The sequence below is a fragment of the Rhinatrema bivittatum genome, chromosome 8, assembly GCF_901001135.1.
Source record: "Rhinatrema bivittatum chromosome 8, aRhiBiv1.1, whole genome shotgun sequence".
Classification (NCBI taxonomy): Eukaryota; Metazoa; Chordata; class Amphibia; order Gymnophiona; family Rhinatrematidae; genus Rhinatrema; species Rhinatrema bivittatum.
The window spans coordinates 42,065,415-42,204,203 of NC_042622.1; the positions used below are offsets into that span (position 1 = coordinate 42,065,415).

At 45.9% G+C, this 138,789-nt stretch overlaps 2 protein-coding genes and 1 long non-coding RNA gene across 6 annotated transcripts; 2 read left to right on the top strand and 1 right to left on the bottom strand.

Moving 5' to 3' along the window:
- Positions 1-14,054: 14,054 nt before the first annotated feature.
- Positions 14,055-33,690, top strand: LOC115097342 (whey acidic protein-like). The gene is made up of 5 exons (XM_029613072.1): positions 14,055-14,214; positions 28,442-28,591; positions 29,457-29,597; positions 30,284-30,427; positions 32,533-33,690. Exons 1-5 carry the CDS (start codon positions 14,121-14,123, stop codon positions 32,535-32,537), a joined length of 534 nt encoding a protein of 177 aa, XP_029468932.1. The 5' UTR covers positions 14,055-14,120; the 3' UTR covers positions 32,538-33,690.
- A 17,164-nt stretch (positions 33,691-50,854) lies between these two features.
- Positions 50,855-61,650, top strand: LOC115097940. The gene is made up of 3 exons (XR_003858370.1): positions 50,855-51,379; positions 56,162-56,302; positions 59,707-61,650. It is a non-coding gene; the product is annotated as an uncharacterized LOC115097940 (long non-coding RNA).
- Positions 61,651-81,147: 19,497 nt separating this feature from the next.
- Positions 81,148-127,388, bottom strand: SLC35C2 (solute carrier family 35 member C2). 4 transcript variants are annotated; one of them, XM_029614900.1, is made up of 10 exons: positions 126,951-127,388; positions 116,171-116,321; positions 113,719-113,782; positions 105,393-105,465; positions 97,306-97,474; positions 96,964-97,047; positions 85,367-85,542; positions 83,364-83,493; positions 82,447-82,590; positions 81,148-82,076 (listed from the first exon to the last, which is right to left on the bottom strand). In XM_029614900.1, the coding sequence occupies exons 1-9, from the start codon at positions 127,068-127,070 to the stop codon at positions 82,451-82,453; spliced, it is 1,107 nt and encodes a 368-aa protein (XP_029470760.1). In that variant the 5' UTR covers positions 127,071-127,388; the 3' UTR covers positions 81,148-82,076; positions 82,447-82,450. The 4 variants fall into 4 exon arrangements, with proteins under 4 accessions (XP_029470760.1, XP_029470761.1, XP_029470759.1 ...); XM_029614901.1 differs by having other exon boundaries at positions 82,513-82,590; positions 126,819-126,954; XM_029614898.1 differs by having other exon boundaries at positions 81,149-82,076; positions 82,513-82,590.
- Positions 127,389-138,789: the final 11,401 nt, after the last annotated feature.

Below are 138,789 nucleotides of genomic sequence, written 5' to 3' on the forward strand. Positions count from 1 at the left end.
AATATTGCTCCCTTTGGAGATAGGAAGCAAAGAATTGATTTCTTTGGTAGGAACAAAGAAATTGATCATGAAGAGAAGGCAGGGTTGGTTGATTTAACAAGGGGATGACAAAAGGTGTTAAAATGGCTATGAGTTAAAGTAAGATTCAGAAAGGAACCTAGAATGCAAATTGTAACTTGCTGATGACCTGAAGTCCCAGTTTTTTTTATCATTTTGATGTAACATGCTTTGATATCTTATGGTGGAAAAGCATGACACAAATAAATGATGATGAGGCGGATTTAAATCCTTTACTGAACTGATAAGAGAATCTCAGTTGCCTGGTTCTACCAGGTGTCTGTATTTGCAATTGAGAAAAGGCCTCTCACAGTACACAATAAATTAGGAAGAGCTGGAAGAAGGTGAGGGTGTAGAAGGGGTGCATTGTTGTAAAACTAGAGCAAGACGTCTGATATCAGTCATATATATTCCTATACGATCTGAGCTCTATGAGGCTGAAACAACAGCTAAGCTAATCCGACAACGGGATACAGATCTGAATACTGAGCTAGATACACAAAACTGGAAATCCATATAGAAAGCTGCAAGAAATATCTCTACTTGTAATAAAGGTCAAGAATTGTTTTACAAATTATTGCATCATATGTATCGTATACCTGTAGTTTTTGCTAGATTTAGTCATGCAAGTCAACTATGTTGGAGAGGATGCGGGCTGATTGGAACATACTTCTATATGTGGTGGGATTGTACTGAAACGTAGAAGTTTTGGTTAGAAATTACTGATTGCATTTCAAGGATATGTAAACAGCCTCTTACAGTTAATGCTTCTTTGTATTTGCTGGGGAAATGGGGAAATGAGGAGTCATAGGAAACTGGTAGGACATTTGTTGCTTGCAGCTCAACTTACAATAGCATACCAATGGAAATGTGCCCCTTCCAGACATTGCTGGGATCTGAACTTGCTAAGATAGCTGTGCTAGAGTAATTGACTTATATGCTTCAGAATAAGTTGGAACTATATAATCAGATATGGAATCCCTACTGGATCTGGCGTGGAATAGAAATAAGTTCTTGATTCCTAAAGTTAGACAACATTGTTTGTATAGAAAGGAGGCTACGTGAGAGGCTTTGGATGTGAAATTCCTTTGTACAATCTGCAGTATTATTCAACCTATGTTAACAGAGTGCAGTATACTGTAATTGTTGATGTTTATTTAAACATTACAAATAAAAATATTTTTTAAAAAAGATGATGAATCTGAAGATTACTTATTGGCTAGCAGGACACCCACTTTGCAGGTTGATTATAAGCATGGTGCTTCACTGTATTTATTTATTTATTTATGTAGTATGTTCTCTGCCTTCTATCAGGAAGAGATTCTGGGTGTCAAGGTAAAGGGATAAATTGATTATGTGAACACTTGTCTCTTGATGCTATTCTACTTAACTTGATGCTTCTCAGAGCTGAACCCAGGACTAAACATTGAAACTCTGATTGATTTATTTATTTATTTATTTATTTATTTATTTATTTTTAATTTTTATATACCGAAGTTCTAGTAGGGACTACAAATCACTCCGGTTTACATAAAACGAAGAACTGCTCAACAGATAGCGGAGCTTTACATGGAACCGTATAACATATGGAACAGTATAACTGGTTGACAATTTAACATAGTGCTAAATAAAGTGATAATATTTTAACTGGTAATAAATAAAGAAATATAATATTTTATATAAGAAGTATAACTATTTAACGTAGCAATAAATATAAATATAGGCAATGCCTAATATATATATGAAATAAAGTGAATTTTTTTTTTTTTTTTAAAGTGAATTTTTGAGCTCACAGATAATTGTCCAGTTGCAGATTCTTAAAAGTAGTACTTTATACAGTGTCCATAGTCAAGGGATGGAAGTCTGTCAGTCATAGTAAGATTAAGCGTCTGGGAAAGCTTGTTGGAAGAGAAAAGATTTACAGACAAGCCTGAAAGAAGTTTGGAGACCTCCAAGGATTCAGATTCTAACACCAAGCACATTTTTGCTAATGTACTCCTACCATGATCTGTAGCACCTCAACTACTCCAGTACTGAGGACAACACAGTTCAGCTAATAAACCTTTGATCTACAATTTCACCCACCTGCATGTCAGTCTAGATCTGTAATACCCCTTTCTTGACTTCATTTAACTTTAATTATTAGTTTTTTGCTATTTCCAAAAAATGTGCAAAAACTTAAAAAATAAAAGATAAATAAAATATCTCATTTTCAAAAATGAACCCTGCTTTCCCAGGGGAAATTGAAGATTGGGGTCCTTATTATGTTAATAAACTTTGATATATCTCCATTCCAATCAGATCACAGAGTATTTCCAAGTATTCTATTCCTAAACTTTCAAATATATTTGAACTTCCGCGTCTGACATCAAGCAGAGGGTACAAATCTTCCTCTGATTCTCAAACATAAAAGAGTACGTATGGAGGAAGAAGAGCACAGATGAGTAAGATTTATGACAGCTCAGTAGACAGGCAAATGGGCAAACTAGATGGGCCAGTGGTCCTTCTATACATATTGGTGGGGAGGAGAAACCACATAAACACAGCATCAAAAGTCCTTAAAATTCAAAGGAAACACCCACAAAATTGATCACTCTAGTAAAAGTAAAATGTTTCATAATACTTGTACAAGAAATCTGCTAAATCTAAAAACAGACCTGTGACTCATCCTTGTTTCAGCCCACCTTGAATTTAATATTCTAAGCCAGGGGTAGGCAAATCCAGGTTCTGGAGCACCACAAACAGGATTGATTTTTAGCATATCCACAATGAATATGCATGAAGTATATTAATATTAAGCATCAGGCACTTAATATTAATGTATTCACTCCTTCACTTATTGCTGATTGGTCCATTCAATGTCACATGTCAGTGAAAGGACCATTCTCCTTTCAGAAAGCTGACCTGACACGTGTCAGTGAAAAGGACCAGTCAGGAACAGCCCTGCCAGGGGTGGGGAGAGAACTCTGGCCAGGCTACTGTGGGAGCACAGCCATGTTTCAGGGCGCCCATTGCAGAGCGCTAGGGATGCATAAATTACCGTTTTAGCTAGGCAGCTCATTTACCTATTGCATTGAGCGCCCCAGAGAGGTGGATGTGTGCACATTCAAAAACCATACTCCCAGTTTGGATGCAAGTTTTTTTATGCCATGATATTGTATTGGTTTGAAAGGGTGCAATTTCTGGTGGTGAAGTGGTACTGTGTCTTAAAAATCAGCAACAAAGGTTTCTGAAATAGGGCTCACAGGGACCCCTGTCCTCCAGACAACTTTTTCATATTCTATCTAAATAGATTATAAAAGACTGAAAAAACAAAAGGTGTGATGGCTCAGATCCTGTGATTTTCCAGGGGAGGAAAAGGAGAACAACACCTGTCCTTTCATAGAGATTAGTGGAGCTGCGTATTGAAAAGGGAAGCCCATAAAGTTATTCCTGGTCTAAGCTGGAGTTAAATATATTATGGGTGGGGAAAAGTTGGAGACATATAAAAACCACTTAGGGGTAGATTTTAAAACCCCAGCATGTGTAAATCCCGGGGTTTATGCACGTAGCCGGGCCTTACGCGCCCTGAGCCAATTTTCAAACGGGCGCCGGCCATGCACGTAAACCCCGGGACGCATGTAACTGCTGGGGCTTTAAAAGGGGGTGGTCCAGGGGAGCAGGGTGGACCGGGGGGCGGGACAGGGCTAGAGGTGCCCGGCACAGCGGAATCACGCACTGGCACCCTGCCGGCGCGCACAACTTTCTTCTGCTCCTTTGCAGGAGCAAAAGGTAAAACAAAAAAAGTTGGGGTAGTTAGGATAGGGATAGGGGAAGAGTAGGATAAGGGAAGGGGAAGGGAAGTTAGGGTAGGGGGTTGGGAAGTTCCCTTCCAGTCCGCTCCTTATTGCACCTCGATTTTCTTTTTCTAAAATGTGCTGAGTTGACATGCCTGACCCTTAATATTAACTTAGTCACTCCTTCACTTACTGCGGCAGGGTTTCCAATTGGGTCAGACCTTGGGGATCCTGCTTTCTATGGTTCCCTCTATGAGGAACAACAGAAAGCAGGACTTTTTTCATGAGCCCTTGAGTGCAGCATGATCCTGCTTTCTGTGGTTACTCCTACTTAGTATTGTGACAATACCAATAGGAAGAATCACAGAAAGCAGGATTTTTTGTTTTTTTGAGTGTGGCATGCTTTAACGCCAGCTCCCGGGCAGGCAACAAATTTGCTGCGTTAAAATGGGTGCCTTGGCCGCACGGCAAGTTTTGGTATCGCCAGGTAATAGCTAATAGCTATTATTGTGAACCGGTATGATGTGACCCACCGGTATGATGTGACCCACGAATATCGGTATATTAAAAGTTCATAAATAATAAATAAATAATCTACATAGAATTTACATGTGATGAACGTTATTGGCGACCAGCTAATTTGGATGCGTGTTTTGGATGCGCTGATCCCAGTATAGCATTGGACGTAAGTCTAGCGTTTTCAAAACGCATGTCCAACTGCGCATTTAGCAGTGCTCTGACCCAAGCCCCTGATATTGCATCGGCCTGTTTGTCTTTTAAAAGTGCTTTGGCATACCCTAGCAGCCAGACAAGTTATACTCTCACTAAACACAGCTTAATTCCCTATCATGGGTAACTGAAGCTCACACCTCTCGCAGTCATACACCTACACTGTACACATGCACACACTGCCTGCACTCGTACCCATTAATCATTCCTACACCAATGAATCTTTCAAGAAAAAGACACAGGACAACAAAGTTGAACAAATATGAAATATTTACTGGTTAATATTGTTTGAATTTAATTTAATTTTTCTTTGGAATTCTTTCTGAGGTGTATGCATATTTAATGAAGCTGATACATTCAGCTGCTTGAAGTGAGGTTGCCCCTAAATGCCTCACTATATGTTCATTCACTGCCTATTTGCTAATATTGAAGCTCTCGGGGTCAAAGGTTTCCAATGCAAGACAACACTGTAAACATTTGATCGATTCTCCCAAATTGTGTTGGGTTTTTTTGATATGGTCTCCTTTCTGGCCTCAGTTTAAGTGATAGATCCATAAAAGAATCAGATACACAGAGAAGGATGTTTCCAAAACAGTGGATTTATTTATTTATTTATTTATTTTGGTATTTTTATATACTGACATCCGTTTGCACATCGTATCGGTTTACATATAACAAAAAACAGTGTCGCCGTAAAGACAGGCAAAGCCTTTACAGGGAACAGTAAACTGTAACAAGAGGTTAAATAAAGAAATGGGATAACTCGGTACAAAATTTTCAAATTACATATTAACTGGGTAATGAGTAATTGAAGGATATCACAGGGAAGAGGATAGGCAGGAAGAGAAGAGTTAAGTTTGGTCGTTAAAGGAAACGCTAGAAAACAAGGCTAGGGAAATTGTAAATATAGGGCAGAATGTATATACATTTCAATATTTACAATATTTACAATATGTGGCTTCAAAGGTAGCTGATATTAATATAGTGTAATACAACATTCTGCATTCATTAATTTGCATTGTCGGGAGGTGAAGGATAAAGAGGGGTATTTGAAGGGAAGGCCTGTAGGAACAGCCAAGTTTTTAGTTGTTTTTTTTTAATTTTGGGGTGGAGGTTTCAGTGTGTAAGTCTGGAGGCATGGAGTTCCAAAGAGTGGGGCCAGCAAGTGAGAAAGCTCTTTTAGTTGTGGAGATGAGTTTGGTGGAATTGATCGAAGGGGGGTGGAGCGTTCCTTGATGGGTGGACCTAGTGGGCCGTGTGGAGGTTCGTGGAATGAATGGAGGGCTGATCCAGTGAGTGTTCTCATTTATGATGCTTTTATGAATGAGGGATAAGGCTTTGTAGAGGATTCTCGATTTAATTGGTAGCCAGTGTAGCTCTTTGAGTGTTGGTGTGATATGGTCTCTCTTTTTGGAGTTTGTGAGGATACGTGCTGCGGCGTTCTGTAAAAGTTGTAAAGGTTTAGTATGGGTAGTAGGGAAGCCAAGTAGAAGGGCATTATAGTAGTCTATTTTGGAAAAAACAATAGATTGTAAAACAGTGCGAAAGTTGGTGAAGTATAGTAATGGTCTGAGTTTTTTAATCTTTTGTAGCTTGAAGTAGCAGTCGCTGAGGTTAGATTTTATAAATGGTTTAACGGTGAGCTGGTCATCAATCATGACACCCAGGCTTCGCGTGTGAGTAGGGAAGGTGGTGGAAGAGTGGGATGGGGGAATGGGTGGTAAAGGGCGTTTTGAGGAGATGATGAGAAGTTCAGTTTTCTGGGGGTTGAGAGCCAGGTGCATACCAGTGAGTAGTCGGTTGATAGAGGTGAGGCAGGATGTAACACTACTCCACGTAGCTAGTGTAAGGAATGTATATAACAAATATAAAATAAACAGGTCAAAAAATTATACAGACCCAAATACTTATCATGTGCCACTTATCAACATCACTTCTCCTGAAATAGCAATAGACTTTATTTACTGCTGCAATTTGACTGGTAATATGTGTTTTTAAAGCACTGCTGTGAGGTAATGAAGGTCCTGCATGGTTTGCTGTTTATCCTATTTCTACTTATCATTTGCATACATCTACTAGATGTATGCAAAACTGGGCTGTGGGAAGAGCCAGAGGAGTACCAAGTTTATTGATGTTTTGATTATATAAATAAAGAGGGTGACAGAACAGGAAGATGAGAAGAACTGCAAGTTAAGAACAGAACATAAATGTCACAGTGACATTTCGAGAACAGTACAATGGAATTTCCAACAACAACAGGTCACTGAACAATGATCAGAAAACCAAGAGAGCGCAGAGTGCAAAAAAGGCCTGGCTGAGACAGAAATGTCAGGCAAGAGCTTAAAGGGCGAATTTTAAAAGACCTACAGGCGGCAAATCCGGGAGATATGCACGTGGCTGGAACCGGCAAGCGCTGCGCGGATTTTAAAAGGCCCGCAGCCACACGCGCGTCTCCCGGTACGTGCATTGGAAAGGTGTTAGAAAAAAGGGGCGGGCCAGGGTGGGGTCTGAGCATGGGCGGGGCATGGGAGGGCCGGGAGAGTGCTATTAGGCAGAGTGGCGAACAAGCGCGCGCCGGGATCCAACGGACTGCATGACTTGCTGCTGCTGCTATGGACTGCGGGTTAAAATAAAGAAATCTAGGGGAGTAAGCAGGGTTTTAGGGGTCGGGGCTGGTAGGGTAAAAGGGAGGCAGGTTAGGTAGGGAGTTTAGGAAGTCTGCTTCCTTTACCAGGGCGGTCTGGGAGGGAACTGGGAAATAGGGCCTAATGAGTCACCACGCGCATCTACTAAAATCCCCCCACTTACACGCACGAGACAGAATTTGTGTGCACCTGCACAGCGCGTGCGCGCGGGTAGCGGATTTTATAACATGCATGCTTCGACGTACGCATATTATAAAATCGATGCGTCCATGTGCTCGCACCAGCAAACGCACGCACATGGACGCCTGAGCACAACTCTTAAAATCTACCTTTTAGTGCAAAGGAAGATATCCTGTGCACCACCTTACAACTTATGGCCATGCAGAAAACAGCATTAGCCTCCGGGATGCACAGCGCCATTTTGAGAAAAGGAGTGACTGAGGAGCGCTCTTGCCCTATTTCAACTGCTTTTTGTACTCATGTGACTGCACGGATGGCTCAAGGTTGGGTCCTGGGAGGGTGAAGGAATATGGGAAGGCAGGCAGGGGGGGGATGGGGGGTGTAATTTTTTATTTCGGCTGCGCTTCAGGTTTTTGGTGGCAAGGAGAGCGGAGTCCAGCTCCTTCCTCTCTTTTTGTTTTATTTGTTACTGTTTTAGCTAAATGAAACCAACCCAAAATATCAAACAAAACAGAAAAGCAAATATAAGAAAACAAAAACATTTTTGATGCATACCCAAATATACTAGAATTTCCAGAAAATAGTCAGAAACAACGGTGGGCCAATATATTGCAGGTAATATTTTTGCATTGTGCTAATTTAGTCGATTTGTGACTAGCTTTTGACAGTTATGCTCCCTTCGTCAGCTCAGTGCAAAATATTGGCAGAAAGGTAAACACCCTGCATCCCCCCAGTTTCATCAATATCACTGAATACAAAAAAATCATCAATATATGGATTTGGATTTTGGATTTACTCAGTCGCCTTTCCCAACGTGTGCTTGAGGTGAGGTAGAACTCTGATAGAGCCACACAAAGGGCTTACGATCTAAGTTGATACCTGGTGCAATGGAGGGAAAAGTGGCGTGCGCCAAGGTGACAAGTTGTGTCAGTGGAAGACGCATGATTTGAACCTTGGCTTCTCCACCATCTATAAATATGGTCCTTGTATTGGGAGTTAAACAAGAGGTATTTCTATTCATACATATCCATGCACATATTAGCCTAGGACAGAGTCAGATTTGATCCCACAGCTGTCCCTTGTATTTTAAGAATAAAAATATCTTTCTCCAATCTAAAGTAATTCTGAAGCCTCAGTATGTCTAGATTAAGCATAAGGAATTCAGTAGGTTGACCATTTCTATCTTAGTTGATAATAAAGTCTCTGATGGCCCACATCATGCTCACTGTTGCTATATCGACTGCCTAAATCTACGGTCACAAGTACACATTGACGATACTCTGCCACACAACCAACATCATGAAGCTTGCTTTATTTTTTAATTCTTTGTATTTATTTTTGAAAGCATGTTACGCAAGACTATGTCATAACATAAAAGCAGCAAGGCCTCCTGGCTCATACTGCGCCAAAGAGTTCAGAGTTTTTCCAGCAAACATAGTTTCTTTACAAATGCACACTGTACAAAAATTATATTTACAGTAATTACAAATTGTAAAGAAAAAAAAAAAGCAAACCGTAACAGGTTGCAGCAAATGGAAGGTGTCAGTGTGTCTGTTCACAGGGCTGTCGGAAGAGATGAGCGAGATAGGCGGGTGCTCAGGATGCCAGGTTGAGCATGAATAACACCACATCCCCCCACTTAGCGCCCGAGTTTATGTCTGCTGTGCCAGAGCTTATTTCTGCCAATGACAGCGGTAAAAGTAAGCTCCAGCGTGGTTCCACATTATCGTCCCGTACCACACGGTTGCATCATGGGAGGGTTTTTCTTGGCCAGTCACATCATCGAAGGAGGTCCTCCACTCCTCAGTGACTGACAGCCTGGGAGGCAATTCAGCCCCATGATGGTCGTGCCTGACTTGGCTATGAAGTAACAACATAGGTGAGAAGGTTTCAGCAGTTTACCAAGCATTGTTCCAGAACAGTACCACTATAGAGAAGGATAGGCAGGTTTTATAAATCAGTGTTCTCAAACATGCCTATGACACACTCAGTGGAGAAGCTTAGAGACTGGAGGAGTTTGACAAAACATGGGCCGCTGTGGTGAATAAATTAGAGCAGGGCTTCCCAACCCAGTCTTCGGGACACAGCTGGCCAGTCAGGCTTTCAGGATATCCACAATCAATATGCATGTGCAGTGCTAATACTAGTTTAATGATGGCTTTCATGTCACTCTAGTGATTTTTAATGCCCAAAACTTGCTTTGATTGAGTTTTGTCTTCTCTGCATTTCCCACATGCATTTTTACTAATATTTATAAAAATGTGTAACCTGCACTATCAACGTCCATAAAAACATCAGGACTTTAAGCATGCTGCCTATATTGAATAAGGCATGATTAACAAGGTTCCTTGGTCTACATTTGGTGAGTATTGCTTCATTGTTGCCACCCATCCTTTTTTCTTGAAAAAAATAAAATGTGCACATCTTCATCTATCCTTCCGATCTGAATAAACCATTTTCCTAATTAAACCTATAAAAACGGTTAGTGGAAACAAAACTCGGAGCCATCTTAAGAGCTTTGATGGCGCTCTCAGACTCTATAGAGTCCTGGTTCATCTCTTCTCAAGTACCCTCTTTGTTCTTTTCCTAATAAGGAGGGTTGGAGATGTTAGCGAAATTGCCCTTAGCCAGTCCTCCAGCCCATTTGCTTCTCCAGTTTAAAGTTTAGAACCGAACTTATGTTGGGACCTAAGGAAGGGTGTGTTTGTTCCCAAAAGCTCGTGAAGGAATGCATTGTTAGTCCAATAAAAAGTTATCACCTTCAATTGTTTTTGTATGTTAACCTTTATTTTAATACTTCAGCAGACCAATTCCTTCTTGAAACTAATGCCTAAAACTTGTAATCATGGGTATCATCAGACCCTCCTTTTAAGCAGCAGGTCTATAGTTTTCCTTCTAAAAGTTTGAAGAATTCTCCTTATGTTTCTCAACATAACTATTCACCTTGGATTCAATTGTCAGTGGAAATCTTAGTTTTAATATGCATTAGCAATTAGCAGCCATAAAATTGTTGATAGGGTAGGATATTTTTTTAGTAAACATGTCCTTTATCATTTCTAGTGTGCACAGTGGCTTTTGACTTCACATTATTTACTTATGCGTTTGCCTTCAGCAGCAGTGCGTCTGGCCAGTTGCACCCCTTACTTTTTTGATTTATTTTCTGCTAGGCGTGCCATTGCTCTGAGGGTCTTTTTCACTTTGATAAAAGATGTTTTCTTCACATTTTTGACAGATACTGGTCTTGCATGCGAGCAGTGCATCCTGCACTGCAGCTTGCTCAACTAATTTAAAAAAAAAATTTTGCATACTGTAAAAAGCCATTTGGGCTGTATGTGTGAATGCTGGGGTTATCTCTATTGAGTCCTAAAGACCTGGGCAAATAAGTGCTGGAGAGAGCATGCAAATGAGGCAGACTTGTGAGGAGAGGAGGGGCAGGGGAGATATGAATAATATCTGAAAGGGTATTAATGATGCACAATAATCAAACCTTTTCCAATAGAAAAGAAGCTGTAGAACATAAAACATATGACTTGCCATACTGGGTCAGACTAAGGATCCATCAAGCTCAGCATCCTGTTTACAACAGTAGCCAAGCCAGGTCACAAGTGCCTGGCAGGTTCCCAAGAGGTAGATAGGTTCCAAGCTGCTTATCCCAAGAATAAGCAGTAGATCTCTGCAACTCTACCTTAATAATGGTTAATGGACTTTTCCTCCAGGAACTTGTCCAAACCTTTTTTAAATGCAGCTATACTAATAGCTTTCATTACATCCTCTGGCAACAAATTCCAGAGCTTAATTATGCGTTGAGTACAAATAATTTTTTCTCTTGTTAGTTTTAAATGTATTACCTAGTAAATTCATTGTGTGTCCCCTGGTCTTTGTACTTTTCAAAAGAGTAAACAACTGATTAACGTTTACTTGTTCCATTCCACTCATTATTTTATAAACCTTAGCCATCTCTTCTCCAAACTGGAGTCCTAACGTCTTTAGCTTAATTAGCTTTTGCTCATAGAGAAATCGTTCCAACCCCTTTATCAATTTGGTTGCCCTTCTCTGTACCTTTTCTAATTCTGCTGTATCTTTATGAGATGTGATAACCAGGACTGCACACAATACTAAAGATGAGGTTGCACCATGGAGTGATACAGAGGTGTTATGATATTCTCTGTTTTATTCTCCATTCCTTTCCTAATAATCCCTGGCATTCTATTTGCTTTCTTGGCTGCTGCTGCTGCACACTGAGCAGAACATTTCAATGTATTTTCAATGATGACACCTAGATCCTTTTCCTGAGTGGTGACTCCTAATGTGGAACTTTGTATTATGTAGCTATAATTTAGGTTACTCTTTCCTAAGTGCATCACTTTGCACTTGCCCACATTAAATTTCATTTTCCATTTGCATGCCCAGTCTCCCAGTTTTGCAAGGTCCTCTTGCAATTTCTCATAGTCCTCTTGTGATTTAGCATATCTGAATAATTTTGTGTCATTAGCATATTTGATCAGCTCACTTGTTGTTCCCATTTCCAAGTCATTTATAAGTTTATTAAAAAGCTGTGGTCCCAGAACAGATCCCTGGGGCTCTCCACTATTCACCTTTCTCCATTAGGAAACTTTACCATTTAGCCTTACTCTCTGTTTTCTATCTTTTAACCAGTTCCCGATCTACAATAGAACATTGCCTCCTATCTCATAACTTTTAAATTTTCTAAGAAGTCTCTCATGAGGGACTTTGTCAAATGTTTTCTGGAAATTCAGATACACTATATCAACTGGCTCAGCTTTAACCACATGTTTATTTATGCCCTCAAAAATGGTAGCAGATTGTAAGATAAGACTTCCCTTGGCTAAATCCATATGACAGTTTCTACATCTTGCCTGGCACAGACGTCAGACTCTCTGGTCTGTAGTTTCCTGGGTCACCCTTTAATCCCTTTTTAAACATTGGCATTATATTGGTAACCCTCCAGTCTTCAGGTACTATAGATGATGTTAATGATACCATAGTTTACAAATTTCCAATAGCAGGTCTGCAATTTCTTTTCTCAGTTTTTTCAGCATTCTGGGATGTATACCATCTGGTCCAGGTGATTTGCTATTCTTTAGTTTGTCAATTAGCCCTAGTACATCTTCGAGGTTCACTGAGATGTGTTTCATTTCCTCTGAATCATCACATCTGAATATCATTTCTGGCAAGGGTATCTCTCTTCCATCTTCCTCAATGAATACTGAACCAAAGAATTAATTTAGTCTCTCTGCTATGGCTTTGTCATCCCTAAGAGCCACTTTTATCCCTTGATCATGAAATGGTCCAATTGACTTCCTCACAGGCTTTTTACATTGAATGTACCTGAAATGTTTTTTATTATGAGTTTTTGCTTCTTTGGCAAGATTCTTTCTTTGCTTTCCTTATCAATGCTTTGCATCTAACTTGCTAATGCTTATGCTGTTTCCTGTTTTCTTCATTCGGATCCCTTTTCCATTTCTTGAAAGATGATCTTTCAGCTGTTATAGCCTCTTTTGCCTCACCTTTTAACCTTGCTGGTAGGGGACATAATATAAAGCTCCAAATATTTCTTCACAGAAATGGCAGTGAATGCATGGAATACCCTCCTGGAACCGGTAACGAAGACAAAAATGGTAATAGAATTCAAAAGGGCATGAGAGAAACACAGAGAATCCCTCATGGTTAAAGGATGGAAATGAAGAAAAGGTATAACCCATGCTAACTGGGGTAACCTGCATGGAGTGGCAGTTCTTACCGAACAGATTGGGGTAATCTGCATGGAGTGGCAGTTCTTACCCAACAGATTGGGGTAATCTGCATGGAGTGGCAGTTCTTACCCAACAGATTGGGGTAATCTGCATGGAATGGCAGTTTTTACCCAACAGATTTGGAATAATCTTCATGGAGTAGCAGTTCTTACCCAACAGATTGGGGATAATCTGCATGGAGTGGCAGTTCTTACCCAACAGATTGGGGATAATCTGCATGGAGTGGCAGTTCTTACCCAACAGATTGGGGATAATCTGCATGGAGTGGTAGTTACTAAACAACTTGTTAGGAAGATTGGATGGACCATTTAGGTTATTTTCTGCTGTCTCTTACTATGTTACTATGAAATCTGGGCAACGATTTTTGGTTTCTTGCCCTTAATTCACGTTGTCGCGTCTCATGCATACTCGCTGCCATTTCCCCACTGTTTTCTGTAGGGGATCAATACCATTGGAACAACTCTGCATATCCAAAAAAGGACATTGATGCTCATGAATATTTTCATGAGCATCAATGCACCTCAGAGCTTGCTGGGGCTCAACTGCCTCAATAAATGCTTTTTATTGCCATAATCACTGCAGTTTGACTTCACGAGTATCCTCTGCTTAAGCTCTGAATCCCATTTTTGTATTCACCAGGGTGTTCACTATGGCCTCCTTACCTCAAGTTGGGCGACTCAACCAATAATCTTTTTTTTTTTTTTTTTTATAAGCATGTAAATGATTTAATTTACTTTTGTCTTATGTATACAAAAAGTTCTAGATAGTGCATATTGTTACGGTGACCTCAATAAAGAATAAACCAGAAGAGAGTCATTATCTAAGCCAGGTTGTGAAGCAGGAAGTATATTGCTTGATAGCTAGTTCCCTCCCTCTCATGCTTTGGGTCCACCTCTCTTTGGCAGCTTAAATCCCAGCCTGATTCTGCCTCAGGGCATTTGGAAGCCACAAGAAACTGCATGATGAGGACCGAAGGTGGTATCTTCTTTTTGGTTCTCGCTCTTTGCTCAGAACTTCACCTTACATCTAGCCACCATGAGCCGCTGCCAGTAGGTGAGTACAGTAGAGATTTTAGAGCAGCCAAGAGCATCACAGGGTGTAGGCTATAAGCAGGGAGCTGAGCTTCTGACTCCAAAGCATAGGCTGTGATATCAACCTGGAGTTATAACCCTGAATATTTTCAAAAATTGAAACTCCAGCAAATTGGGAAAATCCATGCCTACTTTATAATAAATATATTGACATGCTGCCCATTTAAATTCACAAACCCGCTAAGCAGATGTATGCATGCAGAAGGGTGGTGGTCAGCTGTTGCAGACGAAATTGTCTACTGGCATTTAGTCTTGTCCACCAGGCAACTCTGGATTTTTTTTTTTTTACCTGAGCGTTCCCATTCAGTACTATAATAGTTTCCAGGGAAATTATCTCATAACTGTCTCAGTCAGCACACAGTAGAGATCTCACTTCTCTCTTCTTGCCTTCCTGTGACAGTGCTCCCAAAAAAACAACTGCAACTTGGGAAAAGTCTTCTAGGCTCCATCAGAAAGCCCTAGAGAGGCTGGCTTGATGGCCACTGGAAGTGGGGTTGCCAACTATTCAGGAGTGCCCTGGAATCTCCAGGAATGGAAGGGTGATTTCCAGGACACTGCGGCAAAAAAAACTGAAGAAATCCTAGAGGGAATTCTCAGAATAAAATGAAAAAAGATTATTAAACAGTGAATCTAGATCCATCGTATTGACTTCTTGTTAGTTTCTTATATTCCTGAAATGGTCCTGTCAGTGTTTGTGATGTCAGAGTTTAATGAAAAAGACAGAATGAACAAATACACTGAATTTCAGGATACCCAACCTGTGTAAATAATGTGCAATAGCATTTATTTATTTGGCAAACCAATGCCTTATCAATAATCTTGTAACACTGTCCAGTTAATTTTTTTAACTGAATGGAATTAGTTGAGACATAAACCATGTGTAAATATACATTTAAAAAGTGAAGTAACCTCAGCAACTCTTTCAAATTAAATTAATGATATTGCAACTCATTTTTCAATATTATTTATGTCCTGAAATCTGACAAGCAAAGGTGCTTGTTGTCCCTTGAGAGGAAGAGTTTCAACATATTCGGTCCTTAAAGCCGTTTCTATATCGGGTGATGAAATCCGAAGGAACAGGTCCAACCAGAGCTGGCAACCCTGTCTAGGGGCTATAATCACACATTGTTGTGAGGAAGGGAGCACACTCTTACACCACAGATCAGACAATGTTGGGCGTGGCTGCAGGGTAGGGTGGTTGTAGCTATTGCTTATTGCTTAATAGGGACATGCTGCCATTGTTTAAAACAATATGGAAAACACCAATGATATCTTTTTATTTTATTTTGTGTCCTTTCCCATTTGCAATGGCACATAACAAAAGAAAATATTGTTGGTGTTTTCCATGTTATTGTTGGTCCAGGGTCAGTGCCGCCATAGCCAGCCTTTGTAAAACTCGCAGGCTGGCACTTCCTGACTCCTGTTCTTCAGCACTGCATCAGAGGTGCCCCAGCCTGCACATTTCAAAAAATGCTCACGGTGCCAGCACGGGGCCGCTGACTAGTCCCCGAAGATAGGACCAATGGCGCCTCTGGAGTCAGCTGGCACCATTTAGAAAATCGTGCTGCCACTTCACCATCAGAGATGTCAAGTAAGTTTTGGGGAGGTCCAGGGAGGGTGGAGGATTATTTGTTCAGGGCAAGAAGGGCACAGCTTCAGGGGACATTATTTTATTTTTACATTTTCACCACTCAAAAGTGCAGGAAGGAGGCTGGGGGAGGGGATCCCACTAGACCCCCAGGGATTTCTTTGACTCCAGGCTGGGCGGGGCGGGGGGCACTCTGGAGCCTTTAACTGAAGACCTGAAGACCCCAGGAGCATTGGAACACACATTCATGTCCCAATGCTCCTGGGGGGAAATTAGCTGCATCTTTTGAGGTGTAGTTAACTTTCCAGTAGTAGCACAGCTAGCAAAGATCTTTCGCATGCTGTGCTACCCATTGCCATGGAAATAAGCTGCTTTGCATACTGATCATTTCCATACCCACACTGCACCTAATTTTTGGAGCCAGAAAAAATGCGCAGAACTTGAAAGCTCTGTGTGCTATTTCCATTTTCCTGTGATAACGTGAAACTGGAAGATGTAATAAAGCAGACTGACAAATTAAAGAGTAGTAAATCACCTGGACCGGATGGTATACACCCCAGAGTTCTGAAAGAACTAAAAAATGAAATTGCAGCTCTATTACTAATAATTTGTAACTTTAAACTGGACCATTAAAATTGTCCATTGTATCTGAAGACTGGAAGGTAGCCATTGTAACCTAGATATTTAAAAAGGGCTCCAGGGGTGATGCAGGAAACTACAGATCGGTGAGTCTGGCTTCAGTGCTGGGAAAAATCATGGAAACTATTCTAAAGAACAAAATCACAGAACATATAGAAAGTCTTGGCTTAATGGGACACAGCCAGCATGGATTTCCACAAGAGAAATCTTGCCTCATCAAGCTATTACATTTTTTGAAGGAGTTAATAAATATGTGGATAATGGTGAGCTGCTGACTATATTGTATTTGGATTTTCAGAAAGCATTTCACAAAATCCGCCATGAGAGACTATGGGGAAAATTAAAAAGCCACAGGTTAGAAGGCAATTGCTGTGTTGGAGGTGGACCCTTGTCCTGGTGCAGGATTGGTATGGCCCTCTGGTCGGACCCTGAAAGCGCCTGTCACCAGGAGGCGGAGCACACAAGCAGACAAAGGCTAGCTGGAGTTTCACCAATAGCAATCCGGGGTTTCCGCAGGTTGAGCCCTTGAGTATCCAGACCGCCTGGACTTAGGTGGGCCTCCGAGGGTCTCCCGGAGAGGTAGTGAAGAGGTGTGCCCACGACGAGCAAAGGTGCGCGGCTGGTGAAGAAAGAAGGGACTAGACCTGAACCAGGATCACCGAGACCTCAGGAAGGCAATAGGAAATGAAAGTCCTCCGGGCGAGATAGGCAGCACCTACTGGTCTAGTCTGAGGTAGGCCGCGGGCAGCGTCCGAGCAGGCTGGTCTGGTGGTCACAGGAGCGAACAGAGTATCCGCGTGAAGAGCAAGGGTCAAAGCCAGGGTATCCGTCCGAGGGTGGTCAGCTAAAGCAAGGGTCAGTTCCGAGATCAGTCTGAGTCAAGATGAGCAGAAGTCAGTTCCAGGCGGCGGTCAATGTGGTCAGGCAAGCAGAGGTCAGTACCGTGAATCAGTCCGAGAAGGTACGACAAGAGGAAGAACGTGGAGCAGGAATCAGGACAGGCGCTGGAACACAGAGAGTCCCATGGAAACACAGGAATGCAGGAGCACTGGAACAAGACAGGAACACAGGAACGCTGGAACAGACAGGAACGCAGGAACACTGGAACAGAGACAGGATCAAGGAAGCAGGAGAACACAGGAACGTAGGACAGCAACTAGCTACACCGAAGCCTCGCCTTAAGTAGGAAGCCTCACGTGACATCATTGGGTGGCGTCCAAGACGAGGTTCCCGTCCTGGGCCCTTTAAATGTGCAGACATCAGCCGCGCACGCGCCTAGGGGTGGCACTGAAGACACTGAACTCGCAGAGCCTCTATGGGAGCTCCGCTGAGAGGCCTGCGGCATGGAGGAAGCCGGAGAGGCCTGAGGAGATCGTCGGGGATGTCGGGAGCTGGCAGCCGCAGCAAGGGAAGAGGAGCCGGAGCTTGTGGAGGGAAGTGCGAGGTGAGCAGGCCTGGTTACGACACCAACACAGCCGGAACGTGCAACAATACCCCCCTTCTAGGCCTCCCCTTTACCAGCTTGGGCTTCTCTGGGTGCTGAAGATGGAAGCTGTGGAGGAGGTTTTGTCAATGATGTGGTGAGAGGGCTCCCAAGAATTTTCTTCTGGGCCAAAGCCATCCCACAAAAGGAGGTACTCCCAGTGCCCTCTACGGCGTCGGACATCCAGGACTTCTCTCACTTGAAGAGTGTTCTTGGACTCTGCTGAGACTTGTGTTGGAGATGGAGGTCTTCGAGGCGGCCAAGAAAATACTAGGGGTTTGAGCAGAGACACATGGAAAGTGTTATGGATTCCAAGGTGCGCAGGTAACTTTAACTGGTATGTGACAGCTCTCACCTGTCGTAGGACGGGGAATGGCCCCACATACTTGGAAGCCAGCCGTTGAGAGGGCAACCAGAGACAGATGTGTCTGGTGCTGAGCCAGATTCTTTGCCCAGGCAGGAACACTGGTACGGCACGACGATGGGCATCTGTCACATGCTTTGCTCGGTCGGCCGCTTGGTGGAGACACTCCTTTACTTGGTCCCACAGCCGACAAATGGTCTGGGCAGTGGACTGGGCTGTTGGTGAAGGCACGCTGAGTGGAATCAGCAGAGGTAGGCGGGGCTGATGGCCAAAGACCACTGTGAACAGAGAAACTTCTGTAGCGGAGGCAATGTGGGTGTTGTGAGACAGCTCTGCCTGTGGGAGGAGGTCGGCCCAGTTGTCTTGCTGATCGTTGACATATGACCGAAGGAAGGCTTTAAGGGACCGGTTGGTCCTCTTGGCCTGGCTGTTAGCTTGTGGGTGGTATGCTGAAGTTAAATTCAAGGTGATATTAAACTTTCTACAGAGGGACCTCCAGTATTTTGCGGCAAATTGAAGGCCACGAACCAAAACTATTTCTTGCGGAAGTCCGTGCAGACGAAAGAGTCAAGCCAGTTCCAGGGCCGATGGTATCCCAGATAAGGGGACAAAGTGGGCCATTTTAGAGAAACGGTCTATTATGACCCAGATTACAGTATGCCCCTTGGAAGGGGGCAGGTCCACGATAAAGTCTGTAGAGTAGTCCATGGAAGTGGTTGGAGAAGTCCCCAAGTCTGTAGAGTAGTCCAGGAAGTGGTTGGAGAAGCCCCCAAGGACGTCCAGTAGGGGGTTTTTGTTGAGCGCAGACAGGGCACGAGTCAACATAGTTTCGGGAGTCCTTGACCATACCAGCCCATCAATAATGTCTGCGAAGCATCTCAAGAGTTCGGGCTCGGCCGGGATGGCCAGCAAGTTTGGAGTCGTAGGCCCAACGGAGTATATGTTCCTGGAGGCGACGGGGCACCACCGTCTTACCGGCTGGTACAGTAGTAGTGACTGCGATGGAGATACAGGCAGGGTCAATGATATGCGCAGGAGTCTCGAGGATATCCTCCAGCTCTAATGAGCATGAGAGCGCATCTGCGCGGAGGTTCTTTGCCACCGGGCGGTAGTGAAGCTCAAAGTTAAAGCATGCAAAGAAGGGTGCGGTCTGCAGAACACCCACACACATTACCCTAATCTACACATGTGTGCATTGTAATTTTTTTTATACTTTCATTCACCACCAAAGGATAAGATATTATGATTAATCTATTTTAAAGTTGTCACAGATAAGAACAGGCATAAAGTATCACACCCACCAATTAGTATTTATGATGAAACTATGTTACCGTAACCTGATGGCACCTGTTTAGTGAATACAAACCAAGACATCTACCAACATTAATATTTGTGCCTTGTTGTAAACCGTTATGATGGTACCTAGCTTAACGACGGTATAGAAAATATTTTAAATAAATAAATAAATAAAGAGGGCCCAACGGGCCTGTCTCTGATTGAGTAGCTGGGCTTCTTTCAGGTGTTCTAGGTTCTTATGGTTGGTAAAAATAATAAACCTGTGTTGCACCCCTTCAACCCAGGGACGCCATTCTTGGAGGGCGAGTTTCACAGCCAGAAGTTTGCAGTCCCCAATGGTATAGTTCCGTTCTGTGGGGGAGAACTTATGGGAATAGAAGGAGCACGGGACAAGGGCTCCCTTGGTAGAGTACTGACTAAGGACCACCCCGGCCCCAATGGCGGATGCATCGACTCCACAATGAAGGGGCGGCTTGGGTCTGAATGGCAGAGGCACGGGCCAATACGGAAGGCTTCTTTCAATGCTTGGAACGCAGACTGGGCCTTGGGACTCCAGACCCGAAGGTCACTTCCTTTCTTTGTCATGACGGTGAGTGGAGCAGCCAGCATGGAGTAGTCTGCTATAAAGTGACGATAATAATTTATGAATCCAAGGAATCTTTGTAGGGCCTGCAGACCCACTGGCTGGGGCCAATCACGAATACCTTGGAGCTTTTCCGGGTCCATGGTAAACCCTTGACTAGAGATAATGTAACCCAGAAATGGAAGGCTGGACTGCTCAAAAAGACATTTCTCCAGTTTGGCATAGAGGTGATAGTCCCTGAGTCACTGGAGAACGGCTTGGACGTGGGAGCGATGGGAATCCAGATCCTTGAAGAAGATCAATATGTCGTCCAAGTACACTATGACGAAAGAGTACAGAAGGTCTCGAAAGATCTCATTCATCATCCACTGGAAGATGGCGGGAGCATTGCAAAACCCGAAGGGCATTACTACATACTTGTAGTGTCCATCCCGTGTATTAAACGCAGTCTTCCATATGTCTTCAGGCTGAATCCGGACTAAGTTATAGGCTCCACACAGGTCTAACTTTGTGAAGATTTGAGCCCCTTGCAGCTGATCAAAGAGCTCACTGATGAGCGGGAGTGGGTACCGGCCCTTCCAGGTAACGGCATTCAGACCCCTGTAGTCAATACAGGGCCTTAGGCTCCCATCTTTTTTCTTTACAAAAAAGAACTTGGCGCCCACCGGGGAGATAGAAGGTATTATAAACCGCTTGGCTAAGTTTTCTTTAATATATGCAGACATCGCCTGGGTCTCCGGGAGTGAGAGAGGGTAAGTTCTGCCTTTGGGTGGTGTAGAGCCAGGTAAGAGTTCTATAGGGCAATTAAAATTCCGGAGCGGGGGCAGAATATCAGTCTTCTGCTTGGAAAATACATTCTGATAGTCCATGTAAGGAACAGGTAACCCGGGAAGAGTTGTGGGAGTTAGTACTGGTAAAGATGGGGACACCCGCCATAAACAATGGGTTTGACATAGAGAGCCCCACTGGGTCAGTTGAAGCGATTGCTAGTCAAAGTGGGGTGAATGTACTTGAAGCCATGGGAGACCAAGGACTATGGGGTGTATTGACCGTTTTAGGATCAGGAGGGTAATTTCTTCTTTGTGGAGGGTCCCCACAGTCAGTCAGATAGCCACAAAAAGGTGAGTGATACGGTCAGGTAGAGGTTCTCCGTGGATGGAGGAAATGCACAATGGCACCTCCAGTGGATGAGTAGGTATCTGTAGGAGAGTGACTATCGCTTCAAGGATGAAGTTCCCACAGGCCCCAGTATCTACGAGGGCGGTGGTAGCAAAGGAATGTGCCTCCCTGAGGAGGGAGACAGGCAGCAGCAGTTGAAGGCCAGGAACTGTGGCACCCAAGCTCGGGACCCCCCACGGGCTTAGGCTTTGGAGTTTCCCGGACACACCGGACAGGTCTGGAGAAGATGGCCGGAACCCCCACAGTAGAGGCAGAGACCAGACTTTCTTCTACGGAGGCACTCCTCGGGAGTAAGGCGACCACGGTTTATCTGCATGGGTTCCTCCAGGCCGGAGGAACCCATGCAGGGGTTGAGGGCTCGCCAGTAGTGCCTTTAACCTGGGGCTCGTAGACCGGGGTGGTCGCAGGGCGGGAGGTCGGAGAGCCTTTACTTCCCGGTGCTGTTCCCAGAGACGGTGGCCTATCCGCCCAACCAGAGAGATAAGTTCTTCCAAGGATGTAGGGATCTCTCAGGTGGCCAATTCTTTCAGAACAGGAGACAGTCCCTCAAGATAGAGTGCCCACAGGCAGTCCTCCTGCCACCCCAACTTGGTTGCCAGAGTTCGGAACTCCACAGTATATTAGGAAAGTGAGTCTGATCCCGGGCGGAAGTGTAGGAGATGGTGGCCAGTGACCACCTGTCAGCAAAGGTCGCTGGCCACCTTTGCTGACAGGTGAGTCGCTGGTGAGTCAGAATGCTGAGATAAATAGGGGAAGCTGCTGTAGTATTGAGTCGGAGCACTCCCAAAGCGGGGAGGCCCATGCCAGGACCTCCCCCTCCAGATGAGATAGAATGAATGTGATCTTCATCACTTCATCCGTAAAGAGAGTGGGTTGCAGTGAAAACTGCAAGTAGCATTGATTGATAAAACTTCAACAGAAACGAGGATCCCCATTGAAACGGGGAGGAGCTGGGAGGGCAAGCAGTGCCCGTGAGGACGGTAAGACAGTGGACGAGCTGTGGACGAGAGCCCTGGATTGGCCGTAGAGGACTCCTCGAGTTGAGAATGCAGTCTTTCCACTGAGGTGGCCAATGCTTCAATGAATTGTTGCTGCTCCTGGACACGCGTAACCAGACCAGGGATGGCCCACAAGGCGGGGGACTCCTCTGAGTCCATGGCCTTGGCAACCAATTGCACTGGAGGTGGACCCTTGGCCTGGTGCAGGATTGGTACGGCCTCTGGTCGGACCCAGAGAGCACCTGCCACCAGGAGGTGGAGCACACAAGGAGACAGAGGTTAGCTGGAGTTTCACCAATAGCAATCCGGGGTTTCCGCAGGTTGAGCCCTTGGGTACCCGGACCTCCTGGACTTAGGTGGGCCTCCGAGGGTCTCCCGGAGAGGTAGCGGAGAGGTGTGCCCACCACAAGCAAAGGTGCGCAGCTGGTGAAGAAAGGAGGAACTAGACCTGAACCAGGATCACCGGAGACCTCAGGAAGGCAACTGGAAATGAAAGTCCTCCAGGCGAGATAGGCAGTGCCTACTGGTCTAGTCTGAAGTAGGAAAACACAAAGGATTAGATGCCCAAGTCTTTTTCAATCTTTATTGCAGTGGAGACGTATATTTTAAAAATGCCCGACTCATGCCGAGTTTCACCATCTGTGTGACAGCTGCCTCAGGGACTTAGACTCTCATTGAAAATTCGGACCAATGATAAAGGGTCAAGCTTAGAAATCAATCTCATTTAAACCAATCTGTAATGGGAGCAAGTCTTAAATGCTCTGAATAAGTCACAATCCTGTGGGCTCTATTCAAATGACAGTGCCTTCAGTCCTCAAAACGGATGTGTAGTCTCCACTTTACACAGCAAATTGATTTGCACTGAGGCAGCCATCACACGGACGGCGAAACTCGGCCTGAGTCGGGCATTTTTAAAATATACGTCTCCACTGCAATAAAGATTGAAAAAGACTTGGGCATCTAATTCTTTGTGTTTTCCTAATGGCTTTTTTAGATCGCCTACCTTCTTGTTTTCTGGGTCTAGTCTGAGGTAGGCCACAGGCAGCATACGAGCAGGCTGGTCTGGTGGTCACAGGAGCGAACAGAGTATCCGAGTGAAGCGCAAGGGTCAAAGCCAGGGTACCCGTCTGAGGGTGGTCAGCTAAAGCAAGGGTCAGTTCCGAGATCCATCCGAGAGTAGTCAAGGCAAGCAGAGGTCAGTTCCAGGCGGCGGTCAACATAGTCAAGAGCAGGCAGTGGTCAGTTCCAGGCAGCGGTCAAACGTGGTCAGGCAAGCCTCGGTACCGTGAATCAGTCCGAGAAGGTACGACAAGAGGAGGAACGAGGCACAGGAATCAGGACAGACGCTGGAACACAGAGAGTCCCATGAGAACACAGGAATACAGGAGCACTGGAACAGAGACTGGATCAAGGAAGCAGGAGAACACAGGAACGTAGGACAGCAACTAGCTACACCGAAGGTGTAGACCCGATTGTCAAGGCAAGGTTCTGGGGACAGAGCCTCGCCTTAAGTAGGAAGCCTCACGTGACGTCTTCAGGCAGCATCCGAGATGAGGTTCCCGCCCTGGGCCCTTTAAATTGCAGACGTCAGCCTCGCGTGCGCCTAGGGGCGGGGCTGAAGACATTGAAGATGCGGAGCCCCTACGAGAACTCCCCTGAGAGGCCTGCGGCGTGGAGGAAGCCGGAGAGGCCCGAGGAGCGCATTGGGGACATCGGGAGCTGGCGGCCGCGGCAAGGGAAGAGGAGCCGGAGCTTGTGGAGGGAAGTGCGAGGTGAGCAGGCCCGGTTGCGGCACCAACGCGTCCCAGGGCGCGCAACAGCAATGGCCTATTGTGGATTACAAACTGGTTTAAAGATAGAAAACAGAGAGTAGGATTAAATGGTCAGTTTTCTCCGTGGAGAAAGGTAAACAGTAGAGTGCCTCAGGAATCTGTACTAAGACCTGTGTTTTTTAATATATTTATAAATGATTTGAAAAGGGGGAAAACAAGTGATGTGATCAAATTTACAAACAATACAAAATTATTCTGAGTTGCGAAATCACAAGTGGATTGTGAAAAATTGCAGGAGGACCTTGCGAGATTGGAAGATTGGGCATCCAAATCTATATAAATAAAAATATTAGTTTGTACAAAATCGCTAATCTCAGAAACCACTTCACCGATTGCTTTCAAATTTGGACACAACCTTCCTTTCACTTACAGGAAGGTTCTTCTGAACTTACATTACATATATGTCACACCTGTGACAGGTAAAAAAGGTTTAAAAATTGGTTCCACAAAACAACGACATCTGGTGGACATCAGACGTCAGCGCATCCTCTTACACCTTTCACAAACACTCACACACCCCACACACATGACAAATGTATTTAATTCACACACCCTCCGAACACACAGAAATGCACACTCCTCACACACACACACCCCCCCACACACACACACATACACGCCAATTGGACTTACGTCACACACCCTGCCAAAACACACCAAAACGCACCAAATTCCAGGCTGCTACACCGGGGGGCCACACACATGTCACATGTTGGCAATTCCCACACCCTCCGAACTCACACTAAAACACCCTCCTCACACCCCCCACGCACATGCCTGTTCTACTTACTGCCCACACCCTCCGAACACACACAAAAGCGGAAACAGGTCCGCGCTGCTCCAGCGTGGGGTCCAAGAACGGTCCGGGACACATCGCGTACACTACGGCCGTCGGCTGCCAGCAATCAAAATGGCGCCGACGGCCCTTTCCCTTACTATGCCACTCGGAGACAACCCCATGTGACATAGTAAGGGCGAGGGCCCGTCGACGCCATTTTCAGGACTGGCAGCCAGCGGACCTTTGCCCTTACTATGTCAGAGGACCTAGCGCTCCCATTACTCCTCCACGGTGACATAGTCAGGTGAAAGGGCCGTCGGAGCCATTTTCATTGCTAGCAGCCGACGGCCCGAACCCAAGACTTCGATCTCGAACCGAACACCCGCTCCACCGACTGACTGTTTGCACAGGTATCCGGGGGGGCTGCACGGTGGGGGGGCCTTAGTTATTTTCTTGCGCGCGTGTTCAGGGGAGGGGGTGTTTCGGTCATTCTGCAACTCTCGCGGGGGGCGGGAGGGGGTGTGGGGTGTGTATTTAAACACTGCGTTTATGGTGGGGTTCTTTTGGGGTGGAAAGATGGAGGGCACACACAAACACAAACACAAAACGTCCCTGATCTCGGAAAGGCACCTAATTAGCCCTCTACAAAACAATTAACTAAATAGAGAGTGCTAACTTGGTTAGCCACTCCCCTATTTTGATACAGAACACGCACAACCTCCCACTGTCGGACCACGTTTACCACCACCAATTTCTATTTCGGTGTTTTTTTCTCAATCGGCATCCTAGCTGCTTCTTACAGTCTGGGTCCTCTTACCTAAGAAAGCATACATTTCAGGGGATGGAGAATGAGGGGAGAGCTGAGTGTGAGGGGAGAGAGTTGGAGTGGGGACAGGGGAGGGAAGGGGGGGTGAGTGACCAAGGGGGAGGAGGATTAGTGACTGAGGTAAATGAGCAAGGGGAAGGGGGAGGGAGGGTGGGTAAAGAACCTGACTCTGCCACTGCAACGCGTGGCTGGGTACCGCTAGTGGTAGATGAATTTTAATGTGGACAAGTGCAAAGTGATGCACATAGAGAAAAGTAACCTGCACTGCAGTTACATGATTTAGATTCCATATTAGCAGTTACCTCCCAGGAAAAGGATTTAGGTATCATAATGGACCATACTATGAAATCCTTGGCTCAGTGTGCAGTGGTGGTCAAAAAAGCAAACAAAATGTTAGGAATTATTAGGAAAGAAATGGAGAATAAAACAGATAATATCATACTACCTTTGTATCTCTCTATGGTGAGAATACATCTGGGATACTATGTGTAATTCTGGTCACCGCATCTCAAAAAAGATATAGTTGAAGTGGAAAAGGTATAGAGAAGGGTGACCAAAATGATAAAGGGGATGAAATGGCTCCCTTATGAGGAAAGTCTACAGAGATTAGGTTTGGAGAAGAGATGACTGAGGGGGGATATGATAAAGGCCTATAAAATCATGAGTGGAATAGAACAGATATATGTAAAATGGTTATTTACTCTTTCAAAAAATACAAAGACTAGGAAACACTCTCTGAAGTTATTAGGTAACACATTTAAAACAAATCATAGAAAATTCTTTTTCACTTAACACACAATTAAGCTCTGGAATTCATTGCCAGAGGATGTGTAAAAGCAGTTAGCATAGGTGGGTTTAATAAAGGTTTGGCTCGTTTCTGGAGGAGAAGGCCATAAATTGTTACTAACCAAGTATACTGGGGGAATAGTCATTATTTATCACTGCGTGTTAGCAGCATGGGATCTATTTACTGTTTGGGATCTTGCCAGGTGCTTGTGATTTGGATTGGTCACTGTTGGAAACAGGATGCTGGGCTTGATGGACTCTTGGTCTGACCCAGTATGGCAAGTCTTATGTTCTAAATGTATTAGCGCAGCTTACTAACTAACCTCCATGTAGAAGCCAGAAGGTGAATGTGTAGCTATAAGGGCTCTCTCCTTACTAGGATTAAGAGCTTTATTTACTAAGCTGTTTCCCCATAGGAACAAAATGGGGAAAAAAACAGAGGGTAATTTTCAAAAGCATTTGTGCACATAAACCCTGGGTTTATGTACATAAATGGCCTTTTGAAAATTGCTCGGGGAGAGGGGAGAGGTTGGCCACTTAAAAGTACACACAAAAGCCATTCCGCGTGTACTTTTAATGCACGCTGCAAAAGAGGTTTTCCAGGGGGAGGGGCAGCGGAGGGGGCGGAGTTGGATTTGGTGACACTTTTTGCACACAACTTTGTGTGTGAGTGTTAGTGCCAGTTCTGTGCACATCTGCAAATTTTCAAAGTGGATTTATAGGCATAAAACTGTTTGGAAAATTCTGGCTAAATTCTGTGAGCAAAAACTACCTGCGGGCTGTCTGAAAAGTTACTCTCTGGGACGGTAACTTTTAAACAGCCATGCGGGCACACATGTGTGCGCATATGCCGGCTTGTGCTAAAGGACATGGACAATTGATCCCATACGCACGTATATGTGCACAAGGTATAAAATAGGCCAATCGTGCGTACATGTACGTGCAATTTTAAGTGGGTTCATTTCCCTGTGTGTGTAAATTCTGCTTCCACCGCATAAGTGAGGGGATTTTAAAAAGAGCGCAAGTCCACACCAATTCCAGTTTCACCAGTTCGTTCCCAGTTTGCCAGGCAAGGGATAGGACTTTCCAAACCCCTCTCCCCTAGTTTTACCGTCTCCCTTTTCCCCTCTTAGCCACGACCCTTAAGACCCCGCTGACTAGCCTAGATTTTTTTTATTTTATTATTTACACGCCATCCATAGCAGTAGTAAAGTTATGCGGCGGGGGACCCTGGCGCGCGCATGTGCACGTGCTTGCACGCACATTTCATGTTAAAGTCCCGGAACGCCCATGTCCTGTCCTTGCCCTGCCCAGATCACGTCCACACCCCGCCCCTTTTTTTTTAGCAGGAGATATGCGCGTACTCGTGCGGACTGTACGCATAACTCCCACTTTTGGAGCGCACAGGGCTTGTAAAATTTGCCTGTCTGTACATAGCAGCCCACTTTTCAAAATGATTGGGGGTGCTGAACTAAATACAAAGCAACCCCTCCCTGGACAAAGCAAAGGGCCAACACCTACGAGTGAGTAAACCCTGAGGGCATTCTTTAGGCCTGTCCTGTGATATCTCTGGAATGGATGTGTAAGATAGAGCGGCTTTTTTACTCTCTCTGTGTCATTTCTGGGAGTAAGATCATCAGGATGTCCTTTTAGTGTCCTCTTATGTTACACAATGCCAGCAGATGGGAGTGCCCGAGGCAGGGGGTGGCAAACGGGGCCTTTAGGGAGGGGGAGGATCACGAGAGTAATTCAAAGCCATCTGCAGCCAGCATTGACGGTACAATCTCTAATTTAACACAAGCGACAGCTTTTGACATTGCATGCTTTTCTGTTGCAGTAAAGCCCTGCTCCTGCCCAGCACAGAGGAAGCCATGCGACTACATCCACCCACCTCCCAAGATATGCCACGCTGGTCACTCTGATTGCCCAAAGAACACACACTGCTGCCCCTACTGCGATCATATGGCATGCCTGCCACCGCCAGAAGGTATCTGGTCAATCTGAAGTCTATGCAATGTCTGCATTTGTTCATACCGTATTCTCAAGACAGCTCTATGCTGGGTGTGGAGTTTGTTTAAAGCGAGTTTTCTTCCCTCTGAATTTTACCCCAAGGTTCAAGATTCATGTGATCCTTCACGCACCCCGATGAAAAGGATCAGCCCAAAGTTTAAGCCTGAAAAGTGACAAAAAATATGACTGAAATAGTTTCGACCTTATCAGTACAAAAAAAAAATTGATTTCAGCAGAAACAAATGGACTCCATCTGCTTTTTTGCTGGGAATGAATGCGTAACACCGAGGGTTTTATTTAGCCTTGCCTGTCAGTGTTCGTTCCCGGGAATGGGTGAGTGAGTCCTAAGCTCTCTCTGCAGTAGCGTTTGTGATGAGTTTGTAAGACTGAAGGATTTCTTTAGGCTCACCCTCTTGAAGCAATTTTTGAAATTGCGTTTCGTTGCAAAGGCTGTAGACTTTTTTTTTTAATCCGGGGGTCTTGCACCAATTTTAAAAGGAAAAGTTCGAACATAACTTTTGCCTTTGAAAATTGTGCCGAGATTAAAAAAAAAATTCCCATAGACATTTGCACCTGCTTTATTCCACTGGCATTTCTATTTCCCCATGGAAAAACACGCGTATTTTTGAAAATGCTAAGCCACATGCACTGTTGCATTACCCGCCCTAGCCCTGTCCCTGATGGGAATCTTTTAAGCAGCCAGTTTACTCCAGGTAAATGGCTTTTGAGCCCCGCCCTCTCTGAGATCAAACCTATCAATGGCTCCTAATTCAGGTCTGGTAGGGAAAAACCTGCTAAATAGCAAACAAGGGGCAATCTGCTCGTCTGTGTCTCCGTTACAGAAAAATGTGGCAGCTGCCCAAAATGGAAGCTACCATGCCTGTACCCGGCCCCCAAAACATTCTGCCACTGCGACGCAGAGTGCCCTGGTGAGATGAAATGCTGCGACCGCTGTGGATGGCAATGCATTCGACCTATGGAATGTAAGTGTTGCATTCCTCAGGGCCGGGTTTATGACGAACGTGCGATGAGATTGTTTGGCCGGCCCCTTCTTCCGGTCAAGAAAAGGCCTTCCAAACTTTTAGGCCCTTTGCTGGGCTCCAAGTGACATGGCTGCTGCCAGGGGGAAATTGGATGGAAGCTGTTAAGTACCTTCAGTCGTAATAACCCGGTATAGCCTCTCCTGTACCAGTTAGAAATGGATTTTCAGGCTGGGTCAGCGGCTCTCACTGGTAGTGCTGTGCTCGGCTGTTCGGAAAGTCCCTGGTTCAGTTCCAAAGTCGGTTCTTTCGCCCCCACCTCCATCCCGCGTCAGCTGGCACTGGGGTTTCTGCGGAGGCAGCGTTCACAATCTCCCGGGGGGGGTGGGGGGAGAACCATGGTCATGGCTGAAGAGAGATACCAGATGGCCAGATTCAGGGCCCCATGATTGCAGGGTTCCAGAAAGAGCCTTGATGCGTGGGCCCCCGGCCCAGGACCCATCACTGCACTGCTGGGGGCAGGGTGGTATTAAATTAGGGGGGGGGGGGGATCGTCCTGGGGGGAGCTGTGACACTTGTTTTAAACGAATGCCTTCTTTGCTTTGACGCCGTCGACCTGACTCCCCCTCTGCTGGGAGTTTTTTCAGAATGCTCTCAGGAGCCTCTGCGACCTTCTCTCTCTCTTACAGTGCATTCTGGGATGTGCCCACCAGTGCACAAATCGTGCGTTGCACCTGAATATAAGTGCGAGTGTGACAAGGATTGCAGACGGAAGAAGAAGAAGTGCTGCTTGGATAAGCATTGTGTCTGGCGGTGCATGTGGGCCTACCAAGGTAATCACTGAGATCCGTACTGAGATCTTCTTTTATTCCAGCCAGAACTGAGGTGGGATCAGAGTATTTAGCCCTTCAGTGGATGCCAAGCTGTAAGGTCTGAGGCTTGGGAGATCTGGTATAAGCAGCTAAGTAAGGGCGCCATGCAATAGGCAAATTAGGGGGTCATGCTAGCAAGGAGGCGCTAGGGTCGCTTGTGACGACCTTAACGCCTCTTTGCTAACACGACCCAGCGGCAGTGGGTCGTGTTAGCAAGTCTACTGGCCGTCTGCCAGTAATGAAAGCAGATGCCGATAGGGTTAAATAGGCACTAATCCCCCTATTGCATTAGGGGGTGGATTAGCGCCTATTTAACCCGTCTCCGACAGCGGGTTAATCAGCGCACTGTATTGCATCGGCTCCTAAGGCAGCCAGGCCATGGTAAGCAGGGCCAGCTTTGGGGGGGGGGGGGGGTGAGCTGTGCACGAGCCACTAGCAGCTGCTGCCATTCTGGTGCACACTCCCCGCCCCCAACCTGTGCCCTTCCATACTATCATGTGGGCAAAGTGAGAGGGAATCTGGGGTGGGTAATGGTGTGTGGGCAGAGTAGAGAGAAGGGGATAGCTCACCATAAGGAGGAGAGTGAGAAAGGGGGATGCTGTGCTGGAGCCACTGCCACTACCGTAGGGGGGGAGCGCTGTGCCAGACTGATACTATCACAAGGATGGGAAGGCCACTTTTGGTTCGTGCATAGGGGGTTGGTTAAACCACAGACAGCCCTGGTGGCACGCGAGGTCTGCGAGCACTGCTGGATTTCTTTTTTGATCTTGAGGTGTGCGTCTGATGAAATGCAGTGTCCTAGCATTAGGGGTAGACTGCATGCTCTCACGGGGCAGTGAACTGGCCAAAGCCAGTCCCACTCCAGACAAAGCAGTGCTTTTACATCAGAGCCCAGACTCCTAATCCCGGATGTTTATCGTGGTGATGAATAAAACAGAAATAACAAAGAGCAGCTTGAGTTTTCTCACATAATTTATTTACATGGTATTTAAGTATAAGCAGTTAGCTACCCCTTCCCGGAAATCCTTGCCAGCCTATTCATTTGCAGAGGCTTTAGAGCAGTTGAAGTGCTTCTAGGACTTTTATCCAGCGTGAACCCCATTTTAACATTAAAAAATTCACAAGAGCCCAAACCAGGAACAAAATAAAATAGGAAATGTTGACTCTCCCCTCCCCCTCTTTCAGCTGACCTTCGCACTCTTAGCCCTGACTTCCATTCCCTAACTGTGCACCTCCCCCATCTAAGTCACCCAAAGTAAGGTGAGGCAGGGGCCAGAGCGGGAACAGCTTTAGCAGCATTCAGTGCATGCACACAGGCCCCCCCGCCGTCTGCTCCGCGAGCCCGGGGCGGAGCCAAGACAAGGAATGTACGTGAGCTATGGCATCTGGAAGAGTTAAGGCCTGGTTTAGAAAGCATCATGCAGCAGCAGGAAGGTTTTGGGGAGCAGAGGAATCCTTTAAAGAACTGGTACCAAGTGTGCTGCCCATGAATATTGGGGAAAACCAGCTCTGCTGCAGCTGGCGGCAGGGTCATGTCCCATCTGAGCCAGCCCCCATAAAGACGGAGGAGCTGGACAGGGTCCGGAGGCCTTGGAAGCACTGTCAATCCATGATCCCCTGTGCCTTTAAGGAGGTTTAACTTGAACAGGGAAATAGCACTGCCCGTGGGCTAGTCCTGTAGAAGTCTGAGGTCCTCAGTTTTTTCTGTTTACTTTCGGCAGTTAATTATCCCCCTTCTGAGCACCTTAAAAGTTCAGGACTGCCTGGCCTAGGTGGGTCGCTATTTACATAATTGCTCTTTGGCAGCTTGTATAAAGTAGCTGCTACTGCCAACGAGGGAGAGGGGGAAGCAAAGACAGCGCGGGCAAGGAGAGAGTGAAAACACCAAAGAATGTTGCCAGAAAGTAAAGGGTTTTGTAACCACTACCAGGAAGATCCACATGGGATGGGGGCCAGGGATTAGGACACATAACTAGAGCCGAAGCCTAACGCTGTGTGTGCCAGTGCTGTAGAGAGAGACGTGCATGCTATTGCTTCTCATGGCCTGTTCTCTTCTTTAACCGTAGGGTAGACCTGGCTGGATCTGCAGCGTATGAAAGAGAGCGATCGCCTCCGGAAAGACTGCACTGGATTTAATGTCCATTTATTTGAGTCCGAGAATTCCCCCCCCCCCCCCCCCGAAGCAATTCTGAGCTCTTTTCCCCCTCTCTCCCTCACATTTTGAATTGTTATTTCTGGCTCTTGAGCCCAGATGATTTTGTGATTGGGGTTAGAAGGTGCAGACTTGTACTTTATATATCTTCTTTTTTCTGTGTGCGTCTCTCTCTGGGATTTCCCATGGATTGACGGGATCAGCTCTTTATTTGGGTCCCGGGGCTGAGCTGGAGGGAGCTCCCTTCTGTGGCAGACTCTCTCTCTCTCTCTCTCAGTCCTCTTCACAGGGTTGGCGCCATGACGCCTCAGACTGAAGAGAGACGATTATCGAAAGAGAATTCTCCTTCCTCCTGCTCCCAGAAACAAGAAGTTAACAAATTAAACACTCCATTATGACTCAGTGTGGGATTTCCCACTGTCTGGATTTAAAAAAAAAAAAAAAATTTTTCTCAGCATAGCATGAGGTCCAACACGTAATGTGCTTCCCTGTAACTGTAACCCCTCTTTGGGGGAAGTCCAGAAGGAGGGGCCTTTAGTAGTCATGGTTGAACAGACGGGGGCAGTGAAGCAGCCAGGCGAAGCAAACTGCTGAATTGGCTGACCAGACCCCTGCAGGGATGGGGAACTCTTCTCTGGTGATTTTTTTTTAGGCTGTACAGCTTTAAGGTACCCCTTCATTACTTCATGGGGGAAGATGAGGCTTGAGGCAATGAACTCAAACCACTTATTAACAAGTCCCAACCAAAGGCATAGTCATAGACAGGTGAAATCACTGGAGCCACAGCAAGATCAGCAGCAAACACTCTTCTTTCTGGGCTGGCTGAACCAGTTTAACTTTGCAAACTCATAAGCTCTTCTTGGGCCACCTCAGCTGGCCGCTGGGTCCCTGCTTGCATGAGCTGACTGGTAGCACTAAATGAAGGCGAAAAATCCTAGAAATGGCCAGGAGATTCTCACCTTCAAGGCCGGACCTCTTCGGAGCCCTGGCTTGAAAAAAAAAAAAAAAGAATTACTCAAGTCACCAGATGCAGGAAGGCAGAAAGAGCACTGGAGGAGAGGGCATTCTTAAAGGAGCCGGAGAAAGGCCAGCCTGAGAGAGAGCTGGGCAACAAGAGTCTTCCATATAGGAGCTGGCAAGCAGAGAGAGAGATTATCTCCTGGGCTCCCACCTACAGCTTCCTGCAGGGCTCTGAGCACCACCTCTGGGATTTCCCAGGAAAATTCTTTTTACAGGGGCTTAAAGACAAGGCAGGGCTCCTGATTATTTATTCTGCACCAGTGCTACACATAGTAACTTTTAACTGTTTACAGCTCAAATTATCCTTCTGTCCGTTTCCCTCACTCTCCAGGGTAACTGAACTGAACTTTTTTTCATCTTACCACAGCAGCACGCTCTCTCCTGCAGAAGTAACCAGGCTTCCTCCACTGCAGCCCCTATTACTCTTTGCTCTCTGAACTTCTCTCCCTCCAAGTTTTATAGCCAGACCATTTGCTCAGGGGGGCCGACCCCATCCCCGGTCTCAGGGCATGGGCCAAGCTTCACTGTCCTCCCTCCCGTTTGTGAGCATTGGCCCGTGTGCACATAAACTGGGTCAGCTCTTCACTCAGACCCAGTTCCTCCCCAAATCTCCTCCTCTCGTTCTCTAATCTCTTCCATTTCTCTTTTCTCTCAAACTTTCTCTCTCTCTCTGTCCAGCTCCTTATCTCCCTCTGCCGGGATCCTTTTGTGCCCTTTCGTGAGGGCTTTCCTGGGCCATACACACCATTCTGCCCCTGCTGTCAAACAATAAAGAGCCAACACTGGTCTCTGTTTATCAACCCGCCACTTGTGTCAACACGTGTTATTTACCATGGGATGAGGGCTGTTAATAACGTGCATTAGCACGCAAAGTGGGTTGATAAATAGATTGCATTGTTGCAGAAGCAGTTTATGAAGTTGTCTTTACCTCTTCTTTTATACCTCTTAGCAACCTCTGGTTTAAACTGTATTAATACAAATAAAAAAAAAATCATCTGTTGTATGCAACCAGAGACCTTTTTTTTTCATTGAACTTTTAATATATGTATTTGTTTTGCAGTTTTATGTGCCCTTTCCATTTCACCCAGTCATTATTTCAGATTGTCATGATGGTGATGCAGGTCCAACCTCGAGGAGTGGCCTAGTGGTTAGAGCAGTGAGCTGGGAACCAGGGAAACCAGGTTCCAAATCCTGCTTCTCCCACAGATGCTCCTTGTGACTTTGGGCAAGTCACTTCACCCTCCCTTGCCTCAGGTGCAAACTTACAATGTAAGCCCTCTGGGGCAGGGAAGTATCTACTCTTAATGGAAAATGTAAATTGCCATAGGCTCAGCTTTCGAATTCTCATTCCCATGGGGTACATCTGTGACGCTTTGCAAACAGATCAGGCCTTGCCCCCTTCACTATATATATAGCCAAGTCTTCAATTGGGGGGGGGGGGGGGGGATGTTGGTGTCAGTGTGACAGCCCAAACTGTTCCATTCAGGGAGACACCACAAAACTGATTAAGTGGCTTTCAATCTTAACAACTTAAACAGCCCCACAATTTACAAATACAGGTATAATTCCTTGAAAGTGTTTAGGAATTTTTACAGGGGAAAGTGACTGTTTAAGGGAGTTGGGAGGGTATGGGGGCTCAGGGAATAGCACATCCTTTTTAAGGCGCTAGAAAGCTTACTAAGGGAGCGATGTCATAAAAAACACAAAAATAGAGCAAAACACCTACACTGCCACTCACCCTGCCGCAATCCCCATCCTCTTCCTACTCATGTTTCTGAACTTGGCTAATTCTGTTGGAGGATTTTAGATTGGCCATTCAATTAAAAGAACATTTCCAGACATTATTTCTGCTAAGTGATGGCCTGCAGCCTAACAGTGCACTCATTTGCTTGGACTTGTGGAATACATGCAAAATTGGCCTTAGCTGTAATTACACAGAAAAATATGTGTGCATATATTGTACAGATGGAGGCAGTCACAGATCGTAAAGGGTTTGGACTGGCATAAGCGAGAAGCTATTGGGCGGTAGCACCAGTCACCAAGGCCTCAGCCCCAGCTATTGTTTAATAACAAAAATTAAGTTGGCCCTTGTGAAGCTACACAGGACAGGAGAAAATTACCGAATATTGGCCAAGAGGCTATTTCGTTTGTCACTTCCTTCCTTTTGCATTTACCTGCTATTAATTAAGTTGACTTAGAAAATAGCCAGTGCTATTACTAGCAACGGTACCATGGAATAGACTTAGTTTTTGGGTACTTGCCAGGTTCTTATGGCCTGGATTGGCCACTGCTGGAAACAGGATGCTGGGCTTGATGGACCCTTGGTCTGACCCAGTATGGCATGTTCTTATGTAAACGTTTGCTTATCCAAGTGTCCAATACAACATATTGGGTTCTTTGAGCCTTCTCAGGTGAGATTTCCTGCAGCCTCTAAGAAGCTGGAATATATTGGAACACCAAACGCTTGAAGCAGGGAGGCAGGTTTAAGGTTACAATTCATGTATTTAGTGCACTCCAGATTTCTGATTTCCATTTGCTTTTTCATTTAAAAACCGACGTGTCCAGTTTTCCTTATGTTGTGGGCTTATGTAAGTTCTATGTATTTCTTTGTATTAGTTCTCGTTGTATCCAATATTTTCTATAAGTGGTTTTTTTTAATTGAAAATTTTGTATTTATTAACAGACAAGATCACTTCCACAACTGTATAAGCATACATATATGAGACAAAGGATGGTACAACTCTACCATGAATAATCATCTCAATAATGTCTCCACGGCTCTCCCTTTATACACCCCCCCCCCCCCTCACATTCAGTCCCCCTCCCTTCCCCCATCACCTGCTGCCACATCCTCTGGCATTTGGCTAATTTGTTTCCTCTTGATAGCCCTGAGTTTACACACATAATAACTCCTTATCTAATCTTGGAATCATTCCTGTATAGAAGGAGTTGCAGCCTGTCTCCAAATGTATGCTATTGCTATTTTCTCCCCTATTTGCCAGGGCCACTTGTTGAGAAACATACAAGACAATGTCATTCATCCCATGACTGTTATATTCAGGAGAAAAAAAACAACAGATCCCTAGGTATCTTTTTTCCCCACAATCTGAAAAATTAATCTTATAACGTCACCCCACAGAAGAACAATTTTTGAGCATTCCCACCACATATGGAAGACGTTTCCCACTTAAACCACAGTCTCTCCAGCACTTATTATTCAGAGGGGGTAGAAAGAATGCAGCCTAACAGGTGTCAGATACCATCGAAATAATACCTTATAGCTGTTTTCCATACCTCTTGGCGTGTAGAAAACAGAGGTCCCAAGGCTTTTCCTCCCAAGACACACTCAAATCCTTTTCCCAGGCAGAGAGAGATAGGGGTGGGCTTACATTTAAGATCCCTCTTCAATAAACCGTAGATTCTAGATACCCCTCTGGTCACCCATTGTGCCTTGTCGCAAAATCCTTCAACAAGGGTTTCCCTCTCCTCAACGGCTCCAACACCTCCCCTTGCTTCCTAAAGTGAAGCACCTGCCTGCGAGAGACCTAACGTGGTCTTTATCGTCGAGAAATCGAGCATCTGCTTGCCGTCCCACGTTTGTTCTAACCAATCCCAGCCTTTCTCCTTCCAGCCCTTTGAAGAAGCGTACATCCACCCCGGTGGAAAATTTTTCATTGAAACATAAAGATGTTCTATGGAAATAATACTCCTTCCCCACTAAATTATACCTTCCCGTGGTCCCAAATCTTTAGTGATAACTCTGTGATCGGGGACACCACATCAGGCAGCATCCTCGCCTTTCCAGGGAGCCAGGCCAGAACATCTGGCGGTACATCATGTAGCATAGATTGTTCAGCGCTATCCACCATTTATCCCCTGCTCCCCTATGCCGATCCAAAATGATTTTTATTTGAGCTGCAACATAGTACCGCAATAAATAAGAAATTCCCAGCCAGCCCCCCCCCCCATTTCACTTTTACTGCTCACCCTCGGTATTCTTTTTTTCCATATGAAACGAAATAATTTGCATTGCTAGAGTGCTAAGCAAGTTTCTGGTACGAATACTGGGGGAGTCTGAAAGAGATAGCTAAGCCTAGGTAAAAATTCATTTATATAGTGGCTATTCTATCCAACCAGGACAGATCTTCCCTATCCCACCTGTGAGGATCCCCTTCTATTTTTTTCCCAGAAAGAATTATAATTCCTCTAGTGTAGTACCTATTTTTACCCCTAAGTATTTCACTTCTGACTTTGCTATTTTAAAAGGAAACTACATCCAAAGCAACTCATTACCATGCTTGCAGTGCTGGGAGATAACACTCTTATGGTTAAGGTGTTTACCACGTGGTAAATGCCTAACGCTGGTAAGTAAACAGACCCCTTAGACTGTAAGTTTTTGAAGCAAGGACTTTGGAGAATGCAGTTCAATAATAAAATATTATACAGTCAGAAAAAGCAATATAAAATAAGGAACAATGCAAAGTATATCACAAAAGTACATTTAAATTAGCTATACACTTGTCAAGGATGAACCAAAACATTCAAATATGGGGAGAGTATCACATTTAGTTAAATTAGACCAGTGGTTCTCAACTTTTTTCCCATCGTGACACACCTGACAGGCCACGCTCCCATGTGTGACACACTGCTCATTACAATTCACGGCGGAAATAAAAAGTAAAGGTCCAGTAATTATTTTTATTGTTTAAAATGACACAAGGAAAAGATACATATTCTGTCTGAATAGAAATTGCATAAATAGTAAACATCCCACACCAAAACAGCACCAATTTCCAGCACTTAAACAGTAACCACCTTACCTAAAAAAAGGCAACAGTGAAATATTACACCAGGCCTTAAGACACCAATACATCTCCTATTAGGAAAACAGACCAAGTCAGGCTGCTATAGAGCCCTACACAGAAACTACACGCCAGCAGAAAACCTCACCTGAATCACGTGTTGACCCTCACCTAACAAAGAATAAAGAGACCAAAACGCATAACTAGAAGCATGCAGACAAAAACTGAATTGGAAACTGCAACAAGCCAGGGTCTCTGTATGCAGTGCAACAAAGGAAAAAAAGAAACATCACCCATCCTTATAAAACAAATCAAGAAATATAAAATCAGTAGCAGTAAAACCATACTAACAAAAAAACAGATTATTTCAAAACAGCTGATGAGTGGAATATCCAATAATTAAAAACTCATATAAAAAATTTCTAGATACCATTAAATATTTCAAAATAGCAGACACAAAGACCCAGTAATGAAAAATAAGGATATAAAAATTTTTTTGCTCTGCATACCTGGGAACATTTGATATCCAGGTGTCCTGAGATTGTTTTGAATTAGCAGGAGCGGTGGTTTGCTTGGAACTTTCTCCTCTCTCTCAGTCATATACCAGCGCTCTCTCTCACACTGGCTCTCAATTACACACCTATACACACATGCTCTCAGTCACCCACATATACACATGTTTTTCTCTCACTTATATAAGCTCTTAATTACACATTTACACACATGCTGTCTATCTTTACACACACACACAGGCTTTCAATCACACACATACATGCTGTCTTTTTCTCTCACACACAGACTCTCATTCACATGCTTACAAACATGCTCTCTCTCTTTCTCTCATTTACACACAGGCTCTCAATCACATACTCACATGCTCCCTCACCTAAACCAGCTCTCAGTCACACACAGACACACATGCTCTCTCTCTTACTTATTCACACAGGTTCATAATCATACATACACACGATCTCTCTCACACACAAAGGATCTCAATCATAGACACACACACTATCTCTCTCACACACAAAGGATCTCAATCATACACACACACACTATCTCTCTCACACACAAAGGATCTCAATCATACACACACACTTTTTCACAGAAACAGGTTTTCAATCACAAACTTACTCATACAGGTTCCCAATCGTAAACTTACATTCATGCTCTCTCTCACACAGGCAGGCTCTCAATCACAGACACACTCTTTCACATATACAGGCTCTCTCACTCACACACACACAGGATCTCAAACACACATGCTTGCTCATTCACTCTTCCCCCCCCCCCCCCGGAACTAGCGGCAGCAGCAGCCTCCTCCCAACCCTAACCTCCTTCATTTTCAGCCCTCACGGAGGAGGAGTCTCATCGGCCGCGGGGGTTGACGCTCTTCTTCATTTTCCTCCGAGACGTGCTGCACATTCTTCAGACCGCGCCTCTCTTCTGTTCTTCAGGCCGACGCTGACCACACTAGCATGGTCTCTTGGTCTCTTCTTTCCGCGCACCCACCCGAAGCTCACAACTTCCACTTCCGGGCCACGGGGGGGGGGGGAGGCGGGAAGAAGAGACAATGCTGATGCCGCTGACTCCAGCTATCCTGCTGCGTTCTGCCCGGGCTGACAGCATTTTAAGCCCAGGCAGAGGAGGACAGGGGAGCAGCTGGGTCAGCGGGGGACCGGGAAGTGTGGCGACACACCTGCGTGTTCTTGGCTACACACTGGTTGAGAACCACTGAATTAGACAATAATCAGTGTTCAACCAGCATTTTGTTTGTAAAAACATTGTAGCTTTATTTCGTAGGGAGACAAAATAGTAATATTTTGAGCCAGAAATGGGAAAGGTGGGCAACTTTATTATATTTTGTAAATATTGCCTAAAGATTTTGGCTGCTCTTATTTATTATATACTGACATTTGATCTGAGATATCACAGTGGTTTACATCCAGGTACTGTAGGCATTTCCCTATCCCCAGAGGGCTTACAATCTAAGTTTTTGTACTTGAGGTAATGGAGGGTAAAGCAACTTGCCCAAGGTCACAAGCAGTGACAGTGGGATTCAAACCCTGGTCTCCTGGTTCATAGCCCACTACCTTTGTAGCCCACTGCTCTAACCACTAGGTTATTCCTCCTCCCTACAAGAGCCAATATATTGAAATGAGATGGAAAGGGGGATATCCAGCAGCAGAGCCTCATTGTATAAATGACACAGGACTTATCACACTCACAGGAACGACACTCGGAGAATCCAGAAAGGAAAACACGGCAGAAAGCTGGAACCCGAGCTTATAAAAACCAGCTAAGCCATTCAAGACACCAGAGGAAGAAAGGGTGATATGAAAGAACCACAGTCCAGTACCTCAATATCCAGACTCACTCTGGATAAATGTTAAAAAAAAAAAAAAAAAATCCCCACAACCCCAGGCATTGCTTTTCAGAGCACATATGTACCTGCTTCAATTTTCCAGACGAGGCCAGATGTCTTCTCTCAGTGCATCTGTATTACTTCTTTAAAAACGAGGCTGGTGCAAGAGTATTTGGTGCCTCAGGCGAACCTTCGGCCATGCAAACCCCCCTCCCCCCACCACCTCCTCCAGCACAGCGCCCCCTTCTTTGGAAGTATTGACTTTCCCCCTCTGGGCCTCATGCTGGTGGGATTTTGTCACCCCCAAAATTTTGGCAATCAGGGTCCCTGCCTAGTTTGCCCAATGGAAGCTTCGGCCCTGTTTACAAAAAATATAAATTAGAACACATGGACATGAAAATTGTGGAGCATTTAAAAGAAAGTTTTGGCCACTTCCTCTGGCCAATTTTTTACAGAAGAAAATGATGAAAATTAACAAAAATACATTCTGATGAATTCCAGGAAGATTGGCTAAAATATTTTTGCAAATATGTTTCCTAAATATTTATGACTTAGGCAGACAGACAGAGATTCTTTCAGCAGGCCTGTTTCCCTAATGTTTATTTGCTTCTGGGCTCTTATCATATTACGAAAATATTCAAAAGTAGCCAGAAGAAATGTGACGTGAGTCCTGTAGCCACTAGAGGTCATCATACACTACTGCTTTTTCTCCCATGCAAACGCTAAAATCTGTACTGGAGCAAAAATATTCAACCCCGCACCAGTAACGATGAGTCACCCCAAAGATGTTCCTTTGAGCACCTCGAAGGCCACTTGGACAGCAAGCCATCATTAGAGAGAGACTCTAAGTATTTATATGCCCAAATACCATCCAGGGCATTTGTTGGTAAGCAGGCAATACATTTTTTTGTCAGTGCAGTAACCTGCTGGATGCAGGCCCTTTGAACGTTTAAAGAGAGACTCTGAAGGATTGACATAGAAGAGGATGCCCAAATGCCATCCAGAGCATTTTTGTTGATGAGCAGGCAGTGCTTCTTTCAGAGCGGTAACCCGCTGGATGTGGGCCCGCAGGGCGTTGAATAGAAACTGCCATACTGGCCATAGCAAACCACCTTTGGTGATTCTCTTCGGCGCCTGCCAATCAAACAGGAATATTCAACCCCGCCTCCTTTCCAGATGGTCGCATTCCTCTACAGAGCTCCCTTCCCTTACACTGGGCTGGGTAAATGTCCTACTGTAGCTCTTAGAATCCAGAGAGAGCACATTGCAGCCCCTAGTTCTACCAATCCAAGCATAAGAAGCGAGGGGAAAGCAGTAAATTTACTAAAGAAACAAAAATCAGAGCCAAATGAAAATAAAAAGTGTGTTAAGCCATCAGATCAGATGCAGGAAACTAAGGCATGCCTTTCATTTAAAAAAAAAAAAAAAAAGAATAATTTATCATCTCTCTCTTATTGCATTGGGAAGGAGAAATCCTCCAAATTGATATAAGGGTAAAATGTAACAGTTGTAAATCCCACATCTCCTTCATAGCTTCATCTAGGGATCTTCTGGTCAGAATGGAAGAGACCTTGGCTAAGTCCTTAACCCCCTTATTGTGTGGACCAGGTTCCTCCCGTGAAGATCTGGAAGAACGCCCTTTCACATCTCCTTCTCACTTCTAAAAGGTCGGTGAATGGGATTCACTTAACTCTCTCGAGTTATGCAAGGGCCTCTGAGACTCATTTTTTAAGACAGGATAGGACTACTTTTTTTTTTCTGCCAGAGTCAGTGAATTTCTTTCTGCTACTAATTTTTCCAAGTACTGTTTTTGGGTAAATTAAATCCATCGTAGTTTCCCTTAGTCTCTGCAGTGTATTGCTGCTGTCCTCAGCCTCTCCTGACTATTACAATACGTCTCTGTCTCTGTTGGACTGCTGCAGATCCCTACACAGAAAATCCAGGCTAGCAGAATACCTCACCCCGGTCACACGTGCAATACACAGAGAGAGAACCCCCACCAAATATAGGATAAGCGATCACAGACTAAAAACAGCAATCAAACACTGAACTGGAAATCTCAAGGAGCCAGATTCTGCAAGCAAGGAAGCACCGGAGAAACAGCAACAGAAATGCATTTTCTCCTGTGCAGTGCAAAATATAAGGAGATCAGAGATGCACATTTCTTCCTGTGCAGTGCAAAATATAAAGAGATCAGAGATGCACATTCCTCAAAGCTGGCAAAGACTTCCCACAAAAGAATGAGCAGGAAAATCTCTTTATAATCCTGGGGGAAAGAGCCGCTATAGCAGTAAAATATGTGGTATCCTGCCACCAGGCCAGAAATTAAACCTGATCAGGGATAATATGGACCAGCACCAAAACCAGAGACTTAAGAACTTAAGATTGCTATACTGGATCAGACCAAAGGTCCATCAAGCCCAGTATCCTGTTTCCATCAGTGGCCAATCCAGGTCACAAGTACCTGGCAGGATCCCAAGGGGTAGATAGATTCCAAGCTGCTTAATCCAAGAATAAGCAGTGCTATCTGCAACTCTCCCTTAATAATGGTTTATGGACTTTTCCTCCAGGAACTTGTCCAAACCTTTTTTAAATGCAGCTAGACTAACAGCTTTCACCATATCTTCTGGCAGTGAATTCCAGAGCTTTATGTGTTGAGTAAAAAAAATATTATCTCTTAGTTGTAAATGTATAACTTAGCAACTTCATTGTGTGTCCCCTGGTCTTTGTACTTTTTGAAAGAGTAAACAATCAATTCACATTTTCTCATTCCACTCCACTCATTATTTTATAGACCTCTGTCACATTTCCCCTCAGCCATCTCTTCTCCAAGCTGAAGAGTCCTAACCTTTTTAGCCTTTCCTCATAGAGGAATTGTTCCAACCCCTTTATCATTTTGACATGAGACAGGGATGGGTGAACAAAACCCTAAGGTAAGTAAAACATTAAATACTCATATAGAAATGGTAGATATGGGGAAAAAAAGTTAATATTTGGAAAGTTATGTACTATGGGGAATAAAGTCATAGTTTTGCTGACTTGTTTTTTTCAGTTTTGGAGGTGCTTTCAGTTAACAAATGCAGTAGAGATTATAAATCGAAACTTGCTCCAACATGAACAAAAGTGGATTTTCAAATTAGGTACTGTGTATCCACAGTACTCAGTTTAATGTTTAATGGTCCATGTTTCTAGAGGCTTAGGCAGTGATGTTAAGCTTGTTGGCAGGCTGACATTTGCTCTTTCTGCCTCTTTAAATTTAAGTGGTTGTTGGAAGTTGGTCGCCATTTTCTAGGAAGCTAAGCAGAGCCCATTGAGGCTGCTGTGGAGCTCTGTCTCTCAGGGGGGATGGTTGGTTTTATTTTATATTTAAATGTAAGGTGATACATTGATTAAGGTTTTGCTTCGTGCTCTCTTTGCAGTTTGTGTGATCTGGTCCCCTGAAGCAGGCATGTGGGGGCGCCAAAACATTGGTAATGTCGGGGTTTTTTTTAACTGAAGGCACTCGATCTTTGAATTTTTGAGCTGCCTCAGATGTTCTTTCAAATACCTCAGCAAAGGTCTTTGTGTCTTCAGCTTCAGCCGCAGCCTTGCTCCAGTCTTCAGCCGAAGCCTGCTTTGTCTTCAGACTGTCAGCGTCTCCAGCCTCAGCCTTCAATCTGTCTTTGTCTTCAGCTTCAGCCACAGTCTTCGGCCTGCCTTCATCCAAGCCAGTCTTCAGCCGAAGTCTCTGCCACAGCCTTCGCCTTCAGGCTTGCTTTGTCTTTAGTCTAGCTTGCCCTTCGGCTCTGTGCGGTGTTACGGACTTCTGGACTTTTCCATAGTCATATCTGGGAACTTCTGGGTTCCACTTACCTTGAGATTTCTCAAGATTAGCGGAGAGGGAGACAGGGGCGGGGAGAAGAGCGTGAGGGAGCAGGGGGGAGAGGGGAGAGTGGGGGGGTGGAGAGCGGATACAGCAACACAACACATTTTTTCTCTTCCCTCCAACAAACAACAAGCATTCTTTACCACGGGCCCCTGCAAACCTCATGAACACGGCCTGTGCAAGAGTCTGTACTGTCCTAGGCAGACCAATGTAACACTGCCCACCTCCAACCTACCCTGAGTTGAAAATGCCCCTCTTACAATCAGGCCGATACAGTACAGACCTGCCCTTGGACGCGCGTTTTCCCTTACCCCTTATTCAGTAAGGGGAGGAAAACACGCGTCCAACCCGCAGCACCTAATAGCGCCCTCAACATGCAAATGCATGTTGAGGGCGCTATTAGGGATGCCCGCGGGATTCAGTAAGTAAATGTGCAGCCAAGCCACACATTTTACTTTAAGAAATTAGCGTCTACCCAAAGATAGGCGCTAGTTTCTGCCGGCACCAGGAAAGTGCACAGAAAAGCAGTAAAAACTGCTTTTCTGTGCACCCTCCAACTTAATATCATGGCGATATTAAGTCAGAGGACCCAAAGAGTAAAAAAAGTTAAAAATAAAGAAAAAAAAAATGTAAATGGGCCGGCGGCTGTCGGGCCAAAAACCGGACGCTCAATTTTGCCGGTGTCCGGTTTCCGAACCTGTGGCTGTCAGCGGGCTCGAGAACCGACGCCAGCAAAATTGAGCGTCGGCTATCAAACCCGCTGACAGCCGCTGCTCTGGGCTAAAAGGAGGCTCTATGGATGCGCTAGTGTCCCTAGCGCCTCCTTTTGCCTGTTTCTACCGCACCAACTAATATGAATACTGAATTGCGCGCGCTGGGAGAGCGGGCGTTCGTCCGCTCTCCCGCGGACTTTACTGAATCAGCCCGAATGGTAGATATATAGAGAGTCATCCTCTCCCCCTTGTACACACTGATGGTGCCTGCCTTGCAGCCACCCTGGCTGTCTGTGCCACCCGGAGAGTTTTTGCTCGCAACAGTATAGCACCTTTGTGTTCTGTTTTTGGTGTATTATTTTGGGAATACATGCAAAACGGTCATTCCAAAAAACGTCATCTGAATCATTGTTCCTTCCTTCAGCCTCTACTGGGCAATGTTATTTTTCCTCATTCTTTACTGAGCATTGCCACTTGACTGACTGCGTGGGTTGCCTCCTCAGCATTCCCAGCCCTGGATGATCCAGGCACCGCGAGATTTGAGCCAGGAATTCAACCCACATCACCTGGCATGGCGGTGCACAGCGCTACTGCTGAACCAGCAGGCCGGCCCTCTCAGAAACCTTTTTGACTTATAATTTACAGAACATCTGAAAGAAGTAGAGAGCCTTGAGGTCAGAAACAGGTGGCGTACAGGACCTAATAAACAGGACCTTGCTTAAAAAAATGTACACAGTGAGAAAGATACACTGTGGAACTTGGCAGTAAAGGAGAAAGATAAATGTTTATATAAACTTGCCGGGTGCATCCTTTGTCCATATGTTTGACTGTTTTTTTCCATTCCCAGGGCTCAATCAGTCCTTTCATGAAAGAGAAATAAAATAAAGACAAAACATGAGCAAATACAGTAAACAGGCATTGAACGAGTAATGTGCAGGACAGGCTTAGCAGGAGGCAGACCCTGCTCTGCTCTTCCAGGATGTAGACTTTGAGGCTGATGTTTATGCACCCAACACTCTCCCTCCATCACAAAGCCCAATCTCAGACCTTCGACAGATCGGCGGCTTTTCTTTAATCTGGATCGAGCAAAAGGCACATTCCAGATTCAAATGTTCATGCTGACAGGAAACAAACCCCCACTAAGTATCTGAAAGAGGATCAGAAAACCTGTTTGTTTTTTCTTGTGCCTTTGACAGATTTTTGTTTTTGTAGGTGATGAAGACGACTGGAAAAAGCACCAAGCCCTGAGTCATTCCGCAAGAAAGATCCCTTGGCGATGAGGACTTATAGGTCCATGAGATAGACTAGGATCAGTCATTCAAGAATTAATTTACATTAATTTAATTAATACAAATATTTTTCTGCCTTTTCAAGTGCATAACCTTTTCAAGTGCATAACCTGTACAAGGTGGAATTACAGCAAAACATAAAAACATAAGCAATTATAAAACATTACACAGTATAGTGTAATACCATAATCAAACATAAAAATCTAATAAAATAAACAATGTCCCAATAGAAAAAACTTAGGGCCTGATTTACTAAGCTATTTTGGATGAATCAAGTCCATAGTCATTAATTTGCAAATTCCAGCATGACTTTGAGTTAGGCGATCCACTGTTCAGTGCTGCTAAGCCTGAATCACATTTTTGGGTGTGAGCACAGTATTATTATATTGTGTAAATATTTAAACATAAACTCAATGTGCGTAATTTAGAGCGCATTCATTAAATATCCTCAAGCCTTATTGCTGATAGTTAAATGAGGCTTAAAGTTGAAGTCAACTGACCCATATTTTCTCTTCACTGCCACCTGGGGAAACACACTGTTAACATTTAGGACTTCAGAGCCAAAGTTTCAACAAAGGAAACAGAGAAGGGAAAGGACCGGATGCAACAGGGACCTTGAAGACCATAAACCACACTATGGGGACGATTCTCTGAGGCTTCGTTTCCTATTCTCTGCCTATGAGAAAAGATCTGGATGAATCAAACCCTACGTTTTAATGACTTTTTTCCTTGGAACTCTAATCAGTGGGAGGAGAATTTTGAAAAAGATTGCCCTGGTTGAAAATTGTTACCCCACCCCGCCCGCCCAGAGAGGCTAAAAATATATGCGGGGTCTCACAGTGTGCAGTCCTTTAGCTGGATCAAAGGTTCATTACTGGGAGAGTGTTTACGGCACCCGGACGTTTGGATTTTCTAATGCAAGTACTGGGGTAGATGTTAAAAGAAGCGCGCGCGGCCTATATGTGCGCGCACTACCCGGCACGCACACATATACGCCCGATTCTATAACATGCGCGTGCAGTCGCGCGCATGTTATAAAATCCAGGGTCGGCACGCGCAAGGGGGTGCACAATTGTGCACCTTGGGTGCGCCGAGCCACGCTGGCTTCCTCTGTTCCCTCCCTCCGAAATTGGAGCGGCCTGAAAGGGAACTTCCTTCCCACCCCTTCTCCTAACCTTCCCCCCCCCCAGCCCTACTCTAACCCCCCCCCCCCCTGATCTTTATTTTACCTTTTGCGCCTGCCGGCCAATTGCCGGCACACGATCTCTGACACAGTGGCAAATGGCCACTATGCCAGGAGCCGCTGACCCCCCCCCCCCGCCCCACCCCGGACCGCCCCGCCCCTTTTTTCAAGCCCTGGGACTTACATGCGCCACTGGGCCTTTTGAAAATAGGCCCGGCGCACATAAATCCTTGAAAATCTGCCCCATAGTGTTTTAACCCCAGTCGGCCGTCCGCAAAAAATGACAGGTGCCACTGTGCACAGGAATTTTGTACGCCCGTATCTTGTCAGCAATTTTAAAAGGGGCAGCAATTTTCCTGCAAGGGCAGGGTGACAATTTTGAAACGCTGCAAGGATTTTGTAACCTCACGGGTACGGGTACTTCGTAGCCAGGGACTGCGAGTTCTTTTTTTTTTTTTCTTCACAGGGGAGCTTCTTGCAGAGTTTCCCTTTGAAAATGTGGCTGGCGGGCACCTTCGTGTTCACGCACTTTGCACCGGCACAGAGGCAGGCACAGAGTACGTGCTGAGATTTCAAAATGAAATCTTTGTGTGGGCTTTCACTCCCTTAACCTAACATCGTCCCTTTTTTTTTCCTGCAGTTAAAAGCCCACAGCGCGTGCGCTTTCACGTGCTACTGGGGAGGACAGAGGACAGGAATAAACAAGCCATATTTTTACCGGGGAAAACGAGTGTTTGCCGTGTAAAAACAATGTATCATCGTTGCCATGGTCCCTGGATAAGAGAATACCCACATATTTGGCAGTTATGTTGGCTATTTCCTCCTTGCTGCATTGAGTCAGGGAAGCAACTTAAATCTTTCATACATGCACAAAGATTCCTACAAGTGCCCTCTGCAGCCCATCACTAGCATCAGTCAAAACATTTTTACCAGAAGGAGTGTTCCAACTAGCTGGGGAGGTCCAGAGCTCTTCAGTAAAGAGGTCTGGGTTTTGCTCTCCCATGTGGGAGCCGCAGATGGTGTGCTCTAGCTGTTTATCATCCTCAAGCATCCTCAGTCCTCGTGGATTTCAGTTTGGATTTCCTAAGGCAGGAGCTCTCTGTCTCCTGTTATTTATTTGTATATATTATGCTATAAGGGTGACTCCCTTTTGGGGGTTAGTTAGTCAACCTGATCTACTTGAAATTGTTTTTGCTCTTGTAATCCATTTCCGGGAGACCTCCAATTGTGAGACTCCTGAGCTGTGCATAGAGCAGTGGTTCTCCACCTTTTTTCTGTCAGGACACACCTGACCGACAGTTATGGATGTAAAGCAGAATTATGAAATTCCCCGTTCAACTCAACTTAAAAAAAGTATATTCTGGTTCCAGTGTCATCTCAGTAGCAGCAACACAAACTCCGACTACCAGGCTCAATAGCCCTACTTATGAAAAGACAGCAGTTTATTACTAATGCATGTCCTCTTGAGAAAATACAACAAATAAGACTGATACAAACGCTTACATACTAGTAAAATACCTCACCTCGATCACATACACAGAACCGACCTAACATACTCCCAGGATCTGCAATAATGCACATAAACTAATCCGCACACAGTTACACCTGTATTATGGAATACACTCAAACAGGAGCAACCCTATCTATGAAAAGGCAACCCTACAAATATTAAATCAGGTCCTAAACACCAATACACCTCCTATTAGTAAAACAGAACTAGCCAACACAGAAATAATTGTATAACTATACTAATAAGCAGAATAAATGTTTCACAGCAACTATCAACAGAATAATATCCAACAATTAAAAACTCATAAAAATTATTTAAAATTCTCCAAACACGAATAAAATATTTCAAAACAGCAGACACATTACATAATATTCAGTAATTAAAATGGCAGTCAATCAAGAAAAATAAATTTAAAAAGCCACCTTTACTAATCCCCTCCAGAAGCTCTTTACTCCTCTTCCATCCAGGCCAGTAGCATGCACCAGAAGCAGTAGTGGCTGAAGCTCTGTACTCATGGTCCTCTTCCTTAGTGCCCACGACCAGTCTCTCTGTCTCTCACACACACACACACATACCAATTATACCCCCATGACCAGTTTCTGTCTTTCACAAACCAATCATCTCCCGACCAGTCTTTCTCTTACATACACACCAGTCATCTTCCCAATCCGTCTCTCTCTCTCATACACACACACACACATACACACACACACACACACAGGCTTCCCACTCCCATGTTCTATCTTACATGTACAGGCTTCTCACTCTCATGCTGTGTCTCACACACACCCATGTTTCTCACTCCTATGCTAGCTCTCGCCACATGCACAGGCTTCTCATTCCCATAATCACTTTCTCTCTCTCACACAAGCACACACACACACTCCAGTCATCTCCCTGACCAGTTACTTCCATTGTCTCTCCCATATACACACATCACCTCTCTGACCAGTTTCTCTCAGTCACACACATGCTCTCTCTCACACACTTTACTCAGATGATCTCAATCAAATGCTCTCACTTACACACAGGCTCTCCATCACAGTTACACATGCCCACTCTCAATCACACATACATTCTCTCACTTACAGACAGGCTGTCTGTCTGCCTTTCTCTCTCATTTCCTGCCCCCCTCCCCCCCGAGCACAAATGGTAGCTGCAGCAGCCTCCTCCTTTAGCCCCTGCAGGTCAAGAAAGAAGAATCCCATCTCCCATCGGCCACGGGAGGCTAATTCTGCTGTCTCCTGTGCCAATTTCTGGCTGCTTCTGATTTTGCTTCGGGCCCACGCTACTACTCGGGGCTACTGCTGCCACTGCTACTTTTTCGTGCAGCATGGCTCTTTCTTCTTCCTGCGCACCACACTGCACATCACTTCCTGTTCCAGGCCAGGGTGGGGGCAGGTGCGGGTAGAAGAAAAGGCCCAGCCGCAGGTGCCAGCTTCCAATGACACTGCTGCCGTTCCCATCCCGGCTTGAACGTGCTGATAGCCCGGGCGGCAACGGCAGCAGTGGAAGATAGCCTGCCCCTCGCTCGGTGAAGGAAGAGGGGGGAAGAGCAGCGGGAGACCGGTGGCACGCAACACACCTGCCGCTGCTTGGCGACACACCGGCTGAGAATCGCTGGCATAGAGGATAGGGGCATTCTTGTGTTTGGTTAAATCAAGGGGAGGGAAGATTCTGACAGAGTTCTGTCACTCCTCTGGAGGATAGTCCTGTTAGTGACCCGATGCAGAGGAGTTTCAACTTTTAAGGATCTGTTTTTTGTGCTATCTCCTCAGCTGTGAGGCTGGGAAGTTTTCCACCCTTCTGGTTTGGTTTTTTCCCCTTTTTGTAAAAGACTATTTTTTATTCCTCCTGCAGCTGAGTGCCCTTGGGTAGCAGGGAATCCGTTTTCCATTCTTTCACCTAGGAAGAGCCTGAGGAGTGAAGGTTTGCTCCATCTAAGAGGAGTCCTGTCCTTTACTAGAGGAAAGGAGCTGAGAGTATTCAAAGACCGTGCTTACTGCTGACTCAGGTGCGTTACCCTTGAGAGGAAGTGCCCCTCAGGTGCTTCATAAGGAGGTTGGTTTTAAGCATAACCATGATCACAATTTCGATTTCTGCCCTAACACAAAAGATTCAATTCACTAAGACTGATTCCAATAGTCTTGATCTGAACATACAATTTCCTGATTAAAAATGCCTCTGGTCTATTTGTAGTATTTGTTTTAAATCTGCTACCTGCTGGTTTCATGGACTGTCCCCTGGTCCTAGTAGTATTTGATAGGGTAAATAACCATTCTTTATTTAGCCATTCCCTCCCATCCATGATTTTATATCATATCCCCTCTCAGTTATCTCAGTTACCTCCAATCCCTAACCTATTTAGCCTTTCTTCATAAAGGAGCCTTTCCATCCCCTTTTTTCATGTATATTGCCCTTCTCTGTACCTTTTCCTAGTTCTGCTCTATCTTTCTTGAGATGGGATGAGCAGAACTGCCCACAAGGCCCAATTGCATGATAGATCTATACTGAGGCATTATGATGTTCTTCATTTTATTCTCCATTCCTTCCCTAATGGAATTTAAAATAGAATTTAATTATACGTAGATAACGTACTTTGGTAAATTTTGAATCTTGAATGATTGCTACCAGAGCTGGAGAGAAGTGCTACAGGTTGTCAATATATTAACTCACTGTGAACAAATCAGAGTCTCTCGTTTTGAAGCGAACAATTTTAAGAGACATAGTAGAGAATTTCATATCTGACACTAAAAGTCATAGGAATACTTACATACCATTTGTTAAGGTTAAAAGAAAATTTTAAGAAGGTGGGACTTGTTCCTGATATTGTTGCAGGGCAGAGTGGAAATTATTAAAATCAATGTGCTTAAACATTCCTAGGTGATTGTACCTGTCTCAGTGCTTATTAATTACATTAGAGATCCTTAACCAAGAATTTTGATCTGGGAAAAGAAAAGGCCCAGGATAAGATTTAAAAAGGACTGTCTTTATATGGCAGCACAGCTAGCATTTCTCTCACACGCGGGCCTGGCATCACAAGACAACGAGGAATGAGGAATTAAATTCCAGCTGCAGCAAAATGCTGACACAGTAGCTGTTCCTTCCTGGCAGAAGCAACAGGGGCAGTGTCTCACAGCAAACAATAGGGATGTTATGGATTAACCAAAATAAACACTTCATACTGGCAGCTTAAGAAAGATCTTTATTTAGATAAAAATATGGAATATTCCAGGAGCGTGTGAGATTACCAGCAAGACAATTCAGGAGTCTCGGAGAGCACTGTTTACACAATAGATTAAATCCAATGTACACGCCAATGAGCTAGTTTATTTGTTTTCACAATACTGGTTGGAATTATAATTTTATCTCGTATATATTAATAGGCTAGGATTCTTGTGAGTCATGTGATTTCTTGTAAATTGAGCCCCGAAAAGCAAGAACAAAACTCATGGACTCGACATACTTTTTTGGCCTTTGATCTACATCCTGACCTTGTTGTACTCAGCGGTCCGCACGGCAGGCCCGCGGACCGTTGCGCTTACCTCTGGCCCCAAGCCACCTCTGATGCTTGGCAGGCCCCCCCCAGATGAGCACACGGCAGATTGCCACGCTTGAACTGCCCGATGCTGTGAAGTGGCAGGAAGACGCCGACGTGGGGCTGATGCTAGGCGTGCACACGCCTAACTCGCTGTAATCTAAAGGGCCCGCGGCAGGAACGTCCCCCGCGGTGCCCTTTGAAAACATCAGCGCTCCCTTACTATATAAGGCTCTCTCCGCCGCCACTCCCTGCCTCAGCAAACAGGTTGACTTCCTGGAAGCGTTGCGTTGCCTCAACGTGATCCTGGCTTCATTGCTCCTGGTCCGTGTCCCTAAGTTCCTGATTTCTGGTCTTGGTTCCTGTGCTGGCAGCCTGGTCCGTGTTCACGAGTTCTTGTCTTCTTCACAGTCCCCGGTCGTCTTTCTGGTCAGTCCTCAGTGTCTCTGCTCCTGCTTGTGCTGTTCCTCGCCTCCCAACCTTCCCTCCATCCCTTGCTGCCCCCTCGGATGGATTTCTGGTGTTGACCTTGGCCTGGACCCTGGCTCTTGATTGCGCTCCGCCTGCCACTGACCACTTGCCTGGACCTCGACTCCGATTGCGCGCTTACCTGGCCCTGTCCGCCGACAGACTCCGACTGCATCCCCCTCTGCACTAGACCCTGGCCTACAACTCTTATCATCTGCAGAGGCTCACATCTAAGACCTGCCGGCCCCTGCCCCCAAGGGCTCCACCTGCTGGGGGTGACATTTTATTTGGGTCTCTGCCGCAGCCAGCTCCGCCAACCGACGATGGGCACCTGTGGAGCTCCTCCCTGCAGGCTGTGCCAACTCCACCTCGCTCGGTCCAAGGGTTCACGCCCGCAACAAGCGTTCCTGCATATTTGGTCGCGTGATTTTGGATTCTATCCTTTAGATCATGAAACCTTCCTACCTCCCTCACCAAATCCTGGAACCCATTCCCAACCCTTCTTACTCCTTCCTCCTCTTCCTCGGTCCAAGAATCTCCCTCTCTCCACACACCCCCCCCCCCTCCCTCTTTCTGCATCCCAGATTCCTAATCTCTCCCATCTGCTTTCTCTCTCACACGCCTCCCCCCTTCTCCTCCCCCCACTCCTTCCTGTACTGATAATTGGGATCCCTTTTCTTCATCCAATATAAAGAAAAATGATACTAATAATTGTACTGGAAAGCCTCTTTTTATAATGTGATATAAAAGATGGAAAGTTCGCCAGTTGACTTCAGAATGTTTACATTTTTGCTAAAGAATCTGTCCAAGCTGCCACAGGGAACCAGGGACTGTGCCTTATACCTCCTTCTTCCCGTTGTCCAACTCTTGAGGTGGAGGGGAACAGGGGTGATGACAGCACCAACAGTGCCTGTGGATGGCAAAATCCTAAACCCATCCGTTCTTTGCAGTTTGCACCACTGATGGTCCTTCACGGTTTGGCAGTGTGACAGGGTGCTCACGATGCAATCATTTTTAATATTTAAAAAAATGGTTGCCAGAGGTGCTCCTGGGTCGGGCTGGGACTGCTCTTGTTTCCTGCGTTTTATGGCAGGAAGCCTAGAGAGAGAGAGATACCTGAAATGGGTCACTAATTGTAAAAGGAAGTAGGGGAGTCCCCGCTTATGACCTGTCAGACAACCCCTCCCTTTCCTGCTCAGCTCCTCCTGGGCGTGAGAGTTTAAATCCCAGCCAGGGCCAGGTCTGGAGATCCGGGCGCTGCTCCTGACGGCACCATGAAGGCAGCACGCCGCGTCTTCCTGCTCCTGGTCCTCCTCGCCCTCTGCGCACGGCTACAGTCCGCATCTAATGATTCGGCATCCACGAATGCAACAGCAACGCCCTCCACCGTGGGCTCCACAGGTGAGGAGGGAGCCTTCCAACGCGTCACGTCTCGTCTGCAGGTGGCAGACCTCGATGCTAAGCTCCCTAAGGCACGGAGGGGTTGTTTTTCGACTCGCTCTTCAGTTCTTCTCTGTACAGCTCTGGTCACAGGCTGCATTCCTCAGGGCAGAATAGGGGCTGAATTAGCACAATATTGAAATCTGTGAGCAGCAGCACCAATGCATCCAATAGATATGGGCACTGACTTGTCCTCAGGGCAGAAGGCAATCCTTCAGCTTCCCTCATATGTGTGACTATAACCAGAAAGGATCTATACGCCTGGGCTGGGGGTTCATTATCATTCTTGATGCAGAACTGAAAACGTCTTTACTGCTGCAGTGAGCGGCCATTTAAACTGAATAATCTTAGTGCCCAGGCCATGTTCGGAGGTGGCTTCTAAAAGAAGTACTAGTACGTGCGGGCATACCTATAGCCCTTTCACCACCATCAAGTGGCAGGCACCGAGCTGACTTAAGCCTCCTGTTAGCTTGGGTTTAAGTCTCTTGTCCATCAGGGCTGTGTGGGGCTGGGTGCCACACAGGCAACGCTCTCAATTCTGGGAAGGCAGGGAAAGCGAATGCCGCCACTGTGGTGACCCCCATGCCGGCCAGAGGAGCAGCACCGAGCGATCATAAGAGAGGAGCCTTCCCGCCAGCCCTCTTGGCTGTATGACCCCTGGACAGAGCATCAGAATCCAAATAAATAATTAGGAAATGAAGAATAAAGCAGGAACTGTCATGTATTTACTCCTCTGAAATAAGGAATTAAGGGATTAGATATAGCACCATCAGTTTAATTTGCAGGAAAGAGTAAAAGCTATAAACTCGTAGGCCCATGAGTGCATTGCTATGAAGCAATAATATCTCTAATAATATGTATATTTCTTCTTTTCAATCTCCCCTGATCCCTTGCCCCCTCATATATAGTGGCATCTTATTGGCTGATGAATTTATCGAGATTTAGAGCTAGATTTATCCAAGTGCTTTTGCCAGAGACATAGATAGTGATTGACAGCCAATGAGGCTGCACTTCGGCCTCCTGCCAGCTTTCTCCTGGAATTCTCAGGCCCTTTCATATGTGTCCAGGTGATACTTATAGCACCAAAATGCTTAGTTAAACTGCTTCTCAATTCCCTCTTTGTAAGAGGATCATTTTTCCACTGTACGCCGGAAAGTGTTTGGACTGGACCGATGCCCTGGCACAGTTCCCCCCGCACGTGCCGCTCCCGAGCAGGTTTCGCAGCCTGACTTCCGCGGTGGATGGCATCAGAGCGTGAACTAAAGCCCATGGCCTGTGACAATACTTCTGAAGAGACTGGGATTGATTTATTTTGGTTTTTGCCACTGTTGCTTTTTTTTTCTCTTTCAGAAGGATCTAGTAAATGCCCGGTGGTTAAAGAGCTGACATTGTCCCCCTGTGGTAAGACCTGCAGCTCTGACAGTGACTGTGCAGAAAACTACAAGTGTTGTAGCACAGCCTGCGGACGGAGTGGATGCCAGAAACTTCCAGGTAATTACATTTATTTCCATTTGCACACAGCTCATTAGTAGCTCGAGGCCAGTTACATTCGGATGTAGGGTAATTAAGGGAATGCTGGGGATTCTTTCTTTTTTTTTTTCTGATCATCAGATGTAGAAGTGGGACCACGGGTGGCAAATATTGAAAATTGTTTTAACATACACACGTCAGGCATCAAAGTCTTATAGCGATACTGCTGCTCCCCTGCCTGACAGATCCACCTGGGACGGAAGATGGCAGCCCCAACCGTGATCTGAGCTAATTCAGTAGTAAATGACGGAGAAAATGTTTAAAATGTTTGCGGATAAAATCACATTTCCACATAGAGTTCAACACAAATACCAAGGATGTGAATTTCTTGTCAGAGGCTTCATCCCCTGAGAGGTTATTACAGGATAACCAGGGAGCCAACCATCAGAAAGGGCAATTAGTAAGGGTTTTTCATTGCAGCATAGTCTCAGGGAGTCATGGGGTAATTGCTGCCACCTAATAAATACTGCGGAGTTTCTCTCTGAAAATCCAACAAAAGAACCTGCAGACTTGGCACCTGGTGTTTGTGTGGGGCAGGGTCATGGGGGGGTGGGGCTGGAAGTACAAGGAAAAACTTTAAAGTCACCCCACATGAAGCACCCCTCCCCCACCGGCAAACGTACGCACGTTTGGCCCGATTTTAAAAGGGCCACCGCGTCAATAAGAGGGGTTTAGGTGCGTGGCGAGGACTTGCGCGCGCTGCACGCATTTTCGGAAGGGCCCGGCCACGCGCGTAACCCCCGGGGGATGGGCGGGGACAGCGCCGTCCCAGGGAAGCGTTCTGGCAGCCGGCCAGCACGCAAAGATTACTTCTGCTCTGGAGGAACAGTAAGTAAAAAAATTTGAAAAATTAGGGACAGGTAGGGTTAGGTTAGTGGTCAGGGAAGAGAGGGAAAGAGGTAGGAAGGGTAGGGTTAGGGGTAGGAAAGTTCCCTCCCAGTCCGCTCCTTAATTGGAGCGGACTGGGAGGGAACTGGGGGAGGCCCGATTGCGTTGCTGCGCATAGATTATAAAATCACACACACACACACACACCCGCGCGTGCGAGTCGTGGGCCACCCGGCACGTGTGCACGCGGATTTTAAAATCCGACGAGCATAGCCACCAGATTTTAAAACATGTGCACGCCGGCACGGCGCATGTTATACAATCGGCGCGTCCATGTACGCCCGCCGGGAACCGCACGCACATGGACGCGCGTACGCTTCCTTTAAAATCGACCTCCATTGTGAACAAGAGGCTGGGCAATATTCAGAAGCCTGTTTTAGGAGGCTGAGCATGTGTACCTGTGCAAAAACGCTTTGAAAAATGTTGTCTTGATTTCTATTTTATACTGTATGGAGAAAACAGAACGTACTATGGTATTATATCTATACCCCATTTCTTTTAATTATTAAAAAAAAATCCATGACACCCATTGTCCTCAGCTGAAACTGTAGGTGATATTGCAGTGTGATGCCTGCATGGGGCTGTGATTAAGAGATGGGGGAGGAAGCGTTTATTGTAAAACCTGGAAGGCGATTTATAAACGTGGCAGATAAATAAATATTTGCATCTTGATTCGAGTTGGAGAGGCACAATCTGGGCGTGTTCTCCTACTCTGATCCTGATTCTTTATCCTTGGAAAAATAGAAGGTCTCAGGACTCACCTGCTTGGTCAGTGGCAGAAGGGTGGGGAGGTGGCAGATAACCAAAAACAAATAGGGGATGTACAAAAACAAAATAAACCAGAAACGGTTACACAAAAAAAAAATCCCCAATAACTCATTAAAATCCAGGGTGGGAGGCAAAAGATTCCCCCTGCTTCCCACTTCCCCCTTGCGAGCACCCTCGAGTGCTCAGTTCCTCAGCCTGGTTTCTTCTTGAGCTGCTACTGCTAGAGAGAGCATGCGCAGCTCCCCGGAGGGAGGGGGGGGGGGAGGAGAGTGTCCCATGTATGATGCAACAGCGACATCTACTGGCCAGCTGAGTGTAGTTGTGTTGGGTTCTACAGATGCATCCATCCCTTGCAAATTCCCATACTTAATTCACCCTGAGGCGGGATGTCTTTTACCCAGCCTCTCAATCCCGTTCCTTCCACAGCTGTGCATGAAGAATCAAGATGTAACAGAACCCACGGGGGTATTTTCCAGTTGATCTGGAAGCAGGAGGATGCTTCCACAGCAAAGAAAAAAAAAACCCCAATTATATTTGGATTTAAAAAAGGATTTTTTTTTTTAATAGCCGATCACAATCTGAGAAGCAGAATGTGTCTGAATCATGTCTAGTACCTAAGGATCACGATCCTTACAGCCCAAAAATATCAGCCGGTCTATAGTTCTGATGAGGTTTCTCCCCTAGATTTACTTATCTTCATAATGGTGGTTCAAGAAAAGTGGTAAAAACCCTTAGACACTTGTGGACACTGGGTGTATATAATTGCTGAGTGAAAAAAATAAGTTGCTCTTTGATCTCTTCTACTGTATTGACACCCAACAATGCATGCAAACTTACTTGCCTGTGTTGTAATTTAATGCAATGCTTCTATTTGGAGCTAATTAGCTTACTTATGCCGCCTTGAAATTATGAATCAGACACGAAAGGTGGAATTAAAAATGCTAAATTAAATTAAATATCGCCCCGGGAATGAACAAAAGCAACATTAAAAAAAAAAAAAGAGTGTCCTTCAGTTTGCTAAATTTAAGAGCTCCAGCTGAATTTTATTTTGTAATATTTGCGGCTTTCAGTTCCTGCCCATGTGATCTGCGATGTCACAAATGCTCGGGATGCTGGACTGGATGGCCCTGGGTCTGACCCAGCCTGGCACCTCCCAGTTGCTTATCCTTTGTAACAGCTTACATAAGTCTCATTCATAACGTAACCATAAATTAATTAAGGAACAGCGTTTCATAATGTACTGACATTTTTATGGCTCCAGTTACACCAGCTGAGAAATGGTTTATTTAATTTCAGTGTGGGATCCAAACACTGGTGCAGGCTACAGAAGGGGAGCTAAGAAGGTCATTTGTTCCCTCTCTCCTCGATGTGTTTTTTTTGTTACAAATGCGAGTAGGATGTTTTCGTGCCTCCCTGTTTCTTTTTCTTATTGCCCAGCCTGTGCTCCCCTGAGCAATCTTCGGCAGGCACTCGGGGAACTAACTAATATTTAATTGCATTGCATGGGCCCCTTTCAAAGGCCAAGTCCGCAGGGAGTTTCTCTTTTAACTAATATTTAATTGCATTGCATGGGCCCCTGTCCTGGTGCCACAGTCGGAAGGAAGCCCCCGAGGGCCAGGGGCACATTCCGAGACCGCGTGCTGACTGCTCGCACCGCTCTTCTGACCCTTTCCTTTTTTTTTTTTTTTCCTTTTTACAAAATGCCGCAGGCGTTGAATCCACCACAGAAGAGGAGCTTCAGTAATGAGGGCATCTGCAAGGGGACTCTCCACGGGCCAGGAAAGGCCTCCAGCTGGTTATCGTTTGGTCTCGACAAATCCCCTCCCCATGCATGGCTTTTGCAAAAAAAAGGTTGCTGCTTTCTGACAAAGGAGCGCGGCGGAAGGGAAGGAGGTGGCGATCTTCCGACTCTTCTCTTTCTAACACCGTCACCGCGGCACTGCGAGGAATGAAGGCCATTGGGAGGGCGAAAACCGAACCCCGCCGTCCTGCCTGGAAGTTGATTTCTTTTAAAAGAGAAACTCCCCGCGGACTTGGCCTTTGAAAGTTCAGGCCAGCGCGCGCCCAGGCTGGTGCAGGGATTGCTAAATGAAAATCCCCCCATGCATACTTTTCTGTGCCAACTCCGACTCTACCCCCTGTTATCCAGCGGGAGAAATTTTAGCTTCATTCACTGGGGAGGGGCAATTTTCAATCCCCATTCTAATGTACCCGCAGAAAACATTTTTCATTACTGCTCCCTAGATATTTTTTAGCTGATTACTTGACAATATATTTGAATTTGCCCTTCATACTTCTGGGTCAGACTCTTGAGCACTATTAGACAAGTTTAAAAAAATGTGTGTTTTGTGCAGTGGGTCTTGCATTGATGTTAAAGCATTGAATCTTCACCCTCTGTTAACAGCGAATAAGCCCCCCAGACTAAGCACACCTTCCTTTTATTCTCCCTCCTCTCATTCTGTTGGGCCATTTGTTCACAGCTGTGAAGGTTCGGTTCTTAGAGCTTCAAATGCATCATTAGAACCTTATTTACTGGGGTTGGAAAACCAGTGCTATTACCATTTATTATTTTCTATAGTGCTGTAAGATATATGTAGCAACTAGAGATTCACAGAGACAAGCCTTGATTATTTAATCTATTTAATGTTTGGGTACTTATGACTTGGAGACAGGTTACTGGGCTTGATGGACCCTTGGTCTGACCCAGTGTGAGTATAACATATTTTATGTTCTTAAGTGCTTGGGGGAAAACAAGAGATTTAAAGTCTCCTTGATCAAATGTAGCTTCTTCCTGTGATGATGAGACTAACAGGAATATAGAGCCAGGCCTACTTCATGGGCCATTTATGGAATTCTTTGCCCATAACCGGTCTGGTTTCCAGGATACCCATGAAATATTTACACACAGTGGTGACCCAGTGAATGCACATTAATCTCATGCATATGCGTTGTGGCTATGCTGAAAACTAGACTGGTTTGGTGTGCCTCCAGCAGAGGGTTGGGAAACACTGTTTTTACTGTGTGATACTTTTGTTTTTTTTAGTCCACATTTTCTAGGATTTTATTTATGGTTTTATTTCTCTGATTTTAATGTTTGTTTTGAGTCTCAATTTTGATTCTGTTCTTTTATGTAATTTACGACTGCAGTTTGCCTTGAGCATTTCTTTTCTTAGTGAAATGGTAAGTGATTGATTAAATATTGATTGATTTCAACCTTTCCAACCAACCTGGCACCTTTTTAATACTGCTGCCTGAACATTGCTGAATGTCTGGCATTCACTGTCAGAATCAACATGTTTCATGCCAATATGAGGACTGTCTTGGGTTTCCGAGTCTTCATCAGTAGTTGCATACGATCATCACCCCCAGACTGCAGGGTGAGGTAACCAGAAACTATGTAAAACTACATAGTCATAACTATTTCACAGTGTTAAATAACATTGGAGATTACGTCGCTTGGCTCCATGGCCATGTAAGTTTTAAAAATTCAAAATAAACTATACTTGATTTTCTGTAATTGCATTTGTGCAGATTTGCTCTTTGAATGTCTAATTCACCCACCTGCGCTAAATACCATTGTACACTGCCTTGGGTGAAAGTTTACTTTCAAAAGTGCGGTCAACAAATTATAATTAATAAATAAATAAACTCTGGTGGTGCTTCTTTAACCTCTCTCATAATTATGATCCAGGTGCTCTTAACATGGGGTCCTTCTCTACAGATGAAGCATTGCCCTGCTTCATCAAAGAATGAACACAGAGTAAGCAATTTAAAAGTGCCCACAGGAAATATTTTCGAAATTGGAGCAAACGTTTGGTGTGCTTACAGGTGCTGGCGTTCTGCAGCTTGTATATTTCTTTCGTTTCCTTCCTTTTGGGCTTTTATTTGCTTGATATCCAACTTTTGGATGACCAAGTGACAGAGATGTCTCCACTCTGATGGAGATTTTAAGCTTGAGTTTGAGGATGTCCTTGAATCTAAAGTGTGGTCTTTGCTGTGATCCATGCCCACTCTTCAGCTGGCCATGATACACAACTTAGGGAATTCTGGTGTCCTCTGTCCTTATGATATGGCTTACCCATGAAAGTTGAGCCTTCACCATCCTTGCCTCCATGGTGGAAATTTGGCACCTTTCAAGGACTTCTCTGTTGAAGATCCTGAGCTCAGAAAGCATTGATGGAAATGCTGAAGTTGTTTGAGATGTTCATGGTATAGCATCCATAAAACAGCATGTTGATCTTAGTAGGTAGTCTCACCCCATGGATGATGGAGTCTACCTAAAGAGGAGCTTGTGTTTTTGGGGGGGGGGGATAATCATTATATGATTCTCCCAAACAATTATTTAACTAAAGAAAACATTAAGTACAAAAATATTAGATAATATTAAATGAGCGAAGAAGGTATCAGAACAAAAAGTGCCTCTGTTTTAATCCCCTGTCTCTCGCCAAGCAATGGGCCTCAGGCAGTATCAGCCTCAATGGCACTGTAAAATTATAATCATCTACTGTCACACTCGTAAAGTATTATTTTATTAATTAAAAAAAAAAAGTTGCCTTTAATTATTTTTTCAAAAATGTATTATTTTATTTTATTACCACCCTACTACACTAAAAAAACCACAAAATAGTTAGCTCATGTAATCCGGCATTCAGCAAAATGTCTGCTGTTTAAAATATTCCCATATTCCCAACATGGACCATGTTTCGGCTGACAGGCCTTCTTCAGGGGATGAAATTTAAATCAATCATCACCACAAGGCCAAAATATTCTCGAATAACCACATCCTAAAAATGTACAATAGAAATATTTTATTTGTATTATTATAGAGGACTTCTTACTCACAAATAAATTCAAACCCCAAGTGAGCCATATACAGCACTACAGATCTTACCTTCTTTGAAATATGTGGTTCCCACAACTGAACTTTCACAAATGGCGCCATAACGCTCCCAGCTCCCACATTTCCTTGATATAAATGCCTACTACGCTATGCGTCACCAGAAGTGTACCTCAATGCCGCTGTCAATCAAACACTACTGAATAAAAACAATCAAGTGAACTCAATCAGAAAACAGATCAATCCATTTCTTTGTTCAATCCTCTAGGTGTAACAGTTTCAAAATAATAAATCCACTTCTGTTCTCATTGTAACAATACCTATCAAAATCGCCACCACATCAAACATTGAAGTGTTTGATTCACTTCAATGTTTTTATTCAGTAGTGTTTGATTGACAGCGGCGTTGAAGGTACTTCCGGTGACACAGAGCATAGTAGGCATTTAAATCGAGGAAATGTAGGGTGGGAGCTGGGAGCGTTATGGCGCCATTTGTGAAAGTTCAGTTGTGGGAACCACATATTTCAAAGAAGGTAAGATCTGTAGTGCTGTATATGGCTCCTGCATCAGAGAGCTAAGAAAAGTATCTTGTACTATAAATTCCACCTCTTTCAATTCGGTAATAAATCCGGGCAAATGATGGCAAATATGCTTCGCTCTAATAGAGCTCCTTGGCAAATACTGGCGCTACATAACCAGAAGGGTGACCTAGCCCATGATATTCCCACCATTCTCTCCTTATTTTGGGCCTATTATACTGGCTTGTACTCTGCTGGCAATCCAACTTGGCTGGAGTGTGAGGAGTTCTGTCAGCGGTATAATATACCTTCTTTAACATGGGAGCAGTTAGCCTTCTTGGATGGCCCAATCTCGGAAAATGAGGTACGTTTAACCATTCAGCAAACCAAATGCTGTAAGGCCCCGGGACCGGACAGGTTCACTGCCGAATTTTACAAGAGTTTGATAGACTCGGTTGTAGCACTTCTCACTCAAGCTTTTAATGTTCTAATTGAAACCGGTTCATTTCCTGCATTCGTGAACACTATCATGTTAATCCCCAAACCTGGTAAGGATCCTACTTATCTGGAGTTCTATCGCCCAATTTCTCTCCTGAATGTGGATCACAAACTTTTAGCAAAGATATTGGCAGATCGCCTTGCCAGATTGATGCCCTCCCTAATCAAACCGAGTCAAGTTGGTTTTGTGCAGAAATGCAATGCGCTCACAAATATTCGGCGGGTCTTGTCTGCCATGGCTTTATGCCAGCAAGTGGGGGAACCATATCTTACTGTCAGCTTCGATGCGAAAAGGCCTTTGCGTGGAATGGGACTATTTATTTTATATCTTACATACAATGGGCATCACGGGAGTTTTCTTTAAGGCAGTTCAGCTTTTATACCAGGACCCTATGGCTATATTGGTGGCGAACGCGTCTCAATCGAAGCCGTTTCCCATTCGGAGGGGTACTTGACAGGGTTGCCCCCTCTCTCCCTTATTATTTCTTTTGCAAATTGAGCCCCTGTTGTTAGCAATACAGGAGGATCGGGGGTAAAAGGGGTAAGATTTGACTCAGAGACCTTCAAGTATGCCGCATTTGCAGATGATATTTTGGTCTTTCTTACGAACCCTCGTTCCTCTCTGCGGACCCTTCTACAGCTGTTTCACGATTTCGGGGTGTTTTTAGGGCTTAAATTAAACATCAGGAAATCTGAAGCTTTGCCCTTCCCCAACTCTGCGGGTTAACTGGGGAGATTCGTTTCCATTGACCTGGGCAGACGCCAAGCTTAAATACTTGGGGATTTATCTCCCATCCCAGTTGCCCAGGTTATATGAAATGAATGTGCTTCCCCTTCTTAAGATCTTGGTGGCCTATTTTGAGACATGGTGTGGCCTTCCGTTGTCCTTGATTGGAAGAGTTAACTTGTACAAGATGATTCTCCTGCCTAAGTGGCTATATTTAATTCAGAATTTACCCTTGGTGCTTAAGCGATGGGATTTACAGTTCTTGGAAAGGGCGCTCAGGTCCTTTCTGTGGCAGAGTAAGAAGTTGCGAATTTCGCTCTGCCACCTCCAGGTGCACTGAGGTCAGGGTGGCTTATCAGTGCCCAATTTGAAGATATACAATCTGGCGGGCAATCTTTGCTTTGCACGAGATTGTTGCTGGGAGAGTCATCTTGGGTTAATCTTTCGGCTGAAAAAACTTTGATGGGGAAGTTAGAGCCAAGGTTTGTGCTAAAGGCAGAGGGCTCTAAACTGTTGCTACTTCCGCTCCTAGCCCAATTATTATTTCCAATTCGCTGGGCTGACTACGAAGCTTTCTATACCTGGACAATGTGCATATTTCCTGCCTATAAAAGGTAACTTGGATTTTCTACCTGGATCCCATTCGGTGGGGTTCCGTGATTGGACATCCAAGGGTATAGTCTATTTGGAAATGTATTAGATGCTGCAGGTAATCTGCTTTTCCCTCTTTAGCCATACAATATAATTTATCCAATAAGCACATATTTTATATTTACAGGTGCAACACTACATAAACGCATTGCCTGCTTGCTTCTTCAAAGCTCCTTCATAATTTTTTCTTTGGGAGCCTTTTTTGGTCTAGAAAAGCAGCACGGTTCCTCTTTGGCTTCCTATTATAAAAAACTAACTAACCAAGTGGGTGAGGGAGTATGTGCTTTATTAACCACACGATGGAATAAGGAGGCCGATAATCTGATAACGGTGGAACAGATGAAGGGGGGCTTTCGTGCCATTTCTGGGGTGTCTACCAATGTATATCTTAGGGAATTGCAATTTAAGTTTTTGTGGTGTGCATATGTTCCCCTAATATAGCAGTGCATTATCAAATCGTGACATCTGCCCTCTGTGGGAAATGTGAGAAAATGGTGGGTACAATGATGCATATGTTCTGGGGTTGTTCTTTGGTCAAGCGTTATTGGGTGCGCATTTTACTGTATTTGTCAGGATTATTGGTAGTTAGCTTGACACCGACTCCCCAATTGGTGCTTTTTGGACATCTCCCGGCTTTGTCCATGCGGGGATGGGGATCCCGGATGCTTATACGGAAGGCATTCTGGGGAAAAAAGTAATTTTATTACAGTGGCGGACTTCTGACCCTCCCTCCTATTAGTCTTGGCATAACCAATTTCATGGCCTCCTTCAAATGGACAAGGAACTCGCCAGAGCATCGTGGCAGCAGCATCGGCGATTCTTGCAGATCTGGGAACCCTACATTCAGACACTACCACATTAATCCAGGAGTCTACTACTTAATTCTTAATGGTTAAGAGTCTTCTTCTCTATTACTATACCTGTGTGTACTATATCTTCATTGCCTAGTTGCAGCCAGCCATAGGAGTTTGGGGGGGTTGGGGGAGGGGGGTTTAAGGGATAGGGAGGGGATAATTAATTTGGAGATGGAATGGATCTCAGTATAAAATGAGTGTTCTACTATTCGTGCTTTATATAAGCCACAAACATTTTACTATTACTCTTTCGCCTATGTAAATGTCATTATTGTTGGATTTGTATTTGCACTCAATAAAAAACTGTTGATCATAAATTAATAAAATAAAAGTTTATGAGTGCAATGGTAGATGATTACAATTACAGTGCCAGTGAGGCTGATATTGCCTGAGGCCCATTGCGTGGCAAGAGACAGTGGATTAAAACAGAGGCACTTTTTAATATTATCTAATATTTAATATTATCTAATATTTTTGTATTTAATGATTTTCTTTAGTTAAATAATGGTTCGGGAGATTTATGTTTTCCCTCTCCTTTTTGGTTTTCTGTATGAACTGGGGAGGAGTTTGCTTCTGTGGTTGTGATTGCAAGTCATTATATCATTTGTTAATGTTGGCTGTTAGGAAAAAATGCTTCTGCAAAAAGAGAATTTAATGGATTGCATTAAGTTGTGTGCTCTCAATGAAAACTATAGGCTTGTCAGAGGTGAGGCTGGCTGGTACATGACCTTCGTTTTTTTTCAGGCTGATGGTAAGGCCAGAGCAGCCAGTTGCCTAGGTCAACCACTGATAACCTGGCTGTCCTCTAGCGAGGGGACTACTAGGGCACAGTTATCTGCAAGTGATTCCACCACCTTCAGAGTCAGCTTGTAGATGACTCAAGTTGAACAGCCCTCCAGCTGAGCATGACTGGATGTAAACACACACCTATACAAATACAGAAGCGCAGCTGACAATTTCCTCCTATTCCTGTGGGCTTCCATCCCAAAGGTAACCAGCCATTGTGGCTACGGTGTCACGAGCCTTCATTCATAAGGGAGGGTTTTCCTCCTTTGGACTGGGAACTTGGCTTAAGAGGGGGTACTCTGGAAGTTTTTCTCTGTCTCCATCTGCTGGGAGGCAAAACCCAGCTGTCTGGACTGATCCGGGTACATACAGGGAACTGCTTGTTTGATAAAACTTATCTTTCAATATATTTCCAATACAATTCCTCTTTTAGGCAACAATCTATGATTTAGGCCTTTCTTATTACAAATTACAGTCAAATAATGACAATCAGGGGTTGTCATATGCAAATCCCTGCACAGTAGAGATCTGATAAACCTTTTAGCCTTGCTGTAGCAGCTCATCTTGTGCTGCCTCTTCTGCTGCAGTTAATTTCAGTGGTAGCATGCACTCTTACCTCATCCCTCCCAGAAAGGGGGTTTACTAATTTAGGTAATGCCTCCATTCCCTATTTGGTTGTGGGGATGTTCCTTCTGTCTGGGACCTTCCTGGTTGGAGCCCCCCCCCTTCCCCCTTCAGGCAGAGTCCTTCAGTTTTTGTGGCGTGGTGCCTCTACCTGGTGAAGTTGATAATGGATAGGATTTCCCTCCCCCCACCCCAGGATTCCAGATGGAACTGGAAGTATTTGCAGCTTTGTATACATTTTATTCAACTCTATATATTTCTATCAACCTGCACATTTAGCTACTTGGGGGTGTTAGTCTCCACAAATAACCACCATATCAAAAAGAAAGAACCTCTTGCCTTGCCTTTGACCCAATACAGTTACCCTCCACCTTTCTCCCTTCCCACTATACCCCAAAGTCTTATGGATGTGAAGAAATGCAACTGGGCTGGTAGGTACTGCCACTCGTAAGGAGGATCTGTTGCATACAGACTGCTACTACCATCCTGTAGGACCCAACTATACCACCCTATAAAAAAAGAAAGAACTTCTTGCCTTCCCTTTCATCCAATACAATTCCTCTCCTCTTTTTTTCCTTTTCACTGCACCCCACGTCTGAGCCGGTGGGTACTGACAGGCATATGGGAGTAGGATCTGTTACATCAAAGCCACTGCTGATGCCACACCAATCTCGGGGCGACGCAACTTGAACTCCTAATCAGTTAGTAGGATCCACACCCTGCTGGGGGACCTGCCACCATCCCATGAACAGCGGCTGGGGTGCACATTTTGCCCGGCGACCTAACTCTACTCCTGCTCAGCCAACATCTGAAAGCTTTCTTCCTTGGAGGGAGACGTTGTCCTTGCTAGGGTTTAGAATTTAGCTAGGCTCACTGCTTAGTAGTTTTCACTCAAACACACAACTAGCTCTTTGATTTTCCCCATCTTGGACAGATCCCTCTTCTCAACCACAAGCCCAAAAGCAAGACCCGGGAGGGCATAGGAAAATAAATTGAAAAAAAAGGCACAAGCTGGCGTTTTTCCACAAGTCATATAATCACAGGGAAACCGTTGCAGTATTTTCCCAGGAAGGGGCCCCTTCCCAGAAATATTTTGCCCCCCCCTTAGTAAATGACTTCCTTAGATTGTAAGCTCACTCGGGGTAGGGGAATACCTAAAGTACCTGGAAGTGATGCACCTTGACCGACCAATGAAAAGGCATTAGCTAAATAGAAATACATTTAAAACACAACATTTCTCAAACATCTTCCTTCAGACATGGAGGTTACTTGGCAGCTCCGCACTTTCAAGTGAAGGAAAATGAGATCAGGACAAAGGAGAGGCAGTCATTGGTGTGCTGGTGTTTATTAAAAGGGTATTGTCAACCATAACATCTCCACCTATGCAAAGAATTACTTTTAAAATATTCAACATAGAAAACCATATAAAAATAAAGCAACACGTTGCAAATTTGAAGGAAAATGATTTCATGGTGGGCGCCCTACCTCTATCTTAATTATTCAGAAGGTTTTAATAAAAAAAAAAAAAAAAAGATGGGAACGCATCTGCAGACAGGACTTCAGTGCCTGTCCCTGCCAGTTACTAAACCGTCCCCAGGGGAAAAGGAAAATCGGTTCTTACCTGCTAATTTTCGTTCCTGTAGTACCACGGATCAGTCTAGACCATTTGGTTGTGCCTCCCTTCCAGCAGATGGAGTCAGAGAAAAAGCTGAAAAGCACCCCCTCTCTTAGCCTGGTGTGCCACCTGCGATCCTTCAGTATAATCAGTATCAAAGCAGAATGAAGAAAATTTAACAACCAATGGCTAGACCAAAAACTTATTTGAACAATAAACTCTGAAAACTATGAGAAATATGGAGTGCTGACTTGAACATTTTGCATTGCATATTTTCGATATCTTCATATTCTTCTATACATCCTGCAGAATATAATCAAAAAACAACCGAGCGGACACTCCAGAAACGAATATCCCGGGTGGGCGTCTGGACTGATCCGCGGTACTACAGGAATGAAAATTAGCAGGTAAGAACCAATTTTCTTTTCCCTATACATACCCGGATCAGTCCAGACCACTGGGATGTACCCAAGCTGCCCTAAATGGGGTGGGACCCAGAGAGTCCCGCTCGAAGCACACTGCTGCCAAAACAATTGACAGCCGGGGCTCGGACGACCATATGGTAATGCTTAGCAAAAGTGTGTAAAGATTTCCAAGTAGCTGCTCGGCAAATCTCCTACGGCGAAACACACTGGCTTTCTGCCCAAGATGCTGCTTGAGATCTGATCGAATGAGCTTTTAGACCGTCCGGCACCAGCCGTCCGTGACATTTGTATGCCGAAACTATAGCTTTCTTCAACCATCGAGCAATGGTAAGCCTTGGATGCCTGACGTCCTTTCATAGGACCACTCCACAAGACAAAAAAATGGTCTGACAATCGAAAATCATTAGTCACCTCCAAATACCGAAGGAGGACCCACCGGACATCAAATTTTCTCAAATTGTGAGCCTGAGGGGAGCCCCAATCTAAATCCGGAAAAGCCAACATCTCCACTGACTGATTCAAATGAAAAGCAGACACGACCTTTGGCAAAAAGGAGGGTACCGTTCTAAGCGATATCCCGGACTCTGAAATCCGCAAGAATGGTTCTCTGCATGATAACGCTTGAATCTCAGATAGCCGCCTGGCCGAACAGATAGCCACGAGGAAAACCGCCTTGAGCGTTAAGTTCTTTAATGTGGCCCGTTTAAGGGGTTCAAATGGAGGACCGCACAATCCTCGGAGAACCAGATTCAGACTCCAAGAAGGACAGACTGGACAAACCAGAGGATTCAGATGCTTGGCACCCCTCAAAAAATGTGCCACATCCGGATGGGTCACAAGGGATGTACCGTCAACCTTCCCCCTTAAAGAACCCAGAGCCGCTACTTGCACCCGAAGAGAGCTGTATGCCAAACCTTTCCTCAACCCCTCTTGTAAGAAGGCTAGAATTTGTACAATAGTGGCTCGCCACGGTGAAACTTTCAGCCCGCTACACCATGAATCGAAAACCTTCCAGACCCGAACATATGTGAGTGAAGTGAAAGTTTTACGCGCCCGTAGGAGGGTGGAAATAACCGAATCCGGGTAACCCTTCCTCAGCTGTCTCCTTTCATAAGCCAAGCCACTAGACAGAAGCGAGCCGCCTGATTGAAAAATACTGGACCCTGCCAAAGTAGATTCGGAAGAAGACTGAGACGCAAAGGGCCATCCACCGCCAAGTTGATCAGGTTTGTGAACCACGGCTTCCATGGCCATTCCAGGACCACAAGGATAACCGACCCCAGGTGGGTCTCTATTCTTCTTAAGATTTTTCCCACTAATGGCCAAGGGGGAAAAATGTACAGCAGAACGTTGCGGGGCCATGGAAGGATCAGGGCATCTACTCCTTCTACCCCGTACTCCTTCTGCAACTGAAGAAACGAGCCGCCTTCGTGTTCCGCAGAGTTGCCATCAAGTCCAGACGAGGCACTCCCCAGCGATGAGTCAGGAGCTGCATTGCTACCCTCGGACAGCTCCTATTCTCCGGGATCTAATTGTTGGCGACTGAGAAAATCCGCCTGCACGTTGTCCACGCTGGCTATGTGTGATGCCACCAATCGAGTCAGATTGCGTTATGCCCAAACCATCAGCTCATTCACTTCCCTGGCCATCGGCCGACTTCTTGTGCCCCCTTGACGATTGATGTATGCCACAGTCGTCACGTTGTCGGACAGAATTTGTACCGACTGATGTCGGACAAGCAGGAGAAAGGTGCGCAGTGCGAGGCGGACTGCTCTTGTTTCCAAACGATTTATGGACCACTTTGCCTCCTGACATATCCACCGACCTTGTGCCAACCGCGATTGACAAACTGCTCCCCAACCAGAGAGGCTGGCATCTGTCGTCACAATTACCCACTGGGGGTTCTCTAGGTCCACCCTGCGTTGTAAATGTTCGGGAACTAACCACCATTCTAGGCTGGCTCTGGCGGGGCCCATGAGCGGCAAGGGTAAGTGGAACTCTCCCGACTTGGGATCCCAGAGGGAAAGCAACGCTCTCTGCAAAGGTCTCATAGGAGCAAAGGCCCAGGGGACCAATTCCAGAGTAGATGCCATACGGCCAAGAACTTGCAAGTAGTCCCACACTTTGGGCATCAATAGGTCCAACAGCCACTGGATCTGAGCCGTCAGTTTGTCTATCTGCTCCTGCCGGAGAAAAACTTTGCCGATAGTCGTGTCGAACCAGGCTCCTAAGTCATCCAACACTTGGGACGGGATCAACTGGCTCTTGGAGAAGTTGACGACCCATCTGAGTGAAGATGCTGCAAGACTGAACAAACCGCTAACTTGCAAAGCTCTTCTGTCTTTGCTCGAATGAGCTAGTCGACCAAATAGGGATGAACCAAGATCCCTTCTCTCCTGAGAGCCGCTGCCACCACTACCATCACCGTGGTGAAGACGCGGGGAGCCGTTGCTAACCCGAATGGAAGCACTTGGAACTGGTAATGCTCGCCCCTGATCATGAACCGCAGAAACCTCTGATGATGCTCCTGGATCCCTATGTGAAGGTAAGCCTCCATCAGATCCAACGAGGCCAAAAATTCTCTTTTGTGGGCGGCTGCAATGACTGACCTCAAAGTCTCTATGCGAAAACGAGGTACCCGAAGTGCCTTGTTCACTTTCTTCAGGTCTAATATGGGGCGGAAGGAGCCCTCCTCTTCTTGGGAACCACGAAATATATGGAGTATCTGCTGGTCCGCTGTTCAGCTGGCGGAACTGGAACAATGGCTCCCAGGGCTTTCAACCGAGACAGGGTTTGGTCCACCACCAGCTGCTTTGCCCAAGATCCGCAAGAGGACACCAAAAAAAGATCTCTTAGCGGGCGGGCAAAATCTAAAGCATAGCCATGATCTATGATGTTTAGAACCCACTGATCCGAAGTGATCTTGATCCATTCCTCGAAAAACAGAGAGACGACCTCTTATCTCCGGAACGGAGGAGTGGGTAGGTGCACCTTCATTGGGAAGACTTGTTGCCAGAGGATCCTTGGGAGACCCCGTCCTGAGCAGGCCGTCGGCCATGAAAGGAATGAGCCCAAGCCTGGGACCTTGTTGACGGCTGTCGAGGGGCAAAGGACAGAGCTATGCCCGGACAATAACGGCACTATCCCCGAAAATGATCCCGAGAGGAACCGAAGGTCCTAGAGATTCTAGGCTTGTCCTCCGGAAGCTTGTACACCTTATTGTCCTCCAAGGACTTAATCAGATGTTCCAGCTCATTGTCAAATAAAAGCTTTCCTTTGAATGGGAAAGAACCCAACTGAGACTTGGAGGAGACATCAGTGGACCAAATGTGGAGCCAAAGAAGCCTCCTGGCCGACACCACCGAGGCCATCGTGCGCGATGAGGTACGGATGAGATCATACAGAACGTCCGCAGTATAAGCCACTGCCACCTCCATACGGTCCGCCTGCTTCACCTCCACCGGGGGCAGTTCCTGAGCCGTGAGCAACTACTACACCCATCTAAGGGTTGCCCTATGCATGAGACTACTGCAAACAGTCACTCGGACGCTGAGCGCTGAAGCCTCAAAAATCCTCGAAAAGAACCTCCAGCTTTCTGTCCTCCTGTCACCGGGATCGTGGTGCGCTTGGCGACTGCTGAGATGGCCGCATCCACCTTAGGCATCTTAAGCAGGTCTAACGACTCCTCCGGGAGCAGGTAAAGTTTTTCCATAGCCCTACTGACCCGCAGACTAGCCTCTGGCGCGTCCCAGCTCCCCACAGGTTGAACACTGTGATCCATGCCGCATTGTGACAAGGTAAGCAGCTACACTACAAAAAACCTCCGGAGACCCGGGAGTCCAAAACGCCTTTTTTTTTGTGTATCTGCTAATCTACCAGGGGAAAGAAACGTCCCTGGGTCCAAGCTACAGAGGCTCCCACCAGAGAAATGAAACCTTCTCTAGGCTGCTGCTCCCACCAGAGGAATGAAAACATCTCTGGGCTACTAGGGGGAGGGACCGGCCCTCCGGTAAATCCCCCTACTCACTGGGTTGTGAAGCAGTCTCTGGGCAGAAAAGTCTATCAGGGTAAGAACCCCAGCCGTGCCTACTACCAAGAGGGGGGAGGGACCCCTTGGGAGGACTTGCACTCCTGTGTAAAAAATACTTTCCTTTTTTTTTTTTTTTTTTAACTACTCTATCTTTATCCAGTAATTGATTTAGCCAAAGGCAAAGAAAGGTAACAAGATCCCTTTTCTTTTTTTTAAAGGATCAGGACCGCAGGTTCTGCCACCTTCATCTGCTGGAGTCAGAGAAATACTGAAGGAGCGCAGGTGGCACACTGGGCTAAGAGGGGGTGCCTTCCAGCTTTTTCTCTGACTCCATCTGCTGGAAGGGAAGCACAACCCAGCGGTCTGGACTGATCCGGGTACATACAGGGAAATATCCATTCAAAATTATTTCACTAACCCTTTCACAGACTAGAAAAAGGTTAGCGCAATGGAATCTTCAATATCTTTGCTGAGTCCATAGGCACGCCTTCCGAAAAGCCCCATCAACATCTGGATAACACAGGATTAATGCTAAACAATATTACAAATGGGGTTTTAATTGCTGCAAATAATTTTGCAATATCTGGAGCAGTTGGGAGGGCTATCCCACAGAGCAGATCCTTGGAAGAACAGCAGCTTCCCTTTAAGACAGCACTGCACTTGATAAGACTTAAAGCAGGAAGAAAGGCCATAATTAAATTGGCATTCTCCATATCATCCAGTTTTACAACCCACAAAGAAATGATTAGTTTCAAAGGAAAGGGACTTTGGGTTTGGCATGCTGCTTAAAATTTGCAACACAATCAAAAGAGATCACTGCAGGAAGGGGGACATTTAAACTTATCTGATAATTTTCTTTCCTTTAGTCCTGCCAGACCAGTTCAAACAAGTGGGTTACATACTCCCTGCCAGCAGATGGAGACAGAGAAAAACGTTTAAAGCTGGCTTCACTCCCCCTGCAGCAATCTGTTTCTGCCTTTAGCTCTTCAGGAGCCTATGTCAAAATTAAGACAATAGAAGGAAATTGATTGATTTGGAAACCAAAACATGATACAGCTAAGAAACTTCATTCCATGGTCACTGACCCAGGAATTATATAAATATCTATACCAAGATCATGATTAGGATAATTACCTTCAGAGGTACTTGCTGCTAGTTTTCTGAATTTATCAGATTATTGTGGCTTCTGGACTGGTCTGGCAGGACTAAAGGAAAGGAAATTAACAGGCAAGTTTAAATTACACCTTATCGTTCATGCCAGACTAGTCCAAACAGGTGGGATGTAATAACTTAGATTGTGAGCCCTCTGGGAATAAGGAAATTACTACAATATCTGAATGTAATCTGCTTTGAAGTGCTGAAAGGCAGAATATACATTGAATAAATAAAAAAAAATCAAGCCCCAGCCAGATTGGGCGGGAGGAAGCTACAATAGTTCTCGGGATTCCTGCGTCCAAATTCAGCCTCTCCTGGTCTACACACTCACAATTGAGACCCTTAGAACAACAACTGAAGAGAGTCAAGGATGCTGCACTGCCATTATCTTCTGGAAAGACAGGTTCTGATTTTGCCTATGATGAGTCCTGCACCCTCATCAAGTGGACTTGACAGCTCTCTGAGACCTGCACACTCTTGCTGGAGCAGGCCAAAATGCTCATCTCCTTGTTTCCTCCTGAAATCAACCCTGGAAAAGGAATACAGATCCCTCACTATCTTGGCCACCTTAACGCTCAAACCAGGTGTCTCATACTGAGGAGAATCCATCTCTAACAATCAGAAGTAGCAGGAAACTCTTCAAGGGAGGTGGGGGGGTGGGTGTAAGAGCACCCAGAAATAAGGGATCCCCCTTACAAATTGCTTCCTCTCCTTAATGTGGGAAATTATTTTAAGTATTTAGTTTACATGAAGAACTTTGTACGATAATAGAAATTAGTGGGGCAGAGAATCACTAATATTGCTAGTGAAATTATTTGATATAAGGCTTATAAGTTGTGAGAATAAATATGCTGTTTTTCTTAGCCTGCTTGTAACAAGCAACAAGTCATGAGTTCAGATATATTAAATAGCACTTAGGCAGGAGGCTAACTGTGCAGAGATCAGAGAAAACAGGACAGTAGCCACTTGGTCACACCTAAGTGTTTGCTGATATGATAAGGACAAACAATTGGGGCCTGAAGAACACATGGGAGTAGCCCAGAGAAAACAAACTAGGACAAAGGCCAGCAGAATCAACATAAAAAGACCTACTTCAAGCTGTTTGAAATCAGAGAAAGAACAGATACGAAGAAAAGCTTTTGAACATTCTAGTGGTTAATGAAGTGCCTGATGAACTTTTCTGGTTTTCCAACATTGTTTCCATCTTTCCAAAGATATATACGACTCACATTGGCAACTAAGGGGAAGTATCTTTGTATATAACATTAATGCAACTCTAATCTTGTATGCTTTTATTGCTTATTCTTAGACACGTAAGTACAACTTCTACACTTGTAAATAAGTGTATTGTGTATTGTATGATAAAATAATCACCAATTTTCCTACCCACTCCACTGCACCTTAGGCGCAGTTTCCCATTTAATGATTGACTATTAGAGGAAAGTAAAGCATTTGCCATGCTTAATTTATTTATTTTTGAGATGAAGCAGCAATAAAATGGCTGATGATCCAGCCAAAACAGTAGTGCAGACTAAGCCCTTTTCCATTTACCATAAAGGCCACGGCTCAATCTGGGCAAACCACCCCATTTTGCTTTTGGGTAGGGTGTTGCCCTGTTGCAGTTCAGACCTGCCCACCTGGTGCCTGCCTACTTACAAGCCAGGCAGAATGCACCCATTCACACGCTAAGCCACCATGTCTTTCCTGCGTTCCTTCCTCTTTTTGCAGCCATACTGGAAGCCAGCAGAGCAAATGGATCATCTCAGACCCCCTGACTGAGTCCAAATCGAGTATAGGAGCACAGGAGACTGAGAGGCAGTCCAAGGAAAAGGCTGTGCTGTAAGTTTTTTTTTGTTTTTTTTTTTTAACTACTGCCTCCCCTTTTGCTCTCCCAGAAATAAAGGGAGAGGTTGCTGCCAGACTCACCAAGAAAACAAAGTCACCCAGGTCTACCCAGTGCTTGACCCATCAGTGTGAGTACACAGACCCCCAATTGTGGCGGTTCTCAAGGGGGAAGAGAGAATCAATCCAACCTGGACCATCATCTGGTGCGCCTCTTAAGACTTATCCTATGCTCCGAGCACCTGAGCCTAAGAAGCCTTTCTGCGAGCGGCTTATGCTCCGAGAACCTAGGCCTAAAAAGTCTTCCTGGAAGCAGCTCCAGTCCACATGTCTGCACCATCAGCTGGAGTAAGAAATACGGAAGAGCTAAAAGCAGCACAAGACCCCTACGGGGGGTATAGGGGGTGGCAAAAGGAAAATTAGTTCTTACCTGCTAATTTTCATTCCTGAAATACCACAGAGCAGGCCAGACAAGTGGGTTTATGCATCCCTACCAGCAAATGAAGGCAGAGAATAAAAACTTTGAAGCACTGCGGCATAACCAAGAGTGCCACCTGCAGTCCCTCAGTATTGATCTGGACCCAAGTCAAGATGTCTAACTCCAAATTGCCAGAATCTCTTTCTCTAAAAGAGCTGGGGAACAAATTCAAACGCCCAACCAAACTGACCCCTGAACTATGGTCAAGAAAAAAAGAATTTTGAATCTCAAACAAGCGAGAACTATATATAATATATATAATATATAATATATATAATATATAATATTATAATTATATTCTGCAGGACAAAATTAAATTCTGCATCACTGACAGCATCCAGAATCAGGAGAGGTCTTTCTAACAATAATCAGAATGGGCCGGGAGTCTGGACAGATTTTTGGTTTACCAGGAACGAAAATTAGCAGGTAAGAACCAATTTTCCTTTCCTGTTCATACCCCAGATCAGTCCAGACAAGTGGGATGTATCCAAGCCCCTTTACACTGGGTGGGATCCTGAAAGACCTGCACGCAGCACACTTTCCTCAAAGGCGCCCTCCTCTGGGGCCCTGATATCCAAATGGTAATGTTTAGTGAAAGTGGGCAAAGAGGACCACATTGCTGCCCAACAAATCTCCTGCAGCGACATCAACTGACACTCCGCCCAGGAGGTTGCCTGTGCCCGCAATCCCTCAGGGATCGGCCGACTTTTACAAATATAGGCTAAAACAATCGCCTCCTTCAACCAACTAGAAATCGTAATCTTAGTCGCCTTGCCACCCTTCTTTGGTCCACTGAATAATAAAAAAAGATGGTCCAAGGTCCGAAAATCATTAGTCACCTTAAGATATCTTAGGAGAACCCGACACACATCCAAAAGATGAAGTTCCCTCGCTTGGGGAGAATCGGGCTTCAAATGAGAAAACCCCAGCAACTCCACTGTCTGGCTAAGATGAAAAGCAGATACAACCTTGGGCAAAAAGGAAGGAACCGCCTGCAACGAGAGTCCATGATCAGAAATCTGCAACAAGGGCTCCCTGCACGATAAGGCTTAGAGCTCAGAAATCCATCTTGCCGAGCAAATCGCCACCAGAAAAACCACCTTCAGAGTAAGATCCTTCAAGAAAGCTATGCTCAATGGCTTGAAAGGAGGACTACACAAGACCCACAGAACCAAATTAAGATTCCAGGATGGGCAAAGTCTACAGACTTCAGGATGCACATTCTTCACTCCCTTCAAAAAACACACTACATCCGGATGCGAAGTTAAAGGTCTTCCCTGCAACCTTCCTCTGAAACAACCCAAGGATGCAACCTGGACTTGGAGAAAATTATAGGCCAAACCTTTCGACAAGCCCGCCTTTAAAAAGGCCAAGACATTGCCTGCAAGGGATAAGAGTCATGGATCCCACACAAGGCCTCAAACCCTGATATATGCCAAAAAGTGGAGGATCTTCTAGCCTGAAGAAGAGTAGAAATCACCGGCTTAGAATACCCATTCAACAGGAAACATTGCCTTTCAAAAGCCAAGCCGCTAGACAGAAGCGATCCACCTGCTCCGACAAGATGGGTCCCTAATGCAGCAGCAGCCCCTTCAGATGGCTTAACTGAACAGGCCCATCTACCGCTAGCTGCACCAGATCCGTCAACCACGGATGGCGCGGCCACTCCAGTACTACAAGGATCACTTGTCCATGATGCTGCTCAATGTAAAGTAACACTCGACCTACAAGCAGCCACGAAGGAAAGACATATAGCAGGAGCCTCTCTGGCCACAGCTGAACTAGGGCGTCGATCCCTGCGGAGCCGAATTCCCTTCACTGGTGAAAAACTTGGTTGCCTTGGCATTCTTCCTTGTTGCCATGAGATCGAACTGAGGCTTAACCCACCTGCGCACCGAAGGAGCGCAAAGGCCTCCGCCGACTACTCCCTTGCTCCTGGGTCCAGTTGTGGCCTGCTGAGATAATCTGCTTGCACATTGTCCACACCTGCTACATGAAATGCTGCGAGAGCTGCTAAATGAAGCTCCGCCCAGGCAAAGAGTTTGTGAACTTCCTGAGCCACCAGGTGACTCTTCGTTCCACCCTGCTGATTGATATAAGCCACAGTCGTTGCATTGTCAGAGAACACACGCACTGCCCGACCCTGAATCTGAGGGCGAAAAAACAACAGCGCCCTCCGAACCGCCCTTGTTTCCAGACGGTTGATTGGCCAGGATGCTTCCACTGGGGACCACTGCACCTCGACACACCACTCCCCAACTGTTGAGACTGGTATCCATGGTCACTACCACCCAGTCCGGAACCTCTAGATCCACTCCCTTTTCCAAATTGGACCACGATAGCCACCATGAGAGACTGAACCTGGCTTCCTCCTGGAACGGCAACAGCACTTGAAACTCCTCCAACATCGGATTCCAACAGGAGAGCTTTCTGTAATGGACACGTGTGCAAAAGCCCAAGGTACCAGATCCAGCGTAGAAGCCATGGCCCCTAGGACTTGCAAATAATCCCAGACCTTGGGGACAGACATGTCCCGCAGCCGAACCACTTGCAACTGCAACTTGAGTATCCTTTCTGGGGTAAAAAAACACCATGCCCATCCGGGGTATCGAACTGGATTATCTGGGAGCACAAGGACTGGGACGGGATCAGCTGACTCTTGGCCAGCAGTCGCAGGGGTACCTCCAGCCGTCTCCTGTGCCTTCTGCACCCAGCACAAACAAGTCCTCTGCTTAAAACTGGCGAAGACTGCAGCCCTAAGACTCAGAGCCGAGAACTCAAACTTCCTCTTCAACAGGACCTTCAACTTCCAGTCCTGAACATCCTTCAAGGCCACCAACCCTGCCACAGGAATGGTCATTTTCTTCATCACTACCGGGCACCGCTACATCCACCTTCAGTAGTTTCCACAGCCCTAAGGTGCTCTCTGGCAGGGGTACAACCTGGCCACAGCCGTGGCCACCTTCAATCCAGCTTCTGGGGAATCCCACTCCCGGTCAATCAGCTTCTTCACCTGCTTTGGCAAGGGGAATGTCCTCGGCGGTCCACACAGTCCCTCCTACACTGGGTTTACCCCTTCCATGTTGGAGTCCTCTTGTGCTACCTTAATCCCCAGTTCTTCCAGAACCTGAGGGATGAGAGGTCACAATTCGTCCTTGAGACATAACCTAACCACCCTAGGCTCCCTCGCCTCCAGAGATACAGCCAGGGCAGAGAAGGGCTGCATTGAGGCAAGAGCACTTCCCCCCACAGGCCCAACAGGATTTCCCATGCTCAGCGGGACACGGCATGGCTCGCGGCAAAAAATAAACCAAGGAGAAAAGATAAAGCCGATGCAGCTGCGCCGCTATCCCAGCTCCAGGTCCTGAACAGTCAGCATGAGCCACACGAGACTCTCCTCACACCAATGCCGAGCTGACACAGCCGCAGGAGTTGAAAAACACACTCATCGACAGCCCTTAAAGGCATCCAGCCTTCCCAGCCCCTCAGAGAAAAAGATACAAAGGTATACTCTCCTGCTTCTGGGGCTCCAGGACACTGCAACAGGCCGGCTTGGGTGGGAGGCCCTCAGGGGGGGGGAGGGGGGGGCCAGGACTCCTGGCTTTCCCTCCCCCTAGAATCAAGGGTCGAGCCTGGCTGGGGATATCCAACCCCCTACTCAACCAGAGGGATAGCCCACGAAGGTACCTAATACCTCTGGGAGCTCTGATCTTCTTTTCTCTAATCTGTACTAGAGCTGTGCATTTGTTTTCAACGAAATTGTCTAATTCGTCGTGGTTCGGAAGCGCTCAAAAACTAAATAAAATTTTCTGAAATTTCAGAAAAATTTGTATTTCATGTTAGTGAACACTAACTCCCATTAGTGTGCACGAAATTTGGGAACCACCAAAAAAAACCCAAAAAATCCCGAACCACAGAAAAAACAAAATTATCCATGGGGGACCCAAACCGAACCACGAAATGAAAACACATCTCTAATCTTTACTATCTTTTAATTTTTTTTTCCTTTCTTAACTAACAGACTGCAGGATTGCACCTCTACCATCTGCTGGAGACAGAGAAATACTGAAGGGACTGCAGGTGGCACTCTCGGTTATGACTTGAAGTTTTTATTCTCTGCCTCCATCTGCTGGTATGGATGCATAAACCCACTTGTCTGGATTGATCTGGGGTATGAACATGAAGTCAGCTTTGAGATTTTTTTTCCCTTTGTCTCCATCTGCTGGTGTTTGTGTATGGGGTGGGTTCTGGCATGGACAATAAGGAAGATAAACTTTCATGTATAAGGTCAGCCCCTAGTTACTAAGTACAGGTCTAGACAAAGAACTGAACCGGGAGCCATGGCTCTAATAGGTCCCCATCACTACTCCTGAAGGTAATCCCTCTCCCCAGCTTCCTTTATTGTGCCCTCACCTACTGGCTACTGCACCACAGGATGGTCTTGTAAAGCTCTTTAAGATACAGGCTTCATGAAAAGCAATATAGGAAAGCAACTTATTGTACAACAGAAACAAGGGAGGATCTGAGCAACTTCTTGCAAATTTCAGATCCAGGAAAGAAAAGAGGAAGCCTAAAAGGTGATCCAACAGAGAAATCATAGTTAAAAAAATGTTTCACCTATTTCCTCCTTGTCATTTGTAGAAGCACAAGTAAAATGGATGTCATTAAAGTGCCTGCACATTTGTCAGGTCATGCTTTGGTCAGTTTAACAGAAGAAAAATATCACAAATTACTTAACCACATCCCCCCCCTCCACCAGCATTACCAATAAATAACCCACTTGTACCAGCAACTGGAGATTTTTCATATACATATAAAATATATATATCTTGCTGAAGAATCAAATACAAAAGAGGCCCAACAGAAGATGCAAATGAGGGGGCGGGGTGAAGATCTGGGGAAAGGGGAGGGAACACTTTCGCAACACAGCCACAACATGATTTCTTCAGTTCCTTTTTATTGTGACTTTCCAAGGCAGAAGAGTTGTCCAGCCCCGGGGAGAGCGAAGCCAACTCTGGCCAGCAGCATCCGATCTGAAAGCTGGGAAACGTGAGAGAGTATTTTACAATACTGTGCACGGCAATTCTACAGCATTAAGGGATTCTTCTTTAATAACGGAATCCGGGACATTTTTACTGCAACAGAGCGAGTCCTGGCGCATTCCCCCCTTTCTACAGACTGGGCATTTGATCGTTTCACCCCGGTGACGAGGAAAGGATGACCCAGCCATTTTCCAGCTGCAAGCTGGCAGATCGGGGCTATTACGGAGTACCTGACCTTGCCCATGCTGGGAGTTATAGGCCATGGTCAGGGCAGTCTCCTCCTCTGGTGCACTCCAGTCTGTTAAACCCCCAGTGTTTTCCTGAGCATGAAGAGTTGCAGTTTCAGCCAAGACCCCCATTGTTCATACCAGCTCAACCCTGCTGGTGGGTCACCACATTGTCGTCTATGCCCCTCTCATCCTCTTCCTCCTCACCAGATTTGCTGGTCCTTAACAGCAGCTCCAGGTCAGGGTCTGAGCCGGTGCTCCGGTAAAGTCTGGGAGCCTGCTCACCTTTGGGAGAGACAGACGCACAGATATTATATACAAACACCAAAACATGATGGCAGAAGAAAAAAAAAAAAAAACATAAAACCTATCTGGTCTGCCCATCCACACCAACTGCTCAGGTCTACAATCCCTACACTCCCCCTCAGAGATCCCCTATGCTTGTCGCATGCTTTCTTGAATTCTGTAAAGAAATATTTCCTTAGATTAGTCCTGGGTCTATCCCCTTTCACCCTCAGCTTCTCTTATGTGTGACAGGTCAGCCTGGAGCTTACAGATAACCAACAGTGCAACACAGCTTGAGTATCTGCCCATGATGGAGTCAAGCATACATAGGGGATTGGCAGGGAGCGTGCAGGATTCTTGTGTAAACAGGTTTGCTGATACTGTCCCCTCGGACTCTATAAATCCCACGCTGCATTCTGTGTACTCTAATTCCAGCTCATTGACTCCTCAGATCAGATACACCCCCACTGGAGAGCATCAGGTAATTTCAACACACTGCTCTTACTCTGGGTGCCCATCTGGACTGTCAGTCGTCTCTCATATGCAGAGTCCATGGCCGAGAGTTCAGACCAAAAGATGCAACTCAAGATTTAGGATTCCAAAGAGCAGAGAGAAATAACTAAAGCAAGCAATGTGTATGCATAGACCACGGTGCACCAAGCAAATGTGACGAGCAAGGCAAGGACCTGAAACAGCATCCTTGTGTTACAGAGAAGACTGCAGGAGCAGTTCCTGCTGCTCTCCCCCCTACTGCTTAAATTTCTGGAAGTTACCTTTCGAACGGCAGGCCTTGAGAGAAACATGAAGAGCAATCCCTGAGATACAGATGGCAAATCCAAGCCAATTCAGTAGGCTCATCTCATCCCCCATTAAGTGAGTGGCTATTTGCAAGGTGCAGAGTTCCTGCAGGAAGCGGAAAGGAAGGAAGATAAAGAGGAATGAAGAGGGACCATACAGGGTTGGATGAATAATCGACACAATACCTACTGAGAGGTCAGTACTGAGCTGGGGCCTCCTGACGCTGGGCCAGTCACTGGGGCTTGCACTGGGCTACAGCTTCCTTATACTATCATAAGAAGTGCCATTCTGGGTCAGACCAAAGTCCATCGAGTCCAGGATCTCATCTCAGGCAGCCGCCAGTCTGGGTCACAAGTACCTGGCAGATCCCCAGGGATAAGTGCTGGCTTTCTCACATCTATCTGGCTAATAACTGTGTGGTATATTGCCCTGAATGGAAAATACCTGAGGCCCCAAACAGCTTGCTGTGTGTTTCACTGCCAACGTTTATATAGAAATTAATACTTCAGAAATAAAAACTGAGGCAGGTGCAGCTTTATTTCCCTTTATTTTTTTCAGATTGCAAGCATCCTGGAGAGCAAGCTACCAGCCAGAATAGGGAAGTTGTTCACTCTTATATCCTGAAGATCACTTCCCATGTTAATCCACAGAAGGTAATAAAAAGCAATTTAGCAAATGAGCTGTCACTCTCCATACCCTTAATATCAATATTCATGTACCTAATACCTATGCATAAGTTCCACGTTACTTACATGAACTAACAGTCAGCTTAAGCAGTAAACAACGTATTTATGACTGTATATGGTGATAATCAGCTTCTATCATATAACTTGTTTATCCCTAGCAGCATAAGTCACGTCATCTTTAGTTCTCTTACCTTAAACTGTTTCAGCTATATTTGTAAGCCTAACAGCACAGTTTCAATTCTTTGACAGCTGCTAGCATCACTAACTAAGGAATTTAACTAAAAATTACTGCAGATTACAACAAATTCCTCCCTTTCGATGCTCACAGCTGACAAACTCCAAGCCTACAGTCCCTGGGGCACTCTCCTTGCATCCACTGCAACTGGGGTTCAGGTAACCATTCAACTCTTTGTTCACTCAGAAGAGAAGATTCTTCCGGAAGCTCCAAGGTCCTTCTGCTGCTGTTTTAACGACTTGAAACAATTTTACGTCATCTGCAAATCTGTTCGCCTCACTTGTCGTTCCTTTCTCCAGATCATTTATGAATATGCTAAATAGCACAGGTCCCAATACAGACCCCTAGGGTACTTCACTAATGTCTTTTCTCCATTCGGAAAACTGACCATTTAATTCTACCCTTGGTTTCCTTTTATCCAGTTACCAATCCATAATAGGCACTGCGCCTCAGATCCCATGACCTCCCAATTTCCTGAAGGGTCTTTCATGAGGGACTTTGTCAAATGCCTTCTGAAAATCCAAATACACTATATTACCCTGCTCACCTTTGTGCATGTTTATTTACACCCTCAAAAAATATAGTAAATTGATAATTGAAGACGACCCTTTGCAAAGTCCATGTTGACTCTCCCTCATTAAACCATATTTATCTATGCAGTCAGTAATTTTGTGATATCACAGTCATTGGGGAGAGGCCAGCACTGAGCTGTAGACTGATCACAGTAAGCAAGTCACCAGGGAGAGGCCAACATAGAGCCGCAGCCTCCTCACACCATGACAGTCACTGGTGAGATGCTAGCATTGATCCATAACCTCCTTACAGTGTGAGAGTCACTAGGGAGAGGTCGGCACTGAGCCACATCCTCCTCACACTATCATAGTCACTAGGAAGAGGCCTCCTTAGGTTCGTAGCATTGGGCACTTACTGTCCTCTAAATAGTGCGACAGGGAACCTCTGGAGCTTTTTCTAGAGCCTGCATGTAAACCTCTCCCCCGCCCCCTCATTCTGCCTCTGTACCATAGCAGCCCTCAGTACCAGCATTCAGAGACATTACCTTGAAAATTCCAGCAATGGAGAGGGTGAGGCTTGAGGTCTTAGAGACCAGGAGGAACTCAGAGAACCCAAGTCCAAATGCCAGGAATCCACCTAGAGAAAGCGTTCCGAGCAGAGACAACAGCAGGTTCGGGTCGCTGTACCTGAACAGCTTCTCTGAGGTGGAGACGTGTAGACCTGCACGTGACGAGAAGAGCAAAGAGACAGGGCTGAAACAAAGGCCTTGGGGAATACACTAAAGCAGACCCCAGCAAATGAAAATAGGTTCTTACCTGCTAATTTTCGTTCCTGTAATACCACAGATCAGTCCAGAAAAGTGGGTTGTGTATCCCTACCAGCAGGTGGAGTCGGAGAGCAAAAACCTTGGGCCCTGGCATATATACAAGAGTGCCACCTGCAGTCCCTCAGCATTGTCCTGTACCCAAGCCCATGCTAACAGAACTAAATAACGAAGGGTAGCAACCAACCAATATTCCAGACTTCCACTTCGCCCCTGGAAAACCAAACCGAATCAACTGCTAAAAACTGCTCCATGAATCGTGTCTGCAAAAAAGTAGCTTCAACAATAAAAACTTGGGGACCACAAAGTACACGGAGTACCGACCTCGTCCCTGTTGAGCCTCCAGAACTGGGACAATAGCTTTGAGCTCCAGAAGTCGTTGCAGGGTCACCCGGACCTCCTCTTGCTTGACACTTGAGGCCACTCGGGACTCTACAAACACTTCCTGGACCGGGCACAAGAACTCCAGGGCATAGCTGTCTCTGATCACTTCTAAGACCCAGCGGTCTGATGTAATTCTTGCCCATTCCGTGTAAAAGTTGGATAATCTGCCTCAGACAGCTTCAACGATGGAATGGGTGCTCGTGGCTTCATTGGGGGTTTTTATTGCTTCCTGCCCCAATATGTCCCGAATCTCTTCCGGGCCGGTGACCCCCTCGAAAGGACTGCTGGCGCCCCGAAGCAGGAGGTGCGGAGTATCTACCCGCTCTGTAGCGGCAAGAGTCCCAAAACCTAGCTCAAGGAGGAAAGACCTTCTTAGAAGATCTTCTATCTTCCGGCAACCGATTGCCCTTGGATTCGGCAAGCAGCTTTACCAGCTGATCCAGATCCTCCCCGAACAGGAGCTTGCCCTTAAAGGGTAGATTACAAAGCTGGGACTTGAAGGACAAATCCGCTGCCCAATTTCGCAGCCAGAGGAGACGCCGCGCTGACACCATGGACACCACACCTCTCGCCGAGGTCCTCACCAGATCATACAAAGCATCTGCAACATAAGCGATGCCTGCTTCTAGGCGGGCAGACTGCAGTGCCCCACTGTCGCCCGTACCGGCACTGGCAGCCGATTCCTGGACCCAGCACAGACAGGCCCTCTGCATCAGGCTAACGCAAACCGCCGCCCAGAGGCTTAGCGCAGCGACCTCAAATGCTCGCTTCAACTGGATCTCCAGCTTGCGGTCCTGCATATCCTTAAGGGCGGCTGCCCCAGCAACCGGGATAGGGGTCTTTTTCGTGACTGCAGAGACCGCAGCGTCCACCTTTGGAATAGTCAAGTAAAACCAAAACGTCAGCCGATAACGGGTACAGTTTCGCCATAGCTCTGCCCATCTTCAACCCGGAATCTGGAGTCTCTCACTCCCGGGTCACTAGTTTGCGGACCATTTTAGGCAGAGGAAAAGATGTTGTGGGACCCCTAATGCCGTCGCGGACAGGACTGACGCCCTCGTTGTCGGACTCTTCCTGAGAAACTTTAAGTCCCAGAACTTCCAGGACCTGGGGAATAAGGCATCATCACCCTGGGATCATCCCCCTCCGCAGGAGGGTCATCGGGCTCATCCGGATCATCAGTATCCACATCAGCCGGATCCGGCCACGGATCCAGGTTTGCCGCCCCGACTACCCCAGAAGCCGGCGTCGTTCCTGACCCTGGGATGAATCCCCTGTGGGGCGAGCCTGATCAGGGGGGCACTGATGAGGGTCCGCACCCAGACCTCTTTTCTCAGGCGGGTCCGAACCTGTCCCCAGGAGACCGGACCTCTTTACCGCCGAGTGCTTTCTTGCCAGGAAAGCCTGGTGCATGAGGAGGACAAATTCTGGGGAAAACCCCTCCAGGTCCCCCTCCCCCACTGGAGAGTCGCCTGGGGTGATATCATCAGTTCCCCCGGTGAGGTCTTCCCTCACCAGGGCTAGAACAGGCGAAGAATCCTCTTCCCACGAAGGAGAAGGCGAGACAGACTGTCCCTCCACGAGGGAGGAGGCAATTAGCTTTGAAGAGCCCTCTAACCCCGGGGAACACGATGCACATAAGGAGGCCGCATCTAATGCCTGACCGTGTGTGCCACACGCGTGGCAGGCCTGCGATTCTGTTTTTGGGTCTATTCGTCACAGCGCACAGATAGTCTGAGGGGAAATAGAAAAAGGTGCGAATAAAAAAAGAAATGCTCGCTGCCGCAACACGGCGAAAATTTCAGTCAGGCAGGGCCAGAAAAAAAAAAACCACACAACTTTCCGTCCTGCGGGACAAGAGACTACCGGCTAAGGAGAAAAAAACGCGCGCAGCCGTGCCACAGGAAAGGAGCTTGTCTATAGTGAAATCGCTAGGCCCCCAGCAGGGGAGCGACGAGTAAACAAGGCACACTAAGAATAACTCACCCCTGCCCTCAGAAACGACCCGGAGCCCCGGGAGCTGAGGGGAACACTGCTGACAGCTTCCCCGGCCAGCCTTAGAAGGCCCAGTCCCTCCTGCACCTCTCCTTACCTCAGCACTGAAGACTGTCAGTCAGCCGCTCTGAAAACAGCTTTTTTTTTTTTTAATTAAACTTTACCAAGAGACAGAGAAAGCTCTTGCAGGAGACAAGGGAGCAGCTGTAGCAGAGACGGTGGTGAGTAGTCAGGAGCCCATGGTCGTCAGACATTGAACTGTGGCAGGCGAAACTCTGACAGGAATGTCCAATTCCCCGGACGCCCGGCTTCTACTGAGGGATGGCCCACGAAGGTGCCTAACACCTCAGGAAGTGACCATAAACCAAAAAATTAAATTCAAACTAAATAAAAAAATGTAAACTAAAGACTGCAGGAGTGCATCTCTACCACCTGCTGGAGTCAGAGAAATACTGAGGGGACTGCAGGTGGCACTCTTGTATATATGACAAACTAATAATATATACTGGCTCAAAAAACCTCAAATATATGACTACAAAACAAAAACAAAACGTTACAGCTTGAGGTGCTGCAAAATAGCAGTTCCCTGTACGTACCAGGATCAGTCCAGGACACCTGGGTTGTGACTCCGCACCAGTAGATGGAGACAGACTAAAACTTGTGGGCTGAGCCATATAGGACCCTGTGCCAATCACAGCCCCTCAGTCTTACTCTGTCTCCAGTAGATGGTGCAGGTGCAGTCACAGCCCCTGCCTGGCATGATTCTGTTAGTCGGTCAGGTCCGGTTAGTTTTTATGTAACTTGGTGTTTTTGAGGTAAGCTTCGGTGAGCTTCTCAAAGTAGGTGTTTTCTTTGGTTAGTAAAGCTGTCTGCCCTGCCTCCCAGGGGGGTTGAGAGGTCCTGAGGGGACTACCCCCCCTGGTCGAGGCCGCTGCTAGGGTCGAGGACCCGGCTTACCTAGTAGCAGCGTCAGGGGTGACACCGGGGAGCCCGGTTCACTCACCCCTGCAGGAAAAGGGCTCCAGAACCAAGGACAGCTGCAAGCTTTGTAAAAAAAAAAAAAAAAAGGGTTTTTTGTTTTTGTTGTGCCGGCTCTCCGTTTTCCTCGCGTCTCCGCTCCGTGTTTAGGGGGGGGGGCGCCGGTAGCAGGAGGGAGGTCGCCGGTTTTGAGTTTTTAATTTTATTTGGAATTTCGCCGCGTTTCCCGCCCGTTTTGCGCCGCGATCGCCGGCATGCCTCGAGGGTCGGCCTGCGGCTCGGCACGTTAAAAAAAAAAAAAAAAAAATCGCGGCAACGTCTCCACAGCTCCTGGCTCACGGGCGGAGAAGGAGTGTCCGGATCGCCTCGGGGGGCCCGGTCCTGAACCGCGCGATCACCGCCGCGCGGGGGGGGAGGCTCGGCTGATAGGCCCAAGAATTTTTCCCGCGCTGTGCGAGTGCGGCGGCCATTTTAGATTCCAGCCACAATTTTGCTCGGTTCACAGCAGGGGATACAGCTCCGCCCCCTGCGTTTTCGCTGCAGCGGGGTCCGGCGGGGGGGGGTCCCCACGGAGGGGCCTCGATCCCCGGTGGCTACCGCGGATGTTTCTTCAGATTCGGGTTCTTTTTTCATCTGTTTTGCGCTTCTGTTGTGCAGGGTTTTCAAATATAAGCATAGTAAGCGCAGCCGGAGGGGCGTCGCGGGGGGGGGCCACCCGCTGGTCTGCTCCAAAGAAGAAGAACACTATGGATGTTGCGGAGGGCTCTCGGGAGCCCTCGCGGTGGAAGCATCCGCCGCGTGCCGTCCCTCAGGAGTCTGAGAAGGAATCTTCATCGGCCGTTGACTCAGAGTCTCCAGAGGAGCCCCTGATGGGGGCCTAGGAGGCGGCTGCGGACGGCCCCGTCCAGCCCAGCGCGGGCAAGTGGACACTAGCCGTGGAGGGGGATGACCCCAAGGTGGTGCGGCTATTTCGCAGGGAAAGCACTGTCCCCGCTGCTTCCAGCAATCCTTCAGGAATTGGCAATAGAGGCTCCGCCGGTGGTGGCACGTCCAGAGGCAAGCATGGATCCGGTGCTCTTAGGTCTCACGGGGCCAGCAGTAGCATTTCCTTTTCACTTTTCATCGACAGATATCCTGTTCAGTGAATGGGATACGCCGGAGTTACGCTTGCAGGTCAGTAAGGCCATGGACAAGCTTTACCCGCTACCCGAGGATGCGCTGGAACTCCTTCGACTGCCGCAGGTGGATTCCGCAGTCCCTGCGGTGATGAAGAGGTCGACCATTCCGGTTACGGGAGCCACGGCTCTCCGGGATCTACAGGATAGGAAGCTGGAAGTGCAACTCCAGAAGATTTGTGAAGTGTCTGCCCTGGGTGTGCGGGCTGCCATCTGTACCGTCTTCGCTATCCGAGTGAGTCTGCGCTGGGCCCAAGTTCTTCAGGCGAACGCAGGTCTGTCGGCGGCAGAAGCATCTCAGGCAGATAGGTGGAGGCAGCAATTGCGTATGGGGCAGATGCTCTCCACGGTTTTCTGCGCTCATCCGCTAGGTCCGGGATGGCGGCTGTATCGGCGCGTCGCCTGCTGTGGCTGCGCAACTGGGCGGCAGATGGTTCGTCCACACCGGCTGCCCGAGGGCAGATTCAGGGCGCGCTACTCCTTTTCGGCATCCCGTTTCCGAGGGCCCAGGAATTCGCGTCCTCAAAGGTCTGCCGGTCCTTCTTATGGGACAGCTTCCTCCCGAATCCCTCAATGGCAGCAGTCTTTTCGGGGTACACGCTTCGGTGGACAGGGAGGAGCCCAAGTCTTCACAATGTTACGCGGCCGGCCCATCCCTCACCTCAGCCCCAGCACGTCGTTTCCAATGTAGGGGCGCGGTTAACCTTGTTGGTCGAGGAAGGGGCCAGGATAACGTCGGGCCAGTGGGTCCTCAACGTGATAAAGCAAGGCTACGCATTAGATTTTGTTCGTTCCCCAGCAGTCAAATTCCTGGTCTCGCCGTGCAAGGCTCCCGAAAAGAAGGCAGCAGTGCTAGACACCATCCGGCGCTTGGAAAATCTGGGAGTCATTTTCCCTGTTCCGATCTGTCAGCACGGCAAAGGGCGTTACTCCAATTACTTCATTGTTCCAAAGAAAGACGGCTCTTCAAGACCAATCCTGGAACTAAAAGGGGTGAACGGAGGCCTGCGTGTGCCTCACTTCAAAATGGAAAGTATTTGGTCGGTGATCGCCTCGGTGCGTACAGGAGAGTTCCTGGCCTCACTAGATCTCACGAAGGCGTACCTTCACGTAGGCATTCAACTGTCGTTTCAGCGATCCCTACGGTTCTGCGTCCTAGGGCGGCTTTCTCTATTCAGGGCTCTCCCGTTTGGGCTCGCAACGGCACCTCGTACGTTCACGAAGGTGATGGTCGTGGTGGCGGCGCAGCTACGCCGGGAGGGTTTCTGGTTCATCCTTACCTGGACGATTGGTTGATTGGTTCATCCTTACCTGGACGATTGGTTGATTCGGGCGAAGTCCGAGGATCAGTGTCGGCTGGCGGTGGCCAGGGGCCTACAACTCTTGCAGTCTCTAGGCTGGGTAGTCAATTTCAACAAGAGTCAAGTGGTACCCACGCAGACCTTGGAATACCTTCGATGACACGGTGCTGCGTGTTCCTATCGCAGGAACGAAGGTGCAAACTGCAGTCTCAAGTGAGGCGCTTGCTGTTGCTACGCCTACCACGGGTCGGCGATTACCTGATGGTCCTGGGTACTATGGCCTCCACTCTCGCGTTGGTCCCCTGGGCGTTCACTCATCTACGGCCATTGCGGTCGTCCTTACTATCCCGCTGGAAGCCGTTTTCGGGGGAATTCTACCGTCCACTTCCACTTGTAGGCCGGGCGAGATCCAGCCTGTCCTAGTGGCTTGATTCCAGTCATCTGACCTCTGGAGTGTCCCTCCTAGTGCCCAACTGGACAGTGGTGACCATGGACGCCAGTCTCTCCGGATAGGGAGCAGTCTGTCTAGGAAAGTCAGTTCAAGGCCTATGGTCAGCGTATCAGGCCCAATGGGCTATCTATCAACTGACTGGAGAACAGAGCGGTCCGTTTGACGCTGCACTCGTTCCTACCTCTGCTGAGGGGACGGGCAGTCCGTGTTTTGTCGGACAACGCAACCACAGTGGCCTACATCATTCTCCAAGGTGGGACGAGAAGCCCACGTCAATCGCCAAGGCGGGACGAGAAGTCCACAGGTAGCAGAGGAGGCGCGGCTCTTGATGGCTTGGTCGGAACTAATTCTCGACAACGTCGCAGCCTCTCACATCGACGGGGTCGACGACTTCCAGGCGGATTTCTCAGCCGTCATCGTCAGGATCCCGGGGAATGGGAGCTGGCGGACGAAGCGGTTCGCCTCATCGGCAAGACGTGGGGTATCCCCATATGGACTGGATGGCCGGAGGCCACAATGCGTAGGTTCCGCGATTCTTCAATTCGCTTCGAGAAAGGGGAGCAGAAGGAGTCGACGCATTGGTGCTTCCCTGGCCGACGGATGTCCGACTGTACGTTTTTTCCTCCGTGGTCGATGTTCGGCAAGATTCTGCGCCGCATAGAATTGCACCCGTTCAACGTGATCATGGTGGCTCCGGAATGGCCTCGCCGTCCGTGGTTCACGGACCTCATTCAGTTGGCCGGGGACGGCTACCATGCGTCCCATGCGTCTCCAGGGGCTCGCGGGGCTCCTCCGTCAGGGCCCCGTCTGGTTGGCGGATGCGGATCCCTCCTGTCTCGCGGCATGGCGTTTGAGAGGACTCGGCTACAGAGGAAATGTTACTCTGCCGCGGTAATGGCTATGCTGCTGAGGTCCGGGAAGCAGTCTACGTCCTTGGCGTACGTCCGGGTCTCCGTAGTCTTTGAGGAATGGTGCGTGCAGCGGAGTGTGGTTTCTGCTGGTCTGGCCAAAGGCTTGGCATGCAGTTCCCTGCGGGTCCAGGTGGCGGCGCTTGGTTGCTGGCGGGTCCTGTTGTCTCCCGTTTTCTCTGAGGGGGCTAAGCATTTCCGTCCTCCATTGCGTTTCCCCTGCCCGTCCCGGAACCTTAATTGGGTTTTTTTTTTTTTTTTTTCCACCTTGTGCACGGCACCGTTTGAACCTTGAATCGTACGAATCTTAAGGTTTTCACATTGTAGACTGTATTCTTGGTGGCGATTGCCTCAGCGCGGCACTTCTCCGAGTTGCAGGCTCTCTCCTGTAGAGATCCCTTTTTGCGTATTTTCGCCTCGGGGGTATCCTTGCGGTCGATCCCTTCCTCTCTACCTAAGGTCGTTTTTTCTTCTGAATCAGTCATTTGAGCTGTCCGCTTTGCGGCCGGGAGCTCCTCTGATCCCCTAGCGAGGGACTTAAAGAGGCTTGCTGTGCGAAGATCCCTTCTATCACGAATTCTTTCGGATAGCAAATCTTTTGTTTGTTTCCTTTTCGGGTCCAAAGAACAGGGGCCGCAGCATTCCACACGACGATTGCCCGTTTGGCTAAAAGAAACCATTGGTTTGGCATACCTCGTGTGGGGAAAACCGGTTCCTGGGGGCCTCCTCAGGGCTCACTCGACACGGTCCCCAGCTGCGTCTGGGGCGGAGTCTTCGCATGTGTCGCCTCCGGAGATTTGCAGGGCGGCTACCTGGAAGTTGTTCCATACCTTCATTAGACATTACCGGTTGGAGGTTCAGGCTACTGATTCTGGGGGTTTTGGAGAGTAGGTACTCCGAGCGGGACTCTCTGCTCTGCTCCCACCCTTGGTAATTTAGCTCTGGTACATCCCAGGTGTCCTGGACTGATCCTGGTACGTACAGGGAAAGGAAAATTAGTTTCTTACCTGATAATTTTCGTTCCTGTAGTACCAAGGATCAGTCCAGGATCCCGCCCGCAGCACTGCGTAGTAGTATTAGAGAGTCCGCTCAGTGTTTTCTTAGCTAACCTGGTCGCTTGTTTGCGCTCTGCTGGTTGCGGAGTCCAGTTCGGAAGGGGTTTGCGTTATGTTCGGTTTCCTTAAAGGTAGTTGGTAGCTAGTTCTAGTTGCATTTCTACTTTGACATTACGTAAGACTGAGGGGCTGTGATTGGCACAGGGTCCTATATGGCTCAGCCCACAAGTTTTAGTCTGTCTCCATCTACTGGTGCGGAGTCACAACCCAGGTGTCCTGGACTGATCCTTGGTACTACAGGAACGAAAATTATCAGGTAAGAAACTAATTTTCCTATATATCCTTCTGTTCCTTTTAATATATAATTAAAAAGACTCACCTGAGAGAGTGGTATCAGAAAGGTGTAAGTGTATTCGCAGTCTCATGAGCTCTTGCCCTTACAGGGCTACAGCCCCTCTCTTGACTTCACCACTATTAATCACGTCATTTACCTACTCTCTTCAGGTTTGTCAATTAATGTTATGTTTTTATAAAGTGCAAATATGCCTCCCTTAAAATCCCTAAAACCACCCGTATTTTCCATATAACATGCCACAACTACTCATTAAAACATTGTGTGCTTCAATTTGTGCTTATCTCTCAACAGTATTTCTTCTATATTTCTTCACTGCATTTCTTCACTGCTTCAGGTAAATCGCCCGACATTGGCCATGTTTCGGCGCGCTCCTCGCGCCTGCTTCAGGGGCTACAGTTCCTTCACAAACTCTATTGCAAAAAACATAAGTCCATAAATGCCTTTAAAACAATGTCTATATATATTTCTCACTCTACTAATGCATTGCTACTCACGATTCAGTGTGACACAGATTATTCTTACAGCTTTGTCCTTCAAAAATGGCGCACAAACGCTACTCTTCCGTCTCTACCGGATATCAGCTGTTTTATACTCTAACCTCGAATCTGGAACTAACCTATCAACTACAAAAAGACCGCCCAGTCAACTTCCTTATTAAGCCCAGCAGGGGCAATTGTATTCAATTTGAAGATCCAGCGTTGTTCGCGCTGTAGTAAACAAAGATTTAAATCCCCTCCCCGCTCATCCTGCTCAATGCAGTCCAAAACCGTGCTATATAAACTCTCAAAAACATGGGATTGTTCAGCGCAGTGCTGCACTAATGGAGCTTCCATCCTTCCTCGTTTCAGTGCACTCTTGTGCTCAATCAAACGGGTTTTTAATGCTCTCGTGGTTTTGCCCACATAAATGAGCCCACAGGGGCACCAGATGGCATATATGACATTTCGAGAAACACAGGTAGTTGCTCTAATTGGTTTAAATTTTTTTAATTTATCCAAAGGAATATTTATGTTGGAATGAGCAAGTGGGCACATTGCACACGACCCGCACGGGAAATGGCCCTTCCCTTCTTCGGATCTATTTGCTGGAACTTTAAAATGTGACCTAACCACCTGATCTTTAATGCTTGTTCCTCTTTTAAATGCTATTAAAGGCTGGGTTGCAAACACATTATGAACCTGTAATACGTTCCAATGTCGTCTGATGCTCTGCACTATCCCATTCACTCCCAAAGAGTACGGTAACACGCATGTCAACCTATTGCTTGTTAATTTTTGCCTCGGTTGCAATAGATATTCTCTGTGGTTCCATCTTGCTCGCTTACAGGCTTTTCGTATTACCCCCAATGGGTAACCCCTATCCATGAATCTCTGACTCATCTCTCTTGCTTTTAATTTGTATTCTTGAACTGTTGAACATAGTTTCCTCAGCCTCAAAAATTGGCCGAAAGGAATACTATTGCGCAAGGTTATGGGATGACAACTAGAATATTCTAGTAATGTATTTCGATCCGTTGGCTTCTGAAAAATCGTGAAGCAAAATTTATTGCCATCCAGAGAGATCCTTATATCCAAAAAAGGAACTGAAACGTGATCATAATTATATGTAAACTGCAATGCCTGCTCGCAGGAATTTAACCAAACCATAAATTCTTGAAAAAGGACCTCAGTCCCATGCCACACTATGAAAATATTGTCAATGAAACGGCGCCACACTATAATGTTGTTTTTATATGGAGAAATCTCTAACCAGCGCGCCTCAAAATGTCCCACAGGTGAGTCTTTTTAATTATATATTAAAAGGAACAGAAGGATATATCTGCTATTTTGCAGCACCTCAAGCTGTAACGTTTTGTTTTTGTTTTGTACTCTTGTATATATGGCAGTGCCCAAAGTATTTGCTCTCTGACTCCACCTGCTGGAAGGGATACACAACCCACTTTTCTAGACTGATCTGGGTATGTTCAGGAATGCTCATTTTAAGTCCTGTCTCACGAGGGCCGAAGCACCAGAACATTCATGAAAAAAAAAGCTGCTCGAAATTGCAGTCTCTTGGAGATTTTAACAAGTGGAATCATGAAAATGCTAGAAAAGGTCTGTATAAGTTCCACATTTTAACGAGAATTTCCAAAGGATTTCCCACTACAAGTCGCACAGCAGGCTCCTATTAATCTTTGAACGCCTGCTTCTCTGCAGTATGCTTGTACTTGGTGAGCGCGGCAGGGACTCACGGTCTGCTGCCTCACCCAGGAAGCATTTCCCTTACCCTGGAGGGAACCAACTCAGTAACAGAATTTAAGAAAGCACGGGATAGAGAGACATGAGGAAATGAAGGTAATGCCCAAAATGGAGCAGGCTCTGTAGTCCTGCATCAGGAACGGGCAGACTAGATGAGCCCTGCGGTCCCTTGTTCCCGTCCCTAAATTAAAATCAGGACCAAAGGAGGTCCAACATCCACATGTGTCACCATTGTAACTTTCTCTCTTCTGGTTATTGGTTTCCCTTGGTTATACTGTAAACCGGTACGATAAGACATTGTCTTGCGCATCGGTATAGTAAAAGAATCTAAATCTAAATCCAAGAATGTAACACCAGTTCACATCTGGCACCCAGCAACAGTGGCACCAAAGATACAGATCTTGAGAATTTTTGCTGCTGAGTGAGAGATTTCTGGTGGAAGTCCCACGCCTCCTCTATTCCAGGAACAGTGCAGATACCTTCGATGATAAGGAACAAGGGGAACAGGCCGAGAAACATGAGCGGCTGCAGATGGTACATCGCGTCAATTGGGTTCTGAAGACCTGCAAGAAAGTCAGAAGAGGACATTGCAGATGAAGAGAGCCTTTCAGACTAGGAGAAAGACGACATTTCCACAGTGTGAATGAAGAGTGCGTTTCTCTCCTATAACGCTGACCTGGGGAACCAGGACATAGGGTAATCATGCTGCAGAGGGCAGGAAGGGCCAACATGCAGGGAACCCAGGTCCACCTGCAAATGGTATCGTTAAAGACATACACTCCTCTTGCCTCTCCACCCCACCCCCTCAAACTCGCGCTTACCCAGCTCTGCTTTCTGCGTGAGGATTTGTGTGAGGGTCCAGCGGATGCCTCCGAGAAACGAAGCTGCCAGTACCAAGAGAAAACCCTCCGCATTGAACTGGGTAGACTCATAGGTAAACATGAAAAGTCCTCCGGCAATCAGCAAAACCACCAGGATCAATACTGCCCTCTTTTGGACGCGGGAGGGAGAGAGAAGGAAGGCGTGCGTCATAGAAAGCACAAGATTTGTTCAAAGAAACAGTAACAACTGAAAGCCAGCAGAAACACCACAATCTGTGTAACAAAAACAGAACGCTGGTACATCTTTGCTAAACATGTTCATGTCTGAAAGCAAACAACATTTTTGGCCTGAGATGTGCAAAGGGCTACTGAATCGTTCCCAACCTCAGCCAGGAGTACACTCAGTCACGCGTGCAGTCTCCATGTCACCAGTAAACTTGTCGTCTTATTTTTCTTTTTTTCAGTCTAGTTTCCGATGCAGAAACTGACCATAGAAATCATCGTGTGTCTGTCCTCCTAATAACTTCTGAACCATTCATCCAAAGTCTCTGCCACACATCGTAGGGCACCTTGTGACCCCCAGCTCATATTTTTAATGTGTCCTTAATGCTCCAACACACAAAATCCCTGGGTTTGTTTTTTGTTTTTATTTCCCATAGGGAAATAGAACAGTTCAGTTGAAATCTCAGGGAATCCAGAGCACTCTGTAACGTCATCAAGCATTTTAAAGCTGCCCTGTCACTGTTCCTGCCTGTGATCACCAGCTGATTCCACTTCTTATCTAGTTTCCTATAGAGAAAAGCAATCTCCATTATTTGTGTACTTATCGCATAGAAATTCACATAAATTCTGTCAATCGTATGCAAATTTCTGTATCAAAGTAGGAATGTAGGCTTCATGAAACATTCACATATCTTATTTCAAAGTCCATTTTCTGCTGAGATAAACAGAGTTTTGCCTCAAATGTTGCACTCTCTCCAGTTTTTCAAGCATCAGAGGTTTCCCTGAATCTCTGCTGCTGGTTCTGAACTACAGTTGTGCTCATAAGCTTACAGACCTCTGGCAGAATTTGTAAAGATGTGTAGCATTTTAAGTGATCAGACAAAACACGTCTGTTATTTTTAATGTTTCAAATTACACTGTCATGTATTCACAGAAAAGCACAATCATTAAACAAACCATAGCAATAAGGGACATAATAAAATATTCCTGTTCAAGTTTGCATACCCTTAGTTTTTAATATTGTGTATTGCACCCTTTTGCATCAATGACAGCTTGCAGTCTTTTGTGATAGCTGTGAATGAAGTCCTTTATTTTTTCATGTGGTAAAACTGTCCATTCCTATTGGCAAAAAGCCTCCAGATCCTGTAAATAGGAAAACTGGTTCTTACCTGCTAATTTTCGTTCCTGTAGTACCACGGATCAGTCCAGACTCCTGGGTTCATTCCCCCCTGGCCAGCAGATGGAGACAGAGAAAAGCTTCACTGACACTGCATCATATACCCCCGGTGCTCCCTGCAGTTCCTCAGTATATATCTATTTCAAAGCAGAAAATAGCAACAAACTTTGAACAAGTAAACAAAATCCAATAACACTGAACGCATCAGAGAACAATCTTACAGCTGAGCGGACGACTCTCCCCTAAATATTCCCTTTCCCTAACTGGGCGGGTGCTGGACTGATCTGTGGTACTACAGGAATAAAAATTAGCAGGTAAGAACCAATTTCCCTTTCCCGGATCAGTTCAGACTCCTGGGATGACCCAAAGCCCTTACCCAGGGTGGGGCCTGGAGAATCCCGCTTGCAAAACAATGTCGCCAAAAGAAGAGGATCCCGTATCCCCCACAACTAGTGTCTTGCAAACGTTCGCAGGGACGGCAGCCCTGCAAATTTCCTGTGAAGAAACACGTTGTGCTTCTGCCCATGAGGTCGCTTGCGAACAGCTTGAATGAGCATGTAAACCTTCCGGAACTGGACGACCCCGCGTGATATATGTAGAAGCAATTGCCTTCTTCAACACACAATAGAGGCTTTAGAAGCCTTGGAACCTTTGTTCGCACCACTCCACAGCACAAAGAGATGATTGGACCTCCTAAACTCATTCGTAACCTCGAGGTAGCGCAACAAAGCTCTCCGCACATCCAAACGTCTGAGCTCCCTCGCCTGAGGACTGGACACTGATAATGCAGGAAAGGCCGGAAGCTCCACTGATTGATTGACATGAAACGCTGAGACTACCTTTGCTAAAAAAGAAGATACTATATATGTATGCAAACTCCCGCATCCAAAATCTGAAGGAAAGGATCACAGCAAGACAAAGCCTGCAATTCAGAAATCCTCCTGGCCGAACAGATGGCCACTAGAAAAAACACTTTAACGAGTCAAATCCTTCAATGTAGACCTCCAGAGTGGTTCAAAGGGAACTTCACACAAACCTCTAAGGACAAGATTAAAATTCCAAGATGGGTAGGATCTCCGAACCGGAGGCTGCAGATTCATTGTCCCCTAAGAAACCTAATGACATCCGTATGAGCTGAAATAGGAGAACCATCAATCTTACCATGAAGAGAGCCCAGCGCTGTCACCTGTACTTTAAGCAAACAGAGACAAGCCCTTGGTGAAGCCATCTTGCAAGAAAGATAGAATGTCAGGAATTAAAACCCTGGATGGACGCACGCCCTTAACGGAGCACTAGGACTCAAAAACCTAACATAAGACAGGTTAGTACTTTTTTCTAGATGGTAACATAGTGACGACCGATTCCAGATACCCTTTCCTTCTCAAACGCCTCTTCTCAAAAGCCATGCCGCTAGACAAGGTGGCTGAAGCGAAGCGGCCCATCCATCGCCAGGTTGACTAGATCCGCAAACCACAGACATCAAGGCCACTCCGGGGCCACCAGGGGGAAAACTAGAGCGTTGACCCCTTTGGCCTCTTGCCTCCTTTGGCGACTGAAGAACCGAAACACTTTGGCATTCTGACGAGTCACCATTAGGTTTACATGAGGGGATCCTCAACAATCTCAAATCAGCTGCATCGCGGACTCCGATAACTCCCACTCGCCCAGATCTAAGCGAGTCCAACTCAAGAAGTCCGCTTGAACGTTTTCAACTCTGGCTATGTGGGACGCCACTATTTATTTATTTAAAACATTTTCTATACCGGCGTTAAGTTAAATACCATCACAACGGTTTACAGAAGGGCATGATAAAGAGAAATATGGGTGGTATAAATTACAAATTACTCGTGTGCCATCATAGTATGGTAACAATTTAAAATAATAAACTAGGTGTGTAAGTTAAACCTGATTGTTAGGAACAAATTAGGCAGTTTGATTTTAACATTAATGTGCTTATGTAGGTTACTAAAAACTTCTAGCTTGGTGCATCCTTATCGCTCAACTATTTTTCTCCTTTTCTTTATCTTTATAAAATGTTTGTTTAAAAAGCCAGGTTTTCAGATTAGTTTTGAATAATTTCAGATTTGTCTGTAGTCTTATTTCAAGTGGTATGGTATTCCAGAGTACAGGACCAGCCAGTGACAGTGCTCTTTCCCTTACTTACGTGAGATGTGCTGATTTGACAGAGGGGACAGTTAGTTGAGCTTTATTTGCAGATCTCAGGATTCTTTGTGGTACGTGCACGAGCAGTGCCGTGTTAAGCCAGTCGGCTTTATCATCGTGGATTAGTTTATGGATTATACAAAGTGCTTTATATTGTATTCTTTGTTCAATTCGCTCTAGATTTTGTTCTGCCCAGAGCACTAACTTATGCGCTTCCTGAGCTACCACCTGGCTCTTGATTACGCCCTGATGATTGATATAGGCCACTGTTGTCGCATTGTCCGAAAGCACTCATACTGCTCGATTCCATAGCAGAGGCAGAAACTCCCGCAAGGCCAAGTGGACCGCCCTGGTCTCTAGCCAATTGATAGACCATGCAGACTCTCTCTTAGACCAGGACTCCTGAACCGAATGAGACTGACAAACTGCTCCCCATCCAGAGAGATTGGCATCGGTAGTGACCATCATCCAATCCGGAACTTCGAGGTCCACTCCTCAAACAAGCTTAGGGGTCTGAAGCCACCACGAGAGACTCTCTCTCACAAGGCCTTGAGAGGTAACCGCAGATGATACTTCTCCGACACTGGCTTCCAGCGAGCCAACATTGCTATCTGCAGAGGTCTCATATGGGAAAAAGCCCACGGAACCAAATCCAGCGAGGAGGCCATCGAGCCGAGAACATGCAAAATAGTCCCAGACCTTGGGTGCGCGCAACTGCAAAAACCGCCGAATCTGTGTCTGAAGTTTCAGAACCCAATCAGAGTGTCGAACCAGGCCCCCAAATACTCTGAGGTCTGCGTCAGAGACAACTGACTCTTGGCAAGATTCACCACCCATCCAAGAGACTGGAAAACGTCAAGCACTCGCAAACCGATTCGCGGCACAGAATCTCCGACTTTGCTCTGACCAGCCAGTCGTCAAGATTCAGGTGCACTAGGATACCTTCCTTTCGAAGGAATGCAGCCACCACTACCATTACCTTGGTGAAAGTTCGCAGAGCTGTGGTGAGACCAAATGGAAGGGCCTGAAACTGAAAATGCTGCCCCAGAATCATGAAGCAAAGAAAACGCTGAGAATCCTGATGGATAGGAATATGCATATAAGCCTCCATGAGATCTAGAGAAGCCAGGTTCTCTCCTTTGCGAACTGCCGCTATGACCGATCTCAGTGTCTCCATCCCGAAGCATGGCACCTTGAGCGCCGCATTGACCTTTTTTAAGTCGAGTATCAGCCGGAAAGAGCCTCGGGGACAAGAAAATAAACGGAATATCTCCCCTGGCGGAGAACCAGCACCACAGCCCCTAGTCGATATAGGTGATCTAGAGTCACTTGAACTGCAGACCTCTTGTCTGGGTAGCCGCATGGGGAAATTAGAAATAGTTCTCGCACGGGACGAGCAAATTCTAAAGCATAGCCGTTTCTTACCACGCCGAGAACCCACTGGTCCTGAGAAATCCTGGTTCACTCACCATAAAACTGCCGCAATTGATCACCTATAATAGGAACAACGGAGTGGACCAACCTCGCTTCATTGTGAGGACTTGGCTCCCGCCGAGAAGCCCCAGGAGCGCTCCGGAAAGATCTTCGGGCACCACAAAAGGACTGCCCCCAGGCCTGCCCTCGAGAAAAAATTGCCTCTGAGGCCCTGACACTCCATGTGATGACCGCTCCCTTCTGTCGGATCGAAAACGAGACCTTGTCTGAAAAAATCTCTTAGCCTTAGGCTTAGCTTTATTGTCCCCAAGAGACTGAATCAACTGCTCAAGGTCCTCCCCAAACAAGAATTTACCTTTAAAAGACAACGAAGCCAACTGCACTTTGGAGGAAATATCCGTCGTCCAATTGCGGAGACAGAGCAACCTTCTGGCAGCCATGGCTGATGCCATAATCCTCGACGAGGTATGCACCAAATCGTAGTGTGCATCCGCCCAGTAAGCCACCGCTGCTTCCACTCTCTCACTAGACTGCGGTAAGTTTCCCTGGAGCTGCTGCACCCAGCGAAGACAAACCTGCTGCAAAAAGCTGGAACAAACAGCCAAATGCAAGCCCAGGGATGCCACCTCAAAAATCCTTTTAACTTGTAACTCCATCTTATGATCTTGCACATCTTTCAACGTGGCTGAACCAAGCACAGGAATCATAGTTCGTTTAGTAACCACTGAAACCACCGCGTCTACCTTAGGGAGAGAAAAAAATCTCCAAATCCTGTTCCGGTATGGGATAGAGCTTCCTCATATACCTGCCAACCTTTAAGCCAGAATCAGAAATCCCCAATTCCGCTTCCACCAGCTTCCTAACTGACTTGTGGTATGGAAAAGAAGTTGGGGGGACTGGGTCCTCTCCCTCCAAGTTCTGGTCCTCATGTGGCATTTTCACCCCAAGGACCTGAAAAGCCAAAGGGAGCAAAACATCTAGCTCTTCCCTTTTAAAAAGGCGAACCACCTTAGGGTCCTCCGCCTCATGAATCTAAGATTTCAGATCATCCCTTTGACCTGCATCCCTGGTCGCCAGATGAACTGGACCCACCAGTGCTCCTTGGCCAGATCCAGTCTCCACGCCCCCAGGAGCCACACTGGACTCCTCGGGCTCAGCTCCAGCAGATGAATCCCCCAGCAGGGGGCCTATCAACCTCTGCACTGAGGGAACTCTCCTACTGGGAATAGTGGCCTGAGTGGAACCCCCCTGTAGCCCCCTCAGTGGTGGTCTAGCATGAACTGCATGTTTGAATTCTCCCCAAAGTGGCTTAATGATAATGATGTCAGAAGACTGATGGTCACTCCAGAACCTTCACTTTCTTCTGCTGCAGCCACTGAAGGGTCAACTTGGTCTTATGTTTTGGATCACTGTCATGTTGGAAAGTCCAAGTGTGCTCCATGTGCAGCTTCCTGGCTGATTAATGCAAATTCTCCTCCAATATTTTCTGAAAAGATGCTGCATTCATCCTGCCATCAATTTTGACCAAATTCCCTGTGCCACTGTAGCTCACACCCCCCCCCCCCCCCCCAAAACAGCAGAGATCACCTCCATGCTTCACAGTAGGGATGGTGTGCTTCTCTTCATATGCCTTGTTGACTCCTCTCCAAACACAGCATTTATAGTTGTGACCATGAAGTTCAATTTTGGTCTCATCACTCTAAATTATTTTGTTCCAGAAGTTTTGAGGCTTCTCTAGGTGCTGTTTGGTGTACTGTAAGCAGACAGTTTTGTGGCATTTGCGTAGCAATGGCTTTTTTGTAGCAACTCTACCATGCAGTCTATTTTTGTTCAAGTATCTCCTTATTGGGCATGCTGAAACACCCACACCACTGTTTCAGAGAAGCCTGTATTTCAGTAGAAGTTGCTTGTGGGTTTTTCTTTGCATCCTGACAAATTTTCCTGGCAGTTGTTTCTGAAATCTTTCTTGGTCTACCTGACTGTGGCTTGGTATTAATAGATCCCATAATTTTCCACTTTCTGATCAGAGTTTGAAGAGTACTAACTAGCATTTTCAAATCTTTAGTTATCATTTTATATCCTTTTCCTGATTTATAAAGTTGAACTACTTTTGTTCGCAGATCCTTTGACAATTCTTTTGCTTTCCCCATGCTTCAGTAACCAAAGTCAGTGCAGCCTTGCATGAAATGTACAAGGTTTTCTTAAGAGTAAGAAACTCATTCATTATTATACACAGACACTAATTACAGTCAAACAAGGCACACATGTGGATACCTACCTTCATTGGCAACTCAACCTGTGTGTGTCAACTTGAATGTATATTTATCAAGGGCATGCAAACGTATGACAGGACCTTTTTACTAATTCCCTTATTGCTATGGTTTATATAATGATTCTGCTATTCTGTATACATAATAGTTTAATTTGAAAAATTAAAAATAATAGATGTGTTTTCTCTGATCACTTATGTTTTCTTAAAATGCTTCATGTCTTACAAATTTGGCCAGGGTTACATAAACTTATGATCACAACACTATGTGCTTGTGAAGGAACAGCAATGAAAAGCATATTTTGAAGAAAGCCATGCAATTGCTCTGGTATCTCCTTGGAAATAATGCACATCCCGTGCTGGCTCATTTCTCCTCAGCCCCAGCCCCCAACAGCTACTCATCCTACCTCACTCCCTCCTTAACGTCCTAGGACTTTTCACTAAATACCTTTACACTGGAGCCAGTTCCAGTTTTATTTCATGGAAAGCACAAAGTAAAATATGTATGCTTTTATTCTTTTTGGGGAATACTGGGACCCCCTACAATATGCCTATGTGCATACAACCCTTCCACAATCCAGATATAACTGGCCATGTTTTAGTATCTACTGAAAGGAACATATAGGAAAAGACAGAAGATAGGGCCTCACACATAGAGCAAATGTTGTCACTGCTATCCTTCATATGGCCTGAATGCATGGTGCCTTGTTCTGGCCTCAGATTGCAATTATTTTTAGTATACCCTGCTTCTGTTGTGCATCCATCACTTTGCAGATATAACTTGACTATCAACTTGAGAATCCCCAAAGAAAAAGGACTCACCAGCTCCTCCAACTTAAACAGCAGCGAGAAGAACAAGATAAAGAGAACACTTGAGGATTTGGTCATTGTGTACCTGGGAAAAGGACAAGAAAAATTAATTTGCAGGCCACAATGTTCCAAAGATAACAAAGGCTTTCCCCAGCTAGAATACAGCAATCAGCGGGTAAAAGTTACCCATGCAACAGCATGAAATGGAGTTTGGGTGCCCTCAACAAATTCTATTCTCATAGAGACCATGAATAGTAACTCAAATGCATGAAATGAGCAGGGGGTCAATTTTCAAAGGGTTTGGATGCCTAACTTAGGAAGCTACAAGCTAGTCGGCCACTTTGAAAACAGATGAGGGCTGAGCACCAAAATTTACCGTAACTCCTTAAAAAATGGGAAGCTACAGGGTAGCAGTTAGGACAGGGAAAACAAAAAGTTAGGGATTTTAGCACAGACTGTCAGCACTAGATACTCTAAAGCAGCCATGGGAAGTCCACACCCCTTGAACATTTTTCACATTGGGTAGTGTGAATGTGTCAGACTTGTGCGCACATAATATGCGCCCAGTGGCAGGAAAAACCTGAACAGCACCTCCTGATGACATCAGCCTCCTGCCCCGTTTGAAACTGGGTTCTGAAGTAGTTCCTCTCCTCAGCACCAGGTCTCCTAATGCGCCTTACTCGTCAGTGCGTGTTGCCTTGTTTCTGTGTTCCTGCTTGTTCTGTGCTCCAATTTTCCTGCATTCCAGCCTTGCCTTTGACTCTTACCATCGTCTCCTGCCTTGTTCCTGAGTCCTTGCCTTGCCCCGTCCTGTTCCTGTCTATGCCTTTCCCCAATCTTGTATTGTTTTGTCTCTTCTTGTCCGTCTCTCTCTCAGCCTGACTTCCTGGATTCTGACCTCGTCTCTGGACTTTGACCATCCTTGTCTGCTGATTCTCCATGTCTGCTGCCTGCCCTGACCTCTTGCTCTTGTCCTAGGGACCGACCTAAGACCTGCTGGCCGCCAGAACCCAAAGGCTCAACCTGTGGGGAAGGTGACTAGTGTAAGCGAAGGGGTGGGCCTAGCGGGTTTGCCTGCTAGGCTGCGCCAATCACCCCTCGGCACTAAGGGTTCACTGTCACTTGATTCCTTGTCTGTGTTACACTATACTGATAAATGCCCTAGCCCCTGCCAATGAGAAACATCCCCATAGTATGATGCTGCCACCACCAAGCTTCATAGTAAGGATGGTGTTGTTTGGGAGAAGTGTTGTGCTGGGTTTGCACCACTTAGAGGGGGTTCCTGAGGATGCAGAATGTATATTTACATTTTGCCCCGTGATGGTCACATGTTCAGTGTCACGCATGTGAGAACCATCTGTCAGGTGTGTCCCAGCCGAAAAAAATTTGAGAACCACTGTTCTAGCACATAGGGTCACCTATAAATGACAAACCTTCCTTTCCAGCTCCTCTGCAATGCTTCCTATGAAAACATTAAGTACACCCTAGGGCAGAGCTTTCCAAACTTTTCATGTTGGTGACACATTTTTTAGACAATCATAATTTCACGACACAGTAATTCAGTCTACTAGCAAACCAGAGGTTAAAGGTTAAACGAACAAAACATATTTTGACAATTTATGTATGTTTCCTTAAATATATAAATAAATAAAATGTTTCACGACAAAACCTCTCTCATGAAAACCTTTCATTTATGTTAAAAATATATAATATTCCAAGATTAATGTTATTGTTATACTTTGAGTAACAATAATAAAACAAATTGTCTGTCCCCCACACACTCATCTCTCTCCCCCCCCCCCAAGCACGTCTGGCCCCCACACACTCATCTCTCTCCCCCCCCAAGCACGTCTGGCCCCCACACACTCATCTCTCTCCCCCCCCAAGCACGTCTGGCCCCACAACACTCATCTCTCTCCCCCCCCCCCAAGCACACCTGGCCCCCACACACTCATCTCTCTCCCCCCCCCCCCAAGCACACTTCTGGTCCCCACACTCTCTTCCCCCCCCCCCCAAGCACATGTCTGTCCCCCACACTCTCTCCCCCCCCCCCCCCCCAAGTACATGTCTGTCCCCCACACTCATGTACCTCTTCTTTTTGATTGTTGCCAGATAAATGCTTCACTCCCTTCAGGTTTCAAGCCTGCCCTGCTGCATAAAACCTTCCAGGATCACCAGACACTGCTGCTTGCAGTCAGTACTCCTCGTGTCCAGGCCTCATCGGCGGCAGCAGCCAATGACAGAGACAGCTGGGCTCAAGTCCCACCCACCAAGCCCAAAAAAACGCGATTGACAGCAAAAATCGCCCAATAATAAGCAACCCACGAACTGGGGAAAAAAAAAAAAAGTAAATCTCTAGAAAAAAAAGCCCAAACTCGCGGAGTTGACCAGGCTTGCGCGACACACCTGCACACTGCAGGCGACACACCAACATGTCGCGACACACAATTTGGAAAGCTCTGCCCTAGGGAACTCCGCTGGTCACCATCCTCTCCTCCAGAATAATCTCCGTGAACCACTGTCCTCTGAGGCCTGTCATTCAATCAATTTCCAGCCCTAGGTTACTCAGCTTTAGCACCTCTAAGAACACAGTAAAAATCCTGTCTCAAAAAGTCCCATTCTCTGGTCCATTTTTTAGTTGTGCTGGTTCCACTTGGGCTAGCTTTCTTGTAAACAGACCATAGTCCAGGGTCCCATCTAGCTGTACCTATGTCACTCACCTGACATTCCCAACCAACTCCTTCTTTAGTAAATATTGCGCTAAAGAATTCTACCAATCCCCTATATCCTCTCTGTCATTTTCAGACAGATCTGTGGGTTTTCTATCTTTAGGGATTTCTCCGCTAACCTCTGGTGTGTTTTTAATATTAATGCCCGAGCAGGCAGTCTATAGCCCAGTCTCAGAGTCGCTCTTGGCTACGGACACCCTAGGATTATCTTAGACAAGGGGCAAACCCACTCGTGCTGCAAGGTACCCACTAGACCTGGTCTTGCCACCCTGATTCAGCTAAATAGTGTTACCATGGCCTAATTCACAGCAAAAAAAAATCATTTATGAGGAAGAAGCCAAGCCTGAAATCATATTGTGAGCAGTCTAGGCAATTACAATCATTTAGGACAGCCTGAAGCTGAGCAGCTACAACATACTCCGCATCCTTCCCCATAAAAAGAATATTAGATACGGGGCGGCGAAGAATAAGCTTCATCTGAATCAGCTAGGCGTTTCCTCCAACATCTCTCCAATTAATTTATGCTCAAGCTGTCAGGCTGTTAAGCTCATCAGAAAACCTAGGACCCTCGCCCTAATATTTAAAGGGGTACAGTAGAGTCAAGTGCATCTCTCACACTATTTCAGTTGTCAATAAACCAGTGGATAGTACCAGCAGGATCCAGAGAAAAACTCTCTGAAAGCTCATTAAGACTGTCTGGCTTCAATTTGGACCTGGGCCGGACTAATTTCAAAGTGGAACAGGGTTTTTGTTTTGTTTTTTTTAGTATAAAAAATGCCATGCACGTTAAATTCCCATGGGGAGTGAAAGAATTACATTTCGCTGCGTTCACTTTCTGACAGCCAATATTCTCTCTTTCAGATCAAAGTGTGGCATCTGACAGCACAGATCACAACAGAGCTTTAGTTCGCAAAATCTCGGTGTCTGTGGCACAGCTTTTAATTGGTTATGCTCTTATCATCCGGGGACAGCACTGTGTGTGGGTTTAGCCCAAGCCAATTCCATTTCTTGCCCCCTGACTTGCGGCACCCCTCATGCTCAATTTTAATTCTGTGTTCTTTAACATCTCTAAGCTTCCTCTGGGGGAAAGCAAGGCCCATTTGGTTACTTCTAACTTGGGTATTGCATCTGCCAGGAAAGATTTATTTTTTTCTTTAGTTTGGCTGCAAATTCCTCAAAGGAATTATTTCAAACTGTTAACTACCTCTTTGCTGGTCATTGCAAGGAGGATAAGGAGAATCTTACACACAGCAGATATGAACAATTAGCCTTGCATGTCTCAAACAAGGTTAAGAATACTCAGCATGAAAGCGGTTAAGAACTGCTCCTGGCTACCTGTGAAATGTGCTAAGGCTAATAAGCAGGCTTTATTTACTTCATCTGGTGGACTGGACTGGTGTTGTAAATTTATCATCACAAATGGAAACCACCACATGATGTCTCCACCCTTGTCCCTCTCGGTTTATTAAAGAACCAGGGCCTGGTGCAACAACTTAAGCTCGTTATTAACACCTCCCTTATGTAAGATGTTCTGCCCTCTGTACTTAAAATAGCTGTCTGCTCCCATTTCTTAAGACACTCTCCTGGGCAAAGATTGCCCTCTATCTAATATTCCTCTTAGATGGAAGGGTGTAGAGTGTGTTCTAGCTGCTCGACTTCAGGCTTTCCTAAATAACAGGCCGATACAGAACGGTGCGCTCAGCTGAGTGCACGGTTTGGCCGCACATTTTAGATGCGCTATTATTACCCCTTTTACTCTAAGGGGTGATAGTGCATGAAAAACGCGCGGCCAACCACCCCAAAACTAATAGCACTCATCACATGCAAATGCATGTTGATGAGCCTATTAGTTATTACCCTGGAATACTGAAAATAAAATGTGCGGCCAAGCCACACATTTTACTCTCAGAAATTAACACCTGCCCAAGGGCAGGCGTTAACTTGAAAGCACCAGGAAAAGTGTACAGAAAAGCAGAAAAAACTGCTTTTCTGTACACAAAAATTAAAAAAAACAAAAACAAAAACGCCTGCCGGTCAGCGGGTTGGAAAACGGACGCTCAATTTTGCCGGCGTCCATTTTCTGAACCCGTGGCTGTCAGCGGGTTTGACAACCGACGCCGGTAAAATTAAGTGATTGTTGTCGGATCTGCTGACAGCCGCTGCTTCCGCTAATAAGGAGGCGCTAGGGACGCGCTATTGTCTCTAGCGCCTCCTTATTAGCTCGACACCTAATTTAAATAGAGATTCGCGCACCCAGAAGTGCCTGGGCGCGCGAACTCCTGGGCGGGTACTCAACTCGGAGTGCTGGCTCTCCCGCACGTTTTACTGAATCGGCCTGTAAGTAAAACTGCTTAGATCTCTCACAATCTAGTTTCAGGCCTGGCTCCTCCCTCAAATGATTTTCACTGCAACTTAGACCGTGATAACATTATTTTATTGCTTCTTTTAGATGTATTTAAAATAATATTTCTTTGCCACACAGTCCCTTGATGATGAAGGCTCACAATAAAACACACACAATTAAATCAAAGCACAAATACCAATACAAACAGTATAAGACAATTACAATTTCTACCATTCCCTTTTTCTTCCGATCAGATGCTTAAATTATGGTGTATTTAACCCTGTCTAATTCCCAGGCTCTGAATCCCCAAAAGCCAGCTTAAAAAGTCATGTTTTTTAATACTTTTGTAAAGGTTTCTCCATCAGCCATGACACAGAGCTGCTCTGGCATGGTTTCCATATAATGGGTCTAGCCCCTGATATCGCCTGTTCTTACATTTCCCCTAAGTGTGCCTGCTGGATTACAAGGACATTTAACCATGAAATCTGATACCACAGAGATCACGGGCAGGCAGCTCTGGTCCTGGAGTGCCACAAGGAGGCCTGCTTTTTAAGATATCCACAATGAATACGTATGAGATCTATCTGCCTACAACGGAAGCAATGCAAGCAAATCTATCTCCACTGCTGACACACCGGCCTCCCCAACCCTTGAGATTGGTGTCGGTGGTTGCCTCCACCCAGTCTGGGGCCTCCAGATTCATTCCCTTGTCCAGACTGTGACGCGAAACCCACCACGAAAGACTGGATCTGGATTCTCCCAGAAGAGACAAAGACAGATGATACTCCGACGACATCAGATTCCACCTGGAAAAAAGTGCCCTCTGAAAGAGCCTCATGTGCGCAAAAGCCCATGGAACCAAATCAGACTTGGAAGTCATGGAACCTAGGACCTGCAAATAATCCCAGACCATCAGTACTGACAGACGCAGCAGCTGTTTTATCTGCTCCTGAACTTGGAGGATATGTCCGTGGTCAGGAACCCCCTGCCCTTCTGAGTATCAAATAGTGCCTCCAGATACTCCAGCGACTGGGTCGGAACCATGTGACCCTTTGCCACATTGATCACACAACTCAGCAACCTAAATGTGTGCATCACACGCTGTAGGGACCGAACGCACACCTCCTTCGACTTCGCCCGTACCTGCCAATCATCCAGATACAGATGCACCAGAATCGCTTCTCACCATAAAGCTGCCGCCACCACCACTTTCGTGAAGGTTCGGGATGCCGTGGCTAAGCCAAAAGGAACTGAAAATGCTGATGGTCCTTCCGAATGGGAATATGAAGATATGCCTCTGTCAGGTCCAACGATGCTAATAATTCTCCTCTCTGTACTGCCGCCATTACAGTGCGCAAGGTCTCCATCTGAAAACACGGTACCCATAAGCTCCTGTTTACCTTCTGAAAGTCCAAAATTGGCCGAAAAGTGCACTGCTTTTTCGGAACCACATAAATCGAGTACCTTACCGGTCCTTGCTACTCAAGCGGAACTGGAATTATTGCATTTAAATCCAGCAACCTCTGAAGAGTCCCTCTCACTGCCTCTCGTTTATTTCAAGACTTGACATGGGACTCCAGAAAGGCCTCCCAGGCCGGGCGCGAAAATTCTAAAGCATAACTTCTTTCACTACCCTCTAGAACCCAACGGTCTGAGTTAATCTTGACCCACTCCTCGTAAAAGCTGGACAATCTACCTCCTACCGCTTCTACAGAGGAATGGACGATCCTGGCTTCATTGCACTGACTTTCCTCCACTGGCCCCTTGACCGGTGACATCCCTGGAGGACCTGTGGGCACCTCGAAAGGACTACTGACGTCCACCTGACGGCTTGGCTCCTGAGACAGCGGCGCTCTTGTTCGGACGAAACCTAAGCGAATCCCAAAAATGGGAGTGTGCCAGGAACACTTTCTTATTGCTCCTATTATCCTCAGGTAGTTTGTAACCTTTGAACTCCCCCAGGGCCTTCATCAAATGGTCCAAATCTTCCCCAAAAAGGAGCTTCCCCTTAAAAGGAAGGCTACACAACTGGGCCTTGGACCACATGTCAGCCAACCAGTCGCGCAACCACAAAAGTCTGTGGGTCGCCACCACCAAAACCATACTCCTGGCCAAAGTGCGAACCAAGTCATACAGGGAATCCGCGACATAGGCCACTGCAGCTTCCAGGCACTCCAAATGCAGACTACTGACATCTACAGGTGCAGTCTGTTCCTGCACTTTCTGAATCCAACATAAACAAGCCCTCTGCACCATACTGCCACAAATCACAGCCTGAAGACTAAAGCAGAAACTTCGAACATTCGCTTCAACTGAATCTCCAACTTGCGGTCCTGCACATCCTTCAGAATGGCAGAACCAACCACCGGAATGGTCATCTTCTTGGTAACCGCCAACACCGCAGCATCCACCTTGGGCACTCTCAAGAACTCCAAAGTCTCTTCCATCAGAGGGTAAAGCTTAGCCACTGCCCTGCCAAACTTCAGGCCCGCTTCCGGACAATCCCATTCTCTTCACCTAGTGACCGAAGTGGAGTTTGGCAGTCCTTCTTCTTTGCGACTGTGTGAGTAATGGCGCCCAAGCCGCTCATGGCTGCCTGCAGGACAAATGGTGTGTGGTCTGTACACCCGTCCTGCAGGCAGCCATGAGCGGCTTGGGCGCCATTACTCACACAGTCGCAAAGAAGAAGGACTGCCAAACTCCACTTGCGGTTAAACAAAGACAGGCCACACATGCAGTTACTCCCTGCACACAGCACTGCGCTGCTGCAACTGCTCAATCGGCACACGGGAAAACTCGGCCGCACCTGCGACTGCCACGCACGGGAAAATTCCTTCACCCACCTTTATTTATTTAACACTTTTTTATACCAACCTTCATAGTAATAACCATATCGGATCGGTTTACATTTAACAAGGGTATAACTGAAGCGTAACTAAAGTAAATTAAACAATAGAGGTGAATAAGGCAAAGTTACATTCAACAAGGAGTAAGAACTTGGAAGCTTACGTAGCTGGAAGAAAGTAAAGGCAGGTAATAATCAATATCCATAAGCGGGCACCCTGTGCCCGCTTATGGATATGTTTTCTGCAATATCCTTTGCAGTTTTCAAATTACTTTGATAGGAAAAGAAGAATAATTCTGCATTTAAGTCTAAGGGATTTCATGATATGCTTCCTATTTATTACTCATCAGAAAAATTGAGCCAGCTTTCCCTAAACAGGAGGGGGGGGATCTGCCAGAAAAGAACTCTGCAGCCACTCACAGGGAGACAGTGATGTACAGGAAGCTCCAGTTTGACAGCCCAATGTCCAGCGCAGTTGCCACAGCTAAAAGACAAAGAAAAAAAGCACTAAATATTCAGTAGCAGAAGGGGCATTACTGAGATGAAAACTAATACTGATGCTTTGAGTGTAGAGGTCTGGAGCCAGGGATCAGTAGTAATGGTCAGCAAAATGTTCTAGCTGAACTATCCAAGGAGGAGGAGAACCCCTTAGTCCATCATCCGGACTGATTTGAGTCATAGAAGCATAGAATACGCCAGCAGGCCCATCCTGTCTGCCTCCTCTCCATTCCAACTGCAATGCCAGAACCAGGCATTTTAGCATTCAGGTATGAAAGCATATTGGTGCTCTCCCACCTCCACCCTGATCCTCCTGCCCCTTTCCCTCCACCCCCTTTCTCTCTGATCCCTAGACGTCTTTCCTTCTCTCCCCTTGTAATCCTCTCCCCTAACCCCAGCCTGGTTGGCAGAAAAAGTGGCGCATTTTCTGTTTTTTTTTCAGTCATTTGCTGCCCCCAAGGGGTTTTGGGTCCCTCTCGCCCTACCCCTCCTTACTTACAGCCCTGCAATACCACAGACGCTACTTAATCTCTGAATGTACCCTTATTAGCAATAAGAGAGACAGCCAGTGCTGCATTTTATCAATCTAGACCAGGGGTAGGCAACTCTGGTCCTCGAGTGCCACAAACAGAGCGGCTATTCAGGATGCCCACAGTGAACATGCATTTAGACATTTGCATGACCTGCCTCCACTCTTTGCAAATAATCCTCATGCATTTCTTGTGGATATCCTGAAAACCCAACCTGTTTGTGGCACTCGAGGACCAGAGTTGCATAACCCTGATCTAGTCATTCGGGTTAAAGGGGCAAAATACACGTTTTCCCGACTTCAAATACCAAATCTGGGTAAATCCTGAGCACTGATTCCCACCATTCTTTACATACATACTTTTCCAATCTAAAGAATATTCTGGATATTTTTATCATTATAAAACGTAGTACAGACCTTGCCCTTTCTGCGCCCTGCATCAATCCAGTCTAAAAAAAAAACCCCCATCTTTTTGAGGCTGCTTTTAATTCTTAACCCATGTCCCCTGATCACAGCCTTGCTGATTTTAACCATTTTCTTAAAAAATGAAACTCCCCCAGCTCTCTTATTGAATCAGGCCGATGCAATACAAATGCGCTAAAATTATGCCTCCAAACTGGTCACCCGCTCCTAACACGCGCCCATCCACCTCTCCCGGGCACGCGACGCAGTAAGCAAATAAGCCGCTGCCTTAAAAAGGAGGCGCTAGGGGAAATTGTGCGTCCCTAGCGCCTCGTCAACATCAGATGCCCAGGAGAAGTGGCTGTGTGTGGGTTAGGAAAACGGACGCTCAATTTTACGAGCGTCTGTTTCCTAACCTGTGTACAGCCATGGGTTAGGAAAATGGACGCTTGTTCATTGAGCGTCCATTTTCCTACCCTGACAGCCGGCAAGACGTTTTTTTTTTAATTTTTTTATCTTACTCCTTTTTTAACGCCTGCTCCAGGACAGGCATTGATTTTTGATAGTAAAAAATGTGCGCGTTGGGCGCACGTTTTATTTTTCATGAAGAAATAGTCCAAAACAATTGCAGACGTGAAAAAATTCTGGAACAAGAAAACATCACAAGTGAACTTACTAATATCACTTTTGCAGGATATATGTTCTTTACACAAGAGAAACTTTTACATTTATAAAGGATGGACCATCATAACACCCCGAAGATACTGAACTTAAATGTTATTCAGTGTTTTAACAGCTGAAAGGTCATCAATAATCATCGGTCCAAAGATGGAAAGGAATTTTTTTAATTTTTTAAATGCTTATAAAAGGTTTTTAAGACGCATACTTCCCATTCACTACACAAAGGTTTCTTTAACGATCAGATCGGCTGGCGTTAAAGAAACCTTCGTGCATTTATTGACAGTTATGAACAAGAAGCTCCTGAAGCAGTGATTCGAAACAAGATATCATATTGGGCGCAATGAATGGGAAGTATGCTTGGCTGTTATGATGGTCCAACCTTTATAAATTTAAAGGTTTCTCTGTGAAAGACATTTATTTTTTTACGTAAGTGGGTAATATCTAATAACCTCATCAACATGAATTTACATGTGAGGAGGACTATTAACTACACGCTAGTTTGGAATCGCATTTTGGACGCGCTAATCCCCTTACTATATAAGGGGTTATGGATGCGCATCCAAGTGTTTGTTAACCTGTGTGCTAGACTCTGTGCACAATATTGCATCAGCCTGTATGTTAGTCTTCATCAGACCATAAGCTCTAGGAAGCAGGGACTGTCGCTTCTGCATATTTGTACAACACAGGAAACGAGTAATGCTACAGAAGTGATAAGTAGCTGTAGTTAATCTGGCTCCTATCTTAAAACAAGGCTGTGCTTACCTGTCGGAGCTACTCTCTTGAGGTATTCGGTCCAAGTCAGAACAACCCTTGATCTTTTGCTGCAACATTGCATCACCACCCTGCTTAGTGCAGACATGACAAAAATCATTGTCATGTGTACAAGGGTCATGAAGAGAGGAAAATGAAACTTCTGTGAGTAAGAAAAAAAAACAGAAAAGAAAATTAGGTCTTACCTTTGATAATTTTCGTTCCTGTAGTACCACGGATCAGTCCAGACTCCTGGGTTTGGCCCCCCCCCTCTAGCAGATGAAGACAGAAGTTTACAAACAAAACTCCGCCTTATCTAGGCTGGTGCCACCTACAGTCTGGCAGTATTACTTAATGTCAAAGCAGAATGGATCCAAAATAAAAACACCAAATCAACTATATACAGTAACCTAACAACAGCAACCGGCTCAAAAAGCCCCAAATGGGAGCATAACCCAAGCCACCGAAAGAAGAACATACCGACATTGAGCTGTGAATAAGAGAAAAAGACAATCAGTGTGGACTCTCCTTTCAGAACAAATGGGCGGGACTCTGGACTGATCCGTGGTACTACAGGAATGAAAATTATCAAAGGTAAGACTTAATTTTCTTTTCCCTGTACGTACCCGGATCAGTCCAGACTCCTGGGATGTACCAGAGCTGTCCTCAAATGGGATGGGATCTGGAGTGTCCCGCTCGGAGCACCCCGGCTCCAAAAAAACCCCTGTCTGGAGCCTTAACATCCAGATGATAATGTTGGGCGAATGTATGTAAGAATTTCCAAGTCGCTGCCCTACCAATTTCCTCTGGGGATACATGAAGGCATTCCGCCCAGGATGCCGCCTGGGAGCTTGTAGAATGGGCTCGTAGACCGTCCGGTAGAGGCCTACCCTGTAACAGATAGGCTGAACTGATAGCCTCCTTCAACTAGCAAGCAATGGTGGTCTTGGAAGCAGCATTACCATGACGATGTCCACTCCAAAGCACAAAGAGATGGTCGGACACCCGAAAGGCATTGGTAACTTCAAGGTAACGTAATAACACCCGACGGACATCCAACCGGCGCAAGTCCTTGGCCAAGGGATCCGCATTGTCCAATTCCGAAAACGAAGGAAGTTCTACCATCTGATTTAAATGGAAGGCAGAAACCACCTTAGGCAAAAAGGAAGGAACTGTACGAAGCAACACCCCCGTCTCCGATATTCGTAAGAAGGGCTCCTGACAAGACAGAGCCTGGAACTTGGAAACCCGCCTTGCCAAAACAATCGCCACCAAAAACACTACGTTTAGTGTCAAGTCCTTTAATGTGGCCTTACGAATAGGTTCAAAGGGAGCGCCGCACAAGGCCTTCAACACAGGTTCAAAGGGAGCGCCGCACAAGGCCTTCAACACCAAATTCAGATTCCAGGAAGGACAAGGCCTGCGTACCGGTGGACGTAAATGCTTAGGACCCTTAAGGAAACGAATCACATCTGGGTGAGACGCCAAAGACACACCGTGAAACTGACCGCGTAATGACATCAGGGCCGCCACCAGAACACGCAAAGAACTACAGGACAGGCCTTTCGCCAAACCATCCTGAAGAAAAAGTAAAAATCTCAGGCACGGATGCACGCATAGCCACGTCTCGAGCGAGACACCACGTCTCAAAAACCTTCCAGACCCGCACGTAAGACAACGATGTAGAGGCCTTGCGGGACCTTAAGAGAGTGGTCACTACCGCATCCGTATACCCCTTGGACTTCAACCGGTGCCTCTCAAAAGCCATGCAGCTAGACAAAAGCACTCAACCTGGTCGAAACAAACAGGTCCCTGATGTAGAAGATCCGGAACATACGGGAACCGAATGGGCTCCTCCAAGGCCAGGTTTCAGAGATCCGCAAACCAAGGGTGTCGCGGCCCCTTGGGAGCTACTAGTACTACCGCCGTCGGGTGCAACTCTAAGCACCTCAGCGTTCAACCGATGAGAGGCCACGGGGGAAAGACATAAAGTAGGACATCCATCGGCCAGGGTAACACCAGGGCATCCACGCCCTTCGCTCCTGTTTCCCTGCGACGAGCGAAGAAGCGCGGAGCTTTGGCATTTCTGAATGTTATCATTAGGTCCAGAGCGGGCGTCCCCCAGCAGGTGCAGATGAGTCGAAATGCTGCGTCCGCGAGTTCCCACTCTCCGGGATCTAGTCGAATGCGACTGAGGAAGTCCGCCTGAACGTTTTCCGCCCCGGCAATATGCAAGGCCTCAATGCAGCTGAGATGTCGTTCTGCCTACGCTATTAATTGCCGGGCTTCGCTCACCACTGGTTGGCTCTTGGTGCCCCCCTGACGGTTGATTATAGGCTACCATGGTTGCATTGACTGACAGGACTCTGATCGCTCTGCCCCGAATCAATGGGAGAAAAGCCTGGAATGCTAGACAAACCGCCCTGGTCTCCAAGCGATTGATGGACCAAGACGCTTCTAGCGGGGACCATGACCCCTGTACCAATTTTCGGAGGCAGATCGCCCCCCAACCGTACAAGCTGGCATCCGTGGTGATCACTGTCCACGAGGGAACCTCCAATGGCACTCCCCGAATCAAGTGGTCTGGACATAGCCACCAATCCATGCTGGCCCGAGCCGACTGCATTAGTGGTAAAGGCAGCTGAAAGTGTTCCGATACTAGATTCCACCATGAAAGCAACGTGGACTGTAAGGGACGCATATGAGCGAAAGCCCAGGGAACCAATTCCAACATCGAAGTCATGGACCCTAGCATCTGAAGGTAATCCCAGACTATTGGCATGGGCTTGGCTAATAAGCGCCGAGCTTGACTCTGTAATTTGAGCATGCGTTCCCGTGTGAGAGCTACCATTCCCCGACGAGTATCGAACAACGCTCCCAAAAACTTCTTAGATTGGGAAGGAACCAGGTGACTCTTGGCCGTATTGATCACTCAGCCGAGCTTTTGCAACAAGTGAATCACCCGTTGAACCGCTTCTTGACAGAGTTGCTCCGACTTTGCTCGAAATATCCAATCGTCCAGATACGGGTGTACCAGAAAACCTTCCCTGTGAAGATGCACTGCTATCACCACCATAATCTCGGTAAATGTGCAAGGTGCGGTGGCCAGGCCGAACGGCAGTGCCTAAAACCGGTAATGTTGACCCATCACGGCAAACCTCAGGAATCATTGGTGTTCCGCCCGAATTCCAATATGAAGGTATGCTTCTGTGAGATCCAGAGATGCTAGAAACTCTCCCTGGCGCACCAACGCGATCACGGACCTTAGGGTCTCCATATGGAAACGAGGTACTCGCAGACACCTGTTGACGCTTTTCAGGTCTAGAATTGGTCGAAAGGTTCCGTCTTTCTTTGGCACCACTAAAGAAATGGAATACCGGCCTCTGCGGAGTTCGTGCGACGGAACTGGAACAATTGCTCCGAGGTCGCGAAGTCAACGCAGTGTGTCCCGTACCGCCTGTCGCCTGTTAGGTATTTTTCTACTATGTTAGAGAATTTACTTTCAATTTTTAAGGATGTTCCTTCATGGTATCTAGACTTGCCTGACAGTGGTCCTTCTTTGTGGTCTGAATTTGAATTTGTTGCTTCGCTCCAAATTGCTAGGGTAATCACTAATCTTAATAATACGATGTGTCCCCTTTTGAAAATCTCTACTATTTCATTCAAAGAGATATTTGAAATTATGAAAGTGTCAATTTCTTCTTTGGTAAATTTTTCCCTCAGTAGTGGGACCATACCCATAGCCCTAAAATCTTCATTGGTTAAACCTTAACTTAAAAAACCTACTGCAGATGCGTCTAAAGTAGAAAATTATAGACCCATCTCATCACTTCCTTTACCTACTAAAGTCATTGAAGGGATTGTTCTTCAGCAACTGACAAACGTTCTTGAGAAGCATGATGTTTTGAGTCCCCATCAATTTGGTTTTCGTCGTGGTTTGAGTACTGAACTTCTTTTGATTTCTTTAATTGATTCTATAAAAAGGGGTTTAGACAGTGGTCAGCAGTTCATATTAGTTTCTCTTGATATTACATCAGCATTCGATTCCATTGACCATAAGATTCTATTATACCGTTTGCGTGAATGCGGTATTACAGGTACAGTGCTTGGTTGGTTTGAAAATTATCTTTCAGAACGTTCTCAAATGATTTGTTTCAATAATCTCTGCTCTGAAGTTCAGCAAGTTAAGGTCGGGGTTCCACAGGGCTCAGCCCTTTCTGCCATGTTGTTTAATGTTTACCTAGCTCCCATTGCAAAGTTGTTGAACCAGGGGTCACGATTTGAAGCTCCAGGGAGGAAGATTCAGAACCAATGTCAGGAAGTATTTCTTCACGGAGAGGGTGGTGGATGCCTAGAATGCCCTTCCGAAGGAAGTGGTGAAGACCAGAACTGTGAAGGACTTCAAAGGGGCGTGGGATAAACACTGTGGATCCATAAAATCAAGAGGTCGTCAATAAAGAGTGGGTGGCTAGCCAGAATGACGGCTACTGCCTGGAGACAATACCCTTATTCAATAAACATACACATGGTTACTGTGACTCCAACATCGCTCTAAGCTACAACAGCAAGAGGAAATGTGGAAAAAAGGATTCACACTCACAAAGTGGGGAGTAGCTGGCTTGTTACGGCGGTTACTACCCCAAACCAAATAAGCCTGATACTTCACTTTCAATGCATATCCTGCTTCAACGGCAGGGGAGAAGAAAAACTGATACTTCACGCATATCCAGCATAGCTCCCTGCTTCAACCGCAGGGGAGAAGAAAAACTGATACTTCACGCATATCCAGCATAGCTCTCTGCTTCAACGGCAGGGGAGAAGAAAAACTGATACTTCACGCATATCCAGCATAGCTCTCTGCTTCAACGGCAGGGGAGAAGAAAAACTGATACTTCACGCATATCCAGCATAGCTCCCTGCTTCAACCGCAGGGGAGAAGAAAAACTGATACTTCACGCATATCCAGCATAGCTCTCTGCTTCAACGGCAGGGGAGAAGAAAAACTGATACTTCACGCATATCCAGCATAGCTCTCTGCTTCAACGGCAGGGGAGAAGAAAAACTGATACTTCATGCATATCCAGCATAGCTCTCTGCTTCAACAGCAGGGGAGAAGAAAAAAGGATTCGCACTCACAAAGCGGGGAGTAGCTGGCTTGTTACGGCGGTTACTACCCCAAACCAAATAAGCCTGATACTTCACTTTCAATGCATATCCTGCTTCAACGGCAGGGGAGAAGAAAAACTGATACTTCACGCATATCCAGCATAGCTCTCTGCTTCAACGGCAGGGGAGAAGAAAAACTGATACTACAAGCATATCCAGCATAGCTCCCTGCTTCAACGGCAGGGGAGAAGAAAAACAACCAATAAGGGCTGAATAACACAGTCTGGGTAAAACAAATAAGCATGGGTGTAGCTTGCTTATTGCGGCGGTTACTACCCCTACTACCCATAACTAATCAAGCTTGATATTTTATTTGGTTGCAGCTCCATCACTGCTCTCTACATTAATGGTGGGGGTGGAAGGGAAATAGAACCAAAGAGCTAAGAGAAACAGATAAGTATGAGAAAAAAATGTGAAGCTTGCTGGGCAGACTGGATGGGCCGTTTGGTCTTCTTCTGCCGTCATTTCTATGTTTCTATATGTTTCTATATCATCACCGATGGCTTTAAGATATATGCAGACGACATTCAATTTTATGTCAAAGTTAAAAATTCTTGGCAAGAAACAGTTGATTCACTTGCTCTTTGTCTAGATACCATCAATCGTTGGTTAAAACATAATAAGTTGTTACTTAATACCAACAAGACTACTATGTTGTTAATTCATCGCGCATTATCTATTCCAACTCAAAACTCTTTGGTTATTGATAACATGTCTTTTTCTCTCCTTGACCCGATTAAGAGTTTAGGTTTTCTGATTGATTCCACTATCTTTTAGACCTCAAATTAGAATGCTAATTAAAACTGGGGTTTTCAAATTGCGTCTACTGGTTGGCCTACGTCATTTGTTATTCGAGAGAGATTTTTTGACGATAGTTCGGGCACTTATATTTCCACTCATTGATTACTGTAATGGTCTCTATATAGGCTTGCCTAAATGTTACATTCAGCCCATTCAGTTACTACTAAATTCTGCTGCTAGGTTAGTTTCCAATTTAAAACGATTTGAGAGGATTTCCCCAGTTTTGTGTAATCTTAACTGGTTGCCAGTTCACGAGCGGATTGTCTTCAAAATAGGGATGATAGTTTTCAAACTTCGTACGTCCAATTCCCCGTATTGGTTTAATGCACTCTTGAGGATCCATAAACCTACTAGATGTTTGAGATCGTCACAGTTGAATTTACTTGAGGTTCCCTCTGTTCGTCAGGCTCATTTGTTTACCACTAGAGAGACATCTTTTTTGATCACGGCACCTTGTCAATGGAATCTTATTCCTCTGGATCTAAGATCTCTTGAAGATGTCAAGAAATTTAAAACATCTTTTAAAGAATTTTTGCTTTCCCGTGCGTTTAATGTTTGAAATTGCGGAGAGAAGTTCTTGATATATGAATGTTTCAGCAATTTGGTTTTATTTAAGTTGGGGGTTTTTTGGGGGTTTTTTAACTTTTATTATGATGTGAATTATTATCGTTATGATTTATGATATTTGGTTTCTGTGAAACCATTTGTTTGTAATGATTGATTTTATGTATGTAATTATGTTCATCGCCTAGGCCTTTGTTGTGTTAGGCGTTTAATAAATTTTTTTAAATGAAAAAAAAAAAAAAGAAATGAAAAATGAAAAACCGCAAGGCGATACCAGGAAGCACTGTCGGGGCTGTTGTGAAAAAACTAACGCGTAATCTCGACCTATCACCTCTAGGACCCACTGATCCGAGGTTATCCTGGTCCACTCCTCGTAAAATTGAGACAATCTGCCTTCGATTACTGGTACCGAGGAGTGGACCGGTTGCACATCATTGCGATGGTTTACCACTCTGTGTATTCTGACCGACCCCTGGTCGACCAAAGCAGCGCCCGCAAAAAGACTGCGAGTACGTCTGTTGACGGTTGGCACTATGACGAAAGGAGGAAGCAGACCCTCGCGTCCAGATCTCGGCCTGTCCTCCGGCAGACAATGAACCTTGTTCTCGCCAAGGAACTCAATCAGGTCCTCCAGTTCTTTTCCAAATAATAATTGGCCCTTAAAGGGCAACGAACCCAACCGAGCTTTAAATGACACATCCTCCGCCCAATGGCAAAGCCATAGCAAGCACCGCGCCGACACCGCCAAGACCATGGTTCTAGCCGAGGTACGGAGTAAGTCATAGGAGGCATCCGCACTATAGGCAATTACGGCTTCTAAACACCCTGCCTGAAGCACTTCCTCTTGTGAGAGAGATTCATTGGCCAGCAATTGCTGAGCCCACCGAAGTCCCGCTCGTAAGGGGAAATTACTGCAAATAACCGCACGGATCCCTAGTGCCAAGATTTCGAATATCTTCTTAAGCTGTATCTCCAGCTTTCGATCCTGTAAATCCTTGAGAGCTGTTCCCCTGGTAACCGGTTTAGTGGCCTTCATAGTGACCGCCGCCACTGCCGAATCTATCTTCGGGACCTTCAACAGCTCCAACGCATCCGCAGGCAGAGGATAGAGCTTATCCATGGCTTTAACCACTTTGAGTCCCAAATCTGGGGTATCCCATTCCTTAAAAAGCAAATCTGACGCCGAACAATGCAATGGAAAAACGGATGGCGGACCTCTCAGGCCCAAGACCACTGGATCTGCTGCCCCCAGTCTGGACTCTACCTGCGGTAGCTGGATGCCTAATTCAGCCAGAATTACCGGGATGAGAGGCATCAGCTCATCCCTCCGAAAAAGACATACGACCTTGGGGTCATCTCCAACCATCCCATGGGTACTACTCAGGCCACCTGTTGACCGATCACCGTCCCCCTCAACCCCCCTCGGGGGCTGGGACGGCGGGTCCTGGTCCCCCTGTGAATCCTCTGGGTCATCAGTGTCCATAGAAGTATCAGGATCCCCCTGTGGGCCCCGTAGCCTAAAAGGGCCGTGGCCCCCCAGCTGGATCCGATGCTTGGATGGGCTTAGCCCGCTTCTCCAACCCTGCCCCAGGGTCTGGATCCTGAGGCCCATGTGGACTTTTCCCGACCAATCGCCATCCTTTAAATGCTTTGTGCATTAACAGCACAACTCGGAGGAAAATGAAGAATCTGATGACCAATCTGCAGGGTCCCCCTCAGGGATTTCATCCGCCTTAGAACCGTGTGGCCACACAGGTTTGTCCCCTTCAGGGACCCTGCGCTGTGGTGATAACTGTGGCGGCGAATCCTGCTCTTCGGGTTCTGACGGGGACTCTGAGCTCCCCGGCTCCGGAGACAACAAAATGGCGGCTGTTCCTGCCGATGCCAAGTTCAAAATGGCGCTCGTTCCCACGCTCCGCGGAAACGGGCTTGACCCCGGACTTGCTCCCCTGCACTGCTATAGCTAACGGCGCTCGACCCCATGCTCCATCTGGGAGCGAAAATGCCCCTTCGCCCCCCCGAGGCACAGCCGGAGCACAGGCTGCCCCGGGAAAGTTGCCACGCGGTGCCACACCCCCGACAAGCCGTCCGCCACGGCATGCCCGACACGATCGAGGGAAGAGAGAGAGAGAAATCGCTCCATGAGGCCCCCCGGCGCACTGCCCCCCCGAACGCGGTCGAATCGCACAAAAGAAAACTTAGACCAGCAAAGAAATGCAGAGAAAAAACAAACTACCAACAATTTTTTTTTATACCATACCAGTATCGGTCATCACTGGCTCCGAAGCCACCTGGGGGGAGTGAGCCGGGCTCCCCGGTGTCACCCCCAGTGCCAGGCACCAACGCTGGTGAGAGCACCTCACACGTCAGCGGCCTCTGAAACCAGGGGGGACGGTCCCCTCAGGACCTCACAAACCCCCTGGGAGGCAGACTACTGGACTGCGATCCAAACACAACTCTATCTATTTTTCCCTTATTAGTATTTTTTTTTTTTTAAACTAACTAAGCCTCAGCACAGACTGAAGGTTTTGCACCCTCTCCACCTGCTAGGAGACAGAAGAATACTGCCAGACTGTAGGTGGCACCAGCCTAGATAAGGTGGAGTTTTGTTTGTAAACCTCTGTCTCCATCTGCTAGAGGGGGGGCAAAACCCAGGAGTCTGGACTGATCCGGGTACGTACAGGGAAAATAAAGAATACTATTGTGGCCCTGCCTTTTGCTGTGCTCCCCTTCATCCATTCTGAGCACAAAGTGCTGGAGAACACGACCAAAATGCATTGAAAAAGCTAGCTGAGAATTCAGACCAGCAAGGAGTACTGCGAGCGACTACATTAATGGACTCTCTCAGGACCCAAGACCAGAACCATGGAGGTCATTTCAGGTTAGGTGTTGACATGCACTGGAAAAATACTAGAATAACAGGGTTGCTGTAGATTAAAATTTAAGGTGCATTCATAATATTGTACAGGGTGTTCTGAAACTTCAGGGGACACTGCAGGTCAAAATTAAGGTGCTAAAAGTCATGCAATACCTGTAGACAGTTCATCCATCACCTGTTCAACCACTGCAATACCTCTCCTCCCTCTTAAACCCTGGGATTACAGTATTACCTGTTATTTTTGCTTGCATCCTTCTCACTGTTCCCCACAGTTCCTTCTGTCATCTCATTAACCCCTTGTGTTTTGTTACTTTTCCCTTTTGATTATTTCTTCTCATCAACCCAAGAGTACATCTTATGTATTTATTTTTATTCTTTATATTCTGCTTTTCAACACTTCAAAATGGATTACATTCAGGTACTGTAGGTATTTTTTTGCCCTTGGTTTACTCAGGGCGTAATTTGTAGACAAATAAGAAGTTGAACGGGAGAAGGTGTGAAGAGTGGGGCCTGGAACTCACTCCCAAACACTTTCTTCTCCTCACCCCATTGATTCTCCATCCCCAGCCCCCACCCTTTGTGCACCAGAACTGATTTACACCATTAGCCCTGCTCCACTTTCTCAGATCCCAGAAAAACGGTTGCATTCCACCTGACCTAAAAAGGAGATGAGTTAGCAAAAGTCTGAAACGTGTAAGCAGGTGCATAATAACCAGGGTGGAAGTCATGACTATAGGAATTACAGCTCACGAGTTTCAAACTTGTGCAGATTAAACCCCTTTTTGTGTCTGTTTTATGTTCTCACAGGAGGGGAGAATACAAAACAACAACTGGCGGAGTGACTGCACTCCGCTGATCTTCTTTCCTGCAGGCTGCCTAGAGGGGACAGGCTGAACACTCTTACCATTGTTACCGTCTGTAAAGTGGAGGAACTGCGTTCCAGGCTCTTTCCTCACAAATTTAAGCCCTGGGTTTTACTAAATGACTCCACAGGTCAGGGACAAGCTGAATCAGCTCCGATTTTAAGCACATATCCCACTGCATGCACAGATCTCCGATCTGCTCTTTCATAGAAAATAAGAATTTTTAGTCGCTGCATGCACTGAGACATAACCAGAAACTGTCAACCCTGGCTATCATGAGGCCACCTGAAACCCTATTTCGTGTTACTGTCTTCTTGCTCCTTTTTGTTAAAGCCTATTACCCCCTTCTAATTAAATATTTCTTTACGGGCACTTTCTTCAGCCTTACATTTTATAGCCCTTTCACCGATCTGACGTCTTGGCTGGCTAACTTTGTACAAGCGCTTTTCTGCACACGCACCCCATACAATTTCATTAAGTGCACGGCTGGAAGCGGGGACACGCAGCGCCAAAGCCATACCCTCAGCAGCCATTTGTTGTAGAAAGTGATGCCAATGGAAAAGACGTAGAAGAAAACAACCAATCCCAGCGTTAGAATGCCCTTCCACAGAAAGACATAGCAGACGCTCCCTTTCCCCATTGGCTTGAGTCGCAGCGCTGGGTCCGCCTCCTCGCTGACTGGCAGCTTCAATTCATCTCCGGACTCTGGGCTCCGTAGGGTAAGGGTTAGGTGCAGGAGACGGTAAGCTTCAGCTGACGGGGCGAGGTGGGCAGTAAACGGCCAGGGCCTCCGCTTGTCAATCCCAAAGCGAGCATGGACAGACTGAGGACGGACGCCAACATTGACAACGCTGGCCACCGCCTCGCTGAGGCCGTGGCACCACCGGATCTACCGCTCGCAACCAAGAACAAACTCTTCCCACCTCCTCCGCGCTCCTTCGCTTGCGCGTGTGCATGAGCCTGCGCGCGCGGGAAGGGGTAGGGGGCGGGGTCTGTGAGAGCCACGTGTACCTGCAGGTCTTGGTTCTTGGAGGGAGGCTCGGAGCTCTGTAGTCACGTCTAGGCGTTTTCACAGCACAGAATACAAAGTAGGAAAGCTCCCGAAAGGGCTGGTTAAAGATAGCTTAATTCTTTAAATGGGAAGGTTGACAAGTATCATAAAATATGGGGGAAGAACTGGAAATACATGGAGAATCTAGGCGCTCATCCTTAAGAACATAAGAAAATGCCATACTGGGTCAGACCAAGGGTCCATCAAGCCCAGCATCCTGTTTCCAACAGTGGCCAATCCAGGCCATAAGAACCTGGCAAGTACCCAAAAACTAAGTCTATTCCATGTAACCATTGCTAATGGCAGCGGCTATTCTCTAAGTGAACTTAATAGCAGGTAATGGACTTCTCCTCCAAGAACTTATCCAATTCCTTAAAATTCTAAGGTCAATCTTTTTGCATACATTGGTTTCCATGTTATTTCATTTGAGATTTCTCGTTTTATAAGTACTTTTTACTCTATGGGGTAGATTTTAAAAGAATGTGCGCGTGCTACCGGGCGCGCACACATGGACGCCCAATTTTATAACTTGTGAGCACACGTGCACGCATGTTACAAAATTGGGGATTGGCGCATGCAAGGGGGTGTACACTTATTCATTCTGCGCAAGCCGAAGCCCACAGCCTTCCTCATTTCCCTCCCAGTCCATTCCAATTTCGGAGCGGACTGGGAGGGAACTTCCCAATCCCCTACATTAACCTCCCTTCCCCTAACCTACCCGTCCCCTAGCCCTAACCTAGCTCCCCCCAAAACTTTAACTTACCTTTTGTGCCTGCGCACACGATCCCCCAGCACAGCAAATGGCCACTGTGCCAGGGGCCTCTAGCCTCGCCCTGCCCGGGACTTGCACGCATCCCGAGGCTTTACGCGCATGGCCGGGCCTTTTAAAATCTGGCCCTATATGTAGACTGTATTGGTTGCCTGGCTAAATAAAGTTAAAAAAAAAAAGATAAAACCGCGAGTAGAATTGAATGATCAGTTTTCTCATGAGGAAGATAAAAAATGGCGTGCACCAATGCAGTTTAAAATATTTATAAATGATCTGATGTGATCAGATTTGCAGATAACACAAAATTATTCCAAATTGTTAAATAATTGTTAAATAAGCTGAATAGCAAAGTGAAACACATAGGGAAAAGTAATCCACACTCAGGCTGATGCAATACCGTGTGCTATGGTCAGCGCATGGCTTAACACACAATTGGACACGCATCTTAGATGTGCATCCATAACCCCCGATGCAAGTCCGAAAAGCGCATCCAATGGAGCAAATAGCTAATAGCGCTCATTACCTGTAGATTCCATATAGATGAGGCTATTAGCTAATTCCCACGATTAAAAACATTTCCCATACAGCCAATGTGCCCATTATAACTCTGCAAATTTTACACCACTCCAGGGCTGACGTAAAGGTATGCTCTAGGGCTCATTGGAAAAAGAAAAATTATTGCTTTCTGTGATTCCTCCACTTAGTATCGTTGCGATACTAAGTGGAGGAATTGCAGAAAACAGGAAAAAAAAGTCTTGAAATGAAAATTCTGGGCACCCAACATAGACGCACAAGATAAATGGTCCAGGTCATGTATCTTGTGCTGATATCTTGTGCCAGTGGCGGGGGAAAACAGACACTTGTGTTATGTGTCCATTTTCCCAGCCTGTACTGACAGCCACCTTTCCTGTGCGCACAATGCTAAGGAGGCGCTAGAAATGCTCAGTTTTCCCTAGCGCTTCCTTTTTAGTGCGACCCCTCCTTTAAATAATGCATCACACCCCCAGGAGAGGTGGCTGGGCACGCGTTAGGAGAGCGGGTGCTCAGTTATGAACGCCTGTTTTACATGAGTCAATATTGCATCAGCCTACCTGTAGTTTATTTTATTTTTATTTATTTTAGGTTTAGCTCATGCCTTTTCATTGTTGGTTCAAGGTAAGTTACATTCAAGTATTTCCATGTCCCCAGAGAATTTGCAATCTAAGGTATGTATTTACTAAAGATTTTCTCCCATTCTTTGTCTATGGAAAGAATGTGTGGTAAATAACCCCCTTAAGTTTCTATACAATGTTAGGTTCCATATTGGGAGTCACCACCCAAGAAAAGGATCTAAGCATTATTGTGGGCAATATGTTGAAATCCTCGGCTGTCATAAAAGCAATGTTAGGAATTGTTAGAAAAGGAATGGAGAATAAAACAGATAGTCACAATGGCTCTTTATTGCTCCATTGTGAGGCTATATCTAGAGTAGTGTGTGCAGTTCTGGTCACTGCATCTCATAAAAGGTATAGTGGAACTAGAAAAGGTATAGAGAAGGGCAAAAAAGTATTAAAGGAGATGGTGTTGTGGCTCCCGACCGCGGCAACCCACGACGGGTCCTCCGGTGCTCTGCAGGCTGCTTGTAACAAAAATCAAGTAATGAGATCAGATATATTAAAGAGCAGTTACTCAGCAGGCTAACTGTTCAGATGTCAGAGGAAAACAGGACTGTAGCCACATGGCCATACCTAACTGTTTGCTGATGTGAAAAGAACAGACAGTTGGGGCCTCAAGAACACATAGGAGTAGCCCAGAGTAAGACTGAAACTAGGACAAAGGTCAGCAGAATCAACATAAAAAGGCCTACTTCAAGCTAACTGTTTGAAATCAGAGAAAGAATAACTCAAAGGAAAAGCTTTTTGACAATACCAATGGTTAATGAAGTGCCTGATGAGCTGTTGCGGGTTTCCCGGCGCTTTGTTCCCATATTTCCAAAAATACATCAGACTCGCATTGGGAACTTTGAGGGTAAGTATCTTTGTATATATCCTTTAATGCAAACTCTAATCTTGAATGCTGTTCTCAGACTTATAAGTAAAACTTCTATACTTTTAAATGTGTGTTGTGTAATCTATGACAAAATAATCACCAATTTTCCTACCCACTACATTTGGCGACAGGATGAGATTGGCATTTGTCTCCTAGTTTGTTTGTTATATTACTATACATTAAGTAAGTGGCAGAGTGTGACAAAAATAATTTGTCCTTTTTGCTGTTAATACTTGGATCATGTGTAAGTCTAGCAATGTTCCCATTCACCAGGTTTCTGATACTGTGTCTGGTTGGACCAGTCACAACAAATTGAATGCTGCAGCACATTTACTGAGCCAGAGGCAGCTGATCTGATAGAGAATATAAGGCTGAGACAGAGTTCTGACTTTATCTCTGAAATAGTTGCCTGCCTCTCCCAGTATAAGTCGGAAGGTGTCAGGGACTGTTTGAAGGCATGTTTGATGCTTTTTTCTGTCTGCCACCATCATTTTAATTGTCAGGATACACTTAAGAAGGATGTGACTGAGAGCACCAAGTTCAAGAACTACTGTCAAATCCAGGAAATTGTGCTCAGTGTCCCTGTGCATTTGCAGTTGAAACCCATAGTCATGCAGAAATGCAGAATCTGGTCACAAAAGGACAAGAAAACCCCTCTAATGAGGACATTAATAATTCTGATACTGTAGAGTTGATTACCAGTGCTTTAGAACCTGAAAAGACACAGGGAGCTGAAGAGTTAACTGATAAAGGGAATGGAGCTAGCAAGGAAGAGGACAGTGGAAGATAAGCAAGTCTGACTGTGCCTTCCCTACCCAAATGCAAACAGAAGAAAAAATTGATTTCTATAGCACAGAATTAGCTTTCCTGTTTAAAAGTTATAAACAGACAGACAAAGAGTTAAGAATGTGGGAATGTACGCTGATTTTTTACTGCAGATGAACTGAATTTAGTGAATTTCCTATGTACTTCCAGCTCTGCTTGGACAAAAGTGAGATCTGCAATTTGTCAACGTGTCAAGGAGGGAGCTATGCCCCCCCTCTAATGGTTTTTTATAAAAACTGTACCTTAATAAGGGCTCCTTTCTTTCAAAGAAGTTCTTTAGGAATTCTTTACCTGATAGTATTTTAGCCATACAACTGTTAGCCCTTCTATGTACTTTTATCGAGCGCTTTCCTGTAGAATGGATGTTAGACCATGTAACCACTGCTTACTTCAAGAGATGGGTTATGATTATGCTGGTTAGACCAGAACTGCCCTAAGGAATATGAGAGGCTCTTATCAGAAATATAGAGAGCAACCTGTATTTCTTATTTTCTTTGTATATATATATAATATATTTTATTGACCCTTTTTGCTTAGCTTTTCCTTTTTCATCTCTGCATCAGGCAGATGTGCTTACTAGTCGAAATGTCTAATTAATGCTGAGATCTCGCTACAAGAAGCAGGAGATTAGATTGAAAGTGCATGGTCTCGATCAGCTACAGCAAATTTCTCCATCAGACCAGAACATCTGCTGAACAAGACCCATTGTGTTCACGAGTTTCTTCTTATTTTCTATTCCTATTACTGTTTTTTATTTAGTGAAAGAACCTGATGTTATAGCATGAATTGCAGAATAAAATGCAGGATATTTTCCTAGATAGCCACAGAGAGAGAAAGAGAGACTTCATAAGTTTAGCAGTATAGAGCTGCCTTAGTTATTGGCTAGGTGGTGGAGGAGTAAATTAGTCTGATAATAGTTATGTTGAAAGAATTTAGAGCATGTGCTTAGAATATTGAATAAATGTAGAGCAGTACAATGCACAAAGAAACTGTTAGCGTTTAAAGTTTGGAGTTTTCACCCTGTACTTTTATCCGTACTGCAGCTTGTTGCAAGAGTCACTGCTGAAAGATAATGGGACACACTGTGAATTGCTTGCCTGTTTTGTCATCAGAATGAATGTTTCTCCACAAGCCCTGATGCAAGCACAAAGATATAAAAGACCATCTATGCTACATACTCATTTCTACTTCTTAGGACAATAACCATGGTTACAGTTATGAACATTTTATACAAAAGACTGTGTGGTTTTATTGCTTTAACCTTTTTGAGTTTGTTAGGTTCTTTTTTTTAATGTTACATTTTACATGCTTAGCATTACAATCATTCACTAATATCACCTGCTATGATAATTATGGTAACATACACCATGAGCATAAAATAGTAATCCTTCAGAATTTAGCTTTGGATATATCATTGTTATTTCTTAATATTTCTAATTTTACCATCACATGTTTGATATATCATAGAATGCCCCCATACCATTAGCCATAATGGCTAACCTTATACATAGTAATACTAATCCCATATTCTTTGATCTGTGCCCATAAACTAGACCTATAGTTAATGATACTGTAGGGAGATATCCCATGTTTTACCACTGAAAGCACCAAATATGAATCATAGAAACATAGAAATGAAACATAGAAATGACGGCAGAAGGAGACCAAATGGCCCATCTAGTCTGCCCCGCAAATTTTCTCTCTCATACTTATCTTTTTCTCTTAGCTCTTGGTTCTATTTCCCTTCCACCCCCACCTTTAATGTAGAGAGCAGTGATGGAGCTGCATCCAAGTGAAATATCTAGCTTGATTAGTTAGGGGTAGAAGCCGCCGCAATAAGCAATCTGCACCCATGTTTATTTGTTTTACCCAGACTGTTATACAGCCCTTATTGGTTGATTTTCTTCTCCCATGCCGTTGAAGCAGAGAGCTATGCTGGATATGCATCGAAAGTGAAGTATCAGGCACATTTGGTTTGGGGTAGTAACCGCCGTAACAAGCCAGCTACTCCCTGCTTTGCGAGTGCGAACCCTCTTTTCTGGATGTGTGAAGTATCAGTTTTTCTTCTCCCCTGCCGTTGAATCAGAGAACTATGCTGTATATGCATTGAAAGTGAAGTATCAGGCTTATTTGATTTGGGGTAGTAACCGCCGTAACAAGCCAGCTACTCCCCTCTTTGTGAGTGTGAATCCTTTTTTCCACATTTCCTCTTGCTGTTGAAGCTTAGAGCGATTTTGGAGTCACAGTAAGCCTGTGTATGTTTATTTAATAAGGGTATTGACTCCAGGCAGTAGCCGTCATTCTGGCGAGTCACCCACTCTTCATTGGCAGCCTCTTGACTTTATGGATCCACAGTGTTTATCCCATGCCCCTTTGAAGTCCTTCACAGTTCTGGTCTTCACCACATCCTCCGGAAGGGCATTCCAGGCATCCACCACCCTCTCCGTGAAGAAATACTTCCTGACATTGGTTCTGAATCTTCCTCCCTGGAGCTTCAAATCGTGACCCCTGGTTCTGCTGATTTTTTTCCTTCGGAAAAGGTTTGTCGTTGTCTTTTGATCATTAACACCTTTCAAGTATCTGAAAGTCTGTATCATATCACCTCTGCTCCTCCTTTCCTCCAGGGTGTACATATTTAGATTCTTCAATCTCTCCTCATACGTCATCCGATGAAGATCCTCCACCTTCCTGGTCGCCCTTCTCTGTACCGCCTCCATCTTGTCTTTGTCTTTTTGAAGGTACGGTCTCCAGAACTGAACACAGTACTCCAGGTGAGGCCTCACCAAGGACCTGTACAAGGGAATAATCACTTCCCTTTTCTTACTCGATATTCCTCTCTCTATGCAGCCCAGCATTCTTCTGGCTTTAGCTATCGCCTTGTCGCATTGTTTCGCCGACTTCAGATCATTAGACACCATCACCCCAAGGTCCCTCTCCTGCTCCGTGCACATCAGCCTTTCCCCCCCCCATCGAATACAGTTCATTCGGATTTCCACTCCCCATATGCATGACTTTGCACTTCTTGGCATTGAATCTCAGCTGCCATATCTTTGACCACTCTTCCAGTTTCCTTAGATCCCGTCTCATTCTCTCCACTCCTTCCGGCGTGTCCACTCTGTTGCAGATCTTAGTGTCATCCGCAAAAAGACAAACCTTACCTTCTATCCCGTCCTCAATGTCGCTCACAAAGATATTGAACAGGACCGGTCCCAAAACCGATCCTTGTGGTACACCGCTTAAAACCGCTCTCTCTTCAGAGAGAGTTCCATTTACCATCACACATTGTCTTCTGTCCGTCAACCAATTTGCAATCCAGGTCACCACCTCGGCACTCACTCCCAAGCTTCTCGTTTTATTCACCAGTCTCCTGTGCGGAACCGTATCAAAAGCTTTGCTGAAATCCAAGTAGATGACATCGAGCGCTCTTCCTTGATCCAATTCCTTGGTTACCCAGTCAAAAAAGTCAATCAGATTTGTCTGACAGGATCTTCCCCTGGTGAATCCATGTTGCCTCTGGTCCATTAATTCTCCTGACTGTAGATAGTTCACTATTCTCTCTTTCAACAGTGACTCCATTACTTTTCCCACCACCGAAGTGAGGCTGACCGGTCTGTAGTTGCCAGCCTCCTCCCTGTTCCCACTCTTGTGAAGCGGGACCACCACCGCTCTTCTCCAATCTCTTGGTACCACTCCTGTTTCTAGGGATCTATTGAACAGGTCACACAGCGGACCCGCCAGAACATCTCTGAGCTCCCTCAGTATCCTTGGATGAATCCCATCAGGCCCCATGGCTTTGTCCACTTTCAGGTTCTTTAGCTGTTCCCATACATTCTCTTCTGTAAAAGGATTTTCATCTATTCCTCTTCCCTCCAGTTTCTTGTTGTGTAAAGATGGTCCTTCTCCAGGGTCTTCTTTAGTGAACACAGAGCTGAAGTATTCGTTTAATATTTCTGCCATTTCTTCATCTCTCTCCATACATTGATCATTACCACCTTTCAATTTCACTATACCACTTTGGACCTTTCTCTTTTCGCTGATGTATCTGAAAAATGTTTTGTCACCATTTTTTATCTCCTTGGCAATCCTCTCTTCCGCTTGACTTTTTGCCAACTTGATTAATTTCTTTGTCTCCCTCAGTTGATACAAATATTCTTCTTTGTGTTCCTCCCTTTGGGAACTTTTATATTTCTTGTATGCTGTTCTTTTAGCTTTAATTTTGTCAGCCACCTCCTTTGAGAACCAGATAGGTTTCAATTTTCTTTTGCTTTTCTTTACATTTCTAACATATAGAGCAGTTGCCTTGGTGATTGCTCCTTTTAGATTGGTCCACTGCTGATCCACATCTCTTTCATTCTCCCATCCTTTTAGTTCTTCCTCCAGGTACTTCCCCATTTCCTCAAAGTCTGTGTTTTTGAACTGTAAAACTCGGGTCTTTGTGGTTCTTTTCCCTATTCTTTTAGTGATATTAAACCATATCGTTTGATGATCACTGGTGCTGAGGTGGGTGCCCACCTGGACATCGGAGACATTATCTCCATTAGTGAGCACTAAGTCTAGAATAGCTCCTTCTCTCGTGGGTTCCAACACCATTTGTTTGAACAAAGATACTTGCATGGCATCCACTATCGCTCTGCTATTTTTAGATTCTGCAGATGGGATTTTCCAGTCTACATCTGGCATATTAAAGTCACCCACGATCACCACTTCTCCCTTCTTACCTATCTTATGGATGTCTTCAACCAGATCTCTGTCCAGCTCTTCCTTTTGGTTTGGAGGCCTGTAAACCACTCCAATATAAATGGATGGTCCGTCATCTTTTTTTAGGTCAACCCATAGTGCTTCTTCCTTGCCCCAACTTCCTTGCAGCTCAGATGCTTGGATGTTGTTTCTGACATAAAGAGCCACACCTCCCCCTTTTCTATCCACTCTGTCCTTCCTTAACAAGTTATAGCCTGGTATTGTTGTATCCCATTCATGAGATTCTGTGAACCATGTCTCTGTGATAGCAACAATGTCCAATTCTGCCTCTGTCATTAGGGCCTGTAGATCTGGGATTTTATTTCCCAAACTATGAGCATTTGTGGTCATAGCCTTCCAGGTACTCTCTTTAAGGTTATTGCTTTTCCTGGACTCCTTATGAGACTTTGGTTGAGATTTGTTATTCACTTCACTCATTCCTTTTGCGGTTGTGCCACTGTTGACAGAGTTATCTATCTGAATTAGATTTTTCTTTTGGTTATGGAACTTGAAATTCTGCATGCATTGTGTTTTTTTTCTCATTTCTGGTAACACGTCAATGTTTTTCTCAAGAACTTCATTAGTTTTTAATATAGAGAAGGCTTTTTGTTCTTTTTGCATCTGGTACATTGTGTGTCTCCTTATCACAGGTCTAATTCTACCAGAGCCCACTGTAATCCTGGATTTTAAAGAATTTCTTAATGACCTGTTTGAGTGGGGGGGTGTACCTGTTGGCTGCCCATCTGTCAAGAATGGGTGACTGTGGGGCCTACCTGAGCCTAATGAATCTCCTTTTCTTGACTCTTGGTTTTTCTGTGATATTGGGGAATTAATTTCTGAGTAATGCAATGTGGGTGTAATACTTGTAATTGAAGCTAATTGAGCTTTAACCTCAGTCAGCTCCTTTTTCAATGTAGAGAGTTGTGCACAAATTGGGCAAGCTCTAAGTTTCCAGATGCTTTCCCTGAGAATACAGGCTCCACAGCAGTTACATTGGATAGTCCTCATTTTGGTAATATTTGATTTGTATTTCCTTGACCTATCAATGTACTAATTTATCTTGCTGCTAATGTTAAGTTAGGCAGTCTTTATTAGAAAACAAGCCCCAGGGGTGGGTGGGTAGAGGGGTAGGGTGAGAGGGAGTCAAACAGTTTAATCTGGGACAAGCTGGGTAAAGCAGGGCACTTCCTGGAGCAATAATAGTCCTCTATTAAATGATCTCTCAGTACTTATGTGCCAATGTTAAACAGATTATAAAGATAGCTCTACAATAAGAGAAATGCAGGTATGCTGAATCTAAAAGCAAACGAATTAGCAAAGAACCAGACCAAATATATACTCCAGCCTCTTCACTGACCACAATGGCTCTCCTTCTCACTAACTTTACCTCCCCCAAGGTCTGAGACACACCCAATCCAGTTAGAATAGCCAAAAGAGCATGCAGTCAAATACTGACAGGTCCCAAAAACACTGTTCTCAGTGGAAAAAGAAGAAACCTTGGCCAGATGAACTTTGCACTGAAGGATACTTTTTTCTAGATCTGCCTGTTTGTAAGTGCCTGTGTAAATTAGGACCAAGGAAGAAAGAGAATACAGCAGCTAAGCACCGGTCATGGATCGGCCAACAGAGTCCAGAGGTCAGAAAGACCCCCATCCTTGGAAGAAGGGGGGGAAGTCTGAGACAGAGAAAAGCACAATCTGGCATAACAGCTTGGCATATAGACATGGCAGTAACCCCCCTGCCCCCGAAGTAACGAGGAGGGGGGAAAAGACCTGTAATGCAGCAAAGACCCTCAACCTACTACATGATTAAGCATCAGCTTATGCTTATTTATCAGCTGGAAAGTTTAAGTGGGAGGGAGCGACTCTGGAAGCAACCCCTGGGGGCAAACCCTGAGAGCAAAACCAGAAAAGCAACCCTGAAAGAGACCCTAGAAGAAAAGGAACCAGAAGAGTGAAAGAGGAACCCCAAGCAGACCAGCACCCCCTGCTATTGAGGTGGGAGAAGACTGGGTATGACCAGGAGACCGGAGAGAGGTGACGCCTTGCTCAGGTGCAGAGAGTGACATGGAGTCTGAGACAGTGAGTGGCAAGAGCCAGCCCCAGACAGTCCGGCAAGTACCAGAGCCAGAAGAAGTCTTCCCCGATCGCCACCAGTACCAGACCCAGGAAGCAAGTCTCATTCCCTGCATACATTCTCCAGCCGGAATCTGCTTCAGACATGAACAGAGGGGTATCGCCTGAAGTCGGGACCAGGGGTAAGTAAGTTAGCCGAAAGTATTAATATATTAAAAGCAGGCTAAGGTTTATGGCATGTTGGTCACCGCCCAGAGTATAGAACTATCTGTAGAGAAACTGGAGCTTAGTGACCAGGATGTTAGAGACAGGAATTGTTGTTATTTTCTAAATGCTATATCCTGCCAAATCTGATAAATAAAAGTCTATTTCTGATGAGACCACATTGTCTTTTTTCCTGAGCTTAGGATCAAGAAGTGAAGCGGGAGGTGAAGTGGGAGTGTCCTGTAGCAGACAGGTCCCTGCACCCCTAAACTTGCTTACAATACCTTTCACTCCTGATTATGTCCTTCTTTCTTACTCAGTTACACTTTGTTTCTACCAAACTCTCATTAGTAACCACTCACACCCAAACCCACGATTTAGCCCACGGTTTTATTTAAGAATACTTCACCCCTGTCATGACAAGCTGCAACCATCAATATTGTTGCTGGTGCCCTGCAATATCATAAGCAGATATTCCAGCGGACCAGGGAGTCAGTGAGATAACTTCAATATCAGTGAATCATACTAGACTCCCATCCCATAACAATGCCTCATGTTTGCATTTGTGGGAAGAGTGGTTTATTATCATTAAAAATGATTATGTTGGACATTCAGTCCTTATAGTCTGTTTCCCATCCTAACCATGTTTCAACTCTTGTGTATTTCTCTA

Bases quoted from the DNA above. Each gene is read 5' to 3' on its own strand.
- SLC35C2 (XM_029614898.1), bottom strand. From the start codon at position 127,070: ATGGGGAAAGGGAGCGTCTGCTATGTCTTTCTGTGGAAGGGCATTCTA. The intron at 85,543-96,963 runs GTATCTGCACTG...CGTCACGTGCAG, and splicing joins CTTGTTCCTTATCATCGAAG to GTCTACACGTCTCCACCTCA. The intron at 82,591-83,363 runs GTAACTTCCAGA...TCTCTCCCAAAG, and splicing joins CAAGGCCTGCCGTTCGAAAG to GTGAGCAGGCTCCCAGACTT.
- LOC115097342 (XM_029613072.1), top strand. From the start codon at position 14,121: ATGATGAGGACCGAAGGTGGTATCTTCTTTTTGGTTCTCGCTCTTTGC. The intron at 14,215-28,441 runs GTGAGTACAGTA...TTTCTGTTGCAG, and splicing joins CCATGAGCCGCTGCCAGTAG to TAAAGCCCTGCTCCTGCCCA. The intron at 29,598-30,283 runs GTAAGTGTTGCA...TCTCTCTTACAG, and splicing joins ATGCATTCGACCTATGGAAT to TGCATTCTGGGATGTGCCCA.